At 44.4% G+C, this 144179-nt stretch overlaps 1 protein-coding gene across 9 annotated transcripts; it reads right to left on the reverse strand.

Annotated features, from left to right (window-relative positions):
• Positions 1 to 281: 281 nt before the first annotated feature.
• On the reverse strand, positions 282 to 73935 carry LEKR1 (leucine, glutamate and lysine rich 1). 9 transcript variants are annotated; one of them, XM_077929847.1, is made up of 15 exons: positions 73822 to 73872; positions 72061 to 72111; positions 71639 to 71732; positions 66103 to 66238; positions 62903 to 63117; positions 52388 to 52507; positions 50525 to 50700; positions 48324 to 48509; positions 34625 to 34706; positions 23712 to 23789; positions 23020 to 23223; positions 18574 to 18667; positions 14624 to 14779; positions 11852 to 12151; positions 282 to 2069 (listed from the first exon to the last, which is right to left on the reverse strand). In XM_077929847.1, exons 4-15 carry the CDS (start codon positions 66115 to 66117, stop codon positions 1671 to 1673), a joined length of 2025 nt encoding a protein of 674 aa, XP_077785973.1. In that variant the 5' UTR covers positions 66118 to 66238; positions 71639 to 71732; positions 72061 to 72111; positions 73822 to 73872; the 3' UTR covers positions 282 to 1670. The 9 variants fall into 9 exon arrangements, with proteins under 9 accessions (XP_077785973.1, XP_028587201.2, XP_028587200.2 ...); XM_028731368.2 differs by lacking the exon at positions 66103 to 66238; XM_028731367.2 differs by lacking the exons at positions 66103 to 66238; positions 72061 to 72111 and having other exon boundaries at positions 73822 to 73935.
• Between the last annotated feature and the right edge of the window lie 70244 nt (positions 73936 to 144179).

A 144179-nucleotide genomic window follows, 5' to 3' on the forward strand; every position in this document is an offset into this window, starting at 1 on the left:
AATAAAATATCCATCCTAATATAAAATACCTTGCAATATTTTCTGCCTCCTCCAGACATGCCTTGTTTTTCCCTTCTCATTCACTGGATTCATTAACCATGATTCCAGCTTCTTTTAGCTTCGGTCTTCAGGTAAAAGCAGAAAGGAATCAAAAGGAAACAATTCCTGTTTCATTCCGGCCTGAGATGGCACACACTTGTTAGTGAAATCTAGCTGCACCGCTGAGCAGAGCACTTAAAAGATATGATAGTTACAGAGGGAGCCTTTTTTAAAAAAAAAAAAAAATGTGCCTTTACTAAAAGGAACATTCCAGAATAAAACCATGCTCTTGTAATATGCTATTCTGCTGTCAAACAGTTTGTGCCACAAACAGTACCAAATTTGAAAGTGTCTTTGCTTAGTGAATAATATAACTGGCCACATGAAGAAGAAAACATTGTGATAAAGCTAGTTCTGGCTGATAGGATTCTTCATGTTTAATAGAATCTAGGTTTGATGGGGGCATCTCAGTAGGACAAATATGGTTGGTACAGAGCAGTGGAGGTGTTGAAAATAAACACACACACACACACAAATTTATTTGCTTGTAAGATGAACTTTTGAAACTATTGCTTCTGCTGCTTCCTGACACTCAGTTAGCAAAAACTTCCAACAATTTTGCTGTGGTTATACAACTTATGGCTGTTCAGCTCATCGCTGAGCCACCGCCAACATCTTCAGGTGATTTGGCTTCCGCTCAGTGCGATGTTTTTAAAATTTTGCTGTAGTTTCCTTTGCCCCACAAGCAGTTTGTTTATTCCTCAGGCAAATATTCTGTTACCTCTCTTCATTCTGCAGTGCTTGGCTATTTGCACATCTAACCTCGAAGTCAGAATGAGAAATACTGGTCCTTTATGAATACTATTCGTTTGAACAGAGCAATTCCACCACAGTACAATCATGCGTAGGACAAAAACCGAGGTTGTGAGGTGGGGGGAATTTTTGCATGTTTTTATTAACTTTTTAAAAACAGAGGCACGCAGCGTGAAAAATACTTCAGGATACTGTAGGTGTGAAGTACTTTAATCAATTTACTATATCCTCTGCACCCGTAGGCCTCATTCTTATTAACGTGCTATATCTGTGTCTGCATCGTACCACTTCAGACTGAATACATATCCTGTACACACACGAATGTTTTAGCCCAGTTTTCTCCTTGCCACACTAGTTTTCTACATGCAGGGACAAGGCTAGGCTTGACACCCCTGACATCTACTTTGCTGTAGGGAAACATTTCCACCCTGCTCTTCAGTTTATCCTTTACGTGAAGCCCCATCTGCAGGCAGAAGCCCATACACAAGATTGCTACTTTAGTCAGAACCAGACCTAAGTCACCAGTATTTACTAAGCAAAATGCCGATTCATGATTTCAGTATAAAACATAAACATGTGTGAGATTAAAAACCACTGCTTAGCTTAATTTGATGCTTAGCTTAAGCTTTGATGCTTAAGTTGCTTGTATATAAAACAACAAACACTCAGCGCTAAAAACATGCTAATTGCCCGACAGTAAAATCTGGTATTTTCCCCTGTGGGCCACACTGAGGTGGCCTAATGACCTATGCCACTGTTTTTTTCCTGACTCTTCTCAATAAAAAAAAAGAGAGAGAGAGAGAGCAGTCCTTGACTCATCACAGCTCACTCAGCTGTCTTTTTAGAACTGCTGTGATTCTCTTCCTGGATTCATCTAGAGATGTTTTTCTGCTTGGGGACTGCAGCGCAGGCAGAGCAGGCAAGCTTGTGTTCATGCCGCTTTTGTACCTATTCGAGAGCGGTGCTTTAGTGGCTCTTGAAATCCCACAGTGTCCCGAGAATGTTATTCCTTTCCCACAGTTTGGGCTCCTCTGCCCGTGATTGCTGACCAATGCAGCGGAGGTTAGGCTGCCCTGACTGAGAGAACACTGTGACAATTGGAAGTTTCCACCGAGTTTCTTTAGCTCCACGACTTGTTCTTTGGCTTGAGCCAAGGCTTCGGTGAGCTCATACCGTTCCTCACACTCCCTGCGCACTGTGTCCTGGAGAAGAGCATTCTGCGTGCATAAAGAAACACATATTTCATAAGGCATTTGTCAGGGAAGACAAAAAGGAAAGGTATAAATATTGCGTGCTTTCTTCTTAAAACGTAGAGGACTCAAGGAACAGAGTGCACAGGCCACTACGCATTATGTGCTGAAACGCTTGAAAACAGATAAGCAACGTATTCATGTCAGTAAAAGTATTGGCTGCCGCATTCTTCTGCCTTGGGTGTGGTGACAGAACATCTGTGCCTGGGATGCAGAGAGGTACTTTAGAGTTCAGATGCGCTCAGGGCTCTCTAAAACTGTATCTGAAGAAGTGTGCATGCACACGAAAGCTCATACCAAGAACTAACTTAGTTGGTCTTTAAGGTGCTACTGGAAGGAATTTTTTTTGTTTTGTCTTTCCTTTGAACAGTGCAGAGTGCCATGACGCATCACAAACTGCTTTTGAAACCCACCTCAGCTTCAAAAGAGGTTTGCTTTTTTGGAAATGCTTGCTCCACTTGGTTCTTTGGCTAGACACAAAACTGTCCCTGGATACAACTTGATTAAAATACTATATACCACTATTCATTTTTTAAAAATACCAAATATACAAAAAAACCCACCACATAGTCAAAAGGTAACTTAGGCAAGAAGAACCTGCTGCACAAATATAAGAGGGGGGGGGGGGCAACCTGGCTTTCCGGTAGTACAAGTGGAAAGGATCTAGGGGTCTTAGTAGACCACAAACATAACAGGAGTCAACACTGTGATGCAGCAGCAAAAAAGCTAATGCTATTCTAACCGATGTATAGTGTCCCAATCAAGGGAAAAACAACAATTTTATTTATATGCCACCCATCCGAATGGGTTGCCTCAGCCCCTCTGAGTGGCTCCCAACAAAATATTTAAAACTCAATAAAACATCAAACATTAAAAGCTTCTCTATACAGGGCTGCCTTCAGATGTCTTCTAAAAATAAAATAGTTGTTTATTTCCTTGACATCTGATGGGAGGGAGTTCCACAGGGTGGATGCCACTACCAAGAAGGCCCTCTGCCTGGTTCCCTGTACCTCCAGAAGGCCCTCAGAGCTAGACATCAGTGTCCGGGGTGAACGGTGGGGTTGGAGGCGGTCCTTCAGGTATACAGGACTGAGGCTGTTTAGGGCTTTAAAGGTTAATACCAACACTTTGAATTGTGCTCAGAAATGTACTGGGAGCAAATGCACCAGTGTTATACGGTCCTTAGCAGTAATCCTTTGTATGCGAGTTGTGATATTGTTGAGTGTGAGTAGTTTATGTTTGAGTGGCTGGTCGATAAGACAAAATGTATGAGGCAGTGAAAGGTTCTGGTGGCTGTGTGGACTGCTGAGTGAGATTGGCAAGTTGCATGAATGTATGCTATATTGCTTGAATAATCTTCATTATGCTGCCTTATTAATGCTCTCTGGTTTTATCTATACGGATGTTCTTTGTACATTTGTTCTCTTATGTAAATTATTTGACATGGTTTTTATTGTACAGTAGTACCTTGGTTTAAGAATAGCTTAGTTTATGAGCAAACCCGGAAGTAGGTGTTTCGGTTTGTGAACTTTGCCTTGGAATAAGAACACGTTCCGCTTCCTGTTGAGTGTGTTCCATTTTTAAATTGAGTCCCCCGCTGCTATGCGAAAGCACGCCTTGGTTTAAGAATGCTTTGGTTTAAGAATGGACTTCCAGAACGGATTAAGTTCGTAAACCAAGGTACCATTGTACTTATTAGGTGTGTGTATATGTTTGTGTGTGTCATTAATACACACTCTCTCTCTAAATGGTCTGTAAATTAAATAAACCAAAAATAAACAAGACGAATTATGTCTATACCATTCATAATTTTATAAATCTGCCTTGAGTTGTCCATTTTATTTTCAACCACTTTTCTCAACAGAATTGTGGTTAAGGTTAAATGAGAAAAGGATGATAATGGTAGAGGAAAACATCCACAATGATACTAGATATTCAAGCTGCATTCAAGTTAATAAATGGAGCAAAACCCTTTTTTCTGAGTCATAGTGCGTAACCCAGCATTAAGAATTATACTGTGCAAGCCACATTGAACTGAATGTCAGTTGGATGCCTTTTCCAGCAACTGTATAGGACTTAGATTTGCTGACAACAGAACTGCAAAGGCCGTATACCGCCCCCCCCCCCCGGAAGCTCACATGGTTCAGAAACGTCTTTGGCGATGTCTATGTGCCTCAAGCCCTTGGAAGGAGTGAGTTGGAATTTTTTTAACACACACGTCTACCTTCACCTTCATTGCAGCAAGACTGCTCATCTTTAAAGGGATCTGAGGGTGTGGCTTCTGTCTGATGCCCGGGGGGGGGGGGCTAGGGCCATGCCATGACCCCAATGGGGACCCCTCGGGGTGCCCCTATTTGATGTAAGTTATAGGGCTCCTCTTATTGGTGATTTACTCTTAGTTGGACTCCCTGCAGACAGGTGGGAGTCGAAATACAGCCTGGCTTCACCCAATGCCTAAGCCAAACCACTCACATCTGTAACCAATAAAATTGCGGCCTATTTGAACCCATACGCCAAAATACTTGTGTACATGTGTTTATTATCTACTAAGGAACTGCGGGTCATGGGGCCCTGGCATGCAATAACCATTGAGCATTAAGGGCTGGAAAAGTGTTAGACGGTTTTGCATTTTATAAAGAATTAAAAGCAAACAAACCCCAATAGAGTCAAGGACATCGTGAAGGATCTGATTCTAAATTATGAGCTCAGTCTGATTTCATTAGTAGTCCTATTTCAGTCTGAATCTGAATAATGAGGTCTTATTTTAGTATGAATCCAAAATAAGACCTTGTTGAGAGAGATGAAATCAAAAAATATTTAAAAGCAAAGGTGGTACTAAAATATTTAAAGGTGATATATTCACTCTTTCATCAATACCCCAAAATTTACCAGCTCCCACCCTGCAAGCAAGATCAAGAAAGTTTGGGGCAAGAAATAAAACTGAACAGCCTCTGGTTGCAAATGTCTATTTGAATGGCTCAACTTTTCCACCTTTCAGTGGGAGATGGGGGGCATATGGTACAATCTCAGAGATAAACATATTTATTTTAGTGGCAGAGTTTTATGATGAGCTAAAAAGCTACCCAAACTCACATGGGTCAGTACCATATGGCCTAGTTGTATCTGTTTATGTTTGCTCTCAATTTGATATTGTATTTAGCAAAATTTTGGTGTGTTTTTTTTTAAGAGATATGAATCAAGGACTTGCTCTCTTATTGACTGCAGAACATCATTAGGGTGGTCTGTGCCATTGGGCATCCTAGCTGGGGCTGATGGGAGTTGGAGTCCAACAACGTCTGGAGGGCCACAGGTTCCCCATACCTGATTTTTGTTTCTATCCGTTGATCAGTACTGTGGCAGAGGATCTCACTACAGTCCTATCTGAATTGCCTCTTTGCATCCATGCTGGTTATTCATGTTTTAGGAAAGGGCTTATTCACATGAGGGCTAAAGACATTAATCTTGTCTTGTTTGGCCCTTAGGTTGCCTTATCTGCAGTACCCTTTCCAAAATATGGCATGAATTTGTAGAAAGGGATGTAATCACCCTGAGATGGCCTATGTCCCTGCATAGGCTTATCTTGCCTGATCTCAGATGGCTGCCATTTTGTGAACTCTTTTTGATTTTGGTGTGTGGCTTCTCAAATGTTTCATACTCTCAGGAATCTGAGCTATTTAAATATTATTATTTTTTATAAACCTCCCAGTTCTTAGCCTCTTTTTGGGTGTATTAGGGTTTTCATTTTTTCACTGTTTAATTATTTTATTATAAGCTACCTTGGGCATTTTTAAAAACCAAAAACTGGGGTACAAATTACTTTTAATAAGTAATCCAATCAGTTGTCACAAGGAAAATTAGCACGTCCCATTTGGATTGATAATTTTTGACATCTGGCTCGTAATTCCCACCCACAGCTGAGTCTTTGGGGTTTATTTTATTTTGGAATATTCTATTTTGGAATGTCTTGTTCTGGCCTACATACTACTATTCCTACTATATTTTGCAAGACTCAAGGTCACTACCACAGTCTGACTGAACTTGAAAGCTACATTTCACAGGGCACTTTTATTGTGTCTGGGGCACTTTGTCTGCGGCTAGCAGAGAACTCCCTGGAGACTTCAAAAAGATATGTTCTCTTTGTTGGAAGAGAAGCGGGAGCGGGGAGAAATGTAGACACAGCTTCTGTTGAGGGTCATGCGCAGAGTGAGACAACCTTGGTGAATCTGCGGCCCTGACTACTGCTGCCACAAAGGATGCCTTCACCCTGGGGCCAGACTACACTCATTCAAGAATGATGTTGCCATGGATTTTCCTGCATCCTTGTTGCTGTTTCTACAAGCTGATAAAATTCCATGAATATGTCCCAATAGAAAGGTTTCCTTAGATCTTTCCTCATACTCTTGGGCTTGGATCAATTCCCCATATTCCTGGTTGTATCCTGCAAACCAGACATGCTTGAGGGATGAGTTCACACACAATGGCTCATCACTTGATGGCAGCAACACTCAAATGTGTGAAAGTCACTGCAGTTCAAATGCTACACAAAGATGTACCTCTTCCAAAAATTTTGTTTCGCCTGACATGACACTTATCAGTGGAGCCAGTTCAGACAACTATGGATGCTTCCAAGTGCTGAGCAATGATACCTTTTTGCATGTTGCTCTGAACATGTGAAATTCAGCAGCATTGTGCAGTGTCCCTGCTATGGATCACGCAGTTTGATCCATATTTTAGATTTAGGGGAGCTAGTCTCAAACATTTGTTGGGGGAGACCTAGGTTTTTTGGGAGGGATTTATTTGTCCTGTCTCCACACTTTTTATGATAGAGGACCACTGTAGTCACCCCCAACGACACGTTCCCAAGATGGAGGGTGAGGGAACAGCTGCAGTCGCCTGTGGTTCCTGCGCAATGTTTGCCATCTTGCCAAAGGTTGCAGGCAGCTTTACCTGCAGCAATTGCATGTTGATTGCCCTCTTAAAAGACAAAGTCCAGCAACTGGAGGAACGTGTAGCTACGCTCCAAAGAATTAGAGAGCTGGAACTCTTCTTGGAAGCAACAGAGCACACCGTCTCCACCAAGGAAGAGACAGGGGACTCCCCTGAGAAGGTGGCTAGTTCACCAACACAGGAGTCAGATATTTGGAGAAACGTGACTCAAAGAAGTAGGAGGCCCAGGGTTCGCTCTGATTGTTTAGAAATACGCAATCGCTTTGAGGTCCTTTCCCCTAGCATGGAAGACGAAGAGCAGACTCCATTTGAGGATCTCTCCCTCATTACAGTCGATCAGGTATATGAAGACGAGGAGCAAAGGCAGTCCTCTGGGAATGTCCAGGCGACCTTGGAACCGACAGCTCACAGAAGAACCCCGACCAGACCTAAGAGGAGGCGTGTAGTGGTGATAGGGGATTCCCTACTGAGGGGAACAGAAGCAGTGATCTGTGGGCCTGACAAGATGTCTCGGGAAGTGTGCTGTCTCCCCGGGGCTAAGATCCAAGATGTAACTGAACGACTGCAAGGAATCATAAAACCCACTGACAAATACCCCTTCCTCTTGGTTCATGTGGGAACCAATGACACTGCAAGCAATAGCCTCCAGAAGATCAAAAGAGATTACGAGGCTCTGGGCAGGAAATTGAAGCAATTAAATGCACAAATTGTCATCTCATCTGTCCTCCCAGTTGAACGACGTGGCCCAGGGAGAGAGGGAAAAATAGTGGAAGTGAACAACTGGCTTCGCAAATGGTGCAAACAGGAACGGTTTGGATTCTTAGATCACGGAATGCAGTTTCTTGAAGATGGACTTCTGGCAAGCGATGGGCTGCACCTCACAACGGTTGGGAGGAATGTTTTTGCAAAAAATCTCAGAAACCTCATCAGGAGGGCTTTAAACTGACTAATGTGGGGGAGGGAGACAGTGCTCCTGAAGGTAGGAGTCTATCAATTGATGAAGATGATCATCCAAATGTCATAGACCGAATGGAGCAAAGAGCATGCAGACCTAGTGGTGGGAGGAGAAAATCCTTAAATAAGAGACACGGGGGAATGATTAATGGACTTCAATGTCTGTACACTAATGCGCAAAGCATGGGAAATAAACAAGATGAGCTTGAGCTCCTGGTACAGCAAACTAAATATGACATAATAGGAATCACTGAAACCTGGTGGGATAAATCCCACGATTGGAATGTAATAATGGAGGGATACAATCTATTTCAAAGAAACAGACCAGACAAGAAAGGAGGAGGAGTGGCGTTATATGTCAGGGATGTGTATACCTGTGAAGAGATCCAAGATTTAGAACCTCAAAGCCAAAGTGAGAGCATTTGGGTCAAAATTAAGGGAGAGAAGAATAACAGTGACCTCATTGTGGGAGTTTACTATAGATCCCCAAGCCAAACGGAGGACATAGATGATGCCTTCCTGGAACAGATGGCCAAGCATGCAAAAGGAAGGGAGATAGTAGTAATGGGGGACTTCAATTACCCGGATATTTGTTGGATGTCAAACTCAGCCAAGAGCATAAGGTCAAACAGATTCCTCACTGCCCTTGCAGACAACTTCATTGTCCAGAAAGTGGGAGAAGCAACAAGAGGAACAGCCATTTTAGATCTGGTCCTAACCAATGTTGATGACCTGGTTAGTGGGGTAGAAGTGGAAGGATCATTAGGCGCAAGTGATCATGCTCTTCTGAAGTTTACTATACAGCGGAAAGGAGCAGCCAAGCATACTAGGACTCAATTTCTCGACTTTAAGAAAGCCGACTTCATAAAGCTTAGGGAAGTGCTGGGTGAGATCCCATGGACAGTAATACTAAAAGGAAAGGGAGTTCAAGATGGCTGGGAGTTTGTTAAGAGGGAGATAGTAAAAGCACAACTTCAGGCAATACCAATGAGACGGAAACATGGAAGGTGCCTAAAGAAGCCAGGGTGGCTATCTAAAGAACTTTTAACTGAGTTAAGATTAAAAAAGGATGTGTACAAAAAATGGAAAAGGGGGGAAACCACCAAAGAGGAATTCAAACTAATAGCCAGCACGTGTAGACACAAAGTCAGAAAAGCTAAAGCACAAAATGAACTCAGGCTTGCTAGAGAGGTTAAAAGCAACAAAAAAGGCTTTTATGGGTATGTTCGTAGCAAAAGGAAGAACAAAGAAACCGTGGGGTCACTCAGAGGAGAAGATGGTGAAATGCAAACAGGGGACACAGAAAGGGCTGAACTCCTCAATGCCTTCTTTGCCTCAGTCTTCTCCGATAAAGAAAACAATGCCCGACCTGAAGAATTTGGAGCAAATGATTCAGCAGAGGAAACACAGCCCAGAATAACTAAGGAGATAGTACAAGAATACTTGGCTAGTCTAGATGTATTCAAGTCTCCAGGGCCAGATGAACTGCATCCAAGAGTATTAAAAGAACTGGCAGATGTGATTTCAGAACCACTGGCAGTCATCTTTGAGAATTCCTGGAGAACAGGCGAAGTCCCGGCAGACTGGAGGAGGGCAAATGTTGTCCCTATTTTCAAAAAGGGGAAAAGAGAGGACCCAAATAATTACCGCCCAGTCAGTCTGACATCAATACCAGGGAAGATTCTGGAGCAGATCATTAAGCAAACAGTCTGTGAGCACCTAGAAAGGAATGCTGTGATCACCAATAGTCAGCATGGATTTCTGAAAAATAAGTCATGTCAGACTAACCTGATCTCGTTTTTTGACAGAATTACAAGCCTGGTAGATGAAGGGAACGCAGTGGATGTAGTCTACCTTGATTTCAGCAAGGCATTTGACAAGGTGCCCCATGATATTCTTGTAAAGAAGCTGGTAAAATGCGGTCTTGACTATGCTACCACTCAGTGGATTTGTAACTGGCTGACTGACCGAACCCAAAGGGTGCTCATCAATGGTTCCTCTTCATCCTGGAGAAGAGTGACTAGTGGGGTGCCACAGGGTTCTGTCTTGGGCCCGGTCTTATTCAACATCTTTATCAACGACTTGGATGATGGACTCAAGGGCATCCTGATCAAATTTGCAGATGACACCAAACTGGGAGGGGTGGCTAACACCCCAGAGGACAGGATCACACTTCAAAACGACCTTGACAGATTAGAGAACTGGGCCAAAACAAACAAGATGAATTTTAACAGGGAGAAATGTAAAGTATTGCACTTGGGCAAAAAAAATGAGAGGCACAAATACAAGATGGGGGACACCTGGCTTGAGAGCAGTACATGTGAAAAGGATCTAGGAGTCTTGGTTGACCACAAACTTGACATGAGCCAACAGTGTGACGCGGCAGCTAAAAAAGCCAATGCAATTCTGGGCCTCATCAATAGGAGTATAGCATCTAGATCAAGGGAAGTAATAGTGCCACTGTATTCTGCTCTGGTCAGACCTCACCTGGAGTACTGTGTCCAGTTCTGGGCACCACAGTTCAAGAAGGACACTGACAAACTGGAACGTGTCCAGAGGAGGGCAACCAAAATGGTCAAAGGCCTGGAAATGATGCCTTATGAGGAACGGCTAAGGGAGCTGGGCATGTTTAGCCTGGAGAAGAGGAGGTTAAGGGGTGATATGATAGCCATGTTCAAATATATAAAAGGATGTCACATAGAGGAGGGAGAAAGGCTGTTTTCTGCTGCTCCAGAGAAGCGGACACGGAGCAATGGATCCAAACTACAAGAAAGAAGATTCCACCTAAACATTAGGAAGAACTTCCTGACAGTAAGAGCTGTTCGACAGTGGAATTTGCTGCCAAGGAGGGTGGTGGAGTCTCCTTCTTTGGAGGTCTTTAAGCAGAGGCTTGACAACCATATGTCTGGAGTGCTCTGATGGTGTTTCCTGCTTGGCAGGGGGTTGGACTCGATGGCCCTTGTGGTCTCTTCCAACTCTATGATTCTATGATTCTATGATTCTATGCTCTAGACCTCCCTGTGCCTGACTGTTTGCAAAGAACTTGGTTGGCATCCATCTGTCTTGGGAGATAATGGAGGAGTGTGCCTTTGTTGGGGAAAACAAACTGTTGGAAGGTTACAGTGTCTGCTGTGGCTGTAGAGACCAATATGGGAGAAACATGTTTTGTTGCAGGTAGGGCAGATGAAGGCATCCGGTTGTGCTGCTACAGATGCACCATGGTATTTCTTCTCTCTGCGCTCCTCCCAGCAAATAACTTATGCATGTACTATGGTATACATGTAGGGCTTTCTGGGAAAGCGGGTTTCTTAAGTATTGGAGGACGCGGGGAGAACCCTACTACACTGATGCAGACAGTGAAATGAGCATGTAGAATTTGGGAGCCAGGTCAGTATGTGCAACCCCACTCCCCTCTTCCACGTGTTCAACATAATGGGCTTAACAATCCTAATGCAACAAACCACTGTTTGTTCAACCAGGAACAAGCTCTGTGCCTGATGTTCCCTCCATCTCTTCCACTGTGTCTTAACTAAATACTTCCTTATTTCTTAAGACAAACCGGGAAACTGTGTTTTGAAAGATCCCTACATACCAGGACATCAAAACACAAGTTTATCTTGGTTAGATATTCTAGTTTTTGGCTCTGATGTCATAGACAAACACGTACACATTAAGCAACCAGGAAGGTACACAATAGAGGAGGAAAAGGTTGGGGAAGAAAGACTGTGCAGGTACATGGCTTGTTCCATAGTTTGTTGGACTGGGATGGTTAGGTCTCAACCAAGACAAGGCACGAAAAGGACCTAAGAGATGAGACATTCAGTTGTGAACCCTGGTTGAATTCATACCTCCTCTTGAACCTGACTCATTTTCTGAATCAACTGCGTTTGCTCTTGAGTCAGTTTTTCCAGCTCATAAGTTTTCTTCTTTATTTCTTCTCTCATGTCTTCTGTCACTGAATGATGGGCGCTCTGTTCCTCCTGCAGCTGGAGCTCAAGCACGGCAACTTGTTTTTTTAAACTTTGCCATTCCTCCTCTCTCTCTCGGTGCTTCTCTGTAAGCTTGCTCTGGGCTTCACAGAGCTTCTTTTCAAGGGTGCCCACTTCCATCTTCAGGCTATTCGTGGCACTTGATATCAATGCAGGCATCTGAAAGACAAATAATGACATTCCTTGGTTTGCAAGGCGTGATGGCAAGGCACCCCTTTGGTTAAACACATTTTCAATAGGGTTAAGTGAGGTTTCGAAAGACGGAGAAAGATGTGAAATCATCACTTCATAAATCAGCAGTGCTAACAATAGTTCAGATAAAATGTGTGGCCTTTTTTTCTTTAAAAAAGGGTGGGTTTTTTCCAGTTTATTGTGGACTTGATGCTTGCACATTTTACACCATGGACTCACACAATATTGTCTTCCTTAAAATGCCATCAAGTATTATTTTCCCATTTAATCAGGATTTACCTTTTCAGGGGGGGAAAACTAGATGTTGAAAGGAAAAGTAGAATGGCATATCTGGTTTAAAGTGGGGGCAAGGGACAGAATCTTGATGAGGATAATGTTTTGTGGAAGATGCCAAAAGTATGCAATATTATTATTATTGCCTCGCCTTTTTCCTAATGGGACTCAAGATAAAAACAGGAATTGCAAAAAACAGAAAATAATAATTAAAAACAATTAAACCATGGCAGAATTAAAACTATATACATATATAATATCTGTTTAAATCCAAGTCCACGATAAACAGCTGTGTGGGCTTGCCTGTTCTTTATGTAAGTGTATTACTGCAATAGGACAAGAGAGAGAGCAAACTGTACCAGATCAAGGACAGATCACAAATGAATAAACAAGGAATATTTATTATGTTATATATTTTATTCATTAATTTACTTTGCTTTCCAATAAACGAATAAAATAAATGGCAAAGAACTAAAAAGATCCATAAATAATGTAGTAGAAAAGTTTTAAGTATCCAGAAGTCAGCATTGAGATAGAAAGTTTTGCTCATAGAAAGCCTTGCAGAACAAGCAAACAAGCAAACAAACAAACAAGCCTTTGTGACATGTCTGAAGACTCTGTGTGAGGTGGGGGTGTTAGCTGCTGGATTTTCTCAGGGAGGCAGTTCCATAATGGAGCCTGTCCATGGAGCCTGACCCTGTTCCCGGTCACTGCCAGTCTGATCTTAACAAATGACAAGGTCTCCAAAGCAGATCCTGCTTCTCAAATCCAGAAATTCTGAGGTGATCCTTGCCAAGTGAGCTGCAGTGCTGCACAAAGGCATGGCGGGGGCTGTGAGAGAAGACAGTGTCTGTTCCCCTCTACAGAGGTGGCTCCAATGGCTTCTCAGCTTCCTTTACAGTTCCGGTCTTACTTAGGGTTGTTGTATTTCAAAAAATGAAAATTCAGACACAAAAGTTGTTGAGGGTTTTTGGGGGGGCAAAGTTGCTATATATGCTCAGGTTTCCCCGGCCATTTTTACCGATTTCTGCAAATTCCGCCCAGACACTATTTCTGACAGGCGAATCCTGGCTATGACCGGGAAATTCTGGACATATGGCAGCCCTAATCCTATCTTCTTCCCAGCCAGCTTCTCTTTCATTGAAGAGGAAATGTCCTTTTTTGAGGGTGGCGGGTGTAGAAGGAAGAAACTCCTAGCCACCTTGCATACAAAAGGTAAGACACACCTCTTCCTCACAAAAATGTGAAGAATTTGCTTTCCCCCACCTCCAGCCAACTGGATTAGGGGGAGAGTTCATTCCCTCTCCAAAACTTACAAAAATCACTGGGAAGATACTTGGGTCCAGCGCTATTGGAGATGGAACCTGGAACTTTCTGCATATTCTCCTCTATTGAACTTTGATCACTTCCCCCTTCCCGGCCCCAAATATGATCTTTATGCATTTTCAAAACAGGAGAAGCCAGAGCAATAAAATAAAAATTGGGTTAGGAATTTTGGGCTTATACCAAGATGTAACACTGCATTAGATTGATTGCACATTCTTTTATCATTTGATAATCAGAATTTACTTCAAGCACATAGACATGTGAGAATTACCCTGTTTACATTATCAGTTTTCCTGGGACAGCCACCATGGAAGTCACTTTGGACTCTTTGAAGTATCAGCCTCAAGGGCCAGAACTCAAGAAGTAAAATGAATGGAAAGAGGGTTCCTGACTCATTTCTTTTCTGAAGTGGGATAAATGTGTTTAACAGCAGAACTGCTGCCTCTGATTGATGGATTTCACAGTCACACAGAAGAACATTGTGATCTGTAAAAGTCCGAAGGGAGTCGCAAAGGGGTGTGCCTGAGACTCCCAGGGATTCCTCAAATTTTGTAGACAGGATTACAACTCAGAAATGACAATCTGGGCGTCTTGACTGTATAAACAAGTTCAGTTTCAGCAACATGCTGTAACTAAAACACTCTTTTGCTGCTTGTCCATGTCAACAATAACTATTGATTCTGGGATTGTTTATTGATGTCAGCTCTAAATCTTCAAAACCTAGACTGCGTCTAACTGCCCCATGGTATCATTTGATCTACATGACGAAATTAAGTGAATTCTTCCCTGCCCAGTACATTTGTCAAAATCCCAAAGCAGTTTATTTTTAGTTGCTAAAACCTTAAGGTGTAGCTGGTCATCGTGATCTTTCTGATACTTTGCAATCAATTCCTGATGCTTTTGTTTCTCAATTTCTAGTTCCATTCTGGCTTCCTCTTTGAGGCTGAGAATCTCCTCTTTGTGATGAGCTTGTTCCTTTGCTCTATCAGCTTTGATCTAGAAAGCAAAAAACCTGGGTGTCAGTAAGTATCTGTTCAACTCGTGTCTTGATTTACATTGAATGTACAGGCACCCAATTCAGAAAAAGGGGGTGGTAAAAAATTCTGTTAATCAAGATGAACAGCCTGTATGTGTCTATTTATATCTATAAATTTTCATTAGTATGAAATATACAAAGCATGCAAAACCATAATATATATATAATGCTAATCACAGAGAAATATAAAAGCTATCAGCAATATTGTATGAATACACACAGATATACAGTGGTGCCTCGCAAGACGAAATTAATTCGTTCTGCGAGTTTTTTCGTCTTGCGAATTTTTCGTCTTGTGAAGCACGGTTTCAGAAAAGTTTTGGAAAAGCTTCAAAAATCACCAAAGTCTTCAAAAACCTCAAAAAAGGCTACCACACCGCGTGCTATGAGTTGCTCCTTGAAGTCAAGTCACAACTGTATTAACGGTTTTAAGAAAAAAGGAAACAAACTTGCAAGACGTTTTCGTCTTGCGAAGCAAGCCCATAGGGAAATTCGTTTTGCGAAGCAACTCAAAAAACCAAAAACCCTTTCGTCTTGCGAGGCATTTGTCTTGCGAGGTACCACTGTAGATAGCTGTTGTTGCCAACTGAAGTGCCTGAAGCACCACTGGTCTCTAAACTTCACATAGCCAGCTAATCTTATGCATGTTTACTTGGAAACAAGTACCTCCCTGCTTGATGGTGCTCAATTCCAGTTAGTGTACATAGGACTGCAGTCTAAGCTCCAATCCAATTGTTTTCAATAGAACTTAAGTGCATGCCAACATATTGTTTTGAATGATCTGAATATGGGTTGTATTGCTAAGAGTGAATGATTAACACAGTGATTTTGCCTAAAGAGTTGCCTAAATGGGTTCAGGAATTTGTTCCCCGATGACTCTCGCCTCCAAAATGCAACACCTCTTAGAGCTAGAAGGCAATGCAAATAAACAGCTTGAAGCCAGTCTGAAGAATGAATTTGGGGAGAGGGAATGGTGGGACATTTGTCTGTGGAAGGTGAAGTACGGGCTCTTTCTGGAAATCTTAAAAACTGTTAAACACGTCTCTTTGCTTCCATTTGCATAGGTGAAAATAGTCTCCACTATTCTTTCCCCCTCTCTCCCAACAGAACCTAAGCTCTGTAACCAAACCTCAGGAATTTCTCATTGCTCAAGGAAGTGAGAGCACACCCAGAACTTTTGCTTGCTCTGAAAAGAATTATTTCGATTATATCTCGAAGGCAAATTAGCAGAATGACTGGAGCCCACACAAAAGGATGGTCTCGTTATTGCAGCTTTCTAATCAGAGATTCACACCTTGGCGCACTCTCAAGCTCTCATTATGAGAATTTCATGAACATTTACGAGAAATGTCAACATTTTTTGGCACAGACAAGCAGTGGGGGAGCTCTAGCCTTTCAACCTGGCAGCTGTACGGATTTGGCCCACAAGGCAGTTTGGTGCAAGCCATACCCATGTTCCCCACACTTGCTATAATGTCAAATGTGGGGCATGTTGAAGACACAGGTGAAAAGGAACATGGCGGCAAAGGATTATCAGGAGTCTTTAAATGCACCTTCAATAGTTCCTTGGCAGGCAGGGCTTATACTTGGTGCCTTTTAACTGTGCCCTTGCCCTCTGCTATGCTCATTTTGCTGGGCTGATGCCCAACCTAGAAAGAACCCCAACCCCAGTCAGATTGAGTACTGCTGGACATCTCTTTGGGGAAAGAGAGGAGAACAGCCTCAGCTCCCAGATTGGGCTTTTTAACCCTGTGAAATGTGTGGGCAGCACCCATTCTGTGTATACTTCTTCTTACAAATCAGGATAATTGTGTTTTTCCTATCAGGACATCACCTCTGTGCTGGTAAAGAAGTGGACCTCATCACTGCTGAAGTGCAGCACAAGTGTTTATTATATGTTCCATGTGCAGGTCAGGGAAGTGGCTGAAGTACACTTAAAACATTACCAACAGGGGGCTGAAATGAAAGTTGACTGGCAGTATTGACACATCACTGGAAACTACTCTCAAGATGAAAATGTTTCCCATTTAGCAAACACCTGAAATCAGGGGAACTAATAACCATAATAATGAGGATTCTGAAAGACATTTCTCAATTATCTTGTTCAAGTTGCATAGCAACAATTGATTTCTTCTACTTGCAGAGCATTTTTATAACTCCGTGCATTAAATGCCAAAACACCACTTGAAGCAACTTAATTTTAAAAGAGATTTTTTCCCATTTAACAAAACATGTGGATTGATTTTTTAAAAAAATAAAGGGAACACATTATGCCTATGTAATGGCACAATGACCCAAGAAAAATACAGCAACATCTCTTTGGTCTGATGAGAGCATTTTCAGAACACTTGACATTCAGCACATTTTAATACTGGTTAGCAAATCTAAGTGCTGTCTCTTATTTCTGTTAGTTCTTTATCCATTTTAAATGTCAAGCTGCACAACAAATTCTGATGGTGCAAACAGAGTGACCTCATGCTAAAATTATATCCTATATGTGAGAAATTAAGTTGTTTAGGACAGCTTGATATATTTATTAATAAAAGCCTAAAATGATGATGAATGTGTATAATCTGTGCCTACTGGGATAAAAGATGTGAACATTAAGAGCCTGGCATTGAATGCTTGGGGTTTAATGACCAATCATGAGTAAAGAACATAAGTAGACTTTTGAGGAAGTTGTTTGAAACAAAAGATTGCAGATCCCTCAGCCCAGACACCTGAATAGAAGGCAGAGAACAGCTGTCTAATATGGAACTTATTCACATAATCAAATCTGTAGATATGTTTGTTATAATCATGAAAATGAGGCACCACAGAAAGAACCTGCAAAAAACCCTGACGGCATTCAGTGGAGTAAGTTCACACATTCAACTGCAAGTAACCAAGTGATGCATGTGTGAACTGCTCAAAGAGGGTTTTAAAAAGCAGCATATCAACATGTCTGAGGTTTATCGCATGAACAAGCAGTGTGGTTTGCAAGAAGTGGAGGAGACCAACAGCAGATTCTTCACCGTGAGAAAGAGTTCAAAAGGAGACTCGCCATTTCGATACTTCAGCAATTAAGCAATATATAAATACCTTAAACAAACAAACAAATTGTCAGGCCTTTCCATAGCCAGTCAATAGGTGACACAGTTCTGCTTGTATTAGATTAGGAACTGGAGGAAAGTTGGGCACTAATATTTTCAGGAGGTCCCACGCTAGTGTATAGAGCTGCGTTTGCCTGTTGCCCTGCAGATTTTTTTGACTACAACCCCCACCACACCTGAGGGCACCAGGCTGGCAAAGGCTGATACAGAGGGTCTGAGACATGTTTTGTCTCAGCTGAGGGATCCTAGCTCACCTTCCCAGACAAATGTTGCCTTTTGCGTCAAATACGGTGATGAACACACAAAATGGCAGTGGAAGTGTGCTCCCTGGTCACATAATGGCTGAATATATTGAGTCATGTGTTTTATAGCATTGGGTCTTTAAGCAGGAATGCTAAACCCTGCCTCTCCTGCTTTTACATTCACCATGTTTTTTAAAATGCCATACGCTGCCCTGTGTTTCTGTGGAGTTGTATGTTGGAATAAACATTTTAAATAAATAAATCAGTATTTTTTTGTACAGTAACCTTAATTTTGGATGAAAAAATATGAAAGTGTAGCTGAACAGAAGCTGTTAGGAAATGAGTGTCGGGCACATTTGCCTGACAACTGACTGAAGTTGGAGAAAACAAATAAACGTGACACTGGAAATCCAGTATTACCTTTTCCTGCCAGTTCTTTTCCTTCAGCACCTTCTGCCTCAATGTTTCCTGCAGTTGCTCCATTCTGCTCCGATGGGAAATCAGCAGAGACTCCCTAAATATGACAAATATCCATGAACACCAGAGTTTCTATGGAAAGAGTGGGGGAAACCAGCTCTAGCTTACGAGATTTACCTTTGCTCTCACCATTCAACTACAACACATGCTCTCTAATTAATTTTGTTGGCTATTACTGCAATGGGCTCAGAAATCTAGTCAGAGCCCATGTATGCTTCACACTATAATTAAATATATTGATGTAGTTGACTCCAACTCTCTCATGTACCACACGGTAATATTACTGATGTGCAATCTTGTGAATACATTGATGTAAAATACTACTCTGTGCCTGAAATAATTTTCAGTTCATATGACTGGATAAATATTGACACGTGTGGCATCAGATGTAGGCAAGGCGGGCATGGCTTCACAAAAACAGCCTCGTGGGCCACATGCAAAGGCCTCAGCCCTGATTTCAAGGCTCTCATCATTCTTCATTCCCAGTCCTCTTTGGGCACAGAGGTCAAAGCAAGTACTAACATGCCCAGCCCCAATTAGATGGGAGCTGGTGGTGGTATGGGTACAATTTATACTCCACTCAACTATCTCCCAGAAAAGCAGCTTCTACTATGGGAAGAAGGAAATGATTCTGATAGCCAGCTGATCCCCAGACTTAAAAGTGAGATCACTCTGTGACCTGCAGAGTATTCTGGGTGTGTTGCCCTGGAAAAGATTTTCCTTGATTTAAAGGAAGCTGGCAAGGGCTGGGAACAGTTGTTCTAATTAAAATCTCATTGCTTGAAACGATGCCCGATAGATGCTCTGCAGGGTTCCTCTGAGTACACAGAGCTGTGTGCAAGAAGGTCTGTGAATTTTTGCACTGTTAAGAGAAAGCACCAGCTTCTGCTTACATGAAGAACTGTGAATGTATCAGAGCCCTTGGTTGGTGCCACAGGGCAGAGGTGGGTATGTTGTGATTGCTGATAGATCTGGATTGCAATCTACTCCTATCTGTTCCTGTAAAATGCCTCTTTGTCAGAAGGAGTACTTTCAGCATTTATAGATGGGAAAATGAACGTTGCAGGGAGAAAGAACACTCCTAGCATTTCTGTCCCAGCCAGTGAAACTTTATTCAATTAACTATACAAATAAATGTTTGCTAACTTATGAAGATCTGCTGTGGAGAAGTTTAACAAGTGCAGCTTCTCCTGTGAAGCAAGAACTTGCTGGACTCCTAATTTCCGTTACTACTGCACTGTTCTGAAAGAAGCAAGAGCCCATTCATTCAAAGTTTCACCTGCAACTTTAATTTCTATGCGGTGACATTATTAGTCACCCGGTGGTGGGATTTATACATACATGAAACTTCCACTTGCTCAACTTCCACTGAACTGTGTAAATTAAGCGGGGCTACATGTTCCAACAAACAACAGAATGCAGACACCATTTGGAAAGGCTACAAAATGACATCTGCTCAGTGACTGATGGGCTACGGAATCCAAAGTTTGTTGGGCCTCTTGACAGACCATGTATTTGGAAGTGAAAGACTAGGGGTCAAACTAGGTGATAAGACATTGTGGTGGTTTTAAAACAGCACGATTGGATTGGGGCCCTGACACTGAGAAAAGGGGTTAATCCTCTTCTCTGCACCATTCTCGTCCCCCCTACCCAAGGTATTTGCCCCACGGGAAAGAAAAAATGCATATCCCACACAAGTAGCTGAATATTATCCCTAGGAAGCAAATGGGCTGCCCAATATAGATTGGGAACATGACACAGAAGAAGGGTTAAGCCCCACTTCCCCAGCACTGCAGTTCCAGGCTGAAATCCTCCCCTCCTCACTGCTGCTTTTAAACTTTAATAAACAATGGGAGATAAGCTCACATATCTCCAGACATCTTGTCTTGGCCAAATTTCAACCCCACTCCATGTCTAATGTAATCCACGTTGTGTTTCCACTTAGGGGCCCTTTACAGAGCAGAAACATGGTATTACTGGGGCTACTGTATTGAATAAATTGGTAAGGTTACAGTATTTCACTGGGACACAGTTTGGAAATTTTATAAATCATGCAGAAGGTCCCAGGTTCAATCCCCAGCATCTCCAGGTAGAGCTGGGAGAGACTCACTGTCTGAAACCCTAGAGATCCACTGCCAGTCAGTGTTGGCAGTACTGAGCTAGATGGACCAATGGTCTGACTCAGTATAGGGCATCTATGGGGGAGCTTGGATTAAAGAACCTTTAAGAGCCTATCCAAAACCCATTGTCAGTAGATGTTGAATCAGTCTGCAGAATTCACATCTTAGGTAATGTAGTTAAATTAACCACCACCACTATGGGCCTATTTCACTGTTAACGGTTTCCCTCCAAAGAATGCATGCAGAGAACTATGTCGAAAGCTTTGCAAAATTCACACAGATGCTCCATGGGTATTTTTTCATGGAGGAAATAAACCAATCTCAGCTTCAGTGGAAGGGTCTGTCTTAGAAGATGGTGGGCTCTTCTTCATTTTGGCGCCAAAGACATTGTTTATCAGGATGTGACTTGGGGTCAAATTTGACAAGTGGGTGGCTTCACCCACTTGTTTAAATTTCATTTGCTCACCTCTCAAAAGTGGGAAGTGGTTTGTGAAAGACTTTGTGAATCTCCACCCTTCCTTTTTAAGCCCCCAACCTTTGATCTTTAATCTCTTCTCATCAGCTGACAAGAGGTGATTAAATCCTCTTGCCAAGGCTGCACAATCCTGTTCTATGCTGGGAAAAGGGCAGTGCAGCCAATGCATGATTAAATCCTGTCCTTCTCCCTATCAGCTGACATTGCCAATGATGTCAGCTGATGGTCAGGTGGCTATTGCTTGGGGGAAATGGCATGGCAAACCAAACTGGACCCACTGGAGAGCCAGGATTGACTTGTGAGCTAGAGATTCTCCACCCCTGTTTTAAGCAGAGGATGGATGGTCGAAGATCATGGATGTCACAGCAGCAGAATTCCTGCATCAGCAGGAGGTTGGAATAGTTGACCTAAGCTTCCCATAGGCACCTCACTGGCCAGTGTGAGAAGAGGATGCTAAACTAGGTGGGTTCTTTGGTCTGATCTAGCAGGGCTCTCCTTATGTTCTTATGTCATTTCATTGCAAGCATTGTTTGAAGATACCATTATTTGAAGAAGCACCAGAAAGATCGCTCATAGGATAGCATGCTTAGAGAAACAGGCAGGGAACGATTTGACAAGCTTTTAAATATATATATATATATATATATATAGAGAGAGAGAGAGAGAGAGAGAGATGAACATAATAGTTATACGTGAATATCATCACTAAAACAGATATGTCGTAGCTGAGAACTGATCTGATGTGATGCCTGTGTCTGATGTGAACTACTGCATCATTCAAACATCAAGTTAGCCTTGAACTCACTAGGTTGCTTGAGATAAGCTACTAGGTCCCCATCAGCAAGATGTGGACAATATTACTGAATCATCTCCCAGAGATGTCAGCAGTGATCAAGGAGGGTGGTTGTGGAGGGCAGGAAATAGCCACTGCCGCTGAGCAGCTAGCAAATGAGGTGGTTGGGGCCCCACATCCTTAATTTCAGATGCTGGTGGAAGGCAGGGGGCAGTGCAGGCCTTCCAAGAAACATCCACTTATAGAACAATAGACTAATAGAATTGTAGACTTGGAAGGGACCACGAGGATCATCTAGTCCAACCTCCTGAGATGCAGGAAACTTTCGGTCAACACGGGGTTCAAACCCACGGTCGTGAGATTAAGTCTCATGCGCTACCAACTGAGCTATCTCTCAGGACACTTGTAAAGATGTGAATTCTCCCTCCACACAGATTGCTGCTAAGTGGTGGTAGTAGTATGTGAAGCATCTGAGACATTTTAAGTACTATACTGCACCCAATCCAGAGGAAATCAGTCATGATTTAACACTGGAAACCAATTAATTTATTTATATTAAATGTGTATGTCACCCTTCATTGGTAAATCTCAGGGCAGTTCACATCATGCAGAAGGGGTTTGTTAGCTGTCGCAAAGTTCTCTTGATGACTTAAATGGGATTTAAACATGACTAAGTTCTTTTAGATTGGGGTCAGCATTTCTGTTCTAATCCTAGGCAGTTAAGGCTGAAATCCTAAACACACCCACTAGAGATTAAGCCTTACTGCGTTCAGTGGGAATAGGCTTGTCCTAAAAATATTTTTCCCCCCCTTATTATTTAAAATATTATTAGTTCAGTGCACAGTTAATATGCTGTGCTCTGTAATGATTTATTTTGGGTGTGGAGGACTGTGAAGAGTCAACTTGTAGGGGACTTTCAGTTCGACGATATTCTCAGAAAGAAAATCTAGGCAGAACATCCTGTCCTGTAACGCTATGCATGGCAAGTCATTTCTGATTACCTTTCTTGCCTAAGCATTACCACTTCTTCCTCTCGCTGCTTGAGAAGACTCTTAATCGTTTCCAGTTCGCTCTCCAAATGGTCGGTGCGTTTTTTTAGCTCCTCTTCTTTCCTCTCTTTCTCAATCACTTCTTCCTGTAAACGTCCAGATGCTTGTTGGCAGGCAAGCAAAGACTCTTCTCGCTCTTTCAGGGTATTAGCAAACCTAAACGCAAAAAAAAAAAAAAAAAAAAAGACCGCATGTCATAACCGAAGCAGTCGGTAAGCATATATAAAATGTATTCTGACATGGCCCTTACAGTAAATGCGAACACTATGCAAATAACTCTTCTGCATTATACCAGTGTAGTTAAGTCAGTGTGAACAGACTGTGTACTGATGAAATATATAAAACAGCACAAGAAAGAGAGCATGATACATTACCATTGTCATAATTTGTTATTAATAATTCTGTGCCTTAAAAATGTAAATGTTTTACAGAAATTGATGAGGGAAAAGGGAGTTATCATAAAAGGGTTGGGGGAAACGAGGAGATATGAGAATAAAAAATAGAAAATCAGCACAAAGCAAAAGAGGAGAAAAACGAAGATAAATGAAAAATGTCGGTAAAACCATCATGTTGAATAGAATAATTTGATTTTCCACATTTCGGAGCAGCATCTGCATACAGTTGTAATAAATTCTGACTCATACTGAGATGTGGATGCTCCAATTTCAGATGTCAGTTTCTGGAGTTCACTTTGATAGTCTTCAACTTCTTTTGACTTCTTTCTAGAAAATAAAATGTAGTATTATAAATCTACTTGCCTTTAAAAAATCAACAGAATCCTTCTCATACAGTAGCCTTTATTTGTTAATGCTCTCAATAAGATGTTTTATTTTACCTTTTGGCAAAATACAAACAGGAGAGTGTTATTGCACTTTTGCCCTGCTTGTGGGGGGAAAATGCTGGACCAAGTAGGTTTTCTGTCTGTCAGGCGAGCTCTTCTCATGTTCTGAAAACAAACTGCAACTGCATTTTGTTTCAGTACATACTTACGTTGACTATTTAGCTTTAGATGGGGGATTATTAAAACTGTTTTTAAAAAAATCTGCAACAAGAATGACTTTGAAGAGCATTGTTAACACATGCACACATCCCTTCCGTTTAAGTGGTGACTACATTTCCTTGCTCATGCTCCAAATTATTGGCACCCTAAATGAAATTACGAGCAATTCTCCTCCATATCCAAAAATTCAGAAAAAGTATTAGGACAGAGTCAAGAGAGGTAATTATCATAGGATTTGATGTTTTTTGCATGGTTGTGGACTGTTTCGGATACCCTTTTGGCTAAAGGTTAGATGAGCATACAAAGGAAGTGTACTTAGAAGACATCTGAAGGCAGTCCTGTTTAGGGAAGCTTTTAATGTTTGATGTATTCCAGTATTAAAAAAAAAATTTTTTGGAAGCCGCCCAGAGTGGCTGGGGAAGGCCAGCCAGATGGGCGGGGTATAAATAATACATAATTATTATTGTTATTATTATGTCACTTAGTAGGAGCTGAAAAAAGGATGAGGAAATGAGAATCTGAAATAAAGGGCAAGTTGAAAGTGGGTAAAGATGGGTGGGGTATAAATAATAAAGTATTATTATTATTATTATTATTATTATTATTATTATTATTATTATCATCATCATCATCATCAAATTCTTGATAACAAATTCTTTATGATGCAGTAGTACAATGCCACATTGTCTATTCCCTATAATTCCAGCAGTTTTTCCAGGTTTTAAAAGACATGTCCCTTTGGATTGTTTTGCTCGCAAGTGTTGTCTTTCCTTAAAATATATGGGTAGGCTAGGGAGTGGGGTGAAGGATCTGCATAGAGCTCTTCTTTGCCTGGACTGATTTAAATCAGGATGGCTCAGAATAACTAATACTTGACTTTTGTGACTTGATGTCACAAAAAACTATACCAGACCTGGCATCGTTTCTGACAGGTAAGGCAGAATGAGGACTCAAGGATTAATCCAATCATCCAGAAAGAGAGAACAGTCACATCATGGCATTGGAAAACTCTGCATTTGTATAAAGACGTGGGGCTTGTACTTTGACTAATTTATTGTTTAGATTTTGTACTTAACAAACGTCTCATTAACTAAAAATCCAGGCGTATTGCAGGAGCATTACATCACTTTCAAGCACAAGCCCAGTAGGAAATGCATAACTTGGACAAGGCAAATACCTGCTGTGTATTGCTATAACCAATATTTGGAAACAGCTCAACTCATGCATAAGGAACTACTGTACACGCCACTGACTAAGGCTGACCAAAGTGAAACATGTCTGGCATTCCAGGTACTCATAGAACTCCACGGAAGAATATTTAGAACCTCTCATGTGTTGTGCTGAGTTTTTCTTTCATACTCATAACCCAGCCAGTATAAATATAAATATCAACAACAACAACAACAACAACAACATGCTGTGGATACATTATTGGGAAGTTTTGAATGCTTAATGTTTTAGTATGTTCTGATATACACTGTGAGCCACCCAGAGTGGCTGGGGAAACCCAGCCAGATGGGTGGGGAAGAAGAAGAAGAAGAAGAAGAAGAAGAAGAAGAAGAAGAAGAAGAAGAAGAAGAAGAAGAAGAAGATTATTTAGTCATTTGAAGTCTCTGCATTAGACAGGTTTTGTTTAAAATTTCTATTTCCACGTTTTTTGTTTTTGTACTTTTCCTTTTCCTTTCCACATCCATGCCAAAGTTCAACTTTTTTTTCTTATCTACTGTTTGTGATTAATAGTGCAAACACATTCACTGACCGTTTCCTCATCCTGCTTTGTCAAAATATAGGTTGAAAGTAAGGCACAACAGTACCAGAAGTGTGGCTTCTACAGATTAAGGTTGGGCCTTCGGAGTATAAAGACGTACTCTGCCAACCTCAAACACTTGCTATGACTTCAAACCTTTCCAGTCTCCCACTGTTTTCCCACAGTACTGTCAAAACTCAGGATGTGGAGGCAAACTGGAAGCTCAGCCAAGAAGCAAATGGGGATGGTAGTCTACGAATGGTCAGGGCCAACCCTGCTACTTGGCAACAGGATAAAAATGACCTGCTTCAGGCAGCAACATGAACTGGGTCGGGACAGATAAAGGCAGGAACTGATGTCTGAATGGTATAGCAATACTTTTCAAAAACTTGGCTCAGCACTGAGAGCAACTCAGACAAGAATCAGGTGGAACCTTGCTATCACATTTGTGGCACCTGACCCTTGTTTGAGATGGTACGTGCAACAGCACTCTCTGCCTATCTGCAGGTGTCTGTTGCTTTCTTCTCAATTTTGAATAGTTAACAGTATGAAAAAAAGTGTTAAGCAGTCATTCTCGCCTACTGGACTCTAATGAAGGTATCAGCTTATTGTAGTTGCAATTTATTGCTGTATGTAAGATACTGGTTGTCAAATTAATTACTTTGGTGCTGATGTAGTGTACATAATTACATATATTCTGTAACTTTGTGTTTCTTTAAAAAAAATGAAGGCAGAATTTTGAATGCCTTTTCATTCATTCCTTTTATTCTACTTTCAGAAGTAAAAAAATAATTAGACAACTGTCCAATGATTCATATACCTAATTATTGTCAAATAACTGCTACATGAAAGTAAACACATTTGCTGAAGAATGTCAGAAGACCTTTAAGTCTAAAGAATTTCTTTTGAAATTTGTCAAGTCAATGATTTCCAGAACAGGCTGTCACAATGATTTATGTAATTGCTGAATTCAAGCATTCAGTTCAAAAGAAAGTTCTACAGCCATTACATGTGGCATGGAAAAATGATGTCTTGACTTAATATCATTATGTGTTAATGTTGCCAGTAGGCATTCCTTTGAAATGTATAGATATTCTTTGGTAACATGATTCAAATATTCAAAGATTATAGATGTAAATCCATGACATAGACACCACAGATGCTAATTTAGTCTGAATGCCGCTAATTATATACTAAAAGCACCTAATTCTGAGTACCAAAACTAAAACTAGGAAGTATAATGCATGATAAACTTTGGAATAAGGTCAAAACAGTGAACTCATTGCTGCTGCTGCTGCTGCTGCTACAACACACACATGCATGCACACACACACACAAAAAGAAAGAGAGAGAGAGAGACTTGTTTTTGTAGAATAAATATTTCAGGAAGCTTGCTGCTGTTAGCCATGGGCAAGTTGCCATTCTTCCAAGCAACCCGGTTGCTTCAGATGTCACTGAAGTTGCCATTTGTGATATATATGTACAGGTGGGCAGCTGAGAATATAGATTTTGTGGGGGGGATAGCACTTTTTCTGTATGAACCTGCAAAGCTGCACAACTGATCATCCTTGTGCGGAAAGTGAGGAAAGTAGGAAAAGGGGCACAAAGTACGTAGGATCATAGAATCATAGAATTCAAGTTGGAAGGGACCCCAAGGTCCCTTTTGCTACTGAAGGCAAATGAACATAATGGTCACAAATCCAATACATTCAGGACTGGCACTGTTCATAAGAAATCCAGTTGCAGCAGACTTACACTTACAATAATTTATAATAAGACTAAACCTTAACAGTAAGCACACTATATAAAAAACACCACACCTGTTGGAAAGAGAGATAGAAAAGAGTGAAACCCAGGCTCCTTCTGGCCTTACTATTATTGTCAGCATGACGTTGACAGAAAGAGATAACGGAAACAGTTTAAGTCAGCTGTACTACTCAGCTTCTCTGAAGGAATAACCCAAACATCACAAACCTTCTGCTTGTTTCCTTCACACAGAGAAGCTTCCAGAACCCTCTTGAATTAATGAAAATAGGAAAGACTTTCTGCACTAAGCACTCAACCCCTTGCAATGCAGGAATCTCAGCTACAGCATCCCATGACAGATGGCCACCCAAGGTCTGCTTAGCAACCTTCAAGGAAGGAGAGTCCACAACCTCCCAAGGGAGACTGTGCCACTGTTGAACAGCTCTCAACCGTCCACATTAGGTAAATGAAAGCCCTTCCTCGCTATTCACGCACCTTACCAGAGATGAAAAGGGCCTCTGCTAGGCACATCAACTGGAAGTATATGAAAAGCAAATAAAGAAACAAAGCATTTATGCAGTAAGGTTTAATCAATATACCAAGGGTTCTAGTGTGAAAGATTTAAGAGGCCTGCCCCATCCCCACAGCCTCAGAAGTTGCATGCCTGCTGATCCATCCATCTCCATGTACCTGAGTCCCTGCCTACATAGAAACTCCAAGGATGTAGGTATCTTCTCACCGGACGTTTCCTGGATCTCCTGTTTGCCCTAGTGATCCAGGTTCAGTGGGATTCATTTTTTAAAAAAATATTTTTTATTAACCGACCAATCAAATCAAATCAAATCACATAAATTACAAAGCCGAATTTTAAATTTTTGTTGGGGGTACCCATATTTCAAGTTCCGAAGGGGATCCAATCATCTTCTTGCTGCTGCTTTAATGTCCACAAATCTGACCAAATATGTTCACAATTCTATCCAATCCTTTCTTGTTGTTTTCCACATCTCTTCTTGTTGTTTTCATATATTTTTCCTTTTTCTTTGTGACCTCTGATGGTCTCCACAAGCGGGTTAAGACAAATTGTAATCCTGTGTGGATTTTTTCCGTTCGTCCAAGAGCCATATCCAGACAGCTTCCGTATATCATCGCTTCCATAAATAAAAACACTCTTACCGTCGTTTATCTTCACAGGTCTGTCGCTCCCTTCTCAGTCCTCTGAGGAGGTTTGCTAGGAATCCAGTATGAAAACAAATCCATTCCTCTTCCCGGTCGTCAATCTTTTGACAGAACCTGCCAACATGGCGACTCTGTTTTTATTGCTGCGTCATTCCAAAAGCTCTTGTTCTTTTCTCGATCTCCGTAAGGCAGACTTTTGGTTAGAATTCATTTCCACACAGTTTTTAATCATCCTGCTTAGGTCAGTTAGGCGACGGTTCTATCTTGAGGAGGGGTTATTGGTTAATCACATAGAAGAAAAGAAAAAAGGTTTTCCCCCCCATCCAGTCCCGCTGCCGACATACCAAGCCTTTGATGTATCTTCTTCATGATATAGTCCTGTTGATCCAACCCGTCGCTCTTCTTTCACAGAGGTCCCATCAATTAGCAGTCTTCACTCCCGTTCCTCACTTGAAATATGTGCATTTGCTTCTTTCTAATTGTTTATTTCAAATTGCTGCAGCTAGTGCGCCATCAGAGACAGCGTCCAGGAGAGCCGGAGTCCACACAAGGGCTTTCTGCCTAGAGCCCTCACCCCCTTCTTTCGAATCTGGGGGTGATTTATGGGCACAGCAGGCAAGGGCAGTGTTCCCCATTCCCTTGGGGCAACAAGGGAGGCTGCATACTCCCATAACAGCCTCTTAATTACCTCGTGTGGGCCGGAGAGATGGTATTGTCGGCCATCTTCCAATGCGCCCCTAGTGCCCCCCCCTCAGTGGGATTCATTTGAGCAGACAGGAGAAATTTGCTTGGCTCTTCTGCTGACAAGACCACCAGACCTCCCAGTTCCCTTACCCTCCAATTGTTCTTGTAGCCTCATGGGCATTTTGTAGCCGCCCCCACCCCCAGGGCATGCATCAAGATATTGACCCCCTGCTGGCACCAACCCACTTCCTTCCTTGCTTTGATTAATCCTGGCCAGGTTGTTCTTGTTACAGAGCCGCTATCAGTGCGATCCAAAATGTATTTACATGGATGGCTTGCTTAAATGACTATTTACTGAATAACTACACAACACTTCAGAGGAAAAGTGTTTCTGCAGCGCCGCTGATGAAGTAACAAAGGGAACTGGGCATTCTCACCCCATGATTGAGCTGCAATTTCAAATTACAGACAATCGCTTCCAGTTTTTGCTCTCTTCTATGGAAGTTCTGTAAAATGAAACTTTCTGTTCTATCTTGCAGATGGAAATCAAAAGGCATGAATGGAAGATGAGGTTTGGAAAATGAAGTAGGAGGAAAAGGGATATTTCTTATTGTACTCAGCAAGTATGCCGCCCAAATGGAGCCAGGCCCCTGGGTGATCATTCTTGCTGGAAATGTCTGCTGAGGAGTGATAATAACTGACGCCTACTAGACGGAGAAAGTCCCTCCAACATGTTCCAGATTCTGTGCACACAGAGCATGGACACATTGCTTAGTTATCTCTTTGTTAACCATCACTTGGTCTGACAGAACATCTGTTTTGCCAGGGCTGGTTGGACATGCACTTCTTTATTCAGATCAGAAAATTAACTGCTTTAAATATTTACTGTGGTTTTTGGTTTGAACTGTGAAAGGCCTTTTCCTATTGAGAAAAAAATGATTATGTTGTTTAAAATGTCTATGTGGGTTTAACATGGACTGGTTTGTTTGGTTTTTTTAAAGGAATCTATGAGCCTACTCATTCATTCCTTGGTTCCTGAGAATCTGCCTAGAGTTAGACAGGGGTGGGGTGGGGGATCCTGAATTACCAGCAGCCAAGTACCATTTTCCGGTCTACATCACCAGCCGCTGGGTGGGTCCTAAAGCCCAGCTCAACAGGCTCACTCCTGCTGTGGGAGATGGTTCATGGTGTCAGCAGCCCACACTGAGCACTGCTGGTCAGTCACTGAAGCTACATGATGGCTAGTTCTGACTGAACCATCTTTGCTTCTACAAATGTCACACAATCGCCACCACAAGACCGTGGGGCTGCCTCCCCTTTAATACCACTAAGAAGCTGATTTTCACACTTTGCCTCACATCACCAGCTGCCACTAGCTCACACTGCATGCTTCCTACTCAGCTCTTCTTAGAGCAGGAGAAAGCTGGTTATTGCATCATGCAAGGCTGCATCTTTTGGAGCACAATACTTCCCTCTCACCTGGAGGAAACTAGAGGGAAGTAGGGAACAAGGGAGAAGGCATGCTCAAGGCCTGCTCCTGGTCTCTGGCTGAATAGGCTAAATGTGTCATATGATGCCAGACTCAACGCCACCAATATTTGATGCAGGAGTAGAGAAGACTATGAGAGCACCACAGAAGAAGGCAGGCACACAGAAACGGATGCACTGCTAGTCTGCTGGTTAAGGTCAGCCAGAATGTTATTTCAGTGCTCAGTTCTGAAATATAAATTAGGCACATATTTAGGAATATATTAATCTATCCTTAATTTTCTTGTCTTTTCTTATGGTAATTATAGGTGAAACAACAGGGAAGATTGGGACTTCAGATTGGGGGGAAAGTTGGCAGGCATGTATTACAAATGAGTGATGTGCTGCCTGACACTTTAAATGCAGGCAGTGTATGTTCTCAATGTAATTTAAACCTAGTATGTGATCATTTACTGTAGCAACCACCAAACACTGAATTTGTGGTGCTGGTTTTTCAGTAAGTCGGGAATGAAAACAGGCAAGCAGCATAACAATTCAAACCCCGCTAAAGCTGGAAACTTGGAGAAATTTCTCATCATTATAACATAACTTCACCTATTAATAACTCTAGTTAATCTTTATATTTATACTTAAACTGAAATAGAATATACTACTTCGCTAAATTAGACCCAGACTCATTATGGAAACTCATTATGGTATATTTATGTATATGCAATCACTGTGTTTTTCATTTCAATTACTGTTAAAATATTTGGAACGCTTAGCAACAGGGTATTTGTACATTTGATTTTCCACTCCCCCCCCCCCCAAAATGTGAATGCAAGAACGTACATGTCATAAAGAAAGCATATATATATTTCAAGGAAGGAAAGCCTGTTGAAAAGAATGCTGATTGCTGTCTTTTGAAATAACAATGCATGTACACTACCTCTGAATGTAAAATGCACCACAAATATAAAAAGGAATTTCACTCCTGAATTTGTTATGGTTAAAAGTCCACTTTTTATATAGCAAGGAAAAAAGTATTAAGGGCAAATATTACTAATCATGACTGTATCTAATGAATGACGGGAACTGTATGATAGTGGGAGAGCACATGCTATGCTTTCCATGCAAAAGGTCCAAATTTCAACCCCCGACATTTCCTGGATGGGCTGGAAAAGTCTCCTTTCTGAAACCTTAAAGAGCTACAACTAGTCAGTGTCAATAGTGTTGATGCAGATGAAGCAAAGACCAATGGTCTGACTCGGTACAGGTAGCTCTTATAAGACCTGTGCTTGTGTGCGTAGCCCATCCAGCGATATGAAAAGGGATCTGACAATTTGTCCATCTTGTGAGGATTCTCTGGCCTTCACAAGCAGGGGTTGCAGGGAGCTGAAAAGCTCCCCTGGGAGTGTGATAGACCACAAACAACCTCTTCCCTTGGATTTATTAGAACCAATGGAGGTTGTAGACAGGATACTAGGCTAGGTGGACCATTTGGTCTGACCCCGTAAGATGATTCTTGTGATGGTGCCAATGGATTTTCTACTTGTTGAGGTATCATTTAACAGGAACTGGCTATTATGGGTAATGAACTTTTCACCATTCTTGCCAATAATGCTTCTTCCACTAAAGTCTGTTTGTACCGGCTATATCATTTCCACATGCTCAGTGGCAGGCCTCCCTCCTGTAGGGCAAGAGTTTGGACTTCTTCCTACAGACTGTGTTGCGGTCTGAACAAGCCAAGCAGCCACTCGCTCGCAGTGCATTCTCCACCCATATTTTGCGGCAGGCTTTTCTGCATCTCTTATATAAGCATCTGCCTTGACTTTGGGTGCGTGCAGGTGTTTTTCACTTAGATCTCAGCCTCGCTTGTTCCTTTTATGAGCTCTATACTCTGACTTGGCAGGATTTCCTGTTTTCTTTGTGGCTCTTGCATTCACTTTGTACAAATGGGTCCCACCACCACCACCACCTTGCTGCTGGAAATTGTACGTTGGAAGAGTGAGAGGGTTTGTGTGCCACTGTTCCTTATCACTGTAGTGCCAGATGCCATGTACTCAAAATCTGAAACAAAAATGGGCTTTTGTCCATATTGGTCACTTCCCACAAATCACGTCAGCCTGACCCACACGTGACATAATATGTGCCTTCAGGTGTGGGGCAGGTAGAGACATAGGTGCCACTGCAGAGTCAGGAGCCTTAAAGTGGCCAACCAATGGCTATGATAACTACTATGGAGTTCCATGTTTGGAGGCAGTGGACCTTTGGTTTGATCCAGCAGGGCTGCTACGTTCAATTTCCTTGCAGTGTAAAAGATTCCCAGTATCTCCTGAATTGTTTTTCTAACCTCTCTACTCATTCAAAAATACACTATGCGTATAACCTCGTTAACTCTCTTGATCCCCAAATCTAGCAGTGGCAAGGATATTGAGTTGGAAGTTGCAGGGTCACCAGCAGAGGAGGAGGACTGGGTTTCTGGCTCTAAGAATGATGCTGGTGTTCAGGAGTCCACTGAAGCCAAGACTGGCAGGCAGCACCAAGACCCATAGGACCACAGCGGGGAAACTAATAATAATAATAATAATAATAATAATAATAATAATAATAATAATAATAATAATAATAATTTATTTATAGCCCGCCCGCCCTCCCCAGCCAAAGCCGGGCTCAGAGCTGCTAACAACAGTAAAATGATACAATGATTGACATTTTTCCAGGCCTGAGGAACTGAGTGTCCCCCACTCCTACAGTACAATGGCGCAGGGAGTGCACCAAGTGGAAATTCCAGGAGCACAATAAGAGAAGTGTCTGTCTCTTTAAAAGACTATTGCTCTCCAAAATAAGAGGAAACATGGGAGATCAAAAGGGTTCATTTCATTTCCAGCTTTCCTTGGAACAAGTTGATCACTAAGACATCTATAGGTTGCTTCATGGGATCAGAAGAGGACAACAACCTACAACGTAATAAGGCACCACAAAGATAATAAAATAGTGTTATGAGTTTGTGGGTCCCAGACTCCCCTAAATTCCTGGGTCCAGTAGATGTTAAGATTTAATTAAGGCTTGGGGTGCTAAGCTGTGTGCTTGACACTTCTAATCCCCTGGAATCAGTAAGTGTTAAAAGTTAATTAAGCCAGTAAGTGTTAAAAGTTAATTAAGCCAGGCTAGTTTGCCATGAGGTGATAGGCTATTAAGAGATAAAGCCGTAACTTAGGTTAGAGAAGTTAGTGTTAGGAGTGATGTCACTGAGAAGGAAAGCAGCAAGCTGGGGGCAGGGAGAGAGAGCAATGGTGTCTGTCTGAATCCAAGGCTGTGACTATGGGAGGAACAAGACCCTCATGAGGTGCTAATGCTGCGAACCCCTCCATTGTAGGCTCAGGTTGTATATATGTGTAAATAAACCCTGTATCTTAAAGACACCGCAGCCTCATTCTGAAAGGAAACATGAACCCTAGGTAAGTGCTTGGAACCCCTGGAATCTTGCACCACTCAGAGATTTGGGGTGGTGTGAAAGAAGATTGAGGCTGCATGCAGCAATATGTTCCATGTCTTACATATCTTGAAAATAAAAATCAACACTACTCTCAGTCCTTAGCAGACTTCAGTAAACTAACCTAGTATTCATTATCTCTTACATTTTAGCACATAATTATAGGGGAATCAGGCAGAAAAAAACGATACCTGTTATGAATAAAATTTATACCTGATATGAATAAAATTAAGTGTCTTACACGAATAGTTCTTTATAACGGCTGATTTCGGCAGCTGCTTTCTGGAACTTGTGCTCAATTGTCTCTACTTGACTTGTTAAATCTGAAATAAGAAATTGTTAATATATATTATCATCATTTAACATTATTATTCTATCCTGCGTTATTCCTCGAAAGCCCATAGTAGGCTGCACACATTACAGCAGGTAGTCTTTTTTTAATGCTCTCATTTGCATGTCACTTTAAACCGCAGTTAAAGTGGAACATGGCCATTGAAGCTAGCAGCCATAAAGCCATCCAAATTGGTGGCCATCACTCTCTCCTGTGGGAGCTAGTGCAATAGTTTAATTTCATGGAACTTTGAAGTGTCAGGCATAGCCCTATTGGCTTTAGCCCAAACGTAGCAGAGTTTTCCTGCACAGCGAGGAAGCTAGTTGCGGCAGTAATGACAAGTCAGCTAGACTCAGAATAACTATTTACAGGATTTATTAAAAGGAGAAAATAAAAACCAGCAGAGTTTCTGCATAGAAATACAAGCAAAATAAACCCTCTCTTTCTCTCTCTCAAAACCATACACAGCACTTCTACTCCTAACACACCTCACTTCAAACTGAGCTAGCAATCCCTTGATAACAGAGCAGAGTGCTGGTCGTTAACCAATCAGAGTGAGTAGTTTCTAGGTCAAGCAGACCTGGGCTTTCTGCCAAGAGTAAATTGACACCAGCTTGAGTTAATTGTGCGAAGCTAGAATCTGCAAGTTTCCCACGAGAACCAATTAACAGAAACTGAACACCCCCTCACAGATTCTGCTGAACAATTAACATCAAATACACCTATGTAGGAGATCATTTTTCCAGCAAACCTAAACCCTTGCACATTCGCTTGTTCTTTATCTTTGCCAATGGTTTAGTTAACACATCTGCTACATTTTCTTCACTTGATACATAGGTACAGGTGATTACATTGTCTTGTACACAGCAACGTACATTTTGGTATTTTACAGAGATATGTTTGGAACGCGATTTGAAACCCTCTGTTTTACTTAAGGTTATACAAGCTTGATTATCAATGTAAACTTGTACTGGTTCTCCACAATTTACATTTAAATCTGCTAACAAATGCTTGAAATAAATCACCTCGTTGCACAATTCACTCAATGCGGCGTATTCTGATTCCGTTGATGACACACTTACAACGTCTTGCTTGCGTGACCGCCAGCTGATTAAAGCTCCACCGACCATTATGACTAGTCCTGTGACAGATTTTCTATCCGGCAAATTTCCCCAGTCACTATCACAGAAGCAACTCAACATTTCATCCTCTGAAGAATTTAATTGTAACATATAGCCAATTGTCTGTTTGAGATACCTCAGAACTTGTTTTACCCCTTTCCAGGCATTTAGTGTGGGTTTTGAGACCAATCTACTTAATATGCCTACTGCGTAGCTAATATCAGGTCTGGACCACTGTGCTAGATACAATAAACTTCCAATTACAGAGTGATATACATCAGGATGTTCAAATTCAGGACTCTCATCTATATGAAGTGTTTTTATGAAACCTGGATCCATAGGCACCACTGCCCCTTTGCAATCCTGCATCCTGTATGTAGTCAGTAGTTGTTTAACTTTGTTCTGCTGACTAATTAGGCAGCTGCCATCTTGGGCCCAGCACACTTCCAACCCTAGATATGTCCTAACCGGGCCTAGGTCTCGTCATAATCTTTTCCAGGCCTCTGAGAGTATCCTTGAGCCACTAAACGAGCTTTGTATTTGTACTCTCCTGTCACCAGAGGTTTAAGTTTGTACACCCACCTGCAGCCTACAATCTTTGCCCCCTCAGGCGCTGCTACTGGTGTAAAAACCTTGTGCTCATTCAGAGAGGACATCTCTTCCTCCATTGCCTGTTTCCAGAGCTCTGCCTCCTCTTTTGGTAACTTTAACACCTCCTGAAAACTCTTGGGTTCTGCACTTACACTAAACACATTTGCAGTATCTGGAGAAAAACGCACCGGAGGCACTCCTTTGTTTTGTCTTTTAGATCTTCTGGGAGAAAATTTTTCTTCTGACCCACTTTCCTCCTCAGAACTACGACCTCTCTTTTGTTGCTTAGCAACTGGTCTTTGGCTAACTCCACTTTCTTGAGAGCTCTTATCTGAACTTTCCTCCCCCTCGGACTCTGATTCTCTGTGTCTACCTTCAGAGTCATGAAGCTCCTGGGAAGGTTCAAACCAAACCTCAGTATTGGCATGTAGTCTCTCCCAGCCACTATGTTCACAAAAACTGGCATTCCTGGAGATCACAATGCCATTTGTCCCTTCAGCAAAACGGAAACCTTTTCCCAGCTCCTGGTAACCCACAAACACTAACTGTTTGGTCTTAGGATCTCCCTTCTTCCTCATTTGTTTTGGAATTAATACCCAGGCTTTTGATCCAAACACATGCAAATGGTCAATTTTGGGTTTTTTCTGAAACAATTTAAAGTACGGGGTTGTACCTATTGTTTGATGAAAGAGCCTGTTTTGGAGATAACACGCGGTGAGCATGCTCTCCCCCCAATAAGACATGGGCAAATCAGCATCGTCAAGCATGGCAAACATCATATCTTGTAAAGATCTGTTTTTCCGCTCTGCAACGCCATTCTCCTCTGGGGAAAAAACGTTCGTTTTTCTATGCCCAATGCCACGCTTTTGTAACCAATCTTTAAAGGCATTTGACATAAATTCGCCACCTCTGTCCGTCTGAATCCTTTTGAGTTTAATGGACAGAAATCTTTCCACAGATGCCACCCAGCCTTTAAACTTAGTGAACACGTCACCCTTATTCTTCATGGGAAAAACCCAAGAATAACGTGTGGCGTCATCCACAATTGTTAGTGAAAAGCGCGATCCACCCCTGCTTACAGCAAATGGACCAATTACGTCCATGTGAACCAGCTGTAGCGGTGACTCACTAACTCTGTCACTTCTGGGGTAAGAGACTCTGTGGGTTTTAACCTTTTTACAAACGTTACAATCAAGGTACTTGTTACAACTCTTTAAATTACCCCCATCAGCCAATTCAGACATTTTTAGTACACTTTTCCAGCAAGCATGCCCCATTTTCCTATGCAATAAGTGCACACAGTTGTCATGTATAGCTTTGTTATTCACTGCAGGCTGAGATTTACTAACTACTGCTGCAACTTGAGATCCTGCTTTAAGCCAAAACAAGCCTCCCTCTGACTTAGCAGTGCCTAAAATCTCACCAGCCTTCTTAATCATGCAACTGTCTCCTTCAAAATACACTTTAAACCCAGCTTTTAGCAAACAATCTACAGACATCAGATTGCTCCTTAATGACGGCACACAAAGTACATTTTGCAGGCATTCACGAAGACAAGGAACAAAAACTGCACCCCCCGAAATCACTTCGGAAGTACTTCCGTCTGCTAGAGCCACCTGGCTGCGCTGTGCTGAGTTCTTGGAAACAAACAATTCATCTGAATTTACGATGTGGCGAGATGCTCCTGAATCGACCACCCAGACCGCTTGTTTCTCATCAGCAATCTTGACCTCGCCGGTCACCAGCTGAGCCGACTGTTTTCGTTTGAAGAATTTCTTTTCACGCTGCTGCTGCTGCTGATCCCGTCTCTGCTCCTGCACCGGCAACTGAGACTTGACCAACTCCGGACATTGTCGTTTTAGATGCGCTGAAGACCCACGTCGGAAACAACGCCTAACAGCAAACGCTGACTCCTCACCGGTACGCTGCTCTTGCTTCACCTCTGGTACGGCATGAGAACTCCTTCCAAACCGCCCGCCTGTAGAAGCCTCTGCAGCCAACGACCTTTCTTGCCGCTTCTGCCATTCTTCAATCAAGCGCCCAGTAACGTAACTGACTGATAAATCATGCTCCTGCATGCCTTCTAGAGACAAAACTAAATTATCCCAGCTTTCCGGGAGAGAACTCAAAATAATAGCCACCTTCTCCTGCTGGTCTAACGCACAGTCTCTTTCCTGTAGCGCAGTAAACTTTAACTGTAAACTGTGTAGGTGTTCCTGCATTGTAACCCCAGGCTGTAACATTGCCTTGTACAATGCCTTGCGAATGAACAGCTTGGAAACCGCTGTCTCACGCACATGGAGTTCTTTAAGTGCTTGCCACACACCTCTAGCTGTCTTGATTCCCCTCACATACGGCAACTGGGAATCTTCCAGCCCCAAGACAATTGTGGCCCTTGCTCTTTGGTCGTTATCGAGGTCTTCATCATCAGGCTTCACAGGAAACTTACTCACCACTTGCCAGAGACGGTCCCTCTGCAGCACTGCCTGCATGCGTTCCGACCACAGCAAGTAATTGGAGTCATTCAGACGCTCAAAAGCCATCTGAACTGGTTGTGAGGCCATCTTGAGAGCGATGTCCCTGGAACCCGGAACCAGCTACTCACGACCACCGAGAGAGAGAACAGGAACCACAGCACCCAGCACTCACACGCTGCAGCTGTTGTCCTTGTGTCCGCTGCGTCACCAGCTCACCACGGTCAGGAACCAGCCAGAGAACAACAACTTCTGGAACTACTGGAACCAACGCCGTTGATGCTGACACCACCGCAACTCAGGCTGGCAGCACAATGCCCATAACCTCATGGAACTTTGAAGTGTCAGGCATAGCCCTATTGGCTTTAGCCCAAACGTAGCAGAGTTTTCCTGCACAGCGAGGAAGCTAGTTGCGGCAGTAATGACAAGTCAGCTAGACTCAGAATAACTATTTACAGGATTTATTAAAAGGAGAAAATAAAAACCAGCAGAGTTTCTGCATAGAAATACAAGCAAAATAAACCCTCTCTTTCTCTCTCTCAAAACCATACACAGCACTTCTACTCCTAACACACCTCACTTCAAACTGAGCTAGCAATCCCTTGATAACAGAGCAGAGTGCTGGTCGTTAACCAATCAGAGTGAGTAGTTTCTAGGTCAAGCAGACCTGGGCTTTCTGCCAAGAGTAAATTGACACCAGCTTGAGTTAATTGTGCGAAGCTAGAATCTGCAAGTTTCCCACGAGAACCAATTAACAGAAACTGAACATAATTGTGTGCTGCATGAATAACTTTCTCTTATATGTCCAGAATCTTCAAATGTTCAGCTCCAGCCATATCAAAGCTTAGCTCCCAGCAGTTCAGGAACAGCAGGAATGAAGGAAGAACCAAGCGCCCATGATTTCAGCATCATACACCAGAATGCTGTGCATTCACCTTACTTCATCTGTGATTTAAAGTGATACAAGAACAAGGCACCTTTCTACAAAACCATAAGTGTATAATAAACATCCTGTATATAAGCTTTTTGTAAAAAGAAGTCAAGCAGCGTCAACTTCTGAAACTGATAGGAATTGGTCTTTCAACAGATTTTGCATTACCAATAGGAAGTAATTAGTACGTTCATTTTGTTTTCTTACTGTCTATTCTAGACTGATTTTAAACTTGCACATAATAACTGTAATAACCTGTACTCTAAAAAATCATTCTGGAAATAAAAGCCACCGGTTTATACAACAGTCCAATAAATCCAATTTCAGAAAGGAGATTCTTAAAAAATTATTCTTGTGCTGTCCTATCCTTAAGGTGCTATAAATTCTTATACACTATCATTAGCCATTCAAACAATTGATATTTTAGGCAGCTGGTATAGACAAGTGATGATACTATGAACTCAGAGAGGGCAAATTCACACTTTACAGTTGGTGAGATTTTTGCAGATGTAGGAGTCAATCCTTCATCAGCATCCATGGGACCAGTGTAATGTGCAAAGTGGCAGATCACAGACCTCAGCTGTGGAAACATCTTGCCAGGGACTGCTAGGCCACCTATGTACAATGAAGCTAGAAATGGGCAGCAAGAAGGGATAGTCATTTACTAAAGGTAAAAAGGTAAAGGTACCCCCTGACCGTTAGGTCCAGTCGCAGACGACTCTGGGGTTGCAGCGCTCATCTTGCTCTACAGGCTGAGGGAGCCGGTGTTTGTCTGCAGACAGCTTCTGCGTCGTGTGGCCAGCATGACTAAGCCGCTTCTGGCGAACCAGAGCAGCGCACGGAAACGCCGTTTACCTTCCCGCTGGAGCGGTACCTATTTATCTACTTGTACCCTGGTGTGCTTTCGAACTGCTAGGTGGACAAGAGCTGGGACCGAACAACGGGAGCTCACCCCCTCATGGGGATTTGAACCACCAACCTTCTGATCGGCAAGCCCTAGGCTCTAAGTGCCCCATAAATAACCTCACAACCAAACAACATTTGATGATAATTGCTGCATTAATCTTGGCACAGATGTCCCACCCCTTGAATTTGAAACTATTTTTACCCTGATGTACTTCATATGCACATCACAGATAACTCTATCGTCATTGTTGTCTAGCATATCCAGAGCACCTGGGTACTGCATGTACCTAAGGTGTGTAATCTAAATAAAAAGGAATGGAAAATGAATGACAACTTAGATAGAACCTTCTTAAGATGATGTTCAAAAGAAGAGGACAAATGGTTTCCCCCAAACATTAATTTGCTTTGAACAATTACAGTGGGACATACGGACAAATGATCACTGCAAATGATGGAGAAAATAAAGAAGTTTCACAGTCACTTCCCCCACCCCCAGGAGTTAATCTGTCAGTTTTTGTTAGCACACAGTGGCTGCCAACTTGCCTTGCTTCCTGCACCCTGCTGTGGGGATACTGAAGCACCTCAGATTGTACATCTCCCAAGCCTGCTGTTTCCCCCTCAGTGAAATCATTTAAGCCAACTGACTGGCAGTGGCAGGGAACAACAATAACAAAGCTTCAAAATGCCTGGACTAAATACAATCCCAGAGAAAGACACACACACACAAACACAAACACACGCAGCCACAATAATGGGAAAATACCCGAGAGCTTAACATTCCAGAAAAGCAGCCATGTCAGCCTGTAAATACCTGGTTGCATATAGCCTTGGGTGCTTAGTTTCTGAGTGGAAAGGTGACTCATAAATGTTTTAATTAATAAGAGCAGTAGGAAGACAACAGGTACCTTGGATTTAGTAACACATGACAGATTAAATTCTATTTCTTTAGTTCAGTGGTTCCCAATTGGTGGTCCATGGACCTCAGGAAGTGTGCATAACCCATCCGAGGGGTCTGCAGCACCATTCATGTAACAAAAACTATCATAGATATATCAAAAAAATCAAAAGTAGGGGTCCATTGCTTGGCCTTTCAAAAACAGAGGGCCTGCATTTCTTAGCTAACTGGGACCCACTGCTTTACTTACTTGTGGCAAAAAAATTGGAAAGCTTCATTTGTATTCAGAATATTTAGCTTATGTTTTTCATAGAACAATGTTTTTTATGCTGCTCTTCAGATATAAGCATGTGAAAAATCTGACAAGGACAAAAAAACCCAACCCACATAACTGTAGATTATGTCAAAAAGGTATTGTCAACAGCTATAACAGAAGCGGTCATGGTGACCCTTTCGTTACAGCTCGAACATTCCAGAGATATTAAAGATGGCACACAAGGACGCCAAATGTTGAGATAACAATAGGTGAACCTTTTACATACCCCCCCCCCAACCCATCTTCTTAGTAAAACCTCATTACCGAGAGGAAAATGAAAGTACACACAACTGGAAGAGCTGTTACGTAAAAATGTTTCAATAATTATATCAATATAGCCATGGCAAACCTAGACAGCATCTTAAAAAGCAGAGACATCACCTTGCCAACAAAGGTCTATATAGTTAAAGCTATGGTTTTCCCAGTAGTGATGTATGGAAGTGAGAGCTGGACCATAAAGAAGGCTGATCGCCAAAGAATTGATGCTTTTGAATTATGGTGCTGGAGGAGACTCTTGAGAGTCCCATGGACTGCAAGAAGATCAAACCTATCCATTCTGAAGGAAATCAGCCCTGAGGGCTCACTGGAAGGATAGAACCTGAAGCTCAGGCTCCAGTACTTTGGCCACCTCAAGAGAAGAGAAGACTCCCTGGAAAAGACCCTGATGTTGGGAAAGATGGAGGGCACAAGGAGAAGGGGACAACAGAGGACGAGAGGGTTGGACAGTGTTCTCAAAGCTACCAGCATGAGTTTGACCAAACTGCGGGAGGCAGTGGAAGACAGGAGTGCCTGGCGTGCTCTGGTCCATGGGGTCATGAAGAGTCGGACATGACTAAACGACTAAACAACAACATGACAGCTAATCCAGTTGGAGAGATCAATGTGCTTGAGTAAGTTGCCTTATGCAGACCATTGGTTCATCCAGCTCAGTACTGTCTGCACCAGGAAACCTTTGACCCTCCAGATGTTGCTGAACTGCAATGCACATCAGCTCCTGCAAGCATAGCCAGCATCCAGGATGGATGGGAGCTGTTGTTCAAGAACACGTGGCGGACCAAAGGTTCCCCACACCTGGTCTACATTGACTGGCTGAAGATAGCCATAGTTTTAGATAGCAGAATTTTCCTGCCCTTTCTGGAGATGCTGGCAATTGAACCTGGGGCATTTGTACGCAAAGAATGTGCTCCACAAGGCTAAGCCACAGCCCTCCCCCAGCAGGTGTTTGTCCTGGGATAGCTCAGTAGGCAGAGCATGAGACTTTTAATCTCAGGGCCGTGAGTTCAAGCCCCACGTTGGGTTAGACAACCCCGTGGTCCCTTCCAACTCTACAATTTGATGATTCCATGAAATATAAGAGAAATACATATGCTTTACATATCACTTACTCATTCTCTCACACACAAATTATCAGGCCTCATTAAAATACATGAAAAAACAAGAAGTTCCTTAAGAAAATTGGAATACTGTAGGATTAATGTTACAAATAACCTAAAAGTTAAGCACCTGATGAGTCAGTCTAGTCTATGAAGGGTTATGCCATAATAAAATTTCTTAGGTCTTTATAGATACCACTGAAAGGCAACAAAATACCAGGGCTGCATGGCTGACAACTAAAATCTGTCATAGACCTTACACTTTTCCCACTAGAAATGCTTACATTTAACAACAGCATGCATGCAGAAGCTGCAATGTGTGGGGGCCATTCCTGTCATGGATCGGCCTCCACATTCATGCCAGGCACTACTAAAAACATATACTACACCAAGTATGTAAAACCTCCAGGTAATAAGGCTGATCCGTGGGGTGAGCAGCCTTTGCACAGCTTGTGCACACAACCCCCTGCCACAAAGAGCATTTACTGCAGTTTCCTGTTGGGGTGTAGGGGGCATAACATGAGGACCAGCCCCAGGTTATTGATAGGACTGTTGCTGTTCTGAGCTCCTTGAAGGGAGGGAGGGAGGGAGGGATAAAAATGCAATAAATATGTTTACTGTGCTTGTTGACATCATGGTATTGAGGATCTTATTTTACAAGTAGCAAGAGAAAATTGACAATTATTTTGCATGCCTGTCTCTTTTAGGTTATGTTCTCTGCAAAAAGTTCTAGTCCGGTTAGTACACTGAAACATTAAGCACATGGGAAATTAAATTACAAATAATGGCTTTCTGCACACATTTTTTTTTTAGTCTTTCTGGCTCCCCTAGTGGGAATAAATTGTTTTGTTAGACATTTCTTTTAAAATGCTTCCATTTACAGCAAAGCATAAACATAACTGATTAAAATATATTTTGGTTTGATTAGTTATTTCCTGGAAAAACAGTAATTCAGCCTATTAAGTTTTTATTTTTATTTTCCTTCATGACAGTCATGATGTTGTTGTCTGTTTGTTTGCTAAATACCTATACCACCCTTTATCCAAGGAACATTGGGAGGTTTACAATGTAAAATGTTTATTGAAAATAAGAGAACATTCACCCTCTTCTGGGGATAAATAGGAATTTAGTTTACTGATTTTCCGGTCATACTGACCTCTAAGAACAGAAAAGCAGATTAGAGAAAGAAATATGAATATTTAAAACTACTCCAGTGAGAACAAAATGTGCAATTATTAATATGTGGTTTTTATTTTTACTTGTCAGCTATAACTGCTCCATCACTGCCTGTTACTCAATACATTTATCACTCTTAATAAAACAACTAGTTCTAGATAACTGCAGCTTCATTAAAACAAAGTAATTAGATGTTTGCGGTTTTTTCCCCAGCCCACTGCTTAAACTTTCTCCAAGTGTGTTTGCTGTGTCAATGGAATATTACAAAAGGGGGAGTCTGCGTCTGCTTTCCTATCTATCCTTTACAGTGGTGATGTTGCAGCACACAGTAAAGAAGGTCTTGATCTTATGCGGCAATAAGAGCAATGGGACAAGAAATTTAAACTACTGCAATGTGTTATTTAAACTACTGCAATTTGTTATACGTGAGGCTGTCTTTAAAAATAAGTCAGGAACAGCAACTAGCCCAGAACAGGACTGCAAGAATCTCAACTGGAACGGAGCAGTTTGATGCCTGTGTTTTGCAAGTTGAACGGGGGCCCCATCCATGTTCATGTACAATTATTGTGCAGCTTTGACCTCTGAAGCCCCAGGCAGCTTGGGACCAGGTTATCTGAAAGGCTACCTTCTCTTTTAAGTATCCCAATAACTTTAAGGTCTTCTCTGGAGGCCCAGCTACAATTTCCCTGTTGAATGATATGAGGTGGGTAGTCAGAAGGCTGTCTTGGAAGGAGCACCTCCGTTATGGAACCACCCTCCTAAAGCAGGTTTGCCTGATGCAATCCTTGTGGTCTTTTAAGTTCACCCTTGCTTTCTAAGTAATTTATCTAGGATTTGCAGAAAGTTTTGGGTTTCTTGCTGTTACTTATGCATATTTTATGGTTTATGTCTTATTTTTTATTTAAATGTATACTTCTGGATTGAAAACCACTCAGAGAATGTTATGCTGTGGGGAAGCAAACAAATGTCAAAAAATAAATAGGTTGTGTGTGTGTGTGTGTGTGTGTGTGTGTGTGTGTGTTTGCCACATGAGCTTGTGAGGCTCAGGCAGGTGCTTTACATCTCCTTCATTGTCCCCAGATCCAGTGGATTCCTTGGCTTTACATGTCAAGGGCTCCTTCTGCAACAACAGCACAGGCTAAAATGGCAAATTCCTCTGTTCACTGCTGTATCACCGTTACCACTGGCCCTGTAATGAAAGCCATTCCGTACCATAACTACTGCTGTTCAGGACTTGAAATCACATACTGTGAGAGCAGCAGCGCTCTGCAATTACACTGTCATTTTGATGAAGCAAAGCTACTTTTTGAATAGCACAACCTGTACACTTTTAGAATATTTTAGTTGCCGGTCAGGATCACAGACTGAATGATGGCGTTGGCTTTGAAATGAAGTTTTTGAATCAAAACAGAAAGGCAGCACACTTTTAAAAAAACAACACCCGTTAATGCCTGCATTGGACTTGTAAAATGAATGAGAGACTAACATGACACGTCTTCAGTTTCAGAGAGGAGACCACAAGACACAATTAGGAGAGGTGCCAGATTGTGCCAAAACAGACAGGCGTTGGATGAGCCTAAGAACTCTGTGCCTGGCTACATTCAAGCTTCACCAGGGATGCCAAAGGCACTAAAATGATCAGCTAGAACAAAGGGTGCCTCTAAATGAATCTTAAAAAGAGATTCACAATACTGAATGCTCTTTTGAGCTCTCGTTTTAATGCATTTATTTATTATTAAAAGTTGTATCCTGTCCACATGCTGTTGCAATGTATCCATGCTATCAGGGAACTGCCATCGGCTCAGGGGCGAGGGGGGGGAAAGGCGGGTGGATTACAGAGAGCCCCCAAAGATCGTGGGAAGCAGCACTTCCTCAGCGGAGGAAGATAGCCACACCTCCAGTGGGGAGGAGATGCAGGGCTCGGAGGATGCAAGGCGGTGCCAGGACACCTTGCCTGAGCAAAGCGGGGAGGAGGGAGGTCCCCCTTTACCCAAGCCTTCCTCACGCAGTAGGCTTTCGCGCAGAGAGGGGAGGCGTAGGCTGGGGGTCAAGAGACTACTCTGCTGGGGAAGATTTAAGGACCGCCCACTCTCAGATTCTGCTAGTGAATGAGCAAGACATGGAACAGAGGCGCTCTGCATTGTAAAGGTTTCTTAGCACCAATAATAAAGCTCTAGAACAGACCAGTGAGGCATCTTGCCTGATTGCTCTCAAGAAACCACCCGATAGCCATAACACATGTATACAGCGCATTATCTAATCCATCAGTGGAATGTGCTTTTCTCCACTGGGGGGCTGCTCCATCACGCCACCGCATCTCCCCTCTTTGACAAACAAAGAGCCCTACGGCTGAGTGCCGACGATGGAAGCAGTACGACCTCCTCCTGTCTTTGGCAATCAGCTGCTAGGAGCTTTGTGACACATAATGCAGACACAAAGCTGGTGTGTAGCACAGTGCTTAAAAGAGACTCCTCGAATTTTGGCCACATCCATGCCATATGTTTAAAGCACATGGCTTCCCCCAAGGAATCCTAGAAACGATAGTTTCTTAAGGGTGCTGGGAATTGCAGTCCCATGAGGGGTCAACGACAGTTCCCACAGTTATCTGGGGGAAGCTGGTACGTACAGAGCATTGTGAGATGCTTTAATATATCTCTGAACGTATCTCAAAAATCTCTCTGTGACAGGGCAAGATGTTTGGAAGTAAACACAGATGCAAAAGTAAATGGCACAAGATTATGTAAGGCAACCTGAGAAGACTCCTCTCAGTTGGTGCAAAGTGTGAGCCACCAGAAACACGTAGTATCAGGTACAGTCATACCTCGGGTTGAAGTTGCTTCAGGTTGAGCGTTTTCAGGTTGCACCCCACGGCGACCTGGAAGTAACGGAACACGTTACTTCCGGGTTTCGCCACTCGCACATGGGCAGACGCTCAAAATGACATCACGCGCATGCGCAGAAGTGGCAAATCGCGACCCGTGCACGCGCAGACGCGGGTTGTGTTCTGCTCTGGATGCAAATGGGGCTCCGGAACAGATCCCGTTCACATCTAGAGGTACCACTGTACTCCAGGTTTTGCTCTGGCTTCCTGTACGTCGGAGAAAAATGTTGTGGAGAGATTTGAAGGGGAGAAGTGGTAGATGGGAAAAATCCACCTTTCCCCAGCCTTCTGTGTTTCCTCAGAAATAAGTTTTTGGAGATTAGTTAGGCTATTAGAGGAGTCTGGCAAATCTGGTCCAGGATCCTGTTCTCAGAGTGCACATGGGAAGCCCAGAAGTAGGATCTGAGTGCAACAGTACTCTCCCCCCAAAAAACCGAAGTAGAATGAAATTGCTGTGGTGGTATGAATGCACTCTATGGGCTAGTTCGGATGTAATGAAGAATGATGGTTTCTCAGTACATTAATGAACAGTTGGTTCATGAGCAACCCTCTCCCCATGTGGCTGTAAGGAGATTGGGAACACTGCTCTTCTTTCAAAGTAGCCACAGTTCCTCGTTATGTCTGTAGTTGGAGAACTGTGGCTGATTTAAACAGTGGTTTCAAATTAGCCGGGTTCTGAAAGTACATTTTGATCCTGGCTTTCTCCTTAACATACCACCATTTAAAGAAACCACAGTTCTCTTAAGCTCAAAAATAATGGGGAACTGTGGTTACTTTGAAAGCAGAAGTGAAAACCATAGAAACAGAAGAGGAAGCACATGTGAAATGATGGCGCATGGAGATTTGCACATGTACCTCTAAGAATGGCCGACTACGGCAAGATAGAAGTTTTAAACATGCTGCTTGTCAGTGAAGCCAGCTGCTTGTTCTAAAATTAACACCTACCTTGTGTTTTCTTCTGTAGTTCGTGACATCTGTTTTGTAATTCACTCTCTCGTAAGAGAGTCGCCTGGAGTTGCTCAGCTTGCTGCTCAGCTGCTTCTGATATCAACCTTAAACGCTGCACCTCCTCCTGGAGGAGCAGATTTTCCCTCTGGCATTCACCCAAGCTTCGGTTCAGGCTGGATATTTCTGAAAGGTAATTGGATTTCTCATCAAAAAATAAAAAATAAAATTCCAGATACCATCACAATAAAAATGACTGTCCTCTGTTGTACAGAAACAACTCTTCAGGAAAGAAGAATGAATTTCAATTAATTTTTGCTGGCTATTTAAGTACTACAGATTCAGTATCTACACCTACGAAGATGCCATCACTGTTAAAATAAATTATAAATAAATATGATTTTTATACCTTTGTCCTAGCTTCAATTTGTCAATTTGTATAGTATTTCTGTATTTGACAAGTACCAAGCATATTTGCTGCTCCTTATCCAGACTTCCTTTGGCTAAGTATGCATAGTTATTGCCAGTCACTGCTGGAATATACATTAATTGTGACAAGACAGGGCTGAAGGACCAAAAATCAGAGGTAATTCTAAGTGTGGTCTGTATTGCCAAGTGCATAAACAGTTACAGAATTTCAAAATGGCACTGCATGCAGAGAGGTTCAATGTTCTCAGGTTCCTGAACCTTAATTTCCTGCCATCCAAACTCAACATTAAAAAAAGAAGCACTTTTAGAATGACGTGTTACAGAAAGAATGGGGAAAGCATGCACATATTTTTACATTTGCCTCATGTAAGATAGTCAGAACATTTCTGCACCAGCTACTCAGAAAAACCAGAGACAGTGTCGTATTCAGCAAGAAAAGCACATGTATCAAGTCAGCTGCTCTCAATATTTACAAAACCTTCGGTAGTTAACTGACCAAAATAACAACACATCTGAATAAGAGGAGCTGGGATTTCATGCAGATTACAAAAATAAAAAATGTGCATGAAAAAGAATCAGGGTCACATATATCTAGGGCAAAACAACATTAAATAGAATAGAATAGAATAGAATAGAAGAATAGATTCTTTATTGTCATTACACAAGTGCAACATTGCACAAGTGCAACGAAATTGGATGCCATCCCTTAAAAACAACAAAAGCAAAACAACAACAACAACCAAACAAACCACATTCCAGCCACACCCACACCAACACCCATCAAACTCCCAGGTCACACTATCGAGTTACAGCATTCAAAAAGGCCATTAAAATGGATTTTCTTATAACATATATTATCTAGTCAGATGTCTGACCGGGGCCCAATGTCAAAATAATTCACTCATATCCCTGCTATTCTGTTCTGAAAAGCTGCAGTGAATTTAACACTTGCACAAGAACCTGAGATCACCTGGAAACAGAGAGAACAGCAGTGGCAGAGGCAGCATCCTGCCAATGTGCCTCTTTTGCCCTTTGCGAACGAGAGCACAGCGAGTTCTCCCATTGCCTACCCCTTGAGGCGCCTTTGGAGACTTCAGATTCCATGACCCTTCATCTCTATGACTTAAGGGGAAGGTTGACAGTTGTTTTTCCTGTGAGGCAGAAAATTCCCTGTGTTGGATTTTGTTCAAGTCATTTCAACGTGACCCATAAAAAACGGTCAACAGTCATAAGCTACTGCATGCAGCTAATTTTTGTGGGCAAAAGCTGGCAGGGAAGGGAGAGGGCTGAGTTTCAAATTTAGAGACCTGGACCCAAATCAGAGCTCAGCTATGAAGCTCGAGGAAGCCATTCTCTCCGACGCCGAGACCTCATTGAAGTGGGAAGCCATTGCTAAGGCTGTACCCATTTCAACTCACAGGTGGAAACTCACAAGACTAAATGCCCAGTGATAACTAAAAAACTTTCTTTAAAAAGCACATTTGCATAGGAAAACAGATTTCAGTGAGACTGGGGCACAAGGCTTCTCCGTGACATCTCGCTTTCTCTGTAGCATTATTATAATTAAAGATCCCATCATATCTCAGCCCACCATCTAAAGTAGTACGGGCAGTGCACAGGTTTACTGCCTCAGCAATAACTAGTTTTTAGTCTGATATACTTTACAAGGGTGCTGCGAAGACAAAATAAATCAGAAGTGTAAATCACTATTAAAAGTCTGTAGAAATGACCAAGAATCAGATGCTGGGGAAAGTTGTAATGTGGTAATTTACCTGTCAATGCTGTTAAATTAATCTTTTTTATGTGTAAAAAAATCTCTCCTTTGAGTGCACTCCATTGGCTGAGAAAGTCAAATATTCCTTCTTTAACACTGTGTACCTCTCCTTTGATAAAGGGAAGGAGAACAAAGGCTTTCTTTAGGATGAATTTATGTCGTTCCAATGTTTTTCTGCCAAAAAGGAAAAGAAGAACTAATTGGTAAATGGTTTTTTAAAAACAAAATAGCACTTTGAAAAAGAAGCATTTAAAAAAAAAATATTGATTTATATCAATAAAAGAAGCTTATTGAGTTTTCTGCCTTGCAGTTGGATTCATCAATACTTGGAATATGTTTCAACATTTTCAGCTAAACTTCATATGGCAATTATGACTATCTTTACCAAATACCTCTCCATCTCGTGCAGCTGGCACACCTAGCACATGCAGTTTTGAATTCCACTTGCATGATTTTTTAGAATTATATCATTGTTTGGACAAAATGGGTGCTCTACAAAAGATTACAGCTAATATTCAGACAAAATTTTCATGGATTAATTTTTTTAATGCCAAACAATTTGTAGGCATCTTGCATTTTTGGATAATTTTCTGATTTGGAAAGACATCAGTCTGTCAAAAATCTTGATTTGTGGTAGAGATGGCCAAACTTTGGCTCATGAAGTATAGCTCCACACAGTTAAACAAATGAATGTGTATTAATGAAGACGCTTGTAGGGGATTCCTGTGTGAGGGCTTTCAGTTTGCTGAAGCCATTCTCCTTTTTTACTCCCAGCCACAAACTGGGATCAAGGGAGAAGATGGGGAAATACCATGGTGATTTGTTGTGGTCCAGTGCAGGAGGTTTCCAAGGATTATGTGCTAGACTAGGGAATTGAGAGAAGAAGTAAGCAGGCTGGTTAAGGGGGATTTGGGTAGAGCAGAGCAGCAAAAGCAGAGGCACACATAGGTAAACAAAGAGGCTTTCAGGAATTTGGACAGTGATGACGGGAACACAAAGCTCAATTTAGGATAGCAGTTGACAACAGAAGACCATGTATGCTTCACTTCTCAGCTGCATCACTATTAGATAACTCTTGGGCACAGAAACTTTGGACATTGCCAATATTTAGTCTATTTAGAAGGTTATAGAGCTAGAAATTATGAACACTGGAAAATACTCGACACAATTAAAAAAATACACTTTAGGGTCATGGACGGGGTGAAGTAAAGAATTCAGACCCACTATAACTCCAACTGAGAAATGCATGTGGAGATATCTATGTGTCTTTTGGCTTTCTTCCTCAAATGGCAGTCCCCCTTCTTCCCCTATGAGGAAGTTCTGAACCCAGGTTACAGCAAAATATACTTTCACTTGAACATACAATCTGTTATTTGTGATTGCTTGCAAACCAGAATGCTACCTGCTTGTTTGACATCATAACATCTGGATGCAACCTATGACATGGGTCACATGATTACCTACGTTGTGATTGACTGGGAAAAAGCCACAGTGAGCCTTTGGGTGTGTACTTTTTACGTCCGTGACAGAAAGTGCGTGAAAGGTTCCACATTCACTTTAGAACAACCACAAACTCAGAGAATTGTGGTTTTTCTAATTAAAGTTTGTTAACAAACCAGAATCTGAAACCACCATTTAATTGTGATTTGTTTAAACTAACTTTGGTTGGAACAAGCTATAGTTCCCGAATACAAATGTAACACACCTGATCTACTAATCATAGTTTACGTAAAATCATAGGAATGAAGCATTTCAATAAAAACATGTAGGCAGCTAATGCTATGATTTTAACAGATATATCCTACTGCGTGCATCACAAAAAAGTTGGTTCTCCTACATACTGCCTTCTGAAATCTCTTACCGCAACAGCTGTGTTTGTCTGCATGAAACTTCATTCTCTTTCTGGAGGCTCCTCATCTGTTCATTTAGATTTTGTATTGCTGCTTGCTTATTTTCAAGCTCCAGAGATAAAGTTTTTATCCTATAAGAAGTTAAAAAAAGGAGGGGGTTAAAAAAATGTAACACCACCATCTGCCTAATAAGAAATCAATGCCTTGGATCCAAAAGTATCCTTCCTTGAGAAAAAAATCATCTTCTGTTCATGGAAGGGCAGCTGCTGATTTAGTGGAAGAATGTTGCACTAGACATGTGAACAAAAGCCCTGAAAGGCTATTGTTAAAGACCTGATGATACAGTGAGGGATGGGGGAACACCCCAGCATCCTGCTTGTAAGTAGTGTACTGACATATCTTTTTCTTTTTTCGCTGGCACAGCAGATCTTTCCATTATCTTTTGATCACTGCACAGTTTTAAAGCAGAAGGATTTTCGTCTTCATTTCCCCACCCCATATTCTTACAGCCGGAAACTGACATGATTTTGCTTTGGCAGGAAGAATAAGGGGAGGGTGGTGGCGGTGGCGACAGTGCAGAACTTAACAGCAAATTTAAAAACTAAATAATTGTAAGATATTTTACACTTCTTTCAAAAACCACAAAAGGCATTCAAGATTTGGATTACATACAGTTTACTTAAATTTAAGACTGTTTATCAATTAATTAAAAGCATGGAGATTAAACTAAAAGTCTTGAGATGGTTAACATTCTTAGATATAATTCAAAGCCCTGGTAGGCAGTGGGGGGATGTGATGAAGTGGCATAGCCACTGTCACATCTGTAGCCCTGCTGCTCATCCCTGCTGTGGTGGGACAGGGCAGCTAAGTCATACTTGGAGATGTAACTAATTTAAGTTCACTCATTTCAGCGGGTTTACTGTGGATATTCCTTTAGTAGAATACAACACAACACATGGAATACTGAGGAACTGACCACTCAGTCATGCAAAGACAACCTGCCTTAGATTACTGGCTCGCTCATTCATTTCTGTTGGTAAATAAAGGTCTGCTAAACACTTTGTAAAGCCATCTTTTTGTGGTACCTTCGTGACAACCAGAACTGGCTTTTTAAAGGCAGCTGAAGGTAGTTTGAAAATGATTCATGCTAGCCATCTTCATGTATTCAAAAGGGGGGCAATGTGCATGGGAGGGGGAAGCCACTGCCCCCAATCAACATATGTCCACTATGCACAGGGGTGTTTCGTGAACAGCTTGAATCCAGACTAAGTTGATTTTAATGGTGACTTAGTCGTGATTTTTTACACTGATGTCAATGGGACCCAAGTTCAACTCATTTGGGGTTGTGGTCCACCTAAGTTCTACTCAGAGAAGATGTGCTGAAATAAACGGACAAGTTGGTTATGTCCATTAATTTCAATGAGTCTGCTGAGAATGATACATACTAGATACAACCATGTTCATCATCTCCAGCTCTGAATGGCTGAAAAAAGCTGGTGTGTTAATTTACCCCACTTTCAGCTCAGGTAAACCAATTTGCAAGTTTTCTGTACTCCAGAAACCTGCAAAACTGGTTTGACCTGAGGCAACAGTAGAACAAAAGGAAAATATGGGGAGGGTCCATATCACTGGTAGAGCATATGCTTTGCTTGCAGAAAGTTTCAGGTCTGATCACCAGCACCTTCTCCAGTTAAAAAGATCAGGTAGCAAGTGATGTAAAAAACCTCTGCCTGAAACCCTGGTAAGTCCCTAGCTGTCAGAGTAGGCAATACTGAACTAGATAGACAATGAGGGCCCTTTTCCTGATAAAAAACCAATTTCCTATGTGAATAATACAACATGAAAAGTGAAACCTCTTAAATCACATGCAAGCTTTTAAAAAGCTATCTGTCCCTAGCCTTGGTGTTCCTTGTTAAACCTCTCACAATGGAGTACATTTCTTTACCCTATAAAACACATCCCACTGAAGCTGCAAACATGCTGAAATACCAGACGCGATCAGCAGATCCAAAGGATGTAAGAACTATGGTGTGTGAATAGCACAGTCTTATGCTGTGCCCTTTTCTCTGGCGTCCAGCTTCTGCCAATTGGATGCCATTAGATAGCTATCAAGCAATTTTCACTTTTTAAGAGAATCATAGAATCATAGAGTTGTAGAGCTGGGAGGAAGCCTGAGGATCATCTACTCCTACCCCCTGCAATGCTGGAATATGCAGCTGTCCCACACAGGGATCGAACCTGCAACACTGGCGTTATCAGCACCACACTCTAACTAACTGAGCTATCCAGGCTAGAAGTCATGGGGTTGCATCCCATGAAGCTCTACTCAGAGCAGCCTCAATGAAATAAACAGAGCTAATGTCATCACGTCCATTAATTTCAGTGGGTCTACTCCAAGTAGGATTTAGTCGCCTAAAAACCACTTTATTTAATTCACAAATGTATGCATTTCTGTGTACTCATGCATCTCCAAAATATGGAGAAGCCCCTATGTTATTTTTCAGTAACCTGACCTTGACCACTTGACTGGACCCCAAAAAGATTTCGCTTCACAAAAGCAGAATGGCCAATGAGAACAGTATGGAGCCAGCATGGTAGTGGTTAGGAGAGTCAGACCACCACCGGAGAAACCTGGATTGCATGATGAAGCTTGCAGTGATCTTGGAGCAGTCATTCTGTTTACCTAACCTGACACACAGGGTTGTTGACGGAGATGTGTATAATGTATGCTGCCCTGGGGTCTTTGGAAGAAGGATGGGATTAAGACATTAGTTTAATAATAATATTATAATAATAATTTATTATTTGTACCCCGCCCATCTGGCTGGGTTTCCCCAGCCACTCTGGGCGGCTTCCACAAAGACCAAAAATAAACTAAGACATCACACATTAAAAACTTCCCTGAACAAGGCTGCCTTAAGATGTCTTCTGAATGTCAGGTAGTTGTTTATCTCTTTGACATCTGATGGGATGGGCGCCACTACCGAAAAGGCCCTCTGCCTGGTTCCCTGTAGCTTTGCTTCTCACAATGAGGGAACCGCCAGAAGGCCCTCGGCGCTGGACCTCAGCGTCCGGGCAGAACGATGGCGGGTGGAGACGCTCCTTCAGGTATACTGGGCCGAGGCCGTTTAGGGCTTTAAAGGTCAACACCAACACTTTGAATTGTGCTCGCAAATGTACTGGGAGCCAATGTAGATCTTTCAAGACTGGTGTTATACAGTCTCGGTGGCCGCCCCCAATCACCAGTCTAGCTGCCATATTCTGGATTAGTTGTAGTTTCTGGGTCACCTTCAAAGGTAGCCCCACGTAGAGCGCATTGCAGTAGTCCAATAATAAAACACATGCACTCTGTACACTGAAGACTTGCACTAGCTGGAGAGTTCTCCCCAAAATTTAATGTGTGTGAACAGGCTTTTGATGAAAATGTCCTATGTTTGCAGTGAATAAGGTGTTAAACATTATTAAAGGCAGAACTGAATGTCCTTCTCCTTGGACATTTTAATCAAACTTACTGAAAGTTTTTGAAATGAAACACAGGCATCTAATCTTTATTCAAGGCAGTATAAAATATAATAAGGAAGTATAGGGTTACACCATTAATATGCACACCAGCAATTCCTTGCCAACAGAGGCCTTTAGCAACACCAGAGACTGGTAGCTTTTGAAAACTGAATTACTTAAGCTAATAAAACTTGCAGTGACACTTCTTGAACTGAGCTTATCGTTCCTTATAAAGTAATTATATTATTCTGCATTTTACTGCAACGATTCAGGCTAACATTTGATACCCATAAATTACATGCCGTCTCCCTTTTGAAATATAAACAGGAAAATGAACCACCAACAACTTCGTCACATTTTCTTTTGCCAAAAAAATAGCATTTTTTTTTGTCTGATTCCCAGGATTGGGTGATAAATATCTCCCAGGAATGCCTTGAAAAGAACAGCCAGCTCTCCCAGTTTAGCTGAAAATTGCACGTGACATAATTCTTACTGGGTGTGCAATAAAGAAGTGAGTAAAATCAATTATTTTTAGATCAGCACTTCTGAAGTTGGCTGGTGTGAACCTCTCCATTCCTTCTCCCAAGTAGGAACACACCTCTTTGAGGATCCCCCAGTGTGATTGAGAAAAAAGAAAACAAACATGAGGTTTACATGACAGTGGCTGTTCTCAAGGCATAGTTGAATTTCCAAGAGGCAGTGTGGTGTAGAACCCCCCCCCCCCTTGAATTTTCACGGAAACATACAGAATTGCAGAGTTGGAAGGGATCCCAAGGGTCATCTACTCAAACCCTCTGCAATGTAGGAATCTCAACTAGATCGTACATGACAGGTGGCCTTGCAACCTCGGCTTGGGGGAAACCATTTGCAATGGGGTAAGAGTAAGGGCAAAGTAGCGGACACTCTCCCAAGCTTAGTGTCTGGGGAAGTGAAGGAAGTTTCCCTCACTTTCCGTTTGCAAGTTGCCTTCCTACAGTGAAAGAGAGACAAACATGGCTTAAGTTTGGGTGATACTGGTTTAATATTCTGTAACATCTTAGACCAGGGGTCAGCAAACTTTTTCAGCAGGGGGCCAGTCCACTGTCCCTCAGACCTTGTGGGGGGCTGGACTATATTTTTTGTGGGGGGAATGAACAAATTCCTATGCCCCACAAATAACCCAGAGATGCATTTTAAATAAAAGGACACATTCTACTCATGTAAAAACACCAGGCAGGCCCCACAAATAACCCAGAGATGTATTTTAAATAAAAGGACACATTCTACTCATGTAAAAACACGTTGATTCCCAGACCGTCCGCGGGCTGGATTTAGAAAGTGATTGGGCCGGATCCAGCCACCGGGCCTTAGGTTGCCTACCCAAGTCATGAGTAGGCAAACTAAGGCCCGGGGGCCGGATCCGGCCCAATCACCTTATGGCTTATCATGTGTATTTTTATTTAAAATGCATCTCTGGGTTGTTTGTGGGGCATAGGAATTCGTTCATTTTTTTCTTTTCTCTCCCCCCCCCCCCCCAAATATAGTCCGGGCCCCCCACAAGGTCTGAGGGACAGTGGACCGGCCCCCTGCTGAAAAAGTTTGCTGACCCCTGTCTTAGATTATTCATGCATCTTACAAGGTGACTCTAATCCACAAAAGCTTGTGCCATTAAATAGTCTGTTGGGTTACAGTTAAGGGAAGCAGGGCCACTCCATAGGCTCTGCTGAGAAGCCAGCTTCAGCTGGCTTTTCCACTCCCTCAGTTATCACCTGGCAGGAGCCATTAAGTCAGGCTGCAGGCAAAGAGAGGGAGGGAGGAAAGAGAAGGCCCACTCTATAAACTCAGCTGATAAGCCACCAACTTTGACCTCCTTCTCCTTTCCTTGGACTGTTTCCTTTCCAGCTGCTCATCATAAGACCTTTGTAACTGAAAACTAGTGCCTGTGTTTGCTTTCCCCTCTCCTTCCTCCCAATCCCTGTTCGTCTTATGCGGCTATTGTTCAAAGTATGTAAGCCTGAGAACTGTCCTATTTTTAATCTTTGTAAGTCAAACTGGGAGCCTTTGCAGATGAAGAACAGGGTAAAAATGCTTTAAATTGGTGGTTCTCAAAAGGTGTGGCAGGGGAGGATGGCAAGTGTGGCAGGAAGAGTCAAAGACAATCAAAGAAACATTTAAACATTTCTGTATAGTATAGTATAGTATAGTATAGTATAGTATAGTATAGTATAGTATAGTATAGTATATTATGATATATTTTTTTGCACAATATGGACAGATCTTTTCAAAATGGGAGCAGGCGCATCAAGTGATACTGAGGACAAACCTAGTTGAGATCTTTTTGTTTTCCAATGTATTTCTTAAAAGTAAGAAATTTGGTGTGGTGCAAGCAAATTTCCCCCCTGAAAGTGTGGCCCAGAGAATAAAGTTTGAGAACCACTGCTTTAAATAAGACAAGCCTTTAAGGTGCTGCAGGACTTCTGGTTGTTTTGCTGTGAAGACCTAAATCAAGTACCTTCCAGAAGTGTTTTTTGCTTCTTAGTCTTCTGAGGAAGAAAGTCAGACTCCTCAAACTTCTCCTATAAAGCTGCAGCTGCTGTATATTGAGACAGACCACCTCTGGTCCATTAGTCTGAGATATTTTTAACTGGAGAGAAACCTAGCATTAAACATGAGACCTCCTGCATGTAAACATACGCCCCTCAAACTGCCCCTCACAGGCCTGTTCATAACAGGTGAGATTACTTCATTTTCTTTAAGACCTGCCTGCTTTTCTCAGCAATATATTTATTTGACTTTATGAGAGTATGAAAATACTGGTAAGTCATGACAACTTGAACAGTGCATCTTGGTGTCAAGGGAAAGCACAGTGCTTTAATGACAAAGGTTGGTTATAATTTTTTTGGTTCAAATGTGCAACAAAACCATGTCCTCCTGGCTGTGTTTCCTACATCAAAAAGTCAAACTGGAGAAAGAAAACTCTTTGTCACTTTCCTAATTTTTAGCACATGAAACCATGAAAAGCATACTATGCTCCATGGATAATTAACTCTGGGCACTAAAGGGGGGGGGGGAGAATAACAACTAAGAACATGCTGATCTCCTCTGCACTTGCACAGTTCACATAAACTGTGAAACTGAACATCTTGCTATCACAGCCAGCATATGGTCATCTGCTAAACACAGGATAAATTGGCACAAAGCGAGATATCTTGAGAACCAGTGCTGATAAGGAAAATAGAAGGCAGGAGAAAAGAGGTCAGCAGGCATGGAAAATCCGGGGAAAAATGACGGGTCCTTCCTCAAGGCTGTGTAAATGGTTAGCAAACACCATAAAATCTTGCTAGGGGACCTTAGCGACCACAATCCTTTTCAATTTCATACACAGACTTGTATTTGCACACATAAAGAAACTGGAGGCGTGCTTCCTAAGGTAGATGAGAAGTGTAGTTGGGAACCATCTGTAGAGAAGCCTAGGCTGGCAGGATTTCTCTCCCCAACACCTCCTGCTTTTGAACAGCATTCCTATGCAATGACAGTTTCAAAAGTTGATTTCCCTGCAGCATGGGCTGATCTTCCAGACGCACACCCCAAAGCTGCCCTGGGTGCACAGAGCTAATTGGCCAGGCCTATGTATTGTATATCACAGGCAATGGCAAACTGGACTTCTTCACATGCACACACAATCAGTGGAGAAATTGAAAGCTGGAAAGCTAGCTACATTTTTAAAATAAATAAGATTAGTCTTAGATTAGCAAGTATACGGATATTTGATGTGCAAAATAAGTAGAATTCCAAATCGTGATTTGTCAGTCATCTGAAACTGTGATTTGTATTGATATAATCTTATTCAACACAAAGCAATTCCTTCAATAATATTTTTGGAGGCAATGATTTATTAATATATACAAACACTAAAATACAGTGCCTAGAAGAATACTGTCTAATCAGGGTTACTGTTGTATCTTATCAGGTTTTTCAGTGACATAAGGTGATAATTGTGTAAAAGAAATCCTTCTGTGTTTGGCTCTGAGCTTTGTAATTTTCCTGTCTGTGTGCAAGCCATCTTGTGCTAGGTTTGCCCGTTTCTTTCTGGAGTTTAAGTGACTTTGAGTTTTGCTTAGCAGTTGTTCAAAACAAGGAACATATTAAGTTTCTTGTGTCTGGAATTGGCTTTGGACTACAGTGGTACCTCGGATTACAAACACTTTGGGTTACAGACTCCACTAACCCGGAAGTAGTACCTCGGGTTAAGAACTTTACCTCAGGATGAGAACAGAAATCGCGCGCCGGTAGCACAGCTGCAGTGTGAGCCCCCATTAGCTAAAGTGGTACCTCAGGTTAAGAACAGTTTCAGGTTAAGAACGGTCCTCCGGAACGAATTAAGGACGTAACCGGAGGTACCACTGTAGCAGCAAGTTTTCTCTCACCATAGTGCAAACCACTGGAAAAGAATAGCACAGTCTCACAGTCTAGGGTTGTCAGACACAACATTTCCTCCTTCAGGGAGGACATACATGCCGATAAGCACATTGACAAAGATATGGGTCAGATAAAGCTCAGTCAGCTAAATTTAAAACAATACATTGAAAAGGAAAACAATGACGTTTCTCATACTTCTGGCACTAGGTTATATCTTGGTATGGAACACAAGTGACAGTTTTCAGATTACATATTAAAATTATACACAGGAGTTTGTAGGACAGAAATATCAGTAATTTGTAAATTACAAATAAAGAGCACTCAAGAGGGATAGCTATATTAGTCTGCTGCAGCAAAAGCAACAAACCTTTGGCACCTTAGAGAACAACAGATTTAATGTAGCATCAATTTTCCTAAACAAAAGTCCACATTGTCAGAAGACAATGGAGATTTTTACACAGATAACAGTTCAAATGTGATAAATCCAATTATAGAATAACATCTACCCCTGACTAAATAACTATATTGAGAAGCATGTTCCCATGCAAGAAACCTGAGCTGTCTGCTGACCAGCAAGTTTGCATATTAGCTCGAAAGAGTAAAGAGACATCCATGCTTTGTGAAATACTAGTTTAAGGAGAATAGCTCTGTTTCCAAAAATGTACTTTCGAAACAATCAGAACTATTCCTATTTCCCACATGGTATGACCTGCTGAAACAGATAACACAGCCTACAGGATCCTGCGTGCTTGATAAAAACCTCCAGCTGCGCTATCTGCAAGCCTTTTCTGAGAATGAGTCACACTGAGGGTATCCAAGTCAGAGGTCACACATTCATCAAATGTCATTCAAATATATGAAGAAGGGGTACAAATCCAGATCCACACTTCACAAAGATAGCACTCCTATATCCAGCTGGGCCCTGCTAGATCACAGCTCTACAGCTAGCAACTTTAAAATAATGTAAACACATATTCCATTCAATCAACATGAAACCAGCTTACCAAACTTCATAGACCAACAAGGCCAAATCAGTTAATGCTGGGGCTCTCAAACAGGAGTCCCCTGGGGATTAGCAAGGCTTATTACCCAATGAGATCCCCTCCGCCCCTGCTTCAGGTGTTTCTTGCCTCCAGGACCTTTGCACTCTTCCTTTGTAAATTGGAGAAAAGTCCACAGCTCAATTGTCTGGCAACACCTGGGCTCCGAATGCAGTGCATTCAAGAGAAAAGATCAATAGCCCCTTATCTTTTGTACACAAGGCACTTCCTCAAATGTCCACCCAGGCCTCAAACCTATTCTTTTTAACCTTTTCCCCTCTGAGTTTTGATGTCCTGTTGTTCCTGCCTTAGTTATCATACAATGGATCCTGGCCCTGCACATTTACCCAATCCCACCCTTGTTTCCTCTAATAAGGCTTTCTGATGCTGTAATTTTTCAAGATTATGATGCCAAGAACCATCTTAATAGATGTGGAAGTAGAGGTGAGTGGCAGAAAAGCAAAGAAACAACCACCTGTAACGGGAAACACAAGCCACTGAAAATCTAGAATAGAAAGCCATTCTAAGGAATCATTCATAATCATTATTATCCTACTTTACAGAACTGTTTTACTGAGATAATGTATGAAGTGCTTCCAACATTCCAATTCAAATGCTAGGTATTATTACTATTTGCTGAGATTGCTCATGTCATACCTAGTCTATCTGGTGCCACAAAAAGATTTTTAGAGGCCAGTGTTGTGAGTGATCAAACTTTTGCATTTCAATACAATTAAACAAGTACAGGGGTATTTCTGTTTTAGCCAGGTGTGTTATCTGTATTAGGATTTGTAACCTAAAGCTACCAGTACTGGCCAAATGACTTTAGTGTTCAGTGTAGACGTGGCAATGGCTGCCTGCAAACCAGCTTTCTATGTTTCTGTGTAACATGGTTTAGAACTCAGAAGCTAGTCGATATGACATGCACTGCTCCCCCTCCCCTTCACTTCTCTCATACAATTCCCCTCTCCCCTTCTGTAGTCTCAAAGTTTGGAATTACATCAAATGCTTAACATTAACCAACTTCTCTGAGTTTGCAAATCTGTTTCAACCCTAGCTTCAAGTTCTAGTGAAGACTGGAACCCTGGTAAGCAGTTACCATCGTTGGTGTTAGTGCAGATGTAACACTAAACCATGGTTAAAGCCGACAAGGGAGGGAAAGGGGGCGTTTATATAAAAAAGGAAGTGGGGAAACTCTTGTCTATGTTGACTCCTGATTCGCAAACCAACCCATGACTGAGTTTGAATTCCCCATGTTACAGCTGGAAGGGCAAAATCATATTCCCAGCTGTCTTTTTCACAACAGGGCAAACCTTTAGGTTGCTAAGAAAATTATTAAACTGGAGTTTCACCTCTGATGACAGAAGATTAAAAAAAACTTTCCTACCATGACGTTACTGACTGTTACTAAACAATTCAAGGAACAGACACTGACCTCTAAAGAATCAGTCAAACTATGGTTTAATGAATATGAATTCATCGGGATGCAAGCTGGGTCTGGCAAGACAGCCAAAGTTTGCTTTTCCTTGAATGACATTAATGAGTATGTTACTTTTTAAAAAACAAGGATGAATAGCACATTCCAACCTTTCTCTTTTTGATTTGCTAGCTGCTGCACACTGTTCAAAATCTTGATTTAGCTGCTGTAGTTTCTCTTGAAGTGTTTTCTCCCGTTCTATGCTGCCTTCATAAAACTTCACCTTCACTTCCATTGCTTTTACTTTCTCTTCCAGCAGCTTAAACTCATGGAGGATCAAATAGCTGACTCCACAATATTTACACACTGTCTCTTCCCGGGACATCTAGAAGGGAAATGGTAAGCAATATATTTAGAGAATGGATAAAATGAAGTGAAGTAGCAAATCACATACAAAGCTGAGTTAGGCCAATGGAACATCAAGCCTCAGTTGTTTACTTTGACGGGCAATGAATTTCTGGAATCTCTGACTGGAGTCATAGGTGGAATCTAGACACCTATACAAAATGCTGTGAAAATGTTTTTGTTTTTTTTAGCGTTTTGAAAAATGTATTGATTTGCCATAAGCTCATCATCGCCATCTAGTGTCACATTTGTATAATGCACTTAAAACGTTATATTTGCAGCTGTATAGCTGAGTCCATAGAATCAGAGAATTGTAGACTTGGAAGGGACCCTGAGGATGCAGGAATATGCAGCTGTCCCATACAGGGATCGAACCTGCAGCCTTGGCATTATCAGCACCATGCTCTAACCAACTGAGCTGTCCTGGGATCTTCTGCATACAAAGGATGTGCTCTAGCAGTGAGCTACATCCCTTTCCCAACTGGATGTTAAAAAAAAGTCTAGGGGGCAGCAGAACAAGAAATCACAGCTATTTCCCCCATCAATTAGACTGTTTGCTATATTAGCCAATGAAGGAACAAAACAGAGATTAAGATATGACCAAAAAGAAGAAGAGTCTTGCTACTTGTAAACAGCAAAGATCATCTGAGCCCCTGCGAGTGGGAATTTCTGTTTGGGGAGGCTCTCCTGTTCCCTTTTCCTGCTAGCTGTAGCAACATGTAGGTGGGTGTTGCTTCTGAACAGAATTACTGTAGAGACAGAGAAGCCATTTCTACAGTGGGAACAGTGTCTTCTGTCGGGGGTTGCTGTGTTCCAGTCTTCCAACTCTGCCTTTGCCATCTGTTAGTTGCTGCAACCAGCGGGAGATGACAACAGAAAAATAGAACATGGTGGCGCTCAGGCAACTGGGGCAGGGCCATATCTCCAACCCCTGGTTAAAAGATACTGAAAGTTGCGAAAGGTCTCCATCAGGTCTCCACCTAACCTAACAAGGGGAGGAAGCATTTCTCGTAAGAAGAGCCCTTCTGGATCAGACCAATGGTTCATCTAGTTCAGAATCCTGTTCTCATAGTGGCCAACCAGATGCCTACAGGAAGACTGCAAGCAACAGCACTCTTTCTACTTGCGCACTCTTTTGTTCTTTAAAAGGGTTTTTTTTAAAAAAAAATTAAAATCAAGATACTGAGTTATTGACTCCTTTGGAGCACTTCAGACAAATGAATTATCATCTCTTGCCTGACAAACCCACATCTGCGGTCCACCAAAACCATGATTAGGGTAGTGTTCACAGAGAGCATCATGTGATGCACTGCATGTGTCACTTATGAGTCACACAGAAACTATGAAATCTGGCAGGTGTGGGATTATTAATCATCGACACAGGATGTATTTCAGCACACAATTACTTATTTGGGTGAAGCTGAGTTTCTTACAAATATATATATATATATATATATATATATATATATATATATATATATAAGCCCTGCAGCATAACTTTGTTCCCCCTACACTTTCAGTTCAATAATTCTCCCCTGCAAATCACAACCCAATTTAATTACTCCTGCTTGTGTGTATGTGCAGAAACAGAAGTACTGAAACAACTTTACTCAAGCATGTAGGATTACTTCAGGTATATTAACGACATGCAAAATTTTACCTTGAGAAAAGAGGACAAGAACCACAGAACTTCCATGTGAGCACACACGTTTCTATCTGTGCTCCTGGGGTACCCTTATTGAAAACATTTGAATTCTAAGGCTACCAGAATCTGCCAAATTATAATTTGGCGTTAGAATCTGGTGCAGATGTAAGAAAAGTTCTCAGCAAACTATGGTTTAGCACTCAGAAGCCAGTCCTGGTAACAGGTCTGGTGATGTCTTCCCTACACACACACCCCAAACCAATTCCCCACCTGGAGGACCACCCAAAAATAAAAATATGATACAGCATGAATCCCTCCTGCATGTGCACAGGCCACCGGACCATGTTACTTTTTAAACACCTAAGAAACCTTGCTATTGTGAAGAAAAGCATACAAACACCGGCACCAGACTTTAGCTTAAACAATGTTCTTGAAGGGAATATAACAACTGTATTGCAAGATTAGACCAACACAGGTAGACAGCTCACAAGAAAAGCATGGCAGTGATAGCTTTCTCATTTGCTTGCCCCCAGTATCTTGTACTTAGAAGCATATGGCCTCTAAACATTGAGTGATCATACGTAATGTCATGCAGCCATTACAATAACCTCCAGCAACTCTGCAAACCCAGTCAGCGAAGGCAGTTTAGGGTTCTGAAGGGTAGGATAGAGCAATATGTAGTAGTGGAAGAAATGGCAATTTGAGACAAATAGGGGAGGCTAGTGATCAGATGAGCAAAGGCACATGGAAGGGAAACATAATGAATGGGGCAAGCAGGAGCAAGGAGCAACCTAAAGAGGCCTCCTATCAAGCAATGCAAGTTGAATGACATTCTCTTCTGAGATCACCATTGGTCACCAAAGGGAATTGGCAATATGTATGCAGCCTAAATCACCACACAAACCAGTAAAGCATTTATAATGCTGAAGTAATTGCATGATTATTTACCCAAAACCATGTCGGGACAGGACCTGTCATCAAATTATCAAATAGATTGTCAAAAAAAAAAAACAAACCCCCAAAAACAAACAAACCACCCCACAGCATATATAACTCCTCATATTTCCATGAATGAAGAAACACTTTGACTATACTACAATTATTTTAATTTTATATTCCACTCAAAGCCTTTGAGAGAAGAGGGATGACTGTTATCTAATAAGAAAGCTTCCTGTGAAGAAGGGGGAGGGAAAAAGAGATTCAAATGTAAGCAAAAGGGAAGAAAAGACAGTCAAGCTTTGCAGCAGTCAAAACAATGAACACTAATAAGATGTAATTATGAGACAAGCCATAACCAAATTAAGCATTCCAATGCCATACCTCAGTGCTATGCATTTTAACTATTCTTTGATAAAACTATGCGTCTGAGATGTTGGCTCCAGGACTACTATGCCAGCCTTTATTTATCCTAATTCTTCTTTTTGCCTCGTGAAGCCTGATCATAGCTACAGTGGCTCTGAAGGAAATGAAAAATTAATTCTGTTTTTCCTGGCAGTTACAACCTGTGCTTGGAAATATGAAACTGTTATTCAGAATAAATACCATAAGGTTCCAAAGTACTTAAATTACTTATTGAAAGGGGACAAACTGAGCTGTAATGTGAAGGGAAGGGAGGGACTGTTATCCCAAAAAGAACATTGTGATTTCTTGCAGCATCACTGCTTCTGTCTTTCAAAATAAACAGTTTTAGACATTCCACTTCATGTCTCCAGTATGAGAGGGGAGTGGAGAGGGAGCGGGGGGGGGGGGGGTCCTGCTTGCGGTCTATCTGGAAATGTCACAGAAGTGTTAATTACATTATAGTTCCTAAAATGAACAAGATGCTTTTAGCATTGCTAACGAAACTGGGTTGTGTTTAGTTGAGAATTATCACAGGCTCATCTTCCTTGCTCTTCAAGAGCTTGATTGTACCTTTCACTGTATATCCCTAATCTCTCATGGGGGTGGGTGGGCAGGGGGTGGGCATCTTGGGACTCACTCTGACACTTGTCAAGATTTTAGTTCTCCATATACATGCTTGAAGCACAAGTAACTTAACTGCTCTTTGATTAAAGTATGATTAAAAGTGCCAATAATACATTTTAAGCATAAGCAACATAATGGATCAATTTGATCACAACTTAACATGCATTTGAGCCGCAACTGCCAGGTCTGTGCCTATGATTTCTGAAGTGACAAAGGACCCTACTCTTGTCCAGATTGCACATTATACAGCAACAATTCCAATTTGTTATGTTACACATAATGGGAATATAGAGGAGGCTGGGATAATATGACACCAGGTGTAGGTGTGTGTGTGTGTGTGTGTGTGTGTGTGTGTGTGTGTGTTTAAGCCTTTTCTTTGCATATCCCCACCATTCAGGAATATGTTGCCCTGCCCATGGAGGATCCATTAGGCTAGAATGCTGAGTTAAGGTGGGGAGGGACCTGGGGACAGAAGGACGTGGAACAGAAAAAGCTAAGGGTTGTCCATTAAAAACCAGGAGAGTTTTGAGAAAGCAAAGGAATTTACTTGCAGGGTTCCCTTAGACTGATTGGCCATTGTGAGAAAAGGATGCTGGACTCTTCTTAAGTTCTTCTTCTATTGGCACCAAGTAATGATGTACAAAATCAAGGCTGTGGAACCTTTGGCCCACGAAGGGCTGATGATAAATCAAGAGAGGCAGGAAGTTTGCAGCCTTTCAGGATTTCATCGCTCTTTCTAAACCTCTCTGCCATCCCATCTCTCTCTTCCTTTCTATGCCACACCATGTCTGTGGGCTGTAGGTTCCCTACCCCAGTACTAATTGAAAGCACTCTGAGAAACAAGCTCAATATTGTTCTATTGCATTCCAACCAAGAATCCATCCCTTGGGTTAAATGGAGATAAGGGTAACTGTGTTATAAACAGAAGTTTACTTCCTTATAGACATTGCTTCAAACCAGGGATTGAGTCAGAGGTCAGCATCGTGGAGACCTGCCAAGGCTCATCAAGCCCCAGTAGGGGGCCTGATTCCAATCCCTGGAGACTCCTGGCTCTGGTGATGTTCCTCATCTTCCTGTTGCTGCCTGTTCACCTGTCTTCGCCAAGCAAGCAGAGAAAAGAATGAGAAGCAGCAGTGACCACAGCACAACTTAACATCTCCCTTTCTCTTTCTCTGGAGGTTGGTGAGGATTTGGCCTGAGGTGGGGAGAGGGAAGCAAATGAATATAGCAACAGTGGTAAGGAGAAGGAGATGGGTACAGCGTGAGTGGAGGATCAGCTATCTTGCCCAAGGGCCCCCTGGAACTGGCACTACTTCACACAGAAACACAGGAGTAAATATTGTTTAAAAGGTTAAAGGAATCAGTACTTGTAGCAAAGTACTGCACTGCCTGTACTACATATGAAAAGGATCATGGGGTCTTAGTAAGTAGAACATAAGCTTAACATGAGCCAACAGTGTGATGCAGCAGCAGCAGCACACGCACAAAAACGTCGCTAATGCTATTCTAGGTCAGTGTTTCCCAACCTTGGGCCTCCAGATGTTTTTGAACTACAATTCCCATCATCCCTGACCACTGGTCTTGCTAGCTAAGGATGATGGGAGTTGTAGTCCAAAAACAGCTGGAGGCCCAAGGTTGGGAAACACTGTTCTAGGTTGTATCAGCAGAAATATAGTGTTCAGCTGAAGGGAAGTCATAGTCCTGTCTTATTCTGCCTTGGCCAGACTACACTATGTCTAGTTCTGGGTGCTACAATTTAAGGAGGATATTGACAAACTGGATTATGTGCAGAGGAGGGTGACCAAGATGATCAAGGGTTTTCTCCTGCTCCGGAGGCAAGAACGCGAACAGTGGCTTCAAGTTACAAGAAAGGAGATTCCAACTAAACATCAGAAAGAACTTTCTGACAGTAAGAGCTGTTTGACAGTGGAACAGACTCCCATGAGACCTTGGAGGTTTTCAAGCAGAGGCTGAAAAGCTATCTGTCACTTATGATCTAGTTGAGATTCCTGCATTGCAGGAGGGTGGCCAAGATGACCCTTTGGATCCCCTCCAACACTACAATTCTATGACTCACAATTTTAGTATAGCTCTTATTCCACTCCCCACAGTGTATGAATGACCCTCCTACCCTTCCAGGTAATTTGTGCTGTCAGGTTTAATAGGACCAATTACCTGCTCAGAACTCTGCAAATGCAGTCCCTGATCTAACAACAGGTAGTAAATGTTTTCTGAATGCACATGCAGATCCTCTTCCAGCAAGGGAATCTAAGAGTGGAAGCTTGCACAATTCTCCCTTGTTCAATTAAGAATTATTATATATGGCAGAAAACTGGAATGCTAATCCCTCTTTAATAATGAAAGTATTACTTCTTCAATCTTGCATTTAAAAAAATGAAATGCCAACAGGCTTGTGAAACATTATGCATTACACAAATCTCTCATGTGCCACTGTATCCTGTTCCCATCCCCACATCTGTTTTTAAAATGTGTACTCTGGTGTCCATAGTCATATTTAAAGGCAGCTCATACTGAAAGATAGTTGCAAAATATTTACATGTAAAGCCTTTTCATTTTCACTTTCAGAATTATAATTCCTGTTTTATAAGGCTGCTGAAAAATGTGCAGTGTGATCATATATGATACCGATGTCAGAAGTGAATCCCACTGGGATTTATCCAAAGGGTATAGGATCACAGGCTTAGACATGACTGTATTACCAATACAATGAAATAGATAAGTTATACATCAAGAACATTATCACTGAATACTGTTATTACACAGTGCAAGCAGATACAGTTACCCAGTTTGTGGGTAAATACCGGTACTAACAGAGCTTCGTGCAAACAAGCAAGCTCCCAGACAGATCATGGCTTGTATTTTGACTGGAATAAGATGAATCACAGGCCTGGGTTGGGCATAATGCTAAAACAGTTCACAGAAGCACCACAGTAACAAGACCAGAGGTGGAGCAAAGCGGCTGTGATCTTCTCCATAGGAACCTGCATGTTTGCTCATTAATGCTAAACCATTGAATGAAGCCCTTAGATATATGTTTTCTTGAAATGGCTGCAGAAAATCCAGCAATGGGAAGCACAAAATACTTGATATAAAATCAATATAAATCAAAGGGTCCTCACTTTCCAGGCTACTGTTATTTTTCTTTATTTCTTACTTCTCAGCCCCCTTTCATCTATTTTGCAAAATTACTGTACTTCAAAGTCCTGTCCTACTGTCGTTCAATCCCTCCTAAGTATCAGTCTCTAGTAGGCATGATAAAATGGTAATTTGGCTTCTCTCTGCCAGGGCTTAAAAGGGGAAACGAAGTGTCATTTTTAATTATTTGATATTTGTTCCAAAACAACTATATGAAAACACTACAATTTCTGTTGAAATACAGTCAATTATCTTTCCAAAAACATTGGCTTGTACAGAGTACTTTATCTCATTGCATGATTTACATTTTAAAACTGAACTGAAACAAAGGAATTCTTCTATAACTAGCATATTCAGGTTTCACTCAATTTCCTTTTTTAAAAAAAAAAATTGGTAATTTTTGTCACTGCCCTGGAATAATTGCAAAATGCTGCCTCATTAACAACTTCTATCTGCAGTTCTTGTTATACAGCTACTAAGGGCTTCAAAACCAACATAAATAGTGCTTCTTAATTTGACATGGCACAAACAGCATTACAAATATGACTTTATTTCTTAACATCTTCTCCAAACAGTATGGCTTATGAATGTATACTAGTAAGAAAAGCCATATACGTATCACATGCAGGTCTTCACAGAAATGCATTCTATATATTTTAATTAGTAAGTGGTTTTTGTGCGTCTACTGTTGTTCTTTCACTAATTTATAATTATTTTTATTCTATTGCTCTAGATAATTTATACTTTTGATCTCTGGATCTTTTGTGCCAGTCCCTCCTCCATGTTCAGTAATGCAAGTGCATCACACATTACTGGGCATGTGGAAAAAGGCTGTCAAATGGAATCTCTTTAAGTGCACAGAGGTTTGCTATTGAGGGAATGGGTTGAGAGAGAAAGACAAAATCATTCCCTATGCTGCTATTACATGTCATTCACTTTTGAGTAGTTTAAACATGAGGAAGAAAATATTTATATCTGTCTAAAGCAAGATTCTTCTCTTCTAATTGTGTATTAGTCGTATTCCGCACAATCGGGATACCAGCAATCCTAAAAGAGCACAGTCTGCACTGCATTCAATGATCTGGTACTATTTATGTTATTCTTTTAAAATTCTCATGGGCTGGATTCTAGACACATCAAAGAAGTTGCAAAGTTTGCATGAGAAATCAGGTTAGCAAAAACGGAACTCCACAGCGCCATCTGGTGCCACAGTGTTAGAATGCATAAACAACACATATAAAGCATTTTTTCTTTCCCAATGAAGCTGAGCCCCTGTTGAAACCTGTGACTCATTAAAGAGAAAAAAACCTTTCTGTAATTCAGAGGACATAAGACCCACATCATCCTTCTGCCTGGCCAACTTTCTAGTCTTCCTCCTTTGTTATCAAACCCTTTCATTTCCAAATAGCTTTTAGTTGGCAGAATCTAAATCTGGCTGCTTTACAAACCCTCCCATCTCAAGGTTCCTTTTTTCTCCAACTGATTCCACAATCTGTCAAATTTTGGGGGTGTGTGCATGGGTTTATTTGCACAATGTAATTTCTTCAAAAATCCCAGGCACACAACTCTAAGAGGCAGCACGCATGGGCAAATATTAATATACATTGAGCAGCAACAGACAGAATGGAACAATGGCAAGATTTCTGTTATGGACATGACAACAAACTGCAGACAAATAAAATAAATAAAATATACCAGAAAGCAAAAGCTGCCAAGTTTGCCCACTGTAGCATACCTTTCGTATTTCCTCAGGTAGCGGATGCACAGGAATATGTCGGTCCATATCCTCCTATGGTTTAAATACAGATTTGCAAGACTGGCACACAAAACTGTTAAAAGATTATAAACAGACAAAACTGGTTATAAGTTTGGAGTTGAAAATTCCCCAATATGACCTGCCCTGCGTGTGTTTTGCTTTGGCAGCTCAAATGGCAGGTGTACAATATTCCAACCCAACAGCACAATCTGACAACAGCATTTGCACATGGAAAGACATTCAAAAGCAATCACCTATAACATGGACACAAAAAAATCAGGTGTTTGTGGGACCGAGTCTGACCCTCAAGGATGCTGCTAGTGCACTGATGTGGGCAGAAGATAGAAGGTGGCTGCTGCAGGAGTTTTGAAGCATATACACTCACAATGATGGTTACCTACTACATTGATTGGGCTGAGTCCAAGGCACCAACAGATACTACCTCTCCTGTCCTACAAATCAAGAAAAAGAGGTGCTTTAGAAGATTTACTCTGAATTTTTCAGAAACACCAAGCTTTGGGGATAATAGAAAGGGAAGGAAGACTCCATCTACAGCATACTATAGCCACTCCCACCAGCTCCCCTCATGCTGTAAAACATGGACGCAGGATACTACAGTAAAAAGGGAACCAATCCTCATTTTCATAAAGCTCATTGGACTAAAAACAGATTACCTCACCTGTGCATATTAATCACCGGTCACAATAGAAAGGACTATGACAGATGGAAGAACGGTGTGACTCTGCAAGGGTCCTGTGGCCCGCCAGATATTGTTGGGCTCCAGTTCCCATGAGCCCCTGCCAGGATGGACCATGGTCAGGGATGATGGGAGTTGTAGCCCAACATCTGGAGGGCCACCGTTTCCTCATCCGTGGTGTAAGGCAAGTTCCTATGTACTGTAAGCAGGGGAGGAAAGTATTCAGTAGTAGCAGCAGCAGCTGGTAGCTGCCTCACCTATCTCACCTCCCATCTTATAAACATGGTGTAGAGTTTAGTGCATTAAGCAAGGAGATCCAGGTTCAACTCCCCTCTCAGCCATGAAACTCATGGCCCAGTCTCTCTCTCTCTCTCTCTCTCTCTCTCTCTCTCTCTCAGCCTAAACTATCTCAGGGCTTATGTGATGATTAATAATAATAATAATAATAATAAAGGCAGCTTCCAACAAATTAAAACACAATACAACATCAAACATTAAAACCCTCCCTGAACAGGGCTGTCTTCAGATGTCTTCTAAAAGTCAGATAGTTGTTTATTTCCTTGACATCTGATGGCAGGGCGTTCCACAGGGCGGGCACCACTACCGAGAAGGCCCTCTGTCTAGTTCCCTGTAACTTCACTTCTCACAGTGAGGAAACCGCCAGAAGGCCCTCGGAGCTGGACCTCAGTGTCCCGGCTGGACGAGGGGGGTGGAGATGCTCCTTCAAGTACAGTAGTACCTCAGGTTAAGTACTTAATTTGTTCCGGAGGTCCGTTCTTAACCTGAAGCACCACTTTAGGTAATGGTGCCTCTTGCTGCTGCCACGCCGCGGGAGCACAATTTCTGTTCTTATCCTGAAGCAAAGTTCTTAACCTGAAGCACTATTTCTGGGTTAGTGGAGTCTGTAACCTGAAGCGTATGTAACCTGAAGCGTCTGTAACCCGAGGTGTCACTGTATACAGGGCCGAAAAAAGGGGAGGGATAACTGCACACAGAGCTTCCTGAAGGAAGAGTGTGGCAAAAGTGTAACCACAAATGCACACAAAAAATGAATATTTTGCAAGTTACGGGTGAGAAAAAGCACTGCCCCTGCCCCAATCCACTCCCTCTTCACATAACCATTAAAATACAAGGCCCCATGTTCGTCTCCTTTGCCTCTGGTTCCCCTAGGGAGGCGAAATAAATGAAAATAAACTTCAGCAGCCCGGCTGGAATCTGCTAAGCCAAAGCAACGGGGCTTCACTTTTGCGGCAAAAAGCAGGCCATCGTTGAGCCAAGCGCCTTGCTTGCCCCAGAGAGCGAAACGCAGGGACCCGTGGAACTGCCTCATGCCAAGACCCACTGCGCTATCTAGGCCAGTAGTGCCGACACTGACAGGCAGCTGCTCTGCCCCAGGGTTTCAGGCGTAAGAAGTAAGCCCTCGCCGAGTAAGGTTTACTCCCCGGTAACTGAGGCGCTCACTCACCCAAGCAGGAGGTGAGCAGAGCAGCGCGGAAACGGAGGGAGCGGTAAGCCCTGAGGACACACCGGAGTAGGCCGCGCCGCTTCCTCGTTGCCCCGGCAACCAACTTGCCCGCCAGGCAAGGAAACCAGAAGTAGGGCAGGCGCTAAGGGCGGAAGTCTCTCCTCTGGCTTCGCGTCCTCCCACTGAGCGTGCGCAGTTGCTGCCGAGCGTTCCGCGGCGTTCAGTCAACACGTGCTGCTTATAGCCGCGGTCCTGCGCGCGTTTGATGGGAAGCAAGCACCGCTTGAGCGCAATTTCATGGATTTAAATGTATATACCGCCCTTCATTGGAAGTTCACAGGTCTGTTTACGTACAAGATAAGACCAGAACAGTTCTAGGAATACAAGAATGAGAAGGAAAAAATACAGAATAAAAAAACAGAACTGGGGAGAAAATCTTTGTAATTGCGTTGATGCATTGAAAATCAATAAAACTTATTTTTTTTAAAAAAATGATAATAACAACGGCATAAACATTATTCCCTCGTAAATCACAGTTACTCGTGGGAGCAAATTATGTTGGCCGCAATGAGACTGGCCTCTCAATTCCACATGGAGTTTTGGAGCGCAGCTTTTTACACGTCTGCTCGGTGGTAACGTCCACACAGTAGCAGTTCCAATGAGAGCAACTTCTCCCATTTTCCTTTCAAACTGAACCTGTTACCTTAATTCCCCCTGCCTGAAAGACCTGAGAGTTTCTTCTGTCCCTCTTCCCTGATTCTTTTACATTAGCTTCTTCCTCCTTCAACAGCTTTCCTCTTATGCCTTTCCTTTCTACCCTGTGTTTTGTTTATGAATAACATTAGAAATATTAAACCTTCATTTCTCTATTTTTTCCTTCAACACCTCCTCCTCTGGCCCTTTCCCCTTGGAAGGAGACATAGGAAGCTGCCTTATACAAAGTCAGAACACTGGTCCATCTAGATTGGTGCTGCCTGCTCCGACAGCAGCTCTGCAGGCTTGCAGAGCAGGTTCTCTACCAGCTCTTCCCTTTCCCTCCTCGCCACCTGACCTTTACTCAGCATGCAAGGAGTATGCAGCTGCTGGCATTGCTCCAGACACAGGCACAGCTAGGGGGCAGGGCAGGCAAGTGAAAGGACACCTGGCAGGCTGTGGCCTTGCCTGAGAACGACTCAAGGGTGACCTACTGTCGGAAAAACACAGACCCATGCAAGTTTATCTCATAGGCCTGTGCACTGGATCCTTCCAGCCCCTAGTGACACCACTGGTCGCCACAATGCCCTTGTTGTTGAACTCTGGTGTTATGTACTGAGTTGAATAGGATCCAAAATGCAGCGGTCTGATTGGTCCTAGAACAATAGGATCCAGAATGCAGCAGTCTGATTGGTCCACAGGAGCCACCCAATCCAGCTCCAGGTGGAAGTGAATCTGCAACCTGACTGGCCTACAGGAGAATCCTGGAATTAGCCAATCACGTGGGGCCCATTGTGTAAATAATGTATATAAAGCAGACATTCTGGGGGAACTTCCATTCCTCCTCGCCACTATGAGCTGAATAAAGAGCATGAAATCGACTCTGAGTATATTTCATCTGGGATGGGGGGAAATGACCAGGGTGGTTGACCCAATTGCCCCCAAGCATCCTATCCTTGTTGGTGGATAGGATGGTTTTCGAAGTTAGCTGGAGAAGATGAAACTGCGAGAGTGAACCCTAGAGCTACGATGGATGGGGGGAATGGGGAGTGAACAGGGCTGAGCACAAGCCAGACTGTACGGCAGGACCTCCTCTGTAGTGCTAATTTTAGCCAAAAATATATACAGCAAACCCACCGCTTACACATTTTTAATTTGTGTGCATTCAGTTTTATGTGCTTGGCCAGAAAAAGAAATAAATAATAGAAAGGGGTCTGGCACCTGGAGAAAATACTTTTGACAATCCTACCCACCACTGAGCTCAATGCATTTAACCGTACGTGATTTTGGCTTTAGGCGCAAGCCCCAGAACGTAACCCCCCATGTAAGTTACGAGCTTACTGTATCATAATACCACCACCATTCTATCTTTGCAGAGCCATTCAGAGGAGCCGATTTGAGTATTTTGGAATAGATGTATATCCTATCAAGAAGCCTCTGTGATTGGAGAAGTATACTTGATGGCCCAATTTCCACCATTTCCCCCTAGTTCCTTTCATCCACCTGGTGGTGCCAACAGCTGACCTGGTAGCTATGAAGAAGAAGAGTTTGGATTTGATATCCCGCCTTTCACTCCCCTTCAGGAGTCTCAAAGCGGCTAACATTCTCCTCTCCCTTCCTCCCCCACAACAAACACTCTGTGAGGTGAGTGAGGCTGAGAGACTTCAAAGAAGTGTGACTGGCCCAAGGTCACCCAGCAGCTGCGTGTGGAGGAGCGGAGACGCGAACCCGGTTCCCCAGATTACGAGACTACCGCTCTTAACCACTACACCACACTGGCTCTCAACTATATAACAACTATATGGCTTCACAGCCAGAAGAGACGTGTGTGTATCCATGTAGATGGACATACATCACATCAGAAAGGCAAAAGCAGATCACATCACCCTCTTATCGGCATCTGACAAATACATTTTTTAAAAAAAATTGTGCCAGGCTTTACATGTGTTTTAAGATGCTGCTGTTTATGTTGCTTTCTTTTGATTCCTCACCCTCCTCTTATCTTGTTCTGCAAAACTGTCCTGCTGCCATATAGGAATCATTAAAATAAAGAAGCGAAAGCCTTTCTCACAAACTACTCAGCTTTCTGAGAGAAAACCTGGAAATGGAGCTCTGTTGCTGGGGGGGGGGGGGTGTCTCCAGAACTAGACATTGCCGTGCATTTGGTGCAATCCTGCGTATATCCGCTCAGAAGCAAGCCCCGGGGAATTCGATGGGGCTTGCTCCCAAGTACATTGCTCTGTCTGTGATCTTGTAAGCCTCCGCTCTGCAGCAGCTGTTCCAGGTCTGTTCTGCTGGTGGAGCAACACTCATTTTCCTCTTAGCCTTTTTCTAGTAACGTAATGCCAAAGCTGCTGCCACTCAGCCGCTGTGCAACTGCTGAACTCCAGTGAACCCGAGAGCAACGGAACGGGACTTAAGCCTAATTGTAGCGTTTCGCCTCTGCTCCCATGAACTCTTGGCCTGGGCACGCTGTCATCTCTTACCGGCTTACTACCACTGCTGCACGACAGACTGCAATGTCCTTGCATGCACTCTTGTGATGCCGCAGCCCGGGCGGTGCCCCCAGCTAAAATTAGCGGCCAGCGCTTTGGACGGGCACAGCACATCCAGGCACAATGGGAAGGAAGGAAGCCAGGAAAACAGGGAGCTCCTGACCATTTTAATGTTAACGGAACCTGATTTCACTAGAACTCTCTGTGAACCCTGAGCCGTCCCTTCAACCCAGGTCATTCCCCCTAAACTGGGACATCTGTTTACCCTGTACTTGACCTGCCTTTGCTCTGCCAGCCCTGGAGGAAAGCTCTTTCAGAGCAGCGTGCAAGCAAAGGGAAACAAACTAATAAGGGAGATGATCCTCAGGAGTGGGCAGGATTTCTATTAGGGCTCCATCGAGGTCGAGTTAATTCCACTCATATCTTTAGACCTTTCCCTTCATTCTCAGTGATTAGTCCTTCTAAACCTACCAAAGTCAAGCCTTTTGAGACGCCTTAGCAGGGCTTGATGTCCACATCCCAGCCGAGTTGTTTTGTTTCCAGACCGCTGCTATCTGTCTGAGGTGTCGAGATTGATCTTAAGATTGGCTCAGAGGTTTTCATTCCACCAGCTTGTTTGCAGAACGAATTGTTTGCATGGTGTGTCTACTTGTTTCGGACATGACTTGTGCATCACTTGGTTACTGAGACCTTGAGGACTGGAAGCGGAACGTGTGAACTCATTTGGTGGCTCGTTTGCACAATGTTTGAGATTGCAATCATGATAAAACGTGCGGGTGAACCAATGATAAAAGACCCTCAGTCGTTTCCCATACACCAGGCATGGCCAAACTTGGCCCTCCAGCTGTTTTGGGACTACAACTCCCATCATCCCTAGCTAACAGGACCAGTGGGAATTGTAGTCCCAAAACAGCTGGAGGGCCAAGTATGGCCACCACTGCCACGCACTGAGATTTGCACACCCACTCACAGCTTGTCCACACTAACAGAAGCTACTGTGAGGGCTTTCATTAGAAGCCACAACCAACATTTCATAGCTCGTGCTGTGAGCAGTTTTGTGCAGCTAGTTTCTTAAGTATCTGGAAGGGGTTTGCCTGCTATCTAGGCCTGGTCTACGTCACAGAATGACATCCTGTCTTTGTGGGGCCTGTTAACATACTCTGCTTCTACAGACCCCACCAAACTATGACCTTCAACCTTAGGGAAGAATAAGGAGACAAACTGCAGCCTTAGTGGAATGCTCTAAGGATCACGTAGGGTACTCCAAAGGGGCGGGAAGGTTTTTTGAGTGACAGATATGCAGCCAGTGTGGTGTAGTGGTTAAGAGCGGTAGATTCATAATCTGGGGAACCGGGTTCGTGTCTCTGCTCCTCCACATGCAGCTGCTGGGCCAGTCACACTTCTCTGAAGTCTCTCAGCCTCACCTCACAGAGTGTTTGTTGTGGGGGAGGAAGGGAAAGAGAATGTTAGCCGCTTTGAGACTCCTTTGGGTAGTAATAAAGCAGGATATCAAATCCAAACTCTTCTTCTTCCCCAAAATACACCTGGAGGCTGTGCTGATCCCTTTATTGATTGCTGCTAGCCCACAAGCAGACAAGGAGGTTTCGAGGAAGAGCCATAGCTGATAGAGCGGCTGACTGAATGCAGAACCTCAACCCCAGGGGCTTAATTCTGCACACCAGGTCTCTCTGGGCCATGCTTGCTTTCCAGGTCACAGCCCTCCTGTGTGCCCTCTTTGGAATGCTTTTGTCTGACTGAAATATGTCCTTGAACTGTGATGGCGTCTCTTGCTTGCCTAGATGAAAGAGAGAGGTCTATGCATATAACACCTTTGACTTTTGTGTCACACCTGTGTTTGCTTGTGGTCCTGCCAACGACTGGCATGAGGTCCCTGGAAGGTTTCCCAAGAGGAGAGGCAGCCCTCAGGCTGAAAAAAAGAGATTCCTCCATCCCATATTTACATGCAGAAAGTCCCTAGCATCCCCAGGCACGTCTGGGACAAAGTCTTCTCCGAAACCCCTTCCTTGCTACCAGTCAATGAAGACGGCACTGAGCTCAGTCAAGTGATAAGTTCCTATATCCCTGTAGCTCTCTGAACCTTTAAAATAATTCATCCCCTGTGCACTGGTAAATACAGTAGAGGATATAATTTTTTAAAACTTTCTTAGGGGTGCCATGTGTCCTTTTTTTCCAGGACAGGTCCTCTTTTTCATGGGTATGTAAAACGAGTCGTCATAGCGATCCATAGTTAAAAGTAGAAGTCGTCAAATGTGTCCTCTGTTTTGCTCTTCAAAATATGGCAACCCTAAATTGAGACCAAGTGTGTTACTGATTTCCTTACTTGTGACTGTTTGATTATGTAACACAACTCTTGATCAAGCATCTGCTACCATTCAGAATTATAAAGGGCTTTCAGCAAGCACGAAGGAAGGGAAATAAAGCAGCATTACTGTGGTGCCATTCGTCAAGCAGATTTTCACTCCTGCAGGGCCAATTCCACCAACTGTTACTTCTAAAACGAAGAGGATGTGGCTGATACGATATCAACAGCGAAATCCTGTGTATGTCTACTGAGAAGCCCCATTAAGTTCAAGGGGACTTACTTCCATGCAAGTGTACATAGGATCACAGGCTGCAATTCGGTGCACAGTTGTAAGTCCCGTTGAATGAAGTAGCACCTACTTTTCAGTAAATATGCAACAGGCTGTAGAGTTATTATACAACTCTTCTCATGCCAAACCCCAACAAGCTCTGCTGTTGGTTAGTACCAAACCGGATAAGGGTCTTTCCCCCACATACTGCTAAGCGCATCTGCCTCCCAGTGAGTTGCACAGTGAAATGAGGGCTTGCTCAGATATTGTTCTATCTACATAGCTCCTTATTTCAGACATAGTGATATATCAATATATCACGATGTTTAGCTGGCGATATATCACGAAGCTGAAAACCAGATATCGCCCAGTGCTACTGTTCACCTCTGCAAAGTTCCATCCTTATTTCAGACATTGTGATATATCGGTATATCACAATGTTTAGTTGGTGATATACAGTGGTACCTCAGGTTAAGTACTTAATTCGTTCCGGAGGTCCATTCGTAACCTGAAACTGTTCTTAACCTGAAGCACCACTTTAGCTAATGGGGCCTCCTGCTGCCGCAGCATGATTTCTGTTCTCATCCTGAAGCAAAGTTCTTAACCTGAAGCACTATTTCTGGGTTAGCAGAGTCTGTAACCTGAAGCGTCTGTAACCTGAAGCGTCTGTAACCTGAGGTACCACTGTATTGCAATGTTGAAAACCAGACTGGTAGCAATGGCCCAGCCATATTGGCTACATGGAAGGTTAACCTGCTTAAACATATACACACACACACACACACACACACACACACACATGGTTAACCTGCTTAAAAACAACAACACACAGAAGGTTAACCTGTGGGGAAATGCTGCTTTGAAAAAAGTCTGGTGTATTTTAAGGGCATATGTTGTGAATTGAGAAGTTTTATGTACTTTTCCGTAACTATAGCAATGTCAACAATACAAAACAAGCAAGCATCACTGGGTGTGGGCCAGAGGAGCAGAAACATATATGCCTTGGGCACGCATGCTTTATATTCAACAGGCCCATTTAATTCTTGGTAACAAGTCACTCCATGTGTAGAAACAGGTGCTCCTGAATAATAATCATGTGCGATCTCAAACATGCCTCCACCTCTCTAAATGGTGTCCCTGCTGCAAATACTTATCAACACGAGAAGATCCCTTGCTGGGTGGATAGGCTCAAAGGTTCATCTTGTTCAGCATCCTTTGAGGTTCATCTTGTTCAGCATCCCACAGTGGCCAATCAGATGCCGCCAGGAAGCCCGACAAGCAGGGCGTGGAGGCAGGAGCTGGAACACTCAGCCTCACCGTGTCATGATGAACAGCAATCGATAAGCTTATGATACTTGACTAATCTAGCCCAAAGCATGTCTGTGAGGAAATGCTGACTCTTCAAGCACTGATTCTGCCAGGTACAATAAGAAAAGCCAACCTGGCTGGAACAAATGTTTACTTCTTATTGCCAAGCTGCCACAATGTTCTCCTCCCACGCTTGACAAGGGTAAAGTTGGAGCCTGGCTCCCAAGGAAGAGCATATTGGAGAGCAGAGGTAAGGAGAGTTCTGGCGTGGGGTGTGTGTCTCTCTGTGTGTAAATGAGACACAGAGAAGAGGATGATGCTCCTATACATGCAAAGTAGAACGGAACACAAGCATCTGAACAAGCAGAAACTGTGCGGGGATACCAAGGGCCAAGATGATAACAAGTTCCTAACCGGAACAGCTCACACCCAAATTAAAGTCTAGGCTTGCTGAAACTCCTGGCGTGTCTTCCAGCTATTGTGAATAATTTGCGAGACAACCATACAGCATTCAGAGCTCCACTAGCATAGCCTAGAGATGATGGGAACAAAGTGGATTCAGTAAATATTTTGCAAAAGGAAAAATGCAAGAATGACCCTACACATTACAGTCTAAGGACTTTAAGTTGTGCTTCATAAAGTGTGTACTGTACTGTACTGTACTGTACTTAGGTTCAAAATGTTTATTATCTTAGCGCAGGCAGCCACAACTTCAAAGGTCCCTTTCTTTTGTAGAAAGGTCTACTGTAATTTTAACTGGCAAACATAAACAGCCACCCAAGCCTCCATTTGTTTCGTTTTCCCTCTTCTGCCCAGGGAACGCATGTTTACATTTAAACTGCTTCAAAGCAAGAGTTATAACACTGGAGGGAATGTGGGGGAGGGTCTCCCCGCCCCCTCCATCTGAATGACGGCATTAAAAAGGGCCTCGCTCTCTTCAAAACTTCTTTCACCAGCTGGAGAGGCGTGGGAAATGTTTAATCTCTCAACGCAGGAACCTCCCTTCCTCCGTCCTGGGAAAAGTTCTGTTGAGAAGTTGGGGGAACACCCTCGGGTTGCAGCCCTATGCAGGCTTACCTAGCAGCAAGTCCAGTGGAACTTGCATCGACACGCACAGGAATATTGCAGAGTAAACATGCATAGGAGTATTGCTGGGTAAACATGCGCAGGATCTGGCTGCCAACCAGCCGAGGAGGGGATGAGAGGGGGCGACGGCTGCTTGCAAGCAATCGTTTTTTTCTCTAGATAAGAGAGAGGACGTCGCGTTCCCGTTCTCGCCGCGCTCCCAGGACGAACGCCCCCTGCTCGTCTCCGGCGCTCGCGTGACTGGCTCCCCGGGCCGGGCGCGTTGGGCAAGCGGGAGTCACAACGGCTTAGCGCTTAAGCGGCTCCTCCCCGCCGCGGCACCTGCACGCCAGCCCGGCGGTAGCAGCAGGAAGAGGGCGCCGGGGTCACTGGGGCGGGAGGGGAAAGCGAGTGCGTGCGCGCTCTGCCGCCAGCCCGCTGATCCCGTCGCAGCACGCAAGCCTGGAGCCCAGAAGGCAGCGGCAGCTGGCCTTGCGTGCCAGCGCCGCACGCAAGGCACTGCACACGACGGCGCCCGGCACGGAAAGCGCCGCCGCGCGCACTGGACTCGGCCGCGCCCTCCCCGCGCACGCAAGGAGAGGAGATCGCCCTCCCCCCAGGGGACGAGGGGGGCGTGGGAGGGAGTACCCAGCGCAGCGCTGCAGGGCAAGATCCGGCTGGCCCGGGGAAGCGTCTGGCGCTGCAACAGATCGCAGCCGCAGTAGCAGTCACGCTCTGCTTCGCCGAGACGCGCAGCCTGGGCGCAGAGCGGCGCCCGGGGAGCAAAGGAGCCAGATGGCACTGCAGGGCACGACTCGGCACACCGGGGAGAGGGGAGGGAGGGCGGGGAGAGGGAGACCCCCGTCGCCTCACTGCATGTCACGATCGGAGGAGGGGCGGGGGAGCTGGCACTGCAAAGCACGGGAGATCTCAACTTGGAAGCTCGTTCCTCAATATCTTGAGTATTTTTATAATATAAAAGGAAACAGCAGGGACAGAGCACGATCTGTTTCCCTGGCTATACAGCACTGCTGAGATCCAGAAAAGAGGGCGATTACCCTGGTGGGAAGGGCTGTGCGCCATTTCCATCCTTCAAGTAACGTGTGAAAGGTTCACCACCTGCCCTCGCAGAGGGGTTGCTACCTACCCCCGGTCCCTACGCCTCTTAGCAACAAGGCAGGCGGAAATTCAACCTGTGCGTCCCTACATTTTGCAGAGGGCCCCCGCCTATGTTTGGGCTTTTCTACTATCACGCCGCTTTGAAAAAGATACACAAGCGCCCTTTCAGAATGTAAAGCTGGCAATCGCGCGAATACAAAGGGGGTGCGATCTGTTCACTTGGCGAGGATTTCTACACGTGGCGAGAGGCACTCTCCCCTTTATTCGAGCTCTGAGCCCTTAGTTAAATTAATTAAATCCGGCCCTTGGGTGTGTGTGAACGCAGAAGCGGTGGCCAGCAACACACACGCCCACCCTCCCCAGGGACCCTTCTGACATGTCAAGGCAGGATCAACACCACTGACGACCAGGCCCAGTGGGGAGAAGGAGGTGCGGAGTTATTCGTTGATTTTTAAAAAACCTTTTCTCTTCCTCCAAGAAGCGCCAGTGGCGTATCGTGAGGGGTGCAGGGGGGGGGGGGCCGGCCGCACCGGGCGCAACATCTGGGGTTAGGGCAAATCCACAGGTTAGGGGGCGCAAATCCACGGGTTAGGGGGCGCAAATTACTTGCCCCGGGTGCTGACAACCCACGCTACGCCACTGAGAAGCGCACATGATTCTCTTCTTCCATTTTACCCTCACAACAACCCTGCAGATTAGTGGAACGACTGGCTCGTGAGTTGGAGATTTCTCATTCTAGGCCAACCGCTTAAAACTACTGCGCCCTGCCTCTTACTCGATCGGTGCGGATGAAAGCAGGACGGGGCGTGTGGTTCGAGGGATTGCAACCTCTGACCCACTAAGGCTCATAGATCTGGTGTCACGCACGCCACTCCAGGCGCCCCAGGGCTCAGCCCCATAGCCAGTTTCGAAGATCCGGCGGTGACATGACGAGAGTGCCTCTGCGCACGCACAGAGAGGCACGCGCCCCTCCCAATATTGAGCATTGGCCCATTCCCTGCTCCTTTGGGGATGGACGGAAGGGCTTCTCGCTCAGGCCCCTCTCTCGATTTAATCGCTCATGTTGCAGCTGCGCTGGGCAACAACGACCCCAGGAGGAGCTCCTCCCTTTCCCACCCGCTCCGGGCGACCCGACGACTCCTAACCAAAGTCCCCTCCTCCTCCTCCTGGCGCGTCCCCGCTTCTATTTCTTTTTCAGCTGCGCTTCGCGTGTCGAGCCGCCTTCGAAGGCTGCAACTCCCTCCGGGCTGGGCTTGAAGACGCGCTGCTGGGAGCTTTGCGTGCCGACTCGAAAGCTGGCCTGACTCGCTTAATCCGGAGCTTGGCAATGGCAACAACAGCAGCGCCGTCGGCCGGGCCTCTTTGATCCCTTCCAGCGGGACAGGTTGGCTGGAGGAGGAGGCCGGGGGATCCTTATTTCACCCCCCTCCCCACCCCCGAGCCCTGGCCTTGCCACGGGAGGCGACCCGAGCGCCCAAACAGCGTGGTTCTTGACGTAGGGACGCGCGACACGCGTCCGCCGGCCGCCCCCCTCCTCTCTCGTTAACCCAATTGCAGCCCGGAAGCGGCCACTGTCAACACCCGAGAGCGCAGCCATCGCCGGAGATGAGGCAATTACCTCGTCTGCCTACTCGGCGGAGCTATTTTGAGATACAAAGGCGGCAGAGCACGCGCGCGGGCCCCCCTGCTGGGCTCTGGGAATGCGAACGCGGGGGAGGATCCGGCGCGGAGTTCCAGTCCCGGAAGGGTGCTCAGCCCCCGCACCTGTTCCAGGAACTCCCCCCGCCGTCGCGGTTTCGTTCCCCTGGAGTATCTGATTCGGCGACGCAGCTAGGCGAAATGGGGATGCCCACGAGCATGTTCAGAGTGCCCTTCGCAAGTGTAGACGTGGCGTGTACGCATCTAGGAGGACACATTATGATTGCAGTATTATTACTAAGCATTAGTGTAACTAGAGTAAGCCGGTAGAGGTACCTGTTTTGGGTGGAAACTGGACACGGTGCAGGAAGTATGTTACAGGTCGCGTTACCTACTGTTATTAAAACATTGCTAAGTTTCATAATATTTTTTTTTCATCATGGCATCAATAAGTCAACGAACAGAGCTAAACATCATACAAAAATGAACCTCTGAGTCAATCTGACCTTACATGGACACTGTTTGTTGATTTACCTGTTGTCCTTCCTCCCTAGCCATTTCCTTATGCTATATTTGTTTTTATTATACCTGTGATCTTCTGGGAACAGTCAGCTATTGGCATAGGTCCCAGTCTCTTTACCCAGGCACATGGGCATAGCTGTCAACTTTCAGATTTGAAAATAAGGGATCAGCGGTCTCACCTGTCCCGGGGACAGTCTACGGGATATCTAACCGGGATAGCAGCGGGATACGGCGCTGGAATGACAGAATTTCCCGCAAAAAGGGAAGGTTGACAGCTATGCACATGGGTGTAGCCAAGTGGGGGGCAGGGAGGGGCTACTGCCCTCCTCCAAATCAATAAAAATCAGTAAAAATACATAGCTAACGGAAGTTCTGCCATCCCTCTAACAAAAGCCCTGCCCCCCCAACAAACTGAGCAAGTCCATTTTCCACCCAGCAGATAAGAATAGGCACTATTCCTTCAGAATAATCCCCCCCCCTATTTTGAGCAAACTGCCATGAGATTAAAATGATAGGTTTTGAAAAATCACACACAAGAAGTCCTGAGACAGACAGTATGGTGTAGTGGTTAGAGCATGGGTAGGCAAACTTAGGCCCAGGGGCCGGATCCGGCCCAATTCCCTTCTAAATCCGGCCCGCGGACGGTCCGGGAATCATTTTGTTTTTACATGAGTAGAATGTGTCCTTTTATTTAAAATGCATCTCTGGCTTATTTGTGGGGCATAGGAATTCGTTAATTTTTATTCCCCCCCCCCAATATAGTCTGGCCCCCCACAAGGTCTGAGGGAAGGTGGACTGGCCCCCTGCTGAGAAAGTCTGCTGACCCCTGGGTTAGAGTTAGACTAGGAGACCCGGTTTTGAATCTTAGCCCAGCCATGAAGCTCACTGGGTGACCTTAGGCCAGTCACAGTCCCTCAGCCATAACCTACCTCACAGGCTTGTTACGGTGTTTAAATGAAGAGGGAGAGAACCATGTATTGCCACCTTGAGCTTGGAGAAAAATGATGTGGTATTAAATGCAATATATAGACTAAACCTAGGGTCTCCTTAAAATTCAGCAGCCGTTCCAACAGGCCTGCCAGAAATATTTAAACTAACATTCCACAAGTGTTGTAAAAGTGTCCTGCAAGCAAGTCTTGGGATGCTGAGGTTGCTTGCTATGTAAGCAAGAAAGGCACGAAGACGTGAACTCTGGAAGGGAGAAATTGAACAGCACAGTCCTGTGCATATTTACCTGGAAATAACTTCCCCTGCTTTCAGACCAGGGTGCGTGGAATTGCAGCCTTAACTTTGGAAACCTGGTGCATATTCATTCTTTGATAGTTGCTGTATTGAGTGACTATGCTTGAATGAACAGATCAATTGTTTTGTTTATGCTTGTGCTTTGGATGTGAAACAAAAGGAGGCACCATGTTTGGGTGAGAGAGAGTGGGCATTTGTTCAGCTTGCTTTTGGGTAGCCCATGCTTAGGGAATTTCTCATGGATCGGATCTGTCTTTCCCCCCGACTGTTGGGGCCACCTCACCTTGCCTTAAATGCAGTCTCACCTGCGTTTACATTCTAATTTGGGGTCCAAGTCAGATAAAGGATTCTTATGCAAGATTTCCGTATGCAGTGCCTACTCAAGTAGTCTTATGTGTTCTTTACTCAGAAATATGTTCCATTGAGTTCAATGGCACTTCTCAGTAAGTGGGAACCTTGCAATTCCAAACTCACCTGGAAGTAAAGCCCTTTGTGTACCCAGTGGGACTTGGGGTTGTATCCAGAATAGTCAACCCGTTAATGCAAGGACTTCTGTTTGCACAATGCAAATCTCCCTTCTCTCCTCCCCAACACCCTGTTGCCACACCCCACCCAATCTGCTCTCCGGAGGAACATGGGGAGAGAAGAGAGAGAGGAAGTCCTTCTGCAAACAGGATGATTTTGCTGGATGCAGCCTTTACTTCTCAGTAGACATGAATAGCACTGCACATTACCCATCTCTTTAAATCCACCACCGGGGTGGCTAAAGCCTAGTGAAAGCTGCAGTGGGTTTCCCCTGTTATTTCAATGCATATCAAGTTATCAGTGTGTGGGGTGGTGACCCCAAGCCGCCTTTGGAGTTACCAGGATGCAGAATCGTGGTGGTCCAGGATGAAAGTGTGGTCCTGTGTGAGAGCACCCAGAGAGAGAGAGAGGAAGGCTTTGATCTGATCGTGCAGATGCTTTTTTTTATTTTGGCTGCATTAATTTTAGCCCAAGGAAATTGCCATCTGTCCCTGTTGTACCAGAAATAGTCTCTTTCTTCTCTCATCTCTGTCACACACACTTTCCTTTCCTTTAATTTATTATATCTGTGGATTGACTTGCACAGCAACCAGAGGGTAAAAAGGGAGTGCAGTGTGTGTTCTTCGTGTGTTTGCACACCTGCTCCTTTTGGTATGAGATAGGGAGATATGTACTGGAAGCAGCACATACTGAGAAATGCTACAGGTAGGTCATTCTAAGGACTATACCACTTCGAACTGCAGACTGGAGATCATGTGTAACGTTTCCCTCCATATAAAAAAGTAGAACATTTGGAGATGGTGCAATCCTTCTCTCTGGCATGCTGCTTTTCTACAGGCAAGGGTTTTTATTTTTACAGGGAGAAGCATTTGAACACACAACTCTCCCACCTGCAACCTGAAGGCTACACATGCATCCCAGCAGTTCTCTGCATTGTGTAGTTTGCCCGGGGTTTCTGAGCAAACATGAATAGAAAGGCTGTAAATTCCCTCTGTACAGCCCTAGATAACGCAGTCAGATTATCCCGCATTTCCAGACACCCTTTCTCCTTCCCTGTTTGCAGATCCTTTTAATAAATCATCACTTTAGCGCACTGCTTAGCACTCGTATGGCGCTTTACAAGGTGAAAGCTCCTTACAAACATTAACAAATCGTGAACTGTCACGTAGGAAGCCATATGTTCAAAGGTCAAAATTGACTGCTTAAAGCTCCATCTTTTAACACTAACTAAAACACCTACCCACCCTAGGATTTCTCTCTCCAACATCCTTGGACTTCCCCCTTTGGCTATTTAGTCCTAAATCAACCGTGGATAAGCCCACGACATCAGTTGCCAAAGGAATCCGAAATGGTTCAGATGATGCCTTATACTGGACTAACAGGTTGTTTCTCACATACATGAGCATTTCAGTGTAGGAAACATGCCTTTATCTTCATTTCTGAAATGTATTTTTTACCCCCTCACGGTCTCGTTTAATTGCAGCAAAATACTCACTAATGTTGCATTTTCAAAATCGGCAAGTACACCCCCCTCTACCACCGCATTTATTTATTTAAGATATTTCTAGCTTAGCTCTTCATAGTGGGGTACAATGTAATGCGCGTAATAAAATAAAACAAAACAAAACAAAATCACATTATTTATAATAACAAAACCACATTTTAAAACCGACAAAACAGCAGCAACAAATAAGTGGCAAAGCCCATCTCACAACCAGGCCTAACTATCCATTAGAGGCCTGTTATCTCCCCTGCAGGTTTACGCAGTAATTTGTACCTAAAGACTTGCGGCAGGAGCAGGGAAATGCTGGATGTGATGTGATGATGTCATGTCACATGCGTATCATTGACTAGACGTTTTGAACGAGACTTGTGAGGGGAGAACACAGGTTGGTAGCAATCAAACTAATGTCCAGTTAGGAACAACATGGGGGTGCTGTGGCCCGCTAGATCAACTTCAGCTTCCATCCCCAGTCACATGGGCGCAGCCAAGATTTTTGTGTGCGGTAGGTTCAGGGTTCAGTCCTTAGCATCTTCAGGTAGGGCTGAGAATTGCCTGGATCTGAAACCCTGAACAGCAGCAGCTGCTGCCAATTCAGGTAGGTTACAATTCTCACCCATGCGCCTGTCTATACATGTCTGCCAACTGGAGGTAAATTGCAGTTCACTATCCCGATATAACTTGAGGGCAAAAAAACGCAAGGCAGTTTTTTGCACAGGTAGCGGTAGAACGTCCTAACTGCAATGGCCCTCTCTCTGCCTCCCCTGCTTTTAAATGCTGTTGGCCAGGATGCGTGCAAAGAAAAGAGGCCACAAATGGAACCTTCCCCCTGACTCTTAATTCTTATCACCACTGGAGATATTTAATTCCTAGCTTTGAATGTATCCGAGAGAAAAGCCAGTGCCTTTGATCAGCGTTCGAAAACAAAGGCGCGCCTTCCTCTCTGCGTTTGATTTTGCCCTTTGAACATATGCTCCTCCTGCGTGAGCCTCGCACGGTAATTTGCTTCGGTGGGGAGCGTTTCTGTGAAGGGGGGGCCATCGGGGCTGCGGGCGGAGGGCATGGGGAGAGGGAGGAGGAGCTGGGGACAGTTGCCTGCGAGCAGCCTTCGCTCTTCTCACGCTATCGCTGTGCAGATTTCAGGCGAAGGGTGTCGTCGTGCACATCGGCAGCGAAATCAGTTTAAATAACCACAGTGTTGTGGTGGTGGAATGGAGTAGTCACGCAGCAGCCTGCCGGGAAATCTGGGGAGGGAGGCCTGGGGACCCCCCCCCCTTCTTCTCCACGTGCAACCCTGGCTGGCTGCCTATTCTTCGCACTGCCTGATTTGGAGAGGGCGGAAGGGGGGCGCTTGCCAATTGCGCACGCGAACGACGCTCCGGCCCCAGCTCTCCCTTTTGCAAAATTGAAAAGCGCAGCGGCTGGGAACAGCTGACTCACACGGCCGGCAGATCGGTATAGAGCAGAGTTTAAAGCGTGAGAGGCCGGGAGCTGCGGGGGCTGGGAGAGGAGGGCGCGCGAGGAGAGGCAAGGCGCGCGCGGGCCCACACGCCCGCCTCCCCGCCCCGCGTCCGCTGCCCCAGGCGGTGGCGGCAACAACAATGGGGAGAGCCACTGCTGCCTTTCCTCCACCTTTTTCGTTCCTTCCTGCTCTAAAATAAACGAGGTTTATTTTCTTCCTTTCGCTCTCTCTCTCCACCTTCCTCTCAGATCAGGCAACGTGGAAAGCTTACTAAACTAGAAACCAGCCCCAGAAATAGCAGTGGCTCCTTGATTTGCCGTGGGTTGGACTAGATGAGCCTTTCCAACTCCACAATTCTGTGATTCTATGAAGAGAAGCTGCTCAACTTAATTTAATTTTTTCCCCAAAGCCCCGAGATCCTTTGTGTGCAATAGGATGCAGGCAGACTCGAGAGATTTCACCACCTAAAAGTGCAAAGCCTGCACATGAGAAACGTGCTTGCCAACATGTCTGGCATATAAGCACAGTCATCAGGGAGTAGCCATTGGCCACACCTTGTTCAGTGTACACACTGTGCGTATTATCGGAGTTCGAGGACACATTCCAGCCAGGCAAAAGCACCTGAGGAAGGCTAGGGAGGGCAGAACCTGGAGAGAGTCCCAAGGTCCAGACAGAGGTGTGGAGGCCACATTCTGCTCCGGGCCTGAAGTTCCCCACTCCTGGCCTAAAGGACTGACTCACACATTGTAGGACAGAAAACGTCTCCTTGAGGTGCCAGGGAGCCACAACCAGTAGCAGACAGTGTGCTGGGACAGTGGTGCTTACCAGACCTCCTGATAGCTGTGTCGCTGCTTCTAACCGGGAGGCATGAGATGACAGGGAGCTCTGCTGTGCCAATGCACCAGCCCATTGCTTTGGCTCCATTTGTGGATCTACCTGGGTGGTTTTCAAAACTCTCTTCTCTGAGCCACCCTTTCAGAATAGAAAATTGCTCACTCCACACCGATTTTTAATTTTTCCTGATAATAAATACACTGGAAAACAGAAACAACTAGCAGTTGTTTGCAAGATGGAACATAGCTACTTTATGATATGATTATATGAGAAAGTATAAAACAATGCAGGAAACATGATGGTAAGATGGGCACAAGACCTAGGTTACAACATTCTTATGGAACCATGGGAGAAACTATGGCAAGAAGACATTAAGTTTACAGCCTGTTATAATCTTAGGGAAAATACTATGAAGATGATGTACAGGTGGCATCAAACACCAGTACAACTTGCCAAAATGTATAAAAATAGGTTATCCATATGTTGGAGGTGCAATAAAGAAAATGGGTCTTATTTACACATCTGGTGGAACTGGAAATTCGAGAATTTTGGAATAATGTATATGAAGAATTAAAAAAAATATTTAAAATATTTTTTTTAAAAAAGACCAGAAATATTTATTTTAAGTATATTGCCAACTGAAATAGGATTTTTATCATGTACAGGTGTTTAGATGTACACCCAAAACATTTTACATTTTACATTTAGACTTGGGAAGGGGAAGTCATGCATGAGCCGCTCTGAGATCAAGGGAAGGGACAATAAATATGTGAATATGGAAAGGCCCACTCCATTGTTTTCCTGTAAGGGAAGCTTCCTACTGTCTCACCATTAAAACACGCAAGCAGGGCTTCCTACAGAGCTTTCAGGAACCATGATACAGAGGAACAGCGTGTGTACATCTAGGAACCAAGCTAATACTATGTCCAGGCTTAGGTGCTAAGAGGTCTCATTCAGAACCGTTTCACATCTTCTGCAAGGTGTTCTTTCCCTCATCATAATGGCACGAAACCGTCATCTAACAACTAGGCTTTTTCTCTTGTCTGGTATGAAATGGATTTGCTGTGGAGTGTTATTGTCAGGTTAGTAGCAGAGAGAGAAGAGAAGAAAAGCAAATAAGAGGAGAGCTCCCTGCCTTAAAAAAAAATCAAACCAATCTTATGGGAAGCTTTTGAGTTTCACAAAGAAGGTGCTGGTTTTCCCCCCCAACTCGTTTTTTTTTTTAATCCCTCAATGTTTAGGAAAGAAGAGATTTGCCGCATTGTTCCAAATACAGTCTGTTATGTGAATTGGTAAAGTTTAGCACAGGCAATGCTGTTATACTGTTAGTTCTACATATTTTTGGTACTATGCAAAAGTTGTCATGTACAAAGTCTAGTACAAAGGCAACTTGTGTTGGTGGGTTGGGACTCACACTTTGGCCTCAGCTTGACCAAATTCAGCACCACCACACACGTGGAGATGGAGGAGCAAGAAAGGTTCTTGAAATTTGGGCTGAAGAGGGGTCCTGTGTTTGAAGAGATTGAAGACCACTGATGCTCAAAACAACAAAGGAAGAGCTTATTGGAACATAGAGTCAGGCCATTGGTCCATCTAACTCAGTATTGTCTCCATCACACTTAGCCCATGGTGCTGCCCGCCTGATGTTACTGGGCTACAGTTCCCATCATCTACCACCCCTGGGTATGCTGGTGAGGCTGATGGGAATTGTAGTACTCCATGTTAGTCACCAGAAGGGACGCGGGTGGCGCTGTGGGTAAAACCTCAGTGCCTAGGGCTTGCCGATCGCATGGTCGGCGGTTTGAATCCCCGCGGCAGGGTGAGCTCCCGTCTTTCGGTCCCAGCTCCTGCCCACCTAGCAGTTCGAAAGCACCCTTAAGTGCAAGAAGATAAATAGGTACCGCTTTATAGCGGGAAGGTAAATGGCGTTTCCGTGTGCTGCGCTGGCTCGCCAGATGCAGCTTCGTCACGCTGGCCACGTGACCCGGAAGTGTCTCCGGACAGCGCTGGCCCCCGGCCTCTTAAGTGAGATGGGCGCACAACCCTAGAGTCGGACACGACTGGCCCGTACGGGCAGGGGTACCTTTACCTTTACCTTTTATGTTAGTCACCAGTGATCAATAATAATAATAGTAGTAGTAATAGTAATATATTTATACCCCGCCCATCTGGCTGGGTTTCCCCAGCCACTCTGGGCGGCTCCCAACAGAATATTAAAAACATGATCAAACAATAAAAACTTCCCTAAGCAGGGCTGCCTTCAGATGTCTTAAAAAAGTCAGATAGTTGTTTATTTTCTTGACATCTGGTGGGAGGGCATTCCACAGGGCAGGCGCCACTACCGAGAAGGCCCTCTGCCTGGTTCCCTGTAACCTCACGTCTGGGTTATCATGCTATCTCTGCTATGATCTTAGCTGAGACCATGAGAAAATTAAGGCCGGTTTGCCCAATGTGAGTCTTGAGAAACGGAGGTCTGCACAGAATGCTCAGCTGTATTTGTTCTCTCTCTGTGTGTAGACAAAGGTGGCAGTGGGGGGGGGGGATGCAGGAGGACTCAAAAGAGATCCAGCAGAGAGAGTCAGTTAACACAGCATGGGGAAGGAGGCGGCAGAAACTGAGCTGGAGGAGGTCTCTGGGAGCAAAGGCAAGGGCATTGCATTTAATGCATGAGGTGCCGCGGTGCCAGCTAAGTGGCTCTGAGGAGAGGGGCACACTGTCAGGATGACAAGCGTAAGAGATGGTTTTGGCAGAAGTTTGGACAGGCTCAAAAGGGGGCAAAGGCAGGCATCTCATAAAAAAGGCCAGAGGGAAGGTGATCCAGGCAGAAGGAGGCACAAACACTGGGAGCTTTTTGGAAGAGATGGTGGGAGGGGCTTGTTGGTGCTATGGAGGCGGAACCAAAAAAGATTAATATTGTTAAGAGTTTGGGAGTGGGTGGGCTGCATGCCTGGAATATTCCTGGAATAACCGGGCTAGCTTCCTGGTGAGGCGATAGGCTAGGTAATGGGCCATTAAGGGAACAAAGAAGGTGTTGGCAGACACCAAATTGGTGAGGCCCCTTCCCTCAACTGGCTGGTAGTTATAAAGACAAAGGCTGGAGTTGAGAGTTGAGTGATGTGAGCTAGAAGCCAGAGAGAGAGAGAGAGGAGATTTCTGTTTGAATCCAAGGCTGAGGCTATGGGAGAAGCAAGGTGCTTTTGGGGTGTTGATGCTGTGAACCCCTCAAATGTAGGCTCAGGATATGTGTGTTTGTGGTGTGTGTGTGTGTGTAAATAAACCATATTTCATAAAGACACCACAGTCTTTGCTGTGCCTCATTCCAAACCCTGGGTAAGTGCCTGGAGCCCCCACAGTCTCACAGACTTGGATATTGGGGTGACATGATGCAACACTGTCGAGAGATGTCAAAGAAGAGGCTAAGAGCACACAGGAACTGTGTGTGTATGTTTGGGGCGATTGCATTATACTAGGAAAGCTTTAAATGGAGCTTTTGTTTTCACGGTTTTTAGACATGGGCTGATTCCTGGGCCTCCTATATACTCACAGAAGTTGTGCTGTGCTGAGAATTGTTGGGATACCCCCTATTCCCCTCACAGAGCTACAATTCCCAGAATTCCCTGGGGAGAGGGATTGGTTGTTAAACCACTCTGAGAATTATAGCTCTGTGAGGGGGAACAGGGTGTCTCCCAACCACTCTTCTAAACACTCTTAAGAAACCACAGCTCCCAGGAGACTGTTTAAAGTGGTATGACACTGCTTTAAATGTATAATGCAGACGGGGCCTCATGCAGTGTCTGTTGTAGTCATTGAACCTGGCAAGAGAACTGTGGGTTCATTCCCTGCCTAGTCACAAAACCTACCGAACGGCCTAACCTACCTCACTGGGTTGTTTTGAGGATAAAATTGCATACTGCAACCTTTTAGCTCATTGGGGGAAGCAGGGTTTACCATTGCAATGATAATAAATTAATAATAATAATAAATTTATTAATCTTCAGGAGTGCTACTTTTATTCAGTAGTAAATGTCCATCCTGCTTTTCTTCTAAAGTGGTTTCCATAGCATGATTCTCAGCTTGGCAGTTTCCCACATGACCTTGCCATGTGTCCTCAGATGACAACTTGCCCCAGATGTTTTAGACTACAGTTCCCATCAGCTAGGATTGCCATATTTTGAAGAGCAAAAAAGAGGACACTATGACGACTCTCATTTTAAATACTCCTAATATATGTAGGCTATAGAAGCTGTGATAGGGACAGGAGAAGTGAAGAGGAAAGCAAGTATTTGCTTGCCATTAGTTGCATAACCATTAGTTATGTCTATCTCTTATCCAGAAACTATAGCCGAAGATGTTTTGGCAAATTTTAAAAAATCCACCTGCACAGAAATGTTACCCCTGAAAAAGAGGATGTGTCCTGGAAAAAGAGGACACATGGCAATCCTACATCAGCTGAAGCTGATGAGAGTTGTAGTCCAAAATGCACTAAGAACACCAGGTGGGCAAAGCCTGTCTTGAAGTTTGAAATAGCTGTCCTTGTCTTTTCCATTTGCTGTTCTGGGCTTCCAGCCACGTCCTGTGGTTCTAGATGGGCTAAGTCAGCCTTTCCCAGTTTGCTGTTACTGTACTCTATTTCTTCTTGTGACATTCCGTCCATGGTGACTCAAAGTCGCCGTCATGATAGCCAAAATGATAATACTGCAGTGTTATGGTGTGACCAGACAAATCAAAACAGGTGGCAACCCCGCAGGACAAGACAGGGTGTGCTTTTTATGATGTGCTCTTCCCGTAATTGTGACCTTCTGCTTCACAGCTGGAAATAGATATTGCCTAATAAAAAATGGGCCTGTTGCAATTTGGCTGCCTTTTACCTTTGTGGCAAAACTCCCACTGACTTTGAATGAGAGCAGCGGCACAATCTAGTGTATAATTTGCTTCCATTCTGATTTAACTGGGAACACCAGCAATCAAATGCCAATAAATCTGGCTATAATTTTGCAAAACAAAAATGTAGCCAGAGACCTGGGAGGATATGAAAATGAAAGATAAATATTCAGCACGACCACTGACCACACTTCATTAATCACAGCTTGAACAAGAAATTCTGTTTATTTGGTTTATGGTAATTTCCATGTTTGGTAACATGCCATTCATCCCTTGTACTCACACATAAGACAATAATAGCAAGTGGTAACTTACCTTTTGCTGTGTCACTTGAAATAAAAGGTAAAGGGACCCCTGACCATTAGGTCCAGTCATGACCGACTCTGGGGTTGCGGTGCTCATCTCGCTTTACTGGTCGAGGGAGCCGGCGTACAGCATGACTAAGCCACTTCTGGCGAACCAGAGCAGCGCACGGAAATGCCGTTTACCTTCCTGCCAGAGTGGTACCTATTTATCTACTTGCACTTGACATGCTTTCGAACTGCTAGGTTGGCAGGAGCAGGGAGCTCACCCCGTCGCGGGGATTCAAACTGCCAACCTTCTGATCGGCAAGTCCTAGGCTCTGTGGTTTAACCCACAGCGCCACCCGCATCCCATCTCTTGAAATCACTGACCATAAACAACTTTTTAGCCAGGAAAATGGTGAGTGCCGGATGATTTCTCAGCTAGATGATCATTTAATTTCCAAGTCTTTGATTCAGTGGGGCTTACTCCCATGTAAGTAGGGTGAGGATTACAGTCTCAAACATTAAAATACAAAATCAATCAACACACAATGAAACAGAAATGGGCAACCTGTGGACCTCCAGATGTTGTTGGACTCCAACTCTCATCAGCCCCAGCTATCATGGCCAATGGTTGGAGACGATGGGAGTTGTAGTCTAACAATACCTGTAGGGTTTTGAAAAGCTTGGGAAAATTAAAAGGTTTTTAAAACTCTTGCCGAGAAAGGTATAAGCAAAGTGCTTGGTAAACCTCTCTGTAGAGGGCATTCCATGGCCTGGCCAGCACCACTAAAAAGGTCCTGTTCCCCAGTACAGTGGTACCTCGGGTTAAGTACTTAATTCGTTCCGGAGGTCCGTACTTAACCTGAAACTGTTCTTAACCTGAAGCACCACTTTAGCTAATGGGGCCTCCTGCTGCCGCTGGAGCACGATTTCTGTTCTCATCCTGAAGCAAAGTTCTTAACCTGAAGCACTATTTCTGGGTTAGTGGAGTCTGTAACCTGAAGCGTCTGAAACCTGAAGCGTCTGTAACCTGAAGCGTATGTAACCCGAGGTACCACTGTATCTGCCCTTCATATCACAGTTGGCAGAGACATACACATACACAGACAAGGGTCTCCAAGGATGATTTCATGGTTTGGTTAGGTACACGTGGGAGGAGGTGTTTCAGGAAGCATGCAGTGATTTAAATTTCTCATACAGAAAGCTGAATTGTGCTCACCTCTTTCTCCTTGCGTGGTTCGTGGCAGCTTCTGGAAGGGGGAATTATTTAAATAAGGGAAATGGGGTTGTTGTTTTTTAGAAAACCTCTCCCTACAGTGACACAGACTTATCCAGTTCTCGTAGATGCCTTTACCTGCAAAAATAAATAAATAACAAAATAAAATTAGGAGTTGTGATCACGAAACTCCCACATCCTGCATGGTTTAGTGCTGTGGAACACTCACGAAAGAGAAATTTTCTGGAGTGTGTGCTTACCTGGCACACCCTCTTTGATTGTTCCCACATTTCTGTGATTCAGCCATGAACAGTGTTCTGCAATTTTGTTTTGTAAGGCACCCTTTAGTGCAACATGTGAACCTTCCCATTTTCAGAACCTTCAGTCCATGCCTTATTGTTACCGATACTTTGCAGGGTATGCGTGTTCAAAATAGAAAATGGTTTAATTATTTCCCGTGCTCAATTTGTGTAGCAATTCATCTGTGGACAAAAGTCCTGTTGTTACTGCTGTAATTTTTCTTACTTCCTCCAAAAAGTCCAAGGTGCCTTAAATTGTTTGGGCCAAGAAGTCATCCTTTACCTGCAAGGCATAGCATCCATTTAAGGTGCCCATGGGTCTTACTTTACAGAGGACTGCTCGTGGTTAGTCATCTCTCTGAAGGAGTCTCCCATTTCAGGGTTACCCTTGAGTAGACACACATATTCTATCTCCCAATCCACAGTCTGTCTGAGTTTGAGAGACTGATTGTGGTGCTGGGCCAAGGAGACAGAATGAAGATGTTGTTAGTGCACTGTTGTTGTTGTTTTGTTGTTTAGTCGTTTAGACGTGTCCGACTCTTCGTGACCCCATGGACCAGAGCATGCCAGGCACTCCTGTCTTCCACTGCCTCCCGCAGTTTGGTCAAACTCATGCTGGTAGCTTTGAGAACACTATCCAACCATCTCGTCCTCTGTCGTCCCCTTCTCCTTGTGCCCTCCATCTTTCCCAACATCAGGGTCTTTTCCAGGGAGTCTTCTCTTCTCATGAGGTGGCCAAAGTAGTTAGTTAGTGCACTACAACCTCCCTAACCGAGCTAGCAGGGGCAATCTCAGATGTGGTCTTGAAGAACTTCTTCGAGGTAGTGTTGAGAGACTTAAATATCCCTGCTTGAGGCTACCTCAAATGCACAAGACTGCAGGGCCCCTCTGTGCCTTTGACACCTAAGATGTGTGTCAATCATAATATATCACCTCGTCAAAGTTTTTCCCAATAGGATGTACAGTCATACCTCGGGTTACAGATGCTTCAGGTTGCGTTTTTTTGGGTTGCAGACTGCTGAAACCCGGAAGTACCAGAACGGGTTACTTCCAGGTTTCGGTGGTTGCACATGCGTAGAAGCACTAAATTGCACTTGGTGCATGCGCAGACGCGCCGAATCACAACTCGCTCGTGCGCAGACATGCCACTGCGAGTTGCGGACACTGCAGGTTGCGAACGTGCATCCTGCACAGATCACGTTCGCAACCCAAGCGTCCACTGTATTTATATTTAAATCATACTGATTATTTCTGAATTTGCATTTATACATATAAATTAGTGCATGCAAATTTCATGCAAATCACATCATTTTGGGTGATGCATTTCTATCTTCTTCTTGTGGCAGGCGTGCATAAGTGACCAACCTACTTCCATGGTTTTTTTAACAGCACACAATACCACATTGCTCTTAAACTCATCACTATAGCCAGCATCAATTCAGAATCAAAATCAGTGAGATGCTTTGCATTATTCCTGTTTATCTGCCAGTCGAATTTTGTACTGTTTGCTTTCATTTTAGAATAGTAAGTACTGTAGTGTCTACAGTCCTACCAGTCTGAGAAAGAGGCCTGCAGCACTGTGCTGTCACTTAGGATTAATCATAGCCATAGCCACAAGAAAACTGTGGGGACAAGCCATCTCACATTTGACTGTCTATAAGGTCTTTTTATAGTTGGTGCTTCTCTCTTCCCATACGGAATATAAGCTTACTTAAAACAAAACAAAACATCACGACCTTCCTGATGTCCTTTCGCATGCAATGTAGAAGGACATGTTGCCTTTCTGCTCTGCAAGCTGATCTGAATACCATCCTTAGCTCAGCACAGACTCATGTTTTAGATTTAAACATAGGACGATGTTATTCAGTTCATTTCCTGGTCAGTCTGACCTGTTATAACCCATGATAACCACCATCTCCCCTATGCACTGCCAGCAGACCCCGCTACCCTCCACAGCCCACTGCCAAGTCTTGATACTTCTTGGCTGACGTCTGTCTTCTTCCAGGGGTTGCATGTACATGAATATGTGTACATGCCCAATACAAACAAGACGCTGCAGAGAAAGATATGCAGGCAATGGTGACAGATGGGAAAGCGGCAAAGGTTGAGAAGGGATTAGCTGGAGAAACTAAGCAGGCCTGACACTGATCCACCCTGAACTTGTTGAGGAAGAGGTGTCTATTGGTTTGGAAACAGGAAAGCAGCTCATATAGAACCAAGTAATTATCAGAGCGATAAAAGAAAGTCCATCTCCACACAGAATGATCATTAATTTGTGGAATTTGCTGCCACTAGTTAGGAACATAAGAAGCTACCTTATACTGAATCAGACCATTGGCCTATCGAGCTCAGGACTGTATACACTGACTGGCAGCAGCTCCCCAGGGTTTTGAGTGGGAATTTCTCCCGGTCCACCCTGGAGATGTCAGGGATTGAACCTGGGACCTTCTGCATGCAAAGCAGATGCTCTAACATTGAGCTACGGCCCTTCCCTTAAATTGTGGGGGTGGCAATTAACTTAGATGACACTAAAAGTGGATTAGACACCTCACTGGAGGCCGTGCCTATGCCAGGCTATTTTCCTCCCTAGGCAAGGCGAACTACTTGCACACACACCCCACCCCAAAATTGCTAATTTCGATTTTCAAAAGTGTAGGGAAGGGGAATGTAAAACACAAAACACAAAACTGCTCAATTTGTTTTAAATTTCAAGAAAAAGCAACGCAACCATCTCAAATACAAAAAAAAAAAAGAAGCCTTGGCACACAAATCACTTTGAATAATCTTGCAATTGGGGATGTTAAAATTCCAGCCACATTGAAATCTCACTTTGTGTGTCTCTTGCTTTGCAGATTTTGTTACCAACTTCTTTGAGTTGAGTGCTGATACCAGGGCATGTTGAGCTGATCTCGCTGCCAAGCCAACTAGTTTCTTTTGCAACACTGTTGAATGCATGCAAGTTTGTGTAAGTTTGAGCTTTGAGAAACTGTGTTCAAAATCTGAAATAAAGCTAAGATAATAGCAGAAATTTATAAGATGTAACAAAAAACCAATCTGTTTAAAACTGTGCCCTTCAGAGGTCAGTACAGTGGTACCTCAGGTTAAGTACTTAATTCGTTCCGGAGGTCTGTACTTAACCTGAAACTGTTCTTAACCTGAAGCACCACTTTAGCTAATGGGGCCTCCTGCTGCCACCGGAGCACGATTTCTGTTCTCATCCTGAAGCAAAGTTCTTAACCTGAAGCACTATTTCTGGGTTAGCAGAGTCTGTAACCTGAAGCTTATGTAACCTGAAGTGTATGTAACCCGAGGTACCACTGTACAGCACCCCTCAGAGATCTGTGCCCTGGGCAGCTGCCCATGTGGTCTAATGATAGCACCAGCCCTGCTTGGAGGATAATTTTGCCCATTAGCCGTGATGGCTATGCAGAATCTCCAGGTTCAGTGGCTGTGGTGGAGAGCAACAAGAGGAAAGAGTTATTGCCTTTGTGTCCTCATGGACTTCTCCATAGGTATCTGGCATTGGCCACTGGTATTTCCAGATGGAGGGTTTTACTGAATCAGTTAACTCGAGACACCCTCAAGCCACATTGCTCTGGTCTCTGTGCTTGAGCTCCAACTCTAGTTTCCAGTGAGTCGATTCCTGAGCTAGGCTCTTGTCTACAAAATGCAGCTCCCATGGAGGTCTTAGTCCATGTGGCATGTTCTGTAATTAACTCCAGAGATCCTTAAAGGACTGCAGTCAACATGTTTCGTTAAGGCAAGGAGCTTGTAGGCTTCAGGTCAGAGGTAGGATCTCTATTAAAGTTCTGTGTGGGCTCACATCCCAGTCTGTTGTGGGCAAGCTGGGACCCTCTCCCCAACTTCTTGTTTGTGTTCTAGGTCTTGAGCATCTCCACTTAGTTCTGTACCTCACGAGACATTAGCTTCAGCACAGATGGCACAAATTAGTGAGACACATTAGATTTTGGGACGCCATGTTCTTAATACCTTTCATGTTATGGTTTATTTCTGTGTCACCTTAGGGCCAAAAAGGCTCAGCTAAAGTGGCTCACAAAGGGTAAGAAAAATCCAAAAGTCAAGTGGTTCAACAGAATACAACTGATAACAAATTTAAAATAGTAGTACATAAAAAAAACACATTTCGGGTGTTGCTGGACTACAGTTACCAACATACCTGGCCATTGGCCATGCTGGCTTAGGCTGAGGGGAGTTGGAATCCAACAAGATCTGTGGCTCAGGATCGCAATACCTCAAGGTTCTCTCTCTCCATAGGAACCTACTTGGACCCTGAAATCATCCTCTGAGGCCCTTCTTTGTGTGCCCCCCCCCCCCCATGAGAGGTCCGGCAGGCAGAAACATTCCTGTTTAATCAGGCCTTTGGCTGATTGGCATCCAAAGCCAATTGAAGCTTTTGTCTTACTTACAGTTCCAAATTTTAAGTCTTTTTTTTAAAGAAAGAATTGGCCGCTCATGATTGCCAGTCTCGGAGCTTCGCGGAGTGAAGGAAGCAGTTGTTTCCGCTGTGCCGCGTCTTCAACCCAGCTCGCTCTCGGGGCTCTTATGAGCTTACCGGGGAGCGGGGGAGTCGCAAATAGGCACCAGGTCCTCAGAATGCCCGATCTGAGATTTTTTGAGGGGGAACCACAACGCTCTTGTGGTCTCCCCCTGCTTCACAGTGCTGGGGCTCTTTCAGTCGAAAGAGCTCCCGACCGCCATTACCGGGCGACCAACCAGAAGTCCTGTATTTTGCATTTTTTTAATGTTGTAATTCTATGTTGTGAACTGCCCGGAGGTCTACGAAAGAAGAGTATACAAATAATAATACTATCTGAAGGGCCTCAAGTTGCCCATCTCTGGTTTAGCGGGAGGCAGTGATGAGTCACCCACAGTGGCGTAGCGTGGGGGTTGCAGGGGGGGCCGGCCGCACCGGGCGCAACATCTGGGGTTAGGGCAAATCCACAGGTTAGGGGGCGCAAATCCACGGGTTAGGGGGCGCAAATTACTTGCCTTGCCCCGGGTGCTGACAACCCACGCTACGCCACTGGTCACCCAAGCTGCACCCAAACCTGGCCCTGCCTATGGCAGTCAATAGCCTGAATGGCACAGACAAAGGCAGCTGCTCTTAGGCTGCAAACAGAGCTGAGTTTAAGAATGCAGACGTGTCTCAGTTCAGCGCATTAACGACAGCACGTTCTGCTGTTGGCACGTTTCTAGCTTTGAACATCCCCCTCCCTTTCCCCTTTAACCTTTTTATTTGCAAATGTTCCCATCATCTGCAAAATAAGTGCTGAGGGAAAGAATGCTCAGGCGTGGGTGCCAGCATAATCGACGTGATTTCTTTAACCTCTAGGGAACCTGTTTGTCAAGTGGTGGATTTAGATCTCTTAAAAACCGCTTTTTCTGGCTGGCGTCTGACCACGGCATGTGTACTATTGCCAGGGGTACATGCGAAGATGCACGATTTTTGCTTGGTGTTGGAACTGCCTGTGGTCTAGTTACTCAAGCGCTTGCCAGGCCCGATTCTCACAACCATCGTGGGAATAACCTATACATTGTTACTAGCTGGTGACTGAGGTTTCCTCATGCACTATCTCATTGCATTATCACCTTCCACACTCATGTCTCAAGGCAGTGTAGAAGATACCATAACATATCCTCCAACATTTCTCTGATGAAAACAGGAACAACTTAATCCCTAACAAAAACAACTACAACTATAATATTTAGGTAAATAAGGTAAAAGGTTTATACCCCACCCAACTAACTGGCTTGCCCCAGCCACTCTGGGCAGCTTCCAACATATATGTTGTTTAGTCGTTTAAGGTAAAGGTAAAGGGACCCCTGATCATTAGGTCCAGTCGTGGCCGACTCTGGGGTTGCGGCACTCATCTCGCTTTACTGGCCGAGGGAGCTGGCGTACAGCTTCTGGGTCATGTGGCGAACCAGAGCAGCACACGGAAATGCCGTTTACCTTCCCGCCGGAGCGGTACCTATTTATCTACTTGCACTTTAACATGCTTTCGAACTGCTAGGTTGGCAGGAGCAGGGACCGAGCAACGGGAGCTCACCCCATCGCAGGGATTCGAACCGCCAACCTTCTGATCAGCAAGTCCTAGGCTCTGTGGTTTAACCCACAGCGCCACCCGCGTCCCTACAGATTCTGACTTAGAGGCGTTCAGTCAAAACCCCACAGATGGTAGCTTCGCCCCATTGGCTCCTCAGCCAAGCACATACTCCAAAGGTCTGAACCTGCAGTTCCTCTCGTACTGAGCAGGATTACAATCGCAACAACACATCATCAGTAGGGTAAAACTAACCTGTCGTGTCCAACTCTTTGTGACCCCATGGACCATCCAACATATATAAAAACATAATAAAACACTAAACATTTTTAAAAAACAAAAACACTTCCCTATACAGGGCTGCCTTCAGATGTCTTCTGAAGGTTGTAGAGTTACCTAACACGCACCCAACCATAACACGCACGTAGTTTTTAGAGGAGGAAAATCCATAGGCATGCCACCCGTAGGCATTCCCTCCATAACACACACAGACATTTCCCCTTACTTTTTAGGAGGAAAAAAGTGAGTGTTGTGGTGCAAAAAATACGGTACTTATTTGTTTGGCTCAAGGGTCACATAACTCCATACCCTCCAACATTTCTCCTAAGGAAAAGTGGGACATTCCATGATCAAATCAGAAACTGGGATGGCTTCTGTACATCTGGAAAATAGGGCCACTTGGAGGATCTGTAATAAAAACAGCTAAAAAACAAACAGCTAAAACAGGGAAAAACAACACAGGAAACAACAGACAGACAGACAGACTAGGGATTGCTGCCACACTTGTTCTGCTCACCAACCCCACCTATCTACCTACTTTTGGCCAACCCTACTTCCCCACACCCACCTGCCCAACCCCTCCACCCATTACACCTGACTACCCCCCTACCTTTACACTTCAACCACCTGGTGTCTATCCCCTCACAACTCTTCCACACACACACCCCAGCTCACCCTCACACGCCCTTCACTCAGAGCTCACGCTATCCCCAACCCTCTTAAGGTCTCGGAAGCAGTTTGAGTGCTAAGAATTAAGGTTTTTTTTCTGTTCGTTAAATGTTTGACATAATGTCATATGGACGTCTGGTTGTCTTGCATATGTCCGGAGCTGCTGCTCGTTTTATCTGTGCCGCCCAAGGTCTTGGTTGTTTCTCTTGCAGCCAGACAACCACGCGAAAAATCTACAACATCGCTTGTCAAAACACTTCCCCAAAGTTGACCTTGGTTGCCACTTCCCTTAAAAACAGTCCTCTTAATAGCTGCATATACAGCTGCTTCGGGGTGCCACCCTCTATACAAAGGCTTTGCTGAAAGAAATGCTCCCTAGTGCCCCATAAACATGCCTACAACACAAGTGTCCGATAAACACCCACTCTGCCATGGACTGGATGAAATGATCCCTTGGTAATGGGTCATGGCGCCAGATCTTGTTTCAACTACAACTCCCAGCAGCCTCTGCAAGCGTGGCCAATGGCCAGGGATGATGGGAGCTGTAGTTAAGCAACATCTGGGGGTCCAAAGTCTCCCCGCCGCTGGCTTGCAGGCGTCCAACACTGGCACAGCGTGAGTGAGTCTACGCTAGCCTTTTTCTCCAAAATGCTGCAGTTGGAGAAGGAAAACAGCTGGAATGGGCCTCCTTTTGTAGGATGTTGTATGAGAGGAAAGGAGCAGTGATTTGCAGCCTCCCAAATGCTGCACCAACTGTGGGTTGTTTAGGTCCACTGAGCTGGACGCCAGAGAACGTTGTTTGGCGTCATAGTTGGCAGTACCTAAACAATTGCCTAGCAATAAGAACATAGAACAGCTGTGTTGGTGCAGATCAATGTAGTCCAGCATGTTATTTCCACAATCAGACACCCCATGAAGTTAATTGAGTCAATAAGCTGTTGTTCTTCACTCCCAACTGGTATTTAGAGACATCACACCTCTCATCCTGGCAGGAGCATATAGCCATCACGGTCAGTAGCCATAGCAGTCTATGAATTTGCCCAACTCCCTTTTAAATCCACAGATTTGTATAACGTAGTGTTGCCATACATCAGGAATTTCCCGGACATAGCTGGTATTCAGCCTTCGTAAGCAGCGTCCAGGCAGAAATCGCTGAAATGTCTGGGAAAATCCGGACGTATGGCAGCTCATGTTGGTAGTGTAGATTTTGAGGAATTTCATTACAAATAGCTCAAAAACTCTCTCTTTTTAAACTGTTGGCAATTTTTTTTAAAAAAGCTCAGCCTCTTTGTCCCTCCCCCCCCCCAAAAAAACCCCTTTTGTGTCTGGATTTTCACTTTTTGAAATATGGCAACCCTATAAAAAGGCATGATGCTATTGGCAGCTTTGCTTTCTATACCTGTTTCATTTTCAATATCTGCTCTCCCCCAACCTCCCCTAGACTCTGATAAATCAGGGGTGTGGAATTTTTCTCATTCTGATGGCAACATGCCCTCTGAGGTAACCTTCCAGGGCTCAGCAGTGGGCAGAGAAAAATAGAACAGTGACTGTAACTTTTAATCTTTGTACCATAAGCTAGTTTCCACACATACCTACCTGACTCTATACATCCTTTTCTTTAGCTAGACCAGTGAAAAGCAGTATCAGAGTTCAAAGACTCATTCCAGGCAGACAAGAATTGAGGGAGGTGCAAATCAGGGCCAGGGAGGGGTATGCCCTGGGAAGAGTCCCAAGGTCCAGACAGAGAGTCTTGGGGGCCACATTCTGCCACCAGTCTAAGATCCGTCCCCCCTCAAAGAGATATGTTCTTTTCACAGCTCTAAAAGGGTTTGAGGTTTGTGTGGCTTCACTGATTTTATGGAAAGAAACTGGTGGTCCAGTGGCAGCTCGTGGGGAGAATTTGGGATGCTGGCTGTCTCCTGGCCTATGTACATTAATTAGGGAGTAGCAGTCCCTTAGCAGAAAAAATAAATAGATGGCGCATGGAAAAGAGGCTTCTGGAACATGTTTGTGTACATGACACAGCCTTGCTTATGTAATCTCTTCTTCCTGTGCACACTGCCCTGTAATAGATGTACATTGTACACCCTGTTTGTGTACAATTATATGCTCTAGGTCACCTTACCAGCCCTCTCCTCCAGCCCCTACAGGATACAAGCCTTGTGTCTCCCGAAGGGTCCGGTCCAAAGATGCTGTACTGTGTGTTTAAAGCGACTCACGAAATCGCTATATAATCACTGTCTTATGCCAAGTCGTGCTTAATCCCAGTCATCAGCAAACAATGCCTTTCTTGGCTTCTCCCATGGCCAATAAGACACAGCTGCAAGTCAATGTGCCGAGCCAATTTCATGCTTAGTATAATTCTATTGTTTTAGCCTCCTTCGGAGGAACACCCAAAGGGCAGATCTGACCCTTTGCCTCTTTCATGTCGATGACACATTACGTGGCGTGTGAACTGACTGAGGCAGCTGGCCTGATGTGTCATTACTACGCAAGGAAATTAAGGCCAATGAAATTTATGAAGTGCAGAGCCCGTCTAGAGACAAACTCCCTGGCTCGGGCTGCTCGCGCAGTCGTGCATAGTCTGAAAGCTGGCTGTAAGCTATTCATGGGGAAGTCAAAAATGACACCATGCAAGAAACTCCCCGAGAAATGTAGCCTCAGAACCTGGTGCAAATGCAACAGAGCCAGACCCTATCACTGAGAATGCACTCTCTGTGTGTGTGTGTGTGTGTGTGTTCTTGTGCTTCTTCCGTCTGCTTATTTTTTGTTTGTTTTTACAATGGTGGGTGGCTTCTCCCAAAAATTGCCCAGCTGCCTTGAATCTCATTTTGCGGAATGGTGGCATACAAATCTTCCAGTCGAATCTTCCGGGGTTCCCAAATTGAGGTCCACAAGGGTTCATTGTCTGTGAATTTGTGGTTGAAAACAGGAGATGACACAGGCTGGTTGGTTGGTTGGCATCCATCTGCCTCGGGAGGCAACGGAGGAGTAGCGTCTTTGAGGGCGAAGTCAAACTGTTGAAAGGTGGCTGTAGAGACTGATGCAGGAGAGGCATGTTTTGCTGCAGCTGGGGCAGGTGAAGGCATCCAGTTGTGCTGCTGCATATGCACGATGGTGTTTCGTCTCTCCGCACTTCTCCCAGCAGGTCATTCCTGCTATGAATGCATGGCCTGACTATCTGTCTCCAGGTGCTGCGGTCATCTGCAAGGCATTCCCACACAGCAGGGTTGATGTTTACCAGCCTTTATGTCATGTTGGTCTGCCACCGGGCCTGGTGCCTCAAGCCAGGTCGTCATAGAGCACGTCCCTGGGGTTCCTGCCATTCTGCAGACATGACTAAGCCAGCGTTGATGTTGCTGAGACAGGAGTGCAAACATGGTGGGAATGTGGGCTTGGGAGAGCTCACTTTTGTTTCAGACTGTCCTGCCATGCGATGCCCGAAATATTCCTGATGCAGCACATGTGGAAGGCGTCGAGGCATCGCTCCGGGCGGTTGTGAGCTGCTCAAAACTCACTTCCACAAAGCAGCATGCTCGACACGCAAGCCTGGTAGACCTTCATCTCAGTATTGAACATCACATTCTCCAATACCCTTTTGGAGAGGCAAGCCATTGCTGTAGCTGCATTGCCAATACAGTGGTACCTCGGGTTACAGGCGCTTCAGGTTACAGGCGCTTCAGGTTACAGAATCCACTAACCCAGAAATACTACCTCGGGTTAAGAACTTTGCTTCAGGATGAGAACAGAAATCGGTCATCAATACTTGTTAATTGAATAGAATTAAAGACTAGTATGCACATATGACATTTACGTAGGTTAATTAACTCTTCACATGCTCATTGCTGATGCTCAGAACGCTAATTAAATACCTCAAACCTTTTGCATAACCCCTTTTCTAATACACCGTATTATATCCTAATAGACCAGTAATAACATACAAGTTTTCATTAAATCTTAATGTTGACTAAACCTAGACATTTAGCACCACAGATCCATTGCAATATTGATTTTTAATTGCATTTTTTATTGCTTCTTTGATTTCTTGTGTTTTCTTGTGCTACAATTTGAATTCTACGGAACTTACATTATAATACTATGAAATTATATGGAATTCAAACTGTAATACAAGAAAATACAATGTATAAGAAATAAAAGAATCAATAGAAATACAACTTAAAAAAAATTACAGCATTTAGCAAAGCAAATTACCTACAATTGCTACAACAGGACAATAAATAAACAAATCACTAAGTACTCCACCAAGGCACTCAGCAATTTTAAAGTAGTCTATGTTTGGGAACCACTGCTCTAAATAAATCAAATCAATAAAGAATAAGTAACTATGCAACTGCTAACGAACAAGTTCAAACAAATATAGAACACCTCCCCACACATACAAACAGAAAGGGACAGAGCTTAGTAAAAATAGCTCAGTACAAAGTTATGCATGGCAGATGTGTACAGGGATTTGGGGTTTTAAATATAGGAGAAAAATTCGGTTTCCCCGCATCCCCGCCCTCTCAGAAAATACCTGTGTGTTATAACAGGAGAGAACTGAATTGACTGCCTGGAATATGATTCAAAGGTGACAAACGGGGAAGCAAAGTCACCTTTGGGGGCTGGCATGATGTGGGCGGGTGCCATTTTCATGCTGAAAGCGCAGAAGATCAAATCTATATTGGGAAACCAACAACTCAGAAAGAGAAGGGTGGGTGGCAAAGCCTTCTGAAGCTCCTGTCCCGCCCACCTCTTTCTGGCTGCTTATTCCTCACCATCCTCATGTTCATTGACAAATTTAGAGCCTGGTGATGATGAAAATCATGCCAGCCCACGCTGGCTGATAACTGAATGGGTGTTGGGAGCAGAACTGAATGACAGCTCTAAAATAAGTAAGGAACGACTCCTCTGCTTTTCTTTCCGAGTCCATTGCACATTCTCCTTTATGACCTGTTTGCGTTGGAAGGCGATATAGAATCGTAGAGTTGGAAGGGACCCCAAGGGTAGGGTTACCAGACGTCCCTGGTCCCGGGGACAGTCCCCGGATTTGCAAATCTGTCCCTGGACAAATTCCGTCCCCAGAATGTCCCCAGATTTGCAAATCTGCCCTCAGGAAACATGGCAGTGGCATCCTCAGCAACCCGGAGCCAGCCTGGTAGCGCAGTTGGCTCTGGCTGGCTTCAGAAGCTGCTCGCTGCCCGCTGCCATGGCACCCGCCATGTGGGGTAAGACATCATGTGGGGACTTCCGGCAAGGAAAAATGGCGGGCGCCACAGCAGCGAGCAGCTCCTGAAGCCAGCCAGAGCCAACTGCACTACCAGGCTGGCTCCGGGCTGCTGACTGCCGCTGCCGCTGCCACTGCCGAAGGGGAACCAGGGACGTCCAGCAGTACAGATATCCTGCCCCCTTTCCCCTTTGTTTTGACTGATCGGGGGAGGCTCGGGAGTTGTGGGCGGGTGGCCATTGCCCAGTTTTTTTAAAAACTCTGTGCATTTATGTTTCACAGGGTGTGAAAGAAGGGTTTGCACCTTTATACAATACAGTGGTACCTCGGGTTACAGACACTTCAGGTTACAGACTCCGCTAACCCAGAAATATTACCTCGGGTTAAGAACTTTGCTTCAGGATGAGAACAGAAATCTTGCTCCGGCGGCACAGCGGCAGTGGGAGGCCCCATTAGCTAAAGTGGTACCTCAGGTTAAGAACAGTTTCAGGTTAAGAACAGACCTCCAGAATGAATTAAGTTCTTAACCCGAGGTACCACGGTATGCATGTGTTCTTGGGCCCAGGGTCTTTTGCCTCACTATCCCCACTACTGACTCCCTGTTGCTACTCAGCTTCAAAAAAAAAAAAAAAAAAAGGGTGCCCGGATTTATTGAAAAAAATCTGGTAACCATACCCAAGGGTCATCTAGTCCAACCCCCTGCAATACAGGAATCTCAGCTAAAGCATCCATGGCAGGTGGCCACCCAACCTCTGCTTAAAAACCTCCAAGGAAGGAGAGTCCGCAACCCACCAAGGGAGACTGTTCCCCTGTTGAACAGCTCTTACTGTCAGAAAGTTCTTCCTGGTGTTTAGTTGAAATCTCCTTTCTTGGAACTTGAAGCCATTGGTTTGAGTCCTACCCTCCAGAGCAAGAGAAAACAAGCATGCTCCCTCTTCCATGTGACAGCCCTTGAGATATCTGAAGATGGCTATCATATCTCCTCTCAGTCTCCTCTTTTCCAGGCTAAACATACCCAGCTCCTTCAAGCGCTCCTCGCAAGGCTTAGTTTCCAGACCCTTGATCATCTTGGCTGCCTTCCTCTGCACACAATCCAGCTTGTCAACATCCCTCTTAAATTGTGGTGCCCAGAATTGGACACAGTATTCCAGGTGTGGTCTGACCAAGGCAGAATAGAGTGGTACTATTACTTTCCTTGATCTGGACACTATACTACTTCTGTTGATGCATAGTCTCTAGATATAATTTGTTAATAAGTTACCGCAGATCCATTTAGGAGCTTCTTGTGTTGGGCAAATCTAGCTGAATTCTGTGATGTCTGAAGATAGCTTTGGAGACCAAGAAAGATGTGGTGATAATAAATGAGTTTCTTGTAACTTGTTTAATCTAACTGAAAGAGAGTCCAACCCCCCCAGCCCTAAATAGTCCTATCCATGCATTTCAATAGTTATGGATGTATCTGAACCGGCAGCGGCAGATTTAAGTGTAGTGAAACATTCCACGAAAGAAGACAACAAAGGAGAAATTTCTCCTAAAATTGCTCTTTCAAGAAAGAAAAAAAGAAGGGGGTTGCTTAATAGAGCAGAAGATGCTGAATTACAGATAAATCTATTACTTACAGTCTCTCGGGTAATGCATTAACCAAATAGGTTTTATGCATGTTAAAAGCAAGGAATTAGAAGGGTCAAATCCTGCCCTAGTTATGCATAGGCCCCCTTTGCTTTGTGTCAGTGGGCATTTTGTTTAGGTGGCTGATCTGTTATGGAGAGGTTAACATTTGTCTTTCCTCCAGGGCAGGACTTGCAAGTGCTCAGCTCCTGAAACTGGGGCATGGTTTTAAAAAGCTCTGCTTCTGAAGCTTTAGGCATCAATCCAACCCCCTCCCAAAAAAACCCAATGCCCAGCTTTTCCAAATAGATTTCCTACATAATCAAATCCTGTATACAATGTGGCTCGTACTTCACTTTCCCATGCGGGGAGAATTTCCTTGGGTAGCACTACCTGGTTTTGGTTTGAAAGCGCATTTGGTTCACCATTTGCTTGATTTACAAGAAGAAAGAGGAAAGGCAGAGGCAACAGTAGACATTCCGATAAGGCAGTCAATATTATGCTGCACGGTAGTAGATTCTCAGAGTATCACACAAAGCGGACTCCAGGAGAGGAGATTGTAGCTGCATTGCAATTGTTCTGCTTGCTATGCTGCACTGAGTTAAATTATGGCTTGGCCATAATAATCTGAATCTGGCTTTTGCTCTATCCAGGCTAACCATGAACTGTAACCAAGGCTTGGCCTTATTGCTCATGGTTTGCCCTGAAGAGCTAGACCACGAGCCCAAGTTTGGATGATACGCTAACCAGAGCTTTTTTCCATCCAGAACTCATCAGAACTCAGTTCCGGCACCTCTCAGGTGGGCACCATTGCCAATTCAAGAGAACGAGGGAGGTGTTCATGGTGAATTCCAGCACCTATTTTTCTAGAAAAATAGCCCTGGTGCTAACCCAAACCATGGCTCAGGGCAGGATAGTGGTACCTCGGGTTAAGTACTTAATTCGTTCCAGAGATCCGTACTTAACCCGAAACTGTTCTTAACCTCTGAAGCACCACTTTAGCTAATGGGGCCTCCTGCTGCTGCCGCGCCGCCGGAGCACAATTTCTGTTCTCATCCTGAAGCAAAGTTCTTAACCTGAAGCACTGTTTCTGGGTTAGCGGAGTCTGTAACCTGAAGCGTATGTAACCTGAAGCGTATGTAACCCGAGGTACCACTGTACATAGTTTTGTCCCCATCCTCCTCCCTGCCAAGTTCTACAAGCGCAAAACTGAGACTAAGTGGAAGCTGACAGGCAGTGCTGGCTGTGACTCAGAAGGCAGACAGGGGGGCTGATGGAGGGCAGGTCAAGGTTAGTAGGGCAGTTTCTCATTGACCCAAATGGACCAGCCTCTTCTGGCAGCAGCAGAATGGTCAGAGGAGGAGCAAAGCGGTTGCGATCTCTTTTCTGGGAGCCCGCACACTTGCACATTCATGCTAAACCATGGTTTGGCTTAGTGTGCCACACAAACTAGGCCCACAAGACGTCCTGTGCCCCCAAAGTGTCTGCAGTCAGTTCACTGATTCCTTGTTTTGTCACTGTCTGCACTGCAAAACTCACACCCTTTGCATCAGCTCTGCTCTTTTAGGGGCAGGCGATGTCATCATCTCCAAACTCTGACGTGTATCTCATTCACAGACACAAGAGAGACTCCCAGCTATTTCCTAACCATTAGCCAACGGGTCTCGGCTTTTAACCAGCAATCTGCTGAACAAACAGATGGTTGGCCAATCGCTGCAATAATAAAAAGGCATTAAAAGGCGGCACGGCAGCATAATAACCACAATGAACATCCAGCATACTTGTACTGAGCGGCAGAAGCTGTACCGCCCTGAAGGGGCAGCTCTGGAAACCTAGGAATGTGCTTGGCAAGAGCACAGAGCTGGGATCTCCAGAGCAATCTCTGTCACTGTTGACTCCTGCAGAGGCTGCGTTTGCTCAACCACAGGGAACACTCAGTAGCGCTTGGGCTGAGAAGCAGCGTCTCCCTGTTTGTTTGCCTCCCTGCCAGTTCCAGGTTGGCACCTCCAGGGCTCCACATCCTGCCCTCTCTGTCGCTTTTGCAGCTGAAAACAAGGGAAGGTGGGAAACCTCTGCTCCTCAGGGCGAGAACTTACATCAGGGATAGGGAACCTCAGGTCCAGGGGCCAAATTAGACCCTCCAAGACAGGACTCCACAGCACACCACAAGCCACGCCCTTTCTCCCCAGGCCACAGCCTTCACTGGCCTGGCCTCGCAGCCTCCTTGGGTGTTTCTGCCTGGCTGGAATGTGCCTGTAGCGCATGTGGGTTTCTACGAGCTGAGATGCAATCATAACAGCCAGAACAGTCAAACAGGGGCAAAGCAACTGCTTATATGTATTTCTGAAGGCTGGGCGACTCCAACTCTCAATGTGATTGGCTGTCTAAACCCCCAAGCTGTGAATCGTAACCGAGAGCTTAAGAGCCAATGGAAGTAGCCCAAACCAATACATCGGGATTGGGTATCATGTATCAAATCAAAACACAGGGCTCAGGATCGTAGTCCATGTGGGAATGTTCAGAGAGGCAGGAGAGGATATATTGTTTAATAATATTCTTCCTAACTTGTGCTAACAAGTTCTATATCTTAGCAGAGTTTAAACATTCCTGTTTAAACGCACAGCAGTTTGCTTGTTGCAGGTTCGTCTGAACCTCTCTATATAAGATTCCTGGTAAGATCCCTTCTTGTCCCTCTTAAAAAGAATAGACACGACAATCTTATTAAAGTCTATATAAAATTTACTCACATTCATTCAGTTCACAGTTGAATCCCTGAAGGCAGACTTAGGTTACAAAAGTATATATATACATGTGGACTAAGGGAGTTAGTCCCAAGTGACTGCAGACAAGCAGTCACTTCTGGTCACACATAGAGAAAAACAAAATGGAGAAGAGAGGAGCAAAAGAAGATGGTGTGCTCCTCTTCCCCAGATTAGGCCACACACACCCTCTAGTCACATGCAGAGGAAGTTTGTCCCAGCTCAGGAGGAAACAGGAAGTTTTCTCCTGGCTGGTACAAAGCATCTCCATTCTAGGAATGTTGTACTTGACTGCCATGTGTTTCACATCCCCCAGTCCAGACTCAAGCTCAGGCGAACACAGACCACTGTATACATAACTGCATACATCTGTCACTCTGCCCACTTTTGCCTTTGCTCTCATCAAGCACTTAGAAGGTTGTTCTGAACGGAACGTGGCCAGCTTGATGTGGGTGGGTAGGTGGGTGGGTGGGACTGCATTGCAGACCTAGTGTTATGTACTGAAGTTCTCACCCTGGGCCAGCAGGGGGATACTGTAGATAGTTTTCACTCAGGTCCACATATGCAAATAAGGAATTGAAAGTGACGTTCAGTGATTGGATAGTTACAGAAAGTTGTTACTGTTGCATTGTAGTGGAGTTCTATATAAGCAGGCTGGCTGAACCCTTCAGTTCAGTTCTGTTCTGGGTCTGTGAATAAACAAGAGCTGTTTGAAGAATCTCTGTGTCGTCTGATATGTTCACCCACAACTTAACACCTAGCTTCCCAACACCTCTGCCGGTTACCGAGAGGAGGAGGAGCATTGCGTGGTGCAGTCACTGCGATGGGGCCAATCTGATGCTGCCAAAGCTGTGCTCTCACACCATGCTGAGCTCCCTGCTGCTCTTCTTTGCTCTTGGTAACCGACCAAGGCTCACAAGCAACACCCTTTCACCTGTGCTGCTGTGCTGACCACTACCAGCCCCTGGGTTGGAAAAGGTTCTCCACTACAGACACTGTGAAAGGGAGGCTGGCCAACTCTCCAAGCAGACAGAGCAAAATCTGGCAATCGGCAAGAGCGGAAGTGGTGGTAATGACAAAGCCCACACCTTCCAACATTTCTCTGACGAAAATAAGGTTGCCATATTCCATAATAATAATGAAAATTCATTATTTATACCCCGTTCATCTGATTGGGTTGCGCAAGCCACTCTAGGCGGCTTCCAACATATATGAAAGCATACTAAAACATTAAAAAACTTCCCTATACAAGCCTGCCTTCAGGTGTCTTCTAAAGGATGTATAATTACCACACTTATCTCCTTGGCTCGGGGGTCGCATGACTCCAGACGCTCCAACATTTCTTTGATGAAAACAGGGACATCCTAAGGAAAAGTGGGACATTCCAGGATCAAATCAGAAACAGGGATGGCTTCTGTAAATCTGGGACTGTCCCTGGAAAATATGGGCACTTGGAGGGTCTGAAAGCCCACTAGGTCAAACAACTAGGCCAAGAATGAGTCAAGTGATGCATTTAGGGGAGCACTCAGCATTTTTAAAAGGTCCAGTGATAGAACCTGGCATGAAAGTGCAGCACAGGTTAGTGGACAAGGATGATGCCCTCCCCCCGTTCCAGCCTTGTGTTTCCAGCAATTGACTCCAGAACAAAGCATCACCCTGCCAGGTGTGTCTCTGTGTCTGTGCAGTTGTGCTTTCTCAGCAGGTTGCGTACCTAGACTAGGGAGCAGATTAAAGGGAAGAGTTTCAGCCTGGTGGTTTCTGAATTAAGCAGGAAACACCATTTGTTTATTACTTTCAGTACCGTTGCAGTGCCGTTCTGTAGTAAATATGGTTTAAGCAGGTGTCTGTTGATGTTTCCAGTTTCAGTTCTGGTTGAAATGTTTCATTTTTGTAAGAACACCGTGTTTTCAAACGTAATTCAAACATTGATTATTGCCAGTAAAATGGAGCCTGGTCCAATCCTTTCCATGTTGCTTTAAAAACATATATTAAAACACTTTTTTCTCAATTTGAGGGTGCACTTTTCCACTTTACAAGTGCCTCCGTGAAGACAGAAGACGGGTGAGGATGAACAACAGAAAGAAACCCTAACTGGAATATTTCCACCCCCCAGGAATTAAGAAAGAAGAAGACCTATGTCTATGAGTTCTAGTGTTATAAGAGAGGGAGGAAAAAAATCTCTGTCCACTTTCTGCAATCCATTCATGATGTTATGAGTTTGTGGGGTTGGGGGCAATTACCCCAAAAAACTTAAATTAGTAAATGTTATAATTCAGCTAATATTTGGAGTATTAAGGAAAGATGCCAGGCACACTGTAAAAATTCAAGCTACGGTATATCTGTATCCCTGTTCAGAAGATCGGCCTATAGAGGTGCCATTAAGTGACAAGGGAAGAGAGCACCTGGCCATTAAGAGCGATTGGCAGTGCAAATACTTAGTGGACAGAGATGGAAGGAAGGGGAGGTTGCCATGGGTATTGAGGGGGGGGCATGATGTCACTTTTACAGGCGGCTTTTGAAACAGAGGCTGCCAGGGTGACAGGGTGGATGAGAGAAGCTGTGTGTAAATGGAAGAGGGAGTTGCATCTGGCAAGGGTTTCTGGGAAGAAGGAGCAGGAAGTAGAGAGAGAATTCCATGTGCGTTGGCTGGGAGACATTGCATTGAGAGACCAGGGAGCGTGGCTGGCTTCTGCTCTGGACCCAAACTTGCTGAAGTTATGGGAGAAGCAGCAAGAGATGCCCTGTGAGGTATAATGTCCAGCACCCTTTCAACCGAAGGCTTCAGGTTCTAAATATGTGTAAATAAACCATATTTCATGCAGACACTACAGCCTCTGTGGTGCCTTAATTTTCCAAAGGAAACACAAACTTTAAGTGCCAAGACCCCTGGAATCTTGTGCGCCACACAGCAGGGATTGAGGTGGCCGGTAACAATAATTTTTATAAATTTCCATTATGTCATCTGTTACTTTCCTTTTTCCAGCGGTTCTCAACCTGTGGGTCCCCAGATGTTGTTGGACTACAACTCCCATCATTCCTGACCACTGGTCATGCTGGCTAGGAATGATGGGAGTTGTAGTCCAACAACATCTGGGGACCCACAGGTTGAGAAACATTGCATCTAAACTAAAAAGCCTCATGTGCTGCAGCCTTTCCTCATGGGGCCATTGACCCTGTTCTGAAAACTCCAGACATCCCGTGTCAATCACTGTGGACAAGGCTGATGGACTAATGGTCTTACTTGGTATAAGGCAGATCCTTGTCTTTTTTTTGTGCCCTTGTGCTCATTGCAACTGCTTCTGGCCTCTTCTTTTTGCTTTAATGTTTTTGTTTAAGTTATGGCCCAGCACCACAAAGAGAAGTTCTGGGCTTGAGGGAACTGCGGTCATCGCTAACTTCCTTATTCTCAGCGCCTCTGAGTTCTGCCCCCCAGGAATTGGGAAGAAGGGGATGGTGGCAGCAGTGGCTTTTGGCTGCTGCACCCGGTGCTGGAAGGAAAAGTGTCGGGTGTGAGGCAACCGCAGGCATTGCTAATGCCCTTGTTCTCAGTGCTTCTGGGCCTTACCCCTTTTGTGGGCTCAAGGAACAAGGAAGTTAGCCGCATCTGTGGCTGCCTCTCGCTCAGCCTCTGTCATGGATGCTTTAGCTGAGATTCCTGCCTTGGACCATGTGACACTTGGGTTCCCTTCAACTCTACAATGCTATGATTCTATTATTCTAAGGCACAGGCACAAATTTGCATGTGCATTTTCCTCTGTATAGATGCAATTGTATGAGTCTCTAAGCAAATTAAGCTGGTGAGCGGCTGGAATCTCACTGGCACTTTGCAGAATGCCCTGCAGGCTTTTAAGCAAAGTAATTTTGTTTAAAATTAAAAAGTGGAGGAGAGTAGGAGAAGACCCACAGAGCCCAGCACATGATTCAGGCTTGGGGCCCTTGGGGCATGTTCGAACAGCCCCCCTGATCAAACTCATGCTTAACTCTCCAACAAAAATGATTAGAAATAGCCTAAGACTGCACAGAACAATGCTTCCTTTATGATGCTGCCGGCCCGCATCTTATCATTACCACAGGCTATCTGTTTCGGTCATCTTTTGAAGAGACACACCTTTTCCCCTCCAGGCTTCCCCTGCTCATTAAAGCTGGACCCTGTCTCCTGTATGTAATAATTCCTTATTGCATTTCTGTAACCTTTTGCATTTCTATAACCTTTTATGGTGCTGGAGGAGACACTTGAGAGTCCCATGGACTGCAGGAAGATCAAACCTATCCATTCTTAGGGAAATCAGCCCTGAGTGCTCACTGGAAGGACAGATCCTGAAGCTGAGGCTCCAATACTTTGGCCACCTCATGAGAAGAGAAGACTCCCTGGAAAAGACCCTGATGTTGGGAAGGAGAAGGGGACAACAGAGGACGAGATGGTTGGACAGTGTTCTCGAAGCTACCAGCATGAGTTTGACCAAAGTGTGGGAGGCAGTGGAAGACAGGAGTGCCTGGCGTGCTCTGGTCCATGGGGTCACGAAGAGTCGGACACGACTAAACAACAACAACAAACCTTTTGCTGCTGCTTGTAGTAGTTTGTATTTATTTTGTATTTGTGTGTGTGTGTGTGTGTGTTTCTAAATTTGCTGTACTACATCCAGCAGTTTGTTAATTTATTTATGCAATAAGATTTCTGAATTTAAAGTTAGCTGGATGGCGTCTTGCATTTGCCCGACTTGCGAAGGAGGGCAGGGGTGAATGAGGTCTATGGGGAAAGGGCATAGGTTGACTTATATTTCCTGCTGAGCTGGAGGAAACTTTAACGATCCTATCCAACGCAGGAGGGTTCCTTTCCATTCTTCTTTTTAAGATTAGGAAACGCAGCCCATTCTTCGGTTGGCAAGTGTCGCTTTCAGAATGACATAATTCATCCATGCATAACCAAACTGCACGTCTGGGGCTCCAGAAGCGCTTCCTGTTTGCTGAAACAGCCTGTTTTCTGCTTTTGCTTCCCCGCTTCCTAGGAAACAGCATTTAGCGAGAACACGTCTCAAAATGAGCCACAGCTATGGTGTGTTTAGAACCATGACCGTGCACAAAACACAAGTTCTAAACTAAACTAAACCATTTCCTGGCTGTAAACCAAACCCAAGGACTGGAGGTTTGGCATTTGCTACTGATTACGTCAGATGAACACCCCCCCCCCCCGTGGAGGGTGAACTCTGAAGGCTGCGTGAAGGATGTGCTTCAGAAAGCATAGTCAAACTCCCACATGGCGTAGCGATGGCCACCAACATGGATGATTCAAAAAGATTAGAGGATAAGGCTCTGCTTGGAGAATGAGGTTTTTGATGTTTACTAGCCACAATGACTGAGGGACGCGGGTGGCGCTGTGGGTTAAACCACAGAGCCTAGGACTTGCCAATCAGAAGGTCGATGGTTCGAATCCCCACGACAGGGTGAGCTCCCGTTGCTCGGTCCCAGCTCCTGCCAACCTAGCAGTTCAAAAGCACGTCAAAGTGCAAGTAGATAAATAGGTACCGCTCCGGCGGGAAGGTAAACGGCGTTTCCATGCGCTGCTCTGGTTTGCCAGAAGCGGCTTAGTCATGCTGGCCACATGACCCGGAAGCTGTACGCCGGCTCCCTCGGCCAATAAAGCAAGATGAGCGCCGCAACCCCAGAGTCATTCGCGACTGGACCTAATGGTCAGGGGTCCCTTTACCTTTACTAGCCACAATGACTATGTTTTGCCACCAGTGCTGTAGGTGGTATGTCTCTTAAGACCAGTGTCTGGGAATTTCAGGTGGGGGAAAGCTGTTGTGGTCAGGTCCTGCTTTTGGGCTTCTGGTTTGCCACTGTGAGAACAAGATGGTGGACTAAATGGGTAGGCTAGACTAGACTGACAAAACATGCCTGGCTGGCTGGCTGATGATTACTCCATCAAGAAGTGTCCTTCACGATGGAGCAGAATCTGGGTACCATTATTATTTTACCAGCTGTCTTTCCGCTGTTCACAGAGAGGGTCAAGGAGCACGGAACAAATGTCTAAGTTTTGATTTAATTCCAGGCCAAGTCTAGCATTCTTCCTACCGCACCATATTGACACCTTGCTTATTTTCCATCTTTGCTGATGCTAGATTGGGGTGGAGCCCCATTCAATTCAGTGCTCCAAAATCCCCTCTGGGCTCTCGCTCTCAAGGTCTGAACAGAGAAACCTGGGAGGCAAAAATCTCATTTGGTGTATCACAAATGAGTATGTTATTGCAAAATCAGGGAACTGTGAGAAAGTAATTCATATGCGCACGCACACACACACACACACACACACACAAAAGAACTTTCCAGGTGACCTGGCAGAATTACTCAGAGGAAGTACTGTTTGCTGTGCAAGCCAAGATATTATGGAGTGACTGTACAAACCCTATACCTGTACTTATGTCTCAGTTTATGTTATTACTCATTATCGCAGGTGAAGATGAACAAGGTAGCCTAAGGCTGCAATTTCCCGCCTTCTTACCTGGGAGTAGTGGGGCCGCCTTCTGAACAGACAGTCCTTGCACTAGGCTGCACATCAGCTGCAATCTTAAACCCAGTTAGGCCCACTCTTCATACTACCTAATCCACATCACAGCTGCTTCCTTGCGGCAATCTTCTGTTCCCACAGTGTCTTGTGTACGTGACTCCTTGTGCTTGTTTTTTCCTAATACCATACTTGCACTATACCACCCAATTAGCTTCAGCTGTGCTTTCCTGGACCCCTCTTAAAAGGGCCCATTTGAATGATGCAAAGTACCGTAGTTCATCCCGTTTCCCCACCGTAACTCCATTTCCTCTGGTCCTCCCTCTATTGATTCACCATCTGGCTGATCCAAAACAGGGAGAGTGACCCTGCAGCTCATTCATTTGTTTTACCCTGCCTTTTGTGCAGGAGCCTCTTCAAGCCAGCCTCCACTCCCCCCCCCCCCAAAAAAAAAGAAGCAGAACACAAACCGGCGTGTGCAGTGGAAGAGACATATGGATTTGCTCACACAAGAATCTAAAGGGTGGGGAAACACATTTCGTTCTGATAAAGCAGGTTCAACAGCCACTTCTTCTCTTTACGGAATTTAGCAAGGGTATTGAAAAAGGTTAAAATTCCACCACTCAGTTGTTCAGTGGAGCAGGGGGCATGAAGAGCCGCCTCTCACTGAACCTGCCAAGCAGATGATTAACAGAATCTCAACTTTTCCCAGAAACTACTCCTTACAACACCAGTGCTAAATTCCTAGAGAGAGGCTGCAGTTATTAGTGCTTGCTTCAGCACTCTCCTTCCACTACTGGCTCTGAAACTTGTCCCTCCCTAGTCTCAGGTGTTATGGATGCTGGGAAGTGAGAGAGCCTCAACAAGACCAACCAATTCAATGCTTGGAAGACTATAACTCCCATCAGCCCCAGCCAACGTGTGTCCCATTCCTAGAACTGGTTGCTCCATGGACACAGGATTGTTTGTCAAACATTCCTATGTGTGCACCAGCAAGAAAGCATGCACAATATCTGCAGCTCCTTTAGGGGGGGAGGAAGTTGAGATACAATTTGAGAACACTGTGTATTAAATACTGCTGCATTGCTCTCAGCTTTTAGCTTTTCTCCACTAGTAGAATACTTCTGACAGTGGTCTCCTGTCTCTCTGTGGTCAAATTCTAGCCACTACGTTCGTCACAGTCAAATTTTGGTATTCTGTTCCTAGGTTGCTTTTTGTGTAACGATCAACATTCAGGGCAAATCTATCAAAATTCTCAAATTGCAAACAATGACGGGGAAAGTATGAAGCTTAGCACAACAGTGTTCTCTCCGTAATTGCAGCCATTTAGATGGTGCAGGCAGAGGATGGCGTGACCACCACTGACCCATGTTTCCCCAGACATCTCCCTGACAACATCAAATTAACAACCTTGTGATGTGACATCACTGCATTCAGTATTTCCCTACCTTCCAGAAGTGGTGGCCAATAAATTGAATTGCAGGTAGCAAGCACTGGATATGATACCTCATCACATGTTTCTTTTACTGGATAGGGTGGCATCCATGAGCTGGTTTGTGCCCCATAACATCCAGTTCAGTTCTAGGTGCATCAACCTCAATTCACCCCTATGGAGATGAAGCGAGCCAGCTGAACGATAGAAAAGAATTCTGTGCCTATGGCAAGCACTCTCATCATTGGGTTTTCTCTTATAGCCAGACAAAGCATTCTTCAGTTCCCAGCCCCCAGATCCCAACCCATTGTGACTGGTCTCCACAAGTCACTCGATTATTTCACAGCAACAAGTTGTAGCAATTGACCCTGGAGTGGGTGACACATGTAGCAAGCAGGAAATGTCCCAGTTTGGAAATACAGAGCGTCTGTTTCCAAAGAGCTCAGGCATTATGCGTTTCTTTTTCTGCATGTACCTTAAACTTCTTTATCCTGCTAATCATAACGTTCAGTTAAATGAATGTTCAATTCAGCTTACTTCAGGAGAAGAGTTAGTGCATGCAGACTATGGGGAAATCTGTTTTGCATCTTTGTAGATGTAGTTCGAAAGCACGTCAAGTAGATAAATAGGTACCGCTCCAGCGGGAAGGTAAACGGCGTTTCCATGCCCTGTTCTGGTTCACCAGAAGCGGCTTAGTCATGCTGGCCACATGACCCGGAAGCTGTACGCCGGCTCCCTCGGCCAATAAAGCGAGATGAGCGCTGCAACCCCAGAGTCGGCCACGACTGGACCTAATAGTCAGGGGTCCCTTTACCTTGTCCACCAAATCTTAAGAACTTCAGAAGAGCCTGCAGGATCAGGCCAAAGGCTATCTACTGCAGCATCCTATTCTCATGGTGCACAACCAGATCCCAATGGAATTGGGCCTGTGGGCAGAATATGAACCCCACCACACCCTCAACACATGATTCTCAGCCATTTTAAAAAAATTCTTTCCCTCCCACCCCTTCAAGCAAGCAAACAAAACTAACACAGGAAACTGGAAGCTGCTGCAGAATTTTGTATAGGAACAGAGCAGACTGCATTATACAGAATCATAGAATTGTAGAGTTGAAAGGGACTCCAAGAGTCCAACCCCCTGCAATTCAGATTCAGACCATTTGTCCATCTGGTTCAGTATTGTCCACACCACACTGAGTCATAGAATCACAGAACTGTAGATGCTCCTCAGGTATCCAGGCAGGTTTCTCTGCAAGCCCTACCTGGAAACTGGTAGTGGGAGTGATGAGAAAAGAGGGCTCCACCCCACCCCACCCCGGTGCCATTTCCTCTTTCACACTACCACCCATCTTTATATACCGAGGAATGGAAATCAGTGGGGAGCCTCAGGATCTAGAGAGACGGAGCAGAACAGGAGGTTACGGGGGAGCCACTCTCTCGTGGCAACTGGCTAAGGGCAGGGATGTGTGAACGAACCTTCCTCCCTGTCCACAATTGCTTTATGTCCACGTAACATCATGCAAGCACACAGGTAACTAATAGAGTTCTCTCCCACCGGAGGCCGCGATGGTCACTGACTTGGGGGACTTGAAAAGCGGAAGAGGCTAATTCATGGAGGATAAAGCTATCAGTCGCTACTAGCCATGATGGCTATGCTCTGCGTGGTCTTCTCCCCAGGTCCCGCTTGCAGGTATCCTGTAAGCATCTGGTTGGCCAATGTCAGAAAAGGACGCTGGAGGAGATGGGCCATTGGCTTGATCGTTCATAAGGACGATCCTACATCCTTATGAAAACCAGCCAAGGGTTTTGTGGCACCTTGAAGACTTAATGAATTTTGTGATGACACAATATTTCTGTGGGCTATAGTTCATTTCGTCAGATGCCTTAATGAAATGTGTCCATCTTTAAGGTACCCAAGGGCTTTTTGTGGACTTTGTTGCGACAGACTTAACAGGGTTACTCCTCTTGACTATGAAACAATCCTAAGCCTCTTTTTGTGTGTGTGTACCCCTTTGGCTTTGAAATTTGAATACCACACACTCCCGCTTCTTATGCAGTGGAGTCAGACATGAGTTCAAACAAACCGGAGTGCTGCTATCCTGCCCAGTTTGACCCTGAGTCACTCTCAACAAGCAGAAGCATTTCCCAGCTGCCACTTCTATGCAAATCCAGGATCCCATCCTGCTCTTGGGTAGAGCAAACTGTCCCGCCCCTTCTTGTCAACATCCTTTCAAACATTTGAAACTATTAACCTGTCTCATCTTCATGTCTTCCCCCCCCCCCCCAGGCTCAACACACCCAACTCCTTCAGCTTCTGCTCTCTCGATTTGTCATCTAGACCTTCTGCAGGGCAGGGTCAGGTTGAACTGACTTGCCTGCCCTGCTTTCCCCTCTCCTCTCAGGCCCTTCCCTGATGTGATTTAAGTGTACAAAATATGCGTACTCAGGATCTCTCACTGCTTAAGGCATCACCCATCTGCATTAAGTCACCCTGAGAACTCAGCTCTAACTTAAAAGACCTAAACAGTGGCCTTGCTGATTCAGACTAAGATCTAGCTCAGGCATCCCCAACCTGCGCCCCCTCCAGATGTTTTGGCCTACAATTCCCATGATCCCTATCTAACAGGACCAGTGGTCAGGGATGATGGGAATTGTAGTCCAAAACATCTGGAGGGCCGAAGGTTGAGGATGCCTGATCTAGCTAGTCTAGCATCCTTTGCCATAATAAGTGGACACCTGGAAGCCTAGCTAGGGAGCCTAGAGGAGCCAGTGTGGTGTAGTGGTTAAGAGCAGTAGTCTCGTAATCTGGAGAACCGGGTTCGCGTCTCCGCTCCTCCACATGCAGCTACTGGGTGACCTTGGGCCAGTCACACTTCTCTGAAGTCTCTCAGCCCCACTCACCTCACAGAGTGTTTGTTGTGGGGGAGGAAGGGAAAGGAGAATGTTAGCCGCTTTGAGACTCCTTAAAGGGAGTGAAAGGCGGGATATCAAATCCAAACTCTTCTTCTTCTAGCTCAAATTGGCCTGTTTCCAATCTACCTGTTCATCCCTGCTCAGTAACAGTGATAGGCAACATGGTGCCCTCCAGATGTTCTTGGACTGCAACTCCCATCAGCCCCAGGCAATATGGCCAATGGTAATGGATGGTGGAATTTGTAGTCCAGCATCTGAGGAGCATCTATCTTGTTGGCTAACCTTGAAGACCTTATCTTTCTCTCCATCAGTGAATCTTTTCTTAGGTGTCAAACATTGCTACTGACAACTGGAGTTTATAGTTTCAAACACCTTTTGAATTTGGAATCTTGGATTTATCAGCCAGGCCAATTGAAACAAAATGCCTTTATTCTTTTTATCTTAATATTTTATTTTACGCTGTCGAGACCCCAGCAAAACCTTGAGAATAAGATGGTAAATAATTTCTGATCCAGGGAGAAAAACGAATTAAAAAGTAAGAACAAATAATTAAACGTAGGAAAGAGGGGAGTAAGATGAGATGCTGCAATTACCTTAAAGCTAAGAATGACAGTTCTGCCACTATAATGTAAGGATTTATTACATTTTGTAACTCACTATTCCAAAATAAAAATACTATAACCGTGTCCTGCTTTTTGCCTTCTCTAACCCCTACTAAGGCCCTTAACTTGGCTATATGTGCCTTATCCTAAATCCATATGTTCCATTTGTCTATATAGTAAAAGGAGTAGGTTTCTTCCAATTACACCATATTAATTCATTTATAATAATGAATTCATTATTAAGAAATTAGAATTTCTATATCCTCTGCCACACACAAAAAAGGTCGCCTTAAGTGTTGCCCAATGACTTTTAAACAAAATTATGTTTTAATGGCCCTTGGTTTCAAAAGGAGGAAAGAGAATAAAGCACTTGTTTACTTCTTCCTCGCTGAAATCAGTGGGGTCTTAAAAACACATAACTTTGGCTGCATCGTGGCCATTGTTTCTAAAGGTGAATTCTGTGTAGTAAGAGACTAATGCCTGCAATTGTCCATTAAAAGCAAATCAATCTCACATCTATCAGGCAAGAGAGAGGCCATAGATTTTCTTTTTCCACACAAACAGGATGTCAGTGCTCTATACATGCATCTGTGCTCTCCCCCCACTCCACCCCACCTCCGCCACCCCATATGTCTTTTCGGACAGCATTAAAACAGGAAATTGATGCCACTGGGTAAATATTCATTCTTCCCATCTTTTCTCTTGCAAAACAAGTACAGATTTGCTGCGGCTAGACTCACTTCCTGCAGAACACTGGTGCTTACCTCGGTTCCATGCTGGGGCGGGGCGGTGGGGGGGGGCGGGGACGTTCTCCGGTTCAACTTAAGAGAATTCTGATGTGGAGTAGGAGGAGCCAACTAGCGTATGTTGAAATAACATCAATATTTGCAGCACAGCCTGAGAAACATACCGAAGGATGGTGCTTGCTTCAATTCCCCCTGACCAGTTCAGACAAGCTGGCTGCTGTGAAGGCATAGGGGGCCTCTTCTCCCCTATGGACTCCACTCCCCACCAGGGAGAGCTTGAAATGCTGGTATCCTGTCTGGTATTTGTCCTCCAGACGTGCTCAGGGAAGGGTGTGAACTGTGTCAATGCTGAAAGTTATCTGGGCAAGCAGGTAGGAGAAAGACGCAGGGTAAGGAAATATCCATGATCACTGCAGATGGTGACAGCAGCCATGAAATTAAAAGACGCCTGCTTCTTGGGAGAAGGGCAATGACAGGCCTAGAAAGCATCTTGAGAAGTAGAGACGTCACCTTGCCAACAAAGGTCTGTATAGTTAAAGCCATGGTTTTCCCAGTAGTGATGTATGGAAGTGAGAGCTGGACCATAAAGAAGGCTGATCGCTGAAGAATTGATTCTTTTGAATTATGGTGCTGGAGGAGACTCTTGAGAGTCCCATGGACTGCAAGAAGATCAAACCTCTCCATTCTTAAGGAAATCAGCCCTGAGGGCTCACTGGAAGGACAGATCGTGAAGCTGAGGCCACCTCATGAGAAGAGAAGACTCCCTGGAGAAGACACTGAGGCTGGGAAAGATGGAGGGCACAAGGAGAAGGGGGCGACAGAGGACGAGATGGTTGGATAGTGTTTTCGAGGTTACCAGCATGAGTTTGACCAAACTGTGGTAGGTAGTGGAGGACAGAGGTGCCTGGCGTGCTCTGGTCCATGGGGTCACGAAGAGTCGGACACAACTAAACGACTAAACAACAACAACAAAGGAAATACGGAATTCTCATTTTTCCTGCTCAACAGCAATTAATACTCATTCCTCCATATTCACAGCCACATGCTGCATACATAGGTAAAGGTAAAGGGACCCCTGACCATTAGGTCCAGTCGTGACCGACTCTGGGGTTGCGGCACTCATCTCGCTTTATTGGCCGAGGGAGCCGGTGTACAGCTTCCGGGTCGTGTGGCCAGCATGACTTAGCCGCTTCTGGCGAACCAGAGCAGCTCACGGAAACGCCGTTTACCTTCCCACTGGAGCGGTACCTATTTATCTACTTGCTCTGGTGTGCTTTCGAACTGCTAGGTTGGCAGGAGCAGGGACCGAGCAACAGGAGCTCACCCTGTTGTGGGAATTCGAACTGCCGACCTTCTGATCGGCAAGTCCTAGGTTCTGTGGTTTAACCCACAACGCCACCCGGGTCCCTTTGCTGTATACATACCATACACTTAAAGCACGCGACTCCCCACCCAAAATCTGGGAACTGTAGTTTAAGAGTGCTGGGAATTGCAGCTCTGCGAGGGGGAAACTACACAAGATTCTTTGGGAGAAGTCATGTGCTTTAATATATGGTGTGCACATAGGTGTGTACCAAGTCAGACTAGTATTGTCTGTCTAGCTCAGTATTGTCAACTCCTGACTGGCAGTGACTCTGCAGAGTTTCAGGCAGAAATGTTGCGCAGCCGCACAGTTGCTACAGGATCCGACGCACAACCATTGCTTCTACAAATGGCAACCTAGGTCCACAGTGACTTCCCTGATCTCACAGGTAACATGACCATTGGACAGGGTTGGTATCCCAGAAATTCACTCCATCAAAGAAGAGAAAGCTAAGGGACGCATTCCCAAGTAATATTAAGCCCCAAGAGACTAATAAACTATACTGTGCATGAGCCAGGTGATTGTTCCTGACCCCAAACCAAGTGAACTAACAAACCAGGAAAAGGATCGATTAGTGTTACATTCAAATCGGGGACTGGAATTTGCTCTGGCCTAGCAAGCCAGGGTTGCTAGCCATGGTTTGCTGTTGGCTTCTGAATCTGTGGCTTTATGATTTTGTAAGGGAATCCAAAATCCTTGGATATTATGCTTGGTACACCCACCAACCCATGAAAACAGAAATTCAAGTCTTAGAGCCTGAGTTCTCTCTGTGGAATCAGAACCCTGGTGGTTTGCGGTAGATCTGGAGAGAGAGGGCGAGACGAGCTGTGTTGATGGTTATGGTGGGTAGAGCTTAGTGTAAAATGTATTATTTAATCAAAGTGTACAGCTTTCGGGGGGAGCAGGGGGGTACGGTCTTGCCCTTTGCTTTCTGGCAACGGTCCTTAAAGCCAAAAAAGGAGGGAGGGATGAAGAAATAAAAGAGGAAAGAAAGCAATCAGGAAAGGCCTTTCCCCGGCTTAGTTTGCAATTCTAATAATTGATACTTAGAGCCTGCACCCGAACTACGCAAACAGAAGTCCTGGTCTGCAGAAGCAGCCTGCAGGAAAGGAGATGTAATACCTATCATGATAAGTGAAGGCAGAGCCAGGACAAGAGCTGCTGCAGACTCCAGTCATGTGGGTGAACAACATTGCGTTTCCCCAGCCAGCCAGCCAGCCTGTGTTCCAGAGCAGACAGCTGCTAGACAACACATGATGTCGACATTGCAGCTGGGCTTCAGGCAAAGCCAAATGGTGCACAGAGAACCTGTAGGCAGCATTACTAATGGTTGGGCAGCTCAGACTTGGACCCAAGACATGAGAAAAGCATGAACTGTAGAATCTCAGGAACTAGACAGCAAGAGGAGAAAAGCCAACACACAACAGTCAAGTCTTTTGCCTGTACAATTGGATTTTCATAATGGAGTTTGGTCTAATTTCTTCTTGAGCATTTGGAGTTGTCAACGCTACGGCTTCCAGATCCCCGCTACTTACTCTTCACTACCAAATGTGGCTCATATTTAATGGAAGGTCAATAAAGTTGCTGGTATACCTTACGAAGAATGGTGTCGTTTTTGTTGTATGAACACTCATGGTGCATTACATAGTAAAAAAGAAAAAAGGCTATGCCCCAAGGTGCTTACAATGTAAAATAGGCAATGGGGAAGATAATGGTGTGGGACTTTCCTCATAGCAAGTCCAGTCTTTTGGAGGAGTGGGTTGTTGCGCAAGACCTATCAATCCACTGCAATTGCACAACCAGAAATTGCTAATATGCGATTGAGTCTTGCTTGAAAATAGCAACAGCCTGGAAGCACCTTCTGTGCTTGTCACTGGGGGGTGAGGAGCTGCTGTTTCTACCTATCTTCTCCCACCCTGCAGCCTTGAGAGCCTTCATACGGGAGCTACTTCCAGAAGGTCTCTGAAGGGATTTTATGGCTTTTTCAGTTTGAGCGTAAATGTTGGATGAAGTAGGGGGATGTGTCATTTTTGAGATTTATGCTCACTTAAATTTTGATGACAAATGAACTATTAATTGACTTTCTTTTCAGTCTTACATTGAACTGACATCATACTTTTTTTTAAATAACACATTGTTTAGCACTCCTGTATGTCAGGCTGTTTTTAGGCGAGCCGCTATGAGCACAGATATATCGGTGGGAAATGCTTTATATAAATAAATGGACTATAGCTACATCTGGATTCCAAATGCAAGCACACGGAGGCTACGGCACCATGCACTGCGCAACCTGATATTTCACACAGTGAAGCTGGCAGTGCATATTTTGAGATAGTTGAGAGATGACTGTAGGAGAGTTATGCTTTTCAAAAATAAAAATATACTCTTAAGCTAAACAATAAAGAAAGCCTCCTGGCTTTGAAATTGTTAGAAGACTGCTTGTTGCAGAAGAAATAAACCCAGCTTATACAACAGACAGGGTGCCTTCAGCAACATGTAATTGGCCAGCTGGGCTCAGGTAGTGACACTTATGAGAAGAGATATGTTACATGTGCATCCCTCTATTCCACTGTGAAATGTTGGAAGGTGAGCCCTTAAAGAAGCCAGCAGTTTTGCATATGTCCCCCCCCCCTTCCCAGCAAACCACTAGTGTCAGGAGCCGGCTCTGCATGAGATGACAGCCTAAGTACAAACCTCACACCCACACAATCTCACCTCCTTAAACCACTATCCCCACCATGGCAATGGCCTCTCAGTCAATCTTCCCATCTTCCAGGCCTGTTTGGGGTCTCATTAGTTAACTGGTTATTATGGCCATTGTAAGGATCTCTGCAGACCTGCGTTTTATGCAATGGTGACCTGCAGCATGTTCTTGACACAGTAATGGTGCATTTTTACGTGCATTATTTTGTTTATTCATTGTTCTGCAGTGTTTCTATCCATCCATCCATCCATCCATCCATCCATCCATCCATCCATCCATCCATCATTTTATTTGTAGGCCGCCTTTCCAAAGTTGAGACTACGCTCGAGGCGCCTTACAACATATCAAAAACTACGTAACTACAAACATAACAAAAATAGTTATAATCAACAAAGCATCAAAAAGCACACAACCAAACTGAACGATTTCCACATAAAACAGAATATCCAAAATAAAGATACAAAAAACCAGCAACAGCAACCAGGGCTTTTTTTTCAGCCAGAACTCAATGGTGGGCACCATTGCCAACGTAAGAGAACAAGTCTGGTGTGCACGGTGAGATCTGGGACCTCTTTTTCAAGAAAAATAGTACTGACAGCAACGTTCCCCCCCCCCCAAACAAAAGCTCCAGGCCCCGTCCCCCCCCCCCATTTTTCCAAAGCTACCACATTTTGGCTGTCTGGAGGGGCTATAGAGGAACAAAAGCAGAGCAAAAATGAATCAGAACATTTTGGTATAAAAAGTTACAGGATTTCAGCAGGAAGTTACAAGACACAGTTACAACAGAAGGCGCTTCAACCTTCCAACCTTTTGACTTCACCCCCAAAGGCTTCACTCCTCCATTGTCTCCTGAGACAGATGGATGCCAACTATACAAGATATGCACTGACTCTAAATGAAGCAGTGTGACTGCCCCAAAACGTTTGCAGACATAAACACTATAGAAAATGGGACTACACATGACGACCCCGATTGCATATTAATGATGATTTGTGCTCATGATGCTAAGTATACCTGGAGGGGCCCTAATTCTGCCAAAATTATTTTCACTTCTTGTAGGTTTGTTTCTTTCCAAATCGTTTTTACTACTTCAACTTTTTTTTTTATTGTTGCATTGTGCTTGTATCTTATTGACATTCGCCGTCTTGAACGGCATCTGGTGGAGAGGGCAGGATATAAATTTAACAGATGAAATCCTGCCAATCAAAAGGAAGACCGTTTCGTCCACCTGTCCAAATTCAAATGTTTGCGCTGGGAGCATGTGGAGTCTCAGGACGCCAGCAGTGCAGACATGCTCCTGTTTGTCTGCCCTGGCGTGGTAGGAACAAGACGTTCCTAATATTTCGCAGATTCCTTGCCCCGCTGTTTGTTCACATTCTCTCTGTTGTATTTCATCTCAAGCATCGACTGGAAAAACAAGCGTGCTCACAGAAGGGAATGCAGAGTTGTGACACACCACCTCATTTCTCTCTCCCACCCACTCCCCGTTTCAAAATGGCATGCGTGCGTGTGGCTGCTGTGGTGCTCCGATAGGGAAACTCTGCTGCTATGCACCCTTTGAGTTCCTCAATCCTTCACGATTTAGAAGCTGGATTAACCGTGCTTTGCCATCCCACATAACAGCTCTTCTGAACTTTACAGCCCAGTGAGGCCTTGTGAAACAGAACCATCCCTCCACACTCCTTAGCAAGATCCTTATCTTCCTTCTGCAGAAAAGGAACTTCCATGCTGGTTTGGAGAAGTCACTTTGTACTGTACTTGCATGCAAATAACAAAACATCTTGTATTCCCACTCCTACCTTATCCTTTAGGGGCATGACCAAGACCTACCCACAGCCCTCTCACCCTCATGTGTGTCTTATGCAACAGGAACTTCTGTGCACTTCTAAAGGAGATGCCAACACACTCCAGACTTAAGGTAGTTTTGACAGTCTTTCTCTCTCCCTAGCTCCCAGCTCCCTTTTCTCACTTAGGCTGTGATCTCAACATACATTTAACGCACATACAGTATATTACATTTACTGAATTGATATCCTGCCCTTCCTCCCAAAGGAGCCTGGGGCTGCAAGCAGATACATGATTTAAAAGCAGCCACAAAGCAAAGCATCTAAAACAGTTAAAGGTAAAGGTAAAGGGGCCCCTGACCGTTAGGTCCAGTCGTGACCAACTTTGGGGTTGCAGCGCTCATCTCGCTTTATTGGCTGAGGGAGCTGGCGTACAGCTTCTGGGTCATGTGGCCAGCATGACTAAGCCGCTTCTGGCGAACCAGAGCAGTGAACTGAAATGCTGTTTACCTTCCCACCGGAGTGGTACCTATTTATCTACTTGCACTTTGAGGTGCTTTCGAACTGCTAGGTGGGCAGGAGCTGGGACCGAGCAACAGGAGCTCACCCTGTGGCGGGGATTCGAACCACTGACCTTGTGATTGGCAAGTCCTAGGCTCTGTGGTTTAACCCACAGCGCCACCCGCATCCCTCCTAAAACAGTTAAAATGCCCTAAAAACCAAGTGGAATTAAAAAAACACATCTAAAACCAGAGTTAGAACATTCTGAAAGCAGTTAAAACAACTCTTGCCATGATCTGAGGGGCTGCCAAGAACAGTATTCTCCAGCCACTTTCATGACTTCCCCCAAAGAATTCTGGGGACAGCAGTTTGCAAAGGGTGCTGGGAATCATACCTCTGTGAGGGATAAACTACATTTCCCAGGATTCTTGGGGGGGGGGTCTTTAAAGTCTGTGGGCACAACCTTATCTTCTCCTGCAAAACCCGGCTGGATCCAGCTTTGGAGAGCAACGTCAGAAAAAATAAAAAGGAGGCCCAGGAGAGACAACAGCGGTGGGCCCTGCCAGTCGCTGGGGACCTGGAAGCCGCCTCAGGATGCTGAGTGGCGACACATGGCAGTGGTGGGTGGAACCAAAGGCAAACGTGGGCAGGCCAACGACAGTGAATCCAACCTTTATGCAGTGGGCTAGTTTCCACACACACACACACACACACACACTCGTCTGAATAGAGGAAGAGGAGGCACTGGCAGGATTTGAGCATAGCCAGGCTAACACAGGGTGTGAAGCAGGCCCAGTGAGGGGCGTGGCCCCGGGGGGAGTGGGTGTGGCCTGAGGAGTGTTCCAAGGGCCAAAGACACCTGAAGGGCCACATTTCACCTCCAGGCCTTAGGTTCCCCACCCACGATTTGTAGGTAATCACAGTCAAATTTGCAGGTAATTTGACTGTGCATGGCAGAGTCACATTAAGCCTAGTGCATGTTGACACATTATGCATCACGCATGTTTACTCAGACGCAAACCCCGCTGGGTTTAATGGAGCTTCCGCCCACATGGGGGGCACATAAGCGATTGTGGCTTTATTTCTATTAAATATGCAGAGTAACAAAGGGAAAAGAAAGACCTGCCAGATCCCCTCCCCTCCCTCATCAGCATTCTAAGAATTGTCTTGTTTTTATTATATATATATATATATATATATATATATATATATATATATACACATGCAGGTTTTGGTGTCCTCGGGTGTCTTCCCGTGTAAAAGTTGGGGTGTCTAGGCGACGTTTCGACGAGGTCTCACTCGTCATCTTCAGGCTGGTGTTTTCGGCTTCTTGTTACTGGAACAGAGCAGGATCTCAGTGTTTGAGTTCCTATAAATACTGTTGAAGGTGTGGTGTACAGCCTCCAATGTTTTGGGCAGAGAGGAGGTTCCCAGGCTAGTGTGCCTTTTCTTCTTTTGTTCCTTAATTACTTGAGGGATATCTTGAGTGATTTCTTGAGCGATATCCTGAATCCCACTTAGGTGGGTCATTAGGTGTGGATTAGTTTCTCAAGCCTTTGTGTCTTGAACTCTTGAACTTTGTGAAGAGTTTTTTTTAGAAGATGGCTGTACTGCATTTGGTTGTGCTCTGGCTTGGCTTCGTGTATAGGGGCGAGCTGTGGTTTTGTGGCCTGTGCCAGCCAGATCTGTGTAGGGATTGCAGGGGGGTGCAGCATCCGGAGGTGCCACCATGGTTTGGCTACTGGATGGTATCTGTAATTCATCTGTGGAGAGGGTCTGGGTTTGGGTCTGGTGTGGTTGATTGGTGATGGCGTTCTGTGTGCCTCTGGATCTGGTGTCAGATTTTGTGGGGAGGGCTAATTTCCAGATGTCTGGCAAGCGGGATGTGTCGTCACGCTTGTTCATGTTGTGAGGGTGTTTCTCTATCTCGATGGCTTCCATGATTATTCTCTTGTGGTGATGTTCCATGTTAAAGAGCAATTTGGAATCTGCAAAATTAATTTCGTGTCCTGTTTCTTTCATGTGTTGGAAAAGAGAGGAAGTTTTTTCTTCTTTTTTGACGGCATTCTTGTGTTCTGCGATACGTGCATTTATTCGTCTGTTTGTTTGTCCAATGTACGTGGCTGGGCAGACTTTGCAGGGTATTTCATAGACCCCTTGGTTTTCCAACTGGATTTTATCCTTGGGGTTTCTGAGGATATTGGCTATTTTTTGGTTGGTGCAAAAGGCTGTTTTGATATTGTGTTTATGGAGGATTTTGCTAATTTTATCTGTAGTGCCCTTGATATAAGGAAGGAGGGCCATGCCATTGTTTTCTTCTGTGTCTTGGTTTTTGGGGGGTGTTTCTTTTTGGATTAGCTTCGTAACCCTGTTTTGCTGGTATCCATTGGCAATTAACACATTTGAGAGATTCTGTAACTCAGTTGTCAAGTGGTCTTCGTCAGCCAGGCGTTTGGTTCTGGAGATGAGAGTCTTGGCTACGGAGTTTATTTGTGCAGGGTGGTGGTGTGATTGTGCATGTAAGTAGCGGTTGGTGTGTGTTTTTTTCCGGTAGATAGTGTGTCCTAGGGAGCCATCAGGTTTTTTGTAGATTAGGACGTCAAGGAAGGGAAGTTGGTTGTTGGCTTCTATTTCCATAGTGAATTGTATTTTGGGGTGTAGGCTGTTGAGATGTGTGAGGAAGCCCAGACCCTCTCCACAGATGAATTACAGATACCATCCAGTAGCCAAACCATGGTGGCACCTCCGGATGCTGCACCCCCCTGCAATCCCTACACAGATCTGGCTGGCACAGGCCACAAAACCACAGCTCGCCCCTATACACGAAGCCAAGCCAGAGCACAACCAAATGCAGTACAGCCATCTTCTAAAAAAAACTCTTCACAAAGTTCAAGAGTTCAAGACACAAAGGCTTGAGAAACTAATCCACACCTAATGACCCACCTAAGTGGGATTCAGGATATCGCTCAAGAAATCACTCAAGATATCCCTCAAGTAATTAAGGAACAAAAGAAGAAAAGGCACACTAGCCTGGGAACCTCCTCTCTGCCCAAAACATTGGAGGCTGTACACCACACCTTCAACAGTATTTATAGGAACTCAAACACTGAGATCCTGCTCTGTTCCAGTAACAAGAAGCCGAAAACACCAGCCTGAAGATGACGAGTGAGACCTCGTCGAAACGTCGCCTAGACACCCCAACTTTTACACGGGAAGACACCCGAGGACACCAAAACCTGCATATATATATATATATACACAGTAGTCTAGCTTGTTTTTCTGTCTGCAGACTACGCAGCCTCTGCACTGTGATCGTAACAGGCAAACAACCAGCCATGACGGTGAAGACTAGGCATCTCACCAGAACGTGATTCTCAGGCAGACTTTACATTTCCTTGCTTTATCATCATTTCCTTCAAGGGCAGATGGTGCTAACAGGATGTTGAAACAGCACAGCCTGTATCACTGTCAGCAGTGGTTCCCATCTGCTTGCTTACCTGCCTTTGCGTGAATAAATGGCACAGCATGAGGAGGGTGAGAAATTACGGTAATAAAATACATACCAAGACGGTCAGCAATATGTAAACACAAGTTCTATGAGGAAAGGATGACAGAAGTGGGCAGAACAAAAAAAATTCCTTCCAGTAGCACCTTAAAGACCAACTAAGTTAGTTCTTGGTATGAGCTTTCGTGTGCTCATACTGGAAGGAATTTTTTTTGTTCTGACTATGGCAGACCAACACGGCTACCTATCTGTAAGTAGAAGTGGGCAGGTTTAGGCTGGAGAAGGAAAAGTTGAGCAATGAACTAGGATGTATGTACATATATTGTAATTACATATTTCCTGGGATGGCAGCATGTCATCGCCAACCAAAATCCAATCCAATCCGATGAAAATCAAAGAAAAAGCAAGGAAAATCAAGAAAAAAAAGAAACAAAGGAACATTTGTTGGCGCATATCACACCATGCGAGGACCCTTCTTTCCAGTTTGGACAGCAGGGCTGAACTGGAGAGCGTGGGATGACGACTCTTCCCACAGCAAGGACCTTTTTCTCATGTGGCCTTGTCCAACCAGTGAGGAAGAGGAGAGTCATCCCAGATGTAAAGGGCTTTCCTTCGGAGTCTCTGAGGAAGGTGGAGATTCCTTTCCTCCACGTGGTTAGGAGCCAGGGCACCATCTGAAGGCACATGAAGTTGCCACCTTGCTGAAGGTCTGGTCAGTTTCTGGGTGGCAGAGCAGCTGGAAATCATGTACATGGTGGGGGGAAAGGAGGGATGTAAGTGCCCCAAAACAAACCAGCTCCATGATTCTGTGTCTCTCCTCTGTTCTACACAATCCATGTCTGCTGCTTGAGTTCATCAGTGGACATGGTCAAGGCAGCCTGTTGAAGCTATGCAGGCCTGGGACTGGCCAGATGGGAATCCCATGTACACAACCTTGGCGTGACAGAAATGTAATGACTAAATTCATGAAGTCCAGCGTACTGTGACAGCTGAAATACAGTCATACCTTGGGTTGTGGACGTGATCCGTGTGGGAGGCATGTTCCCAACCTGCAGTGTTTGCAGCCTGAAGCGCTGCGTCTGCATGTGATGCAATTTGGCGTTTCTGCACATGACATCATTTTGCTTTTCTGCGGATGCGTGAGCGCCGAAACCCAGAAGTAACCTGTTTTGGTACTTCTGGGTTTGGTGCGGTCCGCAACCCGAAAACGCACAGCCTGCAGCATTTGTAACCCAAGGTATGACTGTAAAGTCATAGGGTTGTAGCTGTCAGGGACTGGTTGGCTGAAGAGCAGTGGTGGGAGGAACCAATCTGGGGGTTTCCCTTGGGGGTTCCCCAAGGAGGAAGGCTCAAAGCTAGGGGGTTCATGGTGGGACACAGAGGCGAGGTCAGAGGGAGAAGATTGGGAAGAGGTGCCAGATGCTGAAGGGGCAGCAGGGTTTAGTGAGCAGGAAGAGCTGGTGACAGGGAGCAGTTCAGACTGAAGCAAAGGAGGGGGGGCAGGAGACTGCTGAAGAATCCAGGGACTTTCCCTCTCCTGCTGCAACAAGCTCCACTCCCCCTGGTCTCAAAGTACCCCCAGAGTAATGAGAAGAGCAGAACAGGCCAGAGGTGCGCAGATGAAGTTTGAGACTGCTTGGGAAACATCTGGAAGAGGAGGAGCCTTAGAGTAAGATTACCAGACGTCCCCATTTCCCGGGGACAGTCCCTGGATTTACAAATCAGTCCCCATACAAAATCCATTGAAGTTGAAAAGTGTCCCCGGATTCATTGAAAAAAATCTGGAAAACCTTGCCTTAGAGAGGTGTGGAAGACAGGGACCTTCAGACCTGGCAGCTGCTCAACAGGGGCAAGACCAACTCGGAAGTGTTGCTGAGACCACTAGGCTGAGTTGTATGTTCATTTCCTTGAATAGAATTAACCTTGCTGACACTGGAGATGCGCTTCCTTTATTGCTGACCTGCATCTGGCTCCAGCCCTGACAGTAGCCAATGTGAGTCACCTTAAGAGAAGATAAGAGAAGACCCACTGAAATTAAGGGACACGTCACATGGAAGATGGAGGAAGCTGTTCCAGAGACTAGGACCCAAACCAATGGATTCAAGTTACAAGGAAGGAGATTCCGACTAAACATCAGGAAGAACTTTCTGACAGTAAGAGCTGTTCGACACTGGAACAGACTCATGAGTGGTGATGGCTGCGTCTTCCTTGGAGGTTTTAAGCATAGGTTGGATGGCCATCTCTCCTGTATGATATAGTTGAGAATCATGCATTGCAAGGGGTTGGACTAGATGACCCTTGGGGTCCCTTCCAACTGTACAGTTCTCTGATTCTGTGACTAACGCAGACCCGTTCATTTCAATGGGTCTACCCCATTGGCTCTCCATTATCCACACCATTCAAGGGCTGCAGGGCACTGCCTGATCACCTGTGGCTGCTCCAAGCCTGTTAAAAAAAAGTCCTACCCCTTCCAGACATCTTCTAAGGAGGAAATCCAGGCACTCCTTGATGAGAGCAAGGAATCAGCCTCCTTTTTCCTGGAGTGCAGCCAAAGGTGATCTGACCTCAGATGCAAGTGGGAGCTAGACACAAAGGATAAACCAAGTTCATGAAATGGTTATTCCGCCCGTTTCTAGCTGCATCAGCATTTCGTAGAAAACCCAGCGTGGTTTTTGTAAAAAAACAAAGCAAAAAAAAGGAGAACATTGGGATGAGAGTGCAGATGGTGACCATTATGAGCTTAGTCTGTCAGTCCCTGTTACTCTGGCTGTTTCAAGTGGTGAATGCTCTCACAGTGATGGTGAGCCACGTTACATTTCGCAGTAAGTTTGGAATACAGACACGGGGTTTGTTAGAAATATGGAAAATAAAGCACTCATCATTCATTTTTCTGACTGGGGGCAGGGTGTGGGGCTAGGGGAAGGGGAAGAGCTTCAAAATAACCCAACTCTCGCTCGCTCGCTTTAAGAGAAATAAGTTTACCATGAACATAATCAATTCAAGGTCCACTGTGAATGCTGACAAAGCAGTATCTTTGAAAGAGAAAGCAAACTAACCAGCGGAATTCCAAAGCTCTTGAATTAATGAGGAGATCACTGAAGGATAATTACAAGAGTAATCTGAGGAGTATACAGTGGTGCCCCGCAAGACGAATGCCTTGCAAGACGAAAAACCCGCTAGACGAAAGGGTTTTCCGTTTTTCGATGCGCTTCGCAAGACGATTTTCCCTATGGGCTTGCTTCGCAAGACGGAAACGTCTTGCGATTTTTTTCACTCCCCCCCTTTTTCTAAGCCACTAAGCCGCTAATAGCCTTTTAGCCGCTAAGCCGCTAAGCCTTTAATAGCCGCTAAGCCGCTAATAGCCTTTTAGCCGCTAAGCCGCTAAGCCTTTAATAGCCGCTAAGCCGCTAATAGCGCTAATCCGCTTAGCTGCTAATAGGGCTGCTTCGCAAGACGAAAAAACTGCTAGACGAAGAGACTCGCGGAACGGATTATTTTCGTCTTGCGAGGCACCACTGTAGCTTGCTTGCTTGCAACCCCCCCCCCCCCAACTACATAATGTACTCAGCATGACGTTTTTGTTGGGATACTGCCAGGCAGACAAAGGCCATCATGCCCCATGCCGTCTCCGGACGATCCAGAGATCTCTCGTAGAAACGCAGTATCAGTTAATTAGCGACATGAGCCCCAGAAATAGCTTCCCACATTCCAGAGCTCTTGCACGCTCTATCAGCAGACTTTTGCACAGCAAAAGATGCACTCAGGAGAGCATATTTACAAGCTTATTCAGCGTTGGTCAGAACAAAGGAAAAAAACATGACTGCCTGCTTCAGTGTCTCAGACACAGAGAGAGAAACGAAAGCAATAGACAAACAGAAACATCCTGTGAACAGGAAATACGTAGGCTGTGACTCACAACAGCCTGTCCCCTTTTAAGGTGGAACGGAATATCCTAACAGTTTTTGCAAGCCTACTTTCACCGCCAGCCTGTCCACACCAGGAAACCATGGTTTACCAGATTTGGAACAATTGGGGACCTGACACCTTGGTTTGAATATGGTTTCAGTTCCAGGTCTGTTGTGAAGATGGCAACCACCATTTCACTGTTCCGACAATGTGAAATGGTGGTGATTTATATATTTATATATGTCTCAACTTGTTGCTGAAATGATAACTACGTTGGAGCAAATCATTCCTGTAAGCGGAGTGCATTCCATAGATGAGGCAGCACCTGAGGCGGCTATCCTGTGTCACCACATGGGTGAGCTTCGCTCAAATGGTGGCATATGGGCCTCTAGTAACAATGATGGATCCAGCAATACCCTCAGGCAACATACCCATCCCTCCAGTGGGAGTGCAACCCAGTTCAGAACAGGCCGAACACCAGAGACAGAAACCAGGTCAATCATCCATCATCACCCCTTTATCCAGCAGGGATACAGCTTTGGTTTATTGGTCCTCAACCCATTCATCCAGGAAATCTTCATTTCAGTGCACCAAGTTGGGAGATAGGAATCTGGCAGAATACCTGTGTGCAAGACTCGTGTGTATCTTTAAAATCTTACGTTCAAGGCAAGTTCAAGCTGAGATTTCATCATTATTTCATCATTCCATCACACAAAGTGATTTTTGTAAGTTTTAAGAAATGGGGCAGTTCAAACAGCACAGTTACGACATGGCTTCTTAGGAACTGGACCAAACAAAACTCACATGCAGATGCATCCAGAAATGTTTCCAAAATGTACAGAATCTTGCCATTATTTAACTATTTCTTCCGGATTTCACCCCTACTAGACCAAATGCACCAGGCAGCCAATTCATTATGGGAAAAGCAGAATGCTGAGAAGAAGCCACCCAGACAAGAGCTTTGTCTTTGCAGGTGCCTTTTTTATTATTATTGCAAAGTAAATACATCAATACCAAGCCATACATAAAGAATAATATAAAGAAAAAGAAAAAAAATGCAAAGAAAAATAAACAGTAAAAGAATAAAGGTATAATATTTCAATACAATAAACACTATTTTACAAAATAATAATAGTAATAGACTTCCATCACTCACACAACACTTCCTTTCACATTTCATATTTTGTCTGTATTTCAGTATTATTTTCATCTTAATATATAGACAGGTATATATGTATGTTTCCCCTTTTGCATTCACGAGGTCATTCTAGACAGCCAAATTTTTACATTAGAACCTTGTCTTTCTAAATAATCATTCAAGCACTCCCATTCCTTCTTGACTGAATTCATTGGCTTTAGCCTTATTATATCCGTCAATTTGGCCAGTTCCAAATATTCACATAATTTACATGACCATTCCTCTTTGGTCGGTACCTGGTTACCCTTCCAGTACTTAGCCACCAGGATTCTCGCCGCTGATGTTGCGTACAGAAATAATTTAGTATTTTCTTTAGAAATATCACTATTCAATATTCCCAAAAGGTATGTTTCTGGTCTTTTGCTATGTGAAGTTCTTAGTAACTTTTTTATTTCTTCATGGATCATGTCCCAGAACTTGCAGGCACCACTGTCAATGCTGAGTTTTAAAGCACGCGGTGGGAAGGAGAGAGAGAATAAACTGCAAACCACACCAATGCATTAAAAAGGTGAAAGTAAAACGGAGGACACAAAGGGCAGGTGTCAGCAATGCCTCCTTCTCAGAGTACTTGTGCCTTGACATCTGCCCAGACATTCCAGATATTGTCATTGGCTCTAAAACCCTGCTTACATGTGTGTTCTCGGGAACATCCCTGCTCTGCAGAATTTGGATTGCATCTACTAAGCTGCTGGAAATCTGCTAAGGAAATATGAGCAGAGAAATATGGCTACAAGGAGCTTTTTAAAAGGAAGACAACCAATCTGAGCCACAACTCCCACCAGAACACATTTAAACAAGCCTGAACTAAGGTCTGGAATGGAATGTCTCATATGGTCTCTATTATTATTCACAAGTATCCAGGCCCAAGTACCAGGAATTTTCCCCTAACCTCACACGTGGTCTGCACTGCTGAGCTGTGGATATTCTAGCAATGTTGGAAAAATGTTCTGACATTATTTTCTCTTCCTCAAAAATGCAAAAACTTCTGATACTACTTTTTATGGAGGGGTGGAGGGAAGAGTCATGTTTTCAACACCATAAGTCTATTTATTTATTTATTTATTTATTTATTTATTTATTTATTTGCTGTCTCCGAAGAATTTAGGGTGGGCAAAAAAGAAAAAAAATCAACACCATTAAAAATGAAAACGTTTGAAATCTGCCTTCAGAAAAAACCCAAAGCACAAATGGTTGCCTTAATAAATATTTAGAAAGTTTGAATGAAAAGTGTTCTTGGGTTACTCCCATTTGTTTCCACTGCCTTCTGCAAAAGAACTTTCCTGGGGAAAGGGACTGAGTGTTATGCCACCCTGGGAATTTCAGCTCTCAGCACCCTTAACAAATCACATCTCCCAGAATTCTTTGGGGGAAGCCATAACTGGTTAAAGTGGCATCATAGGACTTTAAATGTATGACTTGGCTGTGGCAGCAGACAGCAGCAGTGGTGAGGAGGAAGAGTAGGTACCACAGCACTACTTGCTCATTGGCTCTCTCCTTGGCAAGGAAGGAAGTGGCTGCAATGCTTTGGAAGATAAGCAGTGCTGGCAGACCCTCCAACTGTCCCTATTTTCCAGGGACAGTCCCAGATTTACAGAAGCTGTCCCGGTTTCTGATCTGATCCCATCCCGCTTTTCCTTTGTTGTTGTTGTTTAGTCGTTTAGTCGTGTCCGACTCTTTGTGACCCCATGGACCAGAGCACACCAGGCACTCCTGTCTTCCACTGCCTCCATGAGTTGGTCAAACTCATGTTAGTAGTTTCAAGAACACTGTCTAACCATCTCGTCCTCTGTCGTCCCCTTCTCCTTGTGCCCTCCATCTTTCCCAACATCAGAGTCTTTTCCAGGGAGTCTTCTCTTCTCATGAGGTGGCCAAAGTATTGGAGCCTCAGCTTCACGATCTGTCCTTCCAGTGAGCACTCAGGGCTGATTTCCTTCAGAATGGAGAGGTTTGATCTTCTTGCAGTCCATGCGACTCTCGAGAGTCTCCTCCAGCACCATAATTCAAAAGCATAAATTCTTCGGCGATCAGCCTTCTTTATGGTCCAGCTTTTCACTTCCATACATCACTACTGGGAAAACCATAGCTTTAACTATATAGAATCATAGAATCATAGAGTTGGAAGAGACCACAAGGGCCACCGAGTCCAACCCCCTGCCAAGCAGGAAACACCATCAGAGCACTCCTGACATATGGTTGTCAAGCCTCTGCTTAAAGACCTCCAAAGACGGAGACTCCACCACACTCCTTGGCAGCAAATTCCACTGTCGAACAGCTCTTACTGTCATATGGACCTTTGTTGGCAAGGTGATGCCTCTACTTCTGAAGATGCTGTCTAGGTTTGTCATTGCTTTTCTCCCAAGATGCAGGCGTCTTTTAATTTCATGGCTGCTGTCACCATCTGCAGTGATCATGGAGCCCAAGAAAGTAAAATCTCTCACTGCCTCCGCTTTTCCTTAGGATGTCCCTGCTTTCATCGGAGAAATGTTGCAGGGTATGCAGCAGGTGGTCATAATGGCAGCAAGGTGGTAGATTTGCTGAGGGAGGGGGGCCCAGAGAAGGTTTCCTTGCCCAAGGACCATCCAAAACCTGGAGCTGGCACCGATGGAAGAAGAAGAAGAGGAGCAGCAGCAGCAGCAGCAGCAGGAGTTTGGATTTGATATCCCACTTTATTACTACCCGAAGGAGTCTCAAAGCAGCTAACATTCTCCTTTCCCTTCCTCCCCCACAACAAACACTCTGTGAGGTGAGTGAGGCTGAGAGACTTCAGAGAAGCGTGACTAGCCCAAGGTCACCCAGCAGCTGCATGTGGAGGAGCGGAGACGTGAACCTGGTTCACCAGATTACGAGACTACTGCTCTTAACCACTACACCACACTGGCAGGTGAAGGCAGGCAAACTAATGCCGGTGTATTAGAAGAAG

Source organism: Podarcis muralis, chromosome 6 (assembly GCF_964188315.1).
Source record: "Podarcis muralis chromosome 6, rPodMur119.hap1.1, whole genome shotgun sequence".
Classification (NCBI taxonomy): Eukaryota; Metazoa; Chordata; class Lepidosauria; order Squamata; family Lacertidae; genus Podarcis; species Podarcis muralis.

What these genes read in the sequence shown, in the direction of transcription:
- LEKR1 (XM_028731367.2), bottom strand. Translation starts at nt 71,686, where the DNA reads ATGGACCGACATATTCCTGTGCATCCGCTACCTGAGGAAATACGAAAG. An exon ending in ACTACAGAAGAAAACACAAG is followed by an intron (nt 34,707 to 48,323) that starts GTAGGTGTTAAT and finishes TTCTTATTTCAG; the next exon opens with ATTTAACAAGTCAAGTAGAG. An exon ending in AAAAGAACTGGCAGGAAAAG is followed by an intron (nt 14,780 to 18,573) that starts GTAATACTGGAT and finishes TTTGCTTTCTAG; the next exon opens with ATCAAAGCTGATAGAGCAAA.